General features: G+C 46.3%; 1 protein-coding gene across 2 annotated transcripts; it reads left to right on the forward strand.

Annotated features, from left to right (window-relative positions):
• Positions 1-13,984: 13,984 nt before the first annotated feature.
• Positions 13,985-105,392, forward strand: LOC119383497 (protein croquemort). 2 transcript variants are annotated; one of them, XM_037651665.2, is made up of 13 exons: positions 13,985-14,741; positions 62,358-62,518; positions 64,802-64,943; positions 78,200-78,403; positions 82,714-82,805; positions 83,822-83,868; positions 84,017-84,089; positions 87,011-87,183; positions 90,079-90,197; positions 90,328-90,401; positions 93,992-94,046; positions 100,128-100,283; positions 101,455-101,506. In XM_037651665.2, the coding sequence occupies exons 1-13, from the start codon at positions 14,565-14,567 to the stop codon at positions 101,461-101,463; spliced, it is 1,482 nt and encodes a 493-aa protein (XP_037507593.1). In that variant the 5' UTR covers positions 13,985-14,564; the 3' UTR covers positions 101,464-101,506. The 2 variants fall into 2 exon arrangements, with proteins under 2 accessions (XP_037507593.1, XP_037507592.1); XM_037651664.2 differs by lacking the exon at positions 101,455-101,506 and adding an exon at positions 104,543-105,392 and having other exon boundaries at positions 14,058-14,741.
• Positions 105,393-139,514: the final 34,122 nt, after the last annotated feature.

The raw sequence follows: 139,514 nt of genomic DNA on the forward strand, positions 1-139,514 counted from the left end.
TATCGTCATTTTCGTCATATTCATCTCCATAATCTTGTAAAGTATGCATTTGGCGTTCCCGTTAGAATCACGCTAAACTGCTTAGCGCATGTTATCAGGAAACTGTTAGGTGAAACGCCCATGTATTCGTCAGTAATCTTGTATATAAGTGCATAGTAATCATGTAGTATAAGTGCATAGCGCTCTTCTTGTATACATGATTTCTCCTAAGCAAGTCCGGTTTCACTAGAGCTTAGCATTCACCGGACTATCGCAGTACTTGCCCTGAAGGGAATAGTCAGAAGTTGATTAGTGGCGATTGTTCAACTGGTTACTTGGACTTGGCGTTCTCTTGTCCCAGTTCATTTCTTCTTCTTCCAGAACAGCACCTGAAAATGCGGAACGGTGCTCTTTGCCGCGGGCGATATCTGAACGAAATCTGATCGAAGTGAAAAAGAAAAAGAAGATTTCATCGAGAACATATACTTCGTAAGAAAAGTTGGAGAACTTTGCGTTGTATAGGCGGTACACTTCGTAATGCGAAACTCTTGAGATTTTGCCATATGAGGCAAAGGAACGGTAATATCGCTATGCTCATCATTCGCATCACAAAACTTGACGAGAGCGCGAACGAAGTCAAATTCGCGATCTTCTTTCTCCTTGACAAACCAGGCCGCCGTTAAACGCACGTTAAAGAACCCCAGGTGGTTAAAAGCAATCCGCAGTCCTCAACTGCGGCCTGCCAGGTGGTAATATCCTGGCTCTAGCACGTAAAGCCCCAGGATTAGTTTAATACCACTCTCACACAGGGCGACTCTATTCGCACGCTGTCACCCGGGAACGCTTAGCGACACTCGCTGCAAAGCGCACTTGCCGGCATGTGCGTAAGCCAAATTCACTTCGCTGCGACGGTGTGTCTAAACTCGGTAGCAATGGCTCGAGAATAAATAAGTTATTATCCGAAGTTGGAGTCCATGGCATTTTTTAAACCATCGTTTGCGTTATTAGGAACATTCTTATGCATTAAAACATACTGTACCAGAATAAACTACTCTGCTGTTCTCGCTCTCAGGCAGTTTACAGCCACGACCGGCTGGGGCATGCCAGCACACGCCGTGCAATTGCCTCGGCCGCCACGTTTGTACGTAAAGTTTATTTCTCGGGCTGCTTATAGCTGTAACACATTATTACTTCAGAAACATTGCTGGAAGTACCGAATATATGTTGTGCTACTTAGGTACCCATCGCCATCACCATCATTTCCAAAGTACCCTTCCATTTCTCGTGTAGCAGCGCGCCTCCAAAGTGACATTCTGGGGGCGTGAGCAGCGCGCGTAGAGCGTACGATATTACTATTTTTTTTAATGATGGGAAGGGAAAGGCGCGAGTGTTTTGCATGAAGCTATGCGTGGCCTGAGCGGCGGGCCAGAGTCCGGAACCAAAGTTCGCTGTGGCGCGCGTGCGCGGAGCATATGCGTCTGACTCACAACCACGGCTGCCCTCAAATGACGTCGTGGCCGGGGATCGCCTGTCGAAAAATAGGCGTGAATCAACGTCCGCATAGCGGCGGGGGCGGCGGGGGCCAACGCGGTCTGCGTGCATTTAAAGTGAGCGAAGCTTTCCGCTGTCTATGTGAATGTCTAATGCAGCATCCGAAGCGTTCCGTTAACACGCGTGCTCTAAAAAGGAAACGTACGTATTAATGCGTATAAAACGACGCTTATCTTGCTGCGCGTACAAAGAATGGCCTCTAAGAGGGAAAAAGGACAAGGCACAACCAAATGAACCAACTGAGCTCAGGTTGTTGTCCATGTACAATACGTGAGAACGTCATTTGGTTGGGACTGAATGTAGACTATGTTGTTGTTTCAAGAGCGGTACGCCGACACGAGCCGCACTTATCGATTAGTAGTCATCATTCAGCCCAACATATAGTAGGTGGAATTTTCCTACAGTATGCAAACAGTAGCAATTACTTAACCGACACAAGCCAGCAACAGCCTGTGCTAGCCAGTTATGGTAATATTCGAGTAACTATGACACCCTATAAGACATCGTGGCTAACCGATAACCATGCCGAAATCGCAAGAAAAGAAAGTGTAGGGATATAAAAAAAACGGGCCCCACGTGACTGTGGGTATCGGTTTAGGCAAAGCCATGCATGATTGTTCTTTGCTAAGGATACTGTCCAAAGGCGCTATAACGTAACACTCTTCTATTCCCTCTCTTATCCATGCCCGCCAACAGCAATTCGTGATAGGTGGAAGTCTTTCGAGACCACGTCCACTGCGCTTGTCAATCATGGGATGCAGCGAAAGCCACGGAAACGCCCCATTGCGTTATTTATATGTCGAACAGCGCACTAATATATGCCGAACAAAACCGAAACTTTTTCGGAATTGGTGGAGAGTGCCCTACTCCGAAAGGAATAGAAGATTGCTGCCCGCCGTTTGTTCTGGCGCTGGGTGCTCGTAGCTGGCAGAGAGAGCAAGTTTATTAGCGTTTAATCATATCCTGTGTGGTCGTATAGCGACCGTTGAGATGTTTTGTTTCTTTCGGAACGAAATTCGCCGCCATGCTCCATTTTGTTTCGCATTCACTGCCTATTCGGCCCATCTTAAAGTGTGTGGCATAATTTGGCGCAATCGCTACGTACTCGTCAGCTTCACGTCACGGGTGTTTCGCTGATTCCGGTTGTCGCTCGATTGACAGCGGAAACCACTGTCAATCAAGCGGGTGGCGCCCGAAAACTTTCGACCGATTTGGCCATTCAGCGGCTAACGGAGAATTCAGAATGAAAACAAAACAAAATAGGTTTACCTTTCACCATCCAAAGTTGCCCACATTTTGACCTAGAAACGTTTGCTTCGCTCAAGATCAGCTTGGGGCATTCGAACATGTGGATCCTACACATGATGCCCGATGGCAGCACGATGGCAACGAAATGGCAATGCTGGCAGGACAATAATGATGATGATGATGATCCTGTTATGGGTAGTGGTCGCGGGGGAGGGTGGGGGGGGGGGGGCGAGATAGCAGTGCAATCTAAAAATAGTTGCTGCCGATTGCCTTGACTGACACAAGGGGCGTAGCCAAAAAGGGTGGTTGGGGGATTCAACCCCCCCCCCCCCCCAAAAAAAAAAAATTCGATTTTGCTTGCTTATATATACACGCACACACACAAACGCACGCACAAACATACATAAAGTATAGTTGAAGGCCCCCCCCCCCCCCCCGCCCTCCGAAAAAAATTTCTGCCTACGCCCCTGACTGGCATCTCTACGAATTGAAATTCTTTTAATTTATAGCCTCTGTTATAAGGGCAAGATTTCGTCTTATGCATAAAATAATAAACGGCCAGCATTGCCCTTCCTCATTTATTATTTTTTATTTTATTTTTCTTGCTTTCATTTTGTCATTTTATTGTTACAATGTCCCAGAGGTGGCAGCTGATGCACAGGACTTTGGAGGGCCGTTCGTTCATCGCCACCGTCGACTCTTCATTTAAGAGAACTGTCGGTCAATACTCCATTAGGGGTCAGAGGCACGGCTCCTAAAGGCAATCGAGATGGTCACGTATGCACCCCCTCCTTGAAACCCACTTTGTTCCCTTCTCTCTCCATAATCCATGGTGAAATGATAACTTAAGTTGATATGGTCGTCAAGAAAACATACTCGAACACTTGTGCCAGCAGCGATGCGCCCTCGATGTATACCTGCGGAGGAAAGGGTCGTCGGACGTTGTGCCCAGGTCATTCGGTGCAACTAAGTGCATAGTGGGGCGTGTTCGTTGTCGAAGAATGTTCTAGCAGTAGCCGAAGTCCTCTGGCTTATCTTTCGTAATCGCGTTTATCTGCGTTCATCGCGCCCAGTACCTGAGTGTGGCCTTGAGCAACTCCTCCTTTGCCGCTGTCATGTCAAGATGGCTTGTTTGCCTGTGTTTCGGCGGCATTTTTTTTCCTTGCGTTTCGTGCGCTATGCGTATGCGAAGCCATAAGTTGTTTACTTTCTTGTTCACGAAATCGTGAGTTAATTTGGGGATCCACTCGCTAGTTGACCTTTGATTTATTTGTACACTCTTTCAACGGCTGTGCACACGTTCAAGAACACCCCCTGACCTTTATTTGTTATTTTTTGTTTTTTAACGCTTCGTTTTATATGCGTATAAGCCGTTCTTGTGCATGTTTCTTTCAGAGCTTGCTTTAATGTATTCTCCAGTCATCACCTGCCGAGGTCGAAAACACCGCGCGCATTGCTGCTTGCAAATGCCAGAATGCCAAAGAAGTGCGAGTGCCGATATTTCTGCGCACGTTGAAGTGCATTGTCGTAAATATGCCATAGTGAAACAGGATCTTCAATTCAGTCTCTTACGGGTAATAACGATGACACTTCATCCAGCAGTGTCAGTGAATATTGTGAGCAACTGCGCGTTTGAAGTGCATGTTTTTATCGGAATGTCTTTAGAGCATGCTCGATATTTTGACGCCTTGAGCTGTCCTTGTTTCATTGTTGAGTATTGACTGCGCATTCGAGCTTTGAATATTGTTAGGGTATGCAGTTCGGAGTGTTGGTACAGATCCATAACGAAACTTCAGCACACGGAAAGGGACAGGAGAAAAGATGAGGTAGGACGGAGTGCTCTTTTGACAGCACTTTTTCTTCCTTGTCCCTTTCCGTGTGCTGAAGTTTCATTTTGAATATTGTATTCTTTGTTTTATGTGCCACGCGCCACGGTGGTCCAGTGATTATGGTGCGCGAATGCTGACCCGAATGTCGCGGGATCGAATACCTGCCGCGGCGGCCGTATTTTTGATGGAGGCGAAAATGCTTGAGGCCCGCGTACTTACATTTAGGTCACGTTAAAAGAACCTCGGGTGGTCGAAATTTCCGGAACCCTCCACTACGGCGTCCCTCATAATCTTATCGTGGTTTTGGGACGTCAAAACCCCAACAATTATTAACTTTATGTGCCAAACGTTTTGTTCTCGCTGCTTAAAGGTATCAATCAATCAATCAATCAATCAATCAATCAATCAATCAATCAATCAATCAATACATACATACATACATACATACATACATACATACATACATACATACATACATACATACATACATACATGCATGCATACGTACATACGTACATACATACATACATACGTACGTACATACATACATACATAGTCTTGTAATTGTTATTTGCTATCATATCTATATTTCTCGAACATTAAGGGCAGAACTCATTTGTTCATATCTGCCCTTGTCATCAGTGATGTTGATTAACGTAAAGGACTACATTACACGAATAGGCGATGCTTTCTAACAGATGTGCAAACAAGTTCCCGACTTTAAAAAAATAATTAAGCTACCCTGACACAAAAGTCGCAATTTCACACCAAATGCGAAGCATTGAGAGCGATAAATAAAGTCAGTTTCGCCGCAAGGGCGAATCAATGAATGCGATAGCAACCAACTGGAATGTCATCCGAAGAAAGGCTAGCAGCTAATTCCATTAGGATACGATCTGGCGTAACTTTACAAAACGATGGCATAAGGGAATACGGCTACTCCAGAAAGCGGAGCGGTTTTCGTGTTTATTTATTTATTTATTTATTTATTTATTTATTTATTTATTTATTTATTTATTTATTTTATAATACCTCACAGGCCCCGTAAGAGGCATAGTGTGAGGGGGGCATACAGTACAATTCAATACATTGTGTATGAAGATTTCCACAGAGTACAAATTACAGGGCAGTAGAATAAGAGTAGAATAAGATGTAGAAAAGAGATTAACAGATAACTATACGTGCGAACGAGGAAGAAGAAAAAAATAATTGTGCGCGACATAGTAAGTATTGCGTAGAAGTAACACAATACGAATTACAGCCACAATACAAAATATAACACAGCCACCATACAATTGCGTCATTATACATTATGTAATAAAAAAAAATGAAAAGACAGACGCCATCAGTTTGAAAAGCACCCTTGCAATAGCTTATCAAGGAAAAAGTTATACAAAATTAAGAATAATAAGCGCAGCGTGGGGAAAAATGTTTGTTCAACTGAAGACAAAAAGCGTCATGGTCTCTAAGTGAAACAATGTTGTCTGGTAAGCTGTTCCAGAGACGGATAGCGCGAGGTAGTGGAGAATTAAATGATTGCGCCGCACCATATAGGCGGGCGTAACTGAGAATCTTGTGCAATATTCGCGATGTATAGACTTGATGATTCAAACAGGGTAGTGGTAATTCGTCAGAGTGAATGACCTTATGGAACAATGACAGCAATGCGATATTACGGCGGGTACTTAACGACGGTAATGATAGTTTGCTTTTGATTTGCGTGATACTAGACAGGGCACTATAGTTCTGAGCAATGAAACGGCTTGCCCTATTCTGAATGATTTCTAATGCTTCGATACTTCATCGCGAAGTAAGCGGTGAGTGCACAGAATGTACAAGGGTATGAGCCGTGTACTAAAATTAGTCTTGACAGCGCGCGCGACAGCGCCCTTTTGGTCAAAATCGCAGTTGTTGCCCGAGCAACGCAGCCCCTCCCCCCCCCCCAAATGCCCCCCCCCCCCTTCGTGGTCCTTCGCCCGATGTAGCCGGCCGGCGCGTTTCATATCTGCTCGAGTCTGCATCTTTCGCAAGCTTTCGCTCGTGCATAACACATGCGAATTGCGGGGCAATGTCATCGATTTGGACTTTATACGGAACATGACGGCGATGGCAACAGCGACGATAAAAATGCGCCTTGAGTGTCCATATAATTGCTATCGCAATAAAACATTGTATAAGAAAGTAGGCGAGGGTTCGTAATATTATCCGCCATGTAAATTTCCAAATTGATTAACGAGCACGGTGTCGCATGCGCGAAGTCGCAGACCAGTAGATCCCACTCGACAAACGCGAACACTCGTTTTCGCATTGCTGACGTGGAGTCGCAATCACAGATCTTCCGTTTCCTAAGTGCTATTTCCCATTGGCTGGCCGTTTCTGGCAATGATATGCCCAGCGTCAGGACTGGCTGACATTTTTTGCTTACGAACAGCGTTCGCGTAACAAGATTTTGTGAATTCGACCCGTGATAATGAGCAACGGTAAGCGGGAAGAACGCTTCATGCTGCCTCTCGGGTAGACCGCGAGGAAATCTTTGCTTTAGCTCATTACACTTCGTTGTCGCTCGCGGAAAAAGAAAAGAAAAAATAAAGAAGACTTCGTGAAAATTGGTGTTAGACACTGGGTTTTATGGTTCCGAGTGGGTCTGCAACGTTGTAACAATTCACTGAAGTTCAATTGTTCTGCAGATGCGTCGTTTATGTGTTGGAAAACTCTTTCAACGGCGAGAGTCGCAGGGTGGCTGAAGACTGCTGTCGGGAATCACCGAGTCCCGGGAATTAAAGCAAAGCTGAAGCCGGGGGGGTCCTCGGATCTTTTTTGTTACACTGGCTCCGACAGAATGAAATTTCTACGCTTCCTTGGGTAGATTCCGCGCAGTAGACACAATATACGGCACTTTCACCCTTTGCTTTCCTCTTGTTTAACTGATCCCCCGCTTTCTCTGGTTTCGCGGGGAAACCGGACCTCTGGTTTCTCGTTGAAATCGAGTCATACTCGCGCCGCTGCAGAGTTCTCTCCCCCACTCGCATCTCTCTCTTCGTATGACACAAGGCTTTTCCGACTACCCGCGGCACGGTCGCAGAGAGGCAGGCAGTCGAGCCGGCAGCAATGGGCAAACGTTTGCGTCACTCCGAAGGCGGAGAGGAAGAGATCGCAGATATAACGAGGGGTTCTTGAACTCCAAACAAAATGACGATCGCTGGGCCGGTGCTTTGCGGTTAACGACACGCACAACCAAACACGTGGTTTCGAGAAGCGCAGCTGCGACCGGAACAGCCGGGATGACGGCGCGCGCGGTCTTTTTTTATTCATTATTGACTCCGCTCGCACTCTGAGCGCTATCCGGAACTGTGCTGCACGCGCCGAGAGTCTTCCGTGCCACGTGACTGCTTGCGGAGCTGCGAAAAAGACAAAGAACAAATGTAGTATTTGACATTCGTTTTATCGAGAGTGGGAAGGAAGGGGGAGGGGGGGGGGACTCCTGAACTTTGTTGTCGATTTTTAAAAAAGTTCGAGACCGGCCCTTCCCGAGGTCCCCAACGCGAGCGTTCTTTGTTTTTAAGCGAAGCTTCTATAACTCACAGACATAGAGTTTCATACAATAACCTAGAGAGGAAACTGGCGCTGCGATCGTTCAACCACCATGGGAATGATGGGAAGTACAGGCTTCGGATTGGATAGCGTTAGCTAGTGAACTGTCTACGAATCTTTCTCTACAGTTTCAGTTTCGTTCTTCGCGAGTCGTGGGTAGTGGGGTGCGTTTCAAAGTACTCAAGCAGCGCCTTTGTTGTTCAAAGAGGCTGAAGACGGCTAGATCTCTTGAATTGCTGTGTCGTTGCAGCTTTACAGGTTGTATATGACAGTTTTGGTGAAGCGTTGTGTACTCACCGCTGCGCGTAGATGTAGCGTCCCATGCCAGTGCAGGAAATTGCATAGAGTTCACGTTTTTTTATAAGCGCGTCTTGCCAAAACTCGTTCAAATTGGCTGCAAAACGACGGCGAAGCTAAGTAGACGCACCGTCACGCTCCTCTGACTCGACTTGACAACAAAACGAGAGATGCGTTGGAGGCAGACCACTTCGACAGACGCACCTGGAATCGCAGCAGATGATACGTTAAGTGCTTCTCACTGAATACAGTACTGTTATTTCCATAAACGGATAATGCGTACTTTCGAGGGAAAAACAAGCGCGTTTGTTTTAAGTGTTGTAAAGAAAATAATTCATTATATTGTGATGCCAAATCTGGAACACAATTGCAGAGCAATTTGTACACGTTTCAGTTCTATCTCACGGTCACGCAAACTTTTTTCACTAAGTTTTACGTGCAAAAGAATGAAGCAAGTTTTAATTGGAAATAACTTCATATCGCTTTGTTTTACATTCGGCAAACAAGTGTCGCGAATTACAAGAACCTAATCCATCCGAAGCAAATCCGAAGCCTGTACTTCCCATCATTCCCATGATGGTTGAAGCGCCGCTCAAGGAGTCCGCGTAGACACTATAGCGCCAGATTCCACTCTAGGTATTATTGTAGAAACTCTAGTGCTCATAGATTTCGGCGTCACACGCGAAATACCTGACGCCGGCGAGCGTACAGAAATGCGGCCTGGGAAGGTGCACCGGTTTCATGCGTATTTGTGTGCGCTGTTTTCCAATAAATGGTGCTGTCTTGAATTGTGGGCTTTTCGGCGATCAGTCGTCTCTGATATGACAACGTGATCTTATATCGAGGTGACGTCATTTCACGTTGTCGCATTTCATTGTTCCCTGGATATGGATGCATGACCATCGTTCTATCCTGTAGTAATAGAAGCGCTGCTATGCACATGGATGAAGGTCCGATTCACTGCAGGAAGGAAGAGTCCATAGCTTCTTAATAGCTCAAGCGAGGCAGAGTCGGGTCCCGAACCCGCTACATCATGCACATAAAAGCAGAACGTCAGAGACACCGAGCCACCAACCACTACGGATTTCTTAGAATATATAGATTCAAATCCAGAATGTTTCGTGGTTTCTAAGCAAGGTGAAACTTAAAGGCTGCGAGGGATTTACACCGTTTGACACACGTGATGTTGCTCGCTGCACTGACGTCACAGAGTCTGAAAGGTCAACTTGGGAGCGCCGCATAAATAGGAAGCCGAAAGGAGAAAAGCAATAAAAAAAGAAAAAGAGAAGCAACAAGCAAATCCATACGGAAATCTGGTGAAAAAATTGTCCTGGTCCGAGATTCGAACCTGGGTCCAACTCCATTCCGGGACGGTGATACGATTACCGAAGTGTGGTCGTATCAAGTACACAACAACGGTAATGAAGGAAACAACATTTGACGGAGTAAATTGTAATACTACAGAAACGCACGCCTTTTTGACGGTATGCAAACGCGGTGAGGTTGTTTAAATTATAAACTGTCCTTTGCTTGCACTGGTTAGACGAGCGCATAACGTTAGCTGCCATGCATACCCTCGCTCAGTTACATTGGCGGTCCCCCTTAGAAATTTCGCTCCCCTAGAACATTCGGAAACAGTCGCCGCTTCCACCTGGCTGTCTCCCTCGCGTTGTTGTATTCGAAGCGCAACGAATATTGTTATCGAATCGAATAGCAAATTCACTTGTTGCGTTGGAATTTTCGAGCGTTCGCACACCTGTAACTGCCCACTCACTTACATGTTTTGATACGGGACGGGGGACGCACAGATATCGGACACGTTTAGCATATAGTTAATCAGCGAAACAATGTCGCAAACGAATTAATAGGGGAGTGCCTCGCGAACAACATAAAATTTAGTTTCAGAGGCCGCAGAACGCGTTAAAATGCGGAAGCAGGTTTTTATCTATGCTCTCTTGAAACACAATGTAAATCGCTGGTTGGCTGTGTCAGGCAATCGCGAGGACAGCCATTCTTTCGCTGACTCTTGTATCTTTTTCTTTGACATATTCTTTTTGCTGTTGTTGCAATGCGCACCTCGCGTCTTCAAATGACATAGTGCAAAAGTGTGCAACGCAAACGGTGCCGTGCATTGGCGCAGTTTTTCATTATTGCCTGAATAGTTTTTGGGGTTGCGGTGCACCCAGCCCTAAAGGAACCCACTTACCTATGTTTTTTTTTCTACTGTATTAACAAAAACTGACCGTTTCTGCGTAGAAAAGACAGCTGGGCTATTCAATAATTTTTTTTCCTCTTTGACCCTGTTTCTGAGAGTACTCTAACGTTACGATCAAATGTGTTTGTACTTGGGCCCAATAGAAAAAAATGGTGATGTGTGGACTCTCGAAATTAGAAATAAATGTGGGACAAGAATTTACCTTAGCAAAATTAGCCCATTTTATTTCTTGAACATAGAAATTATTCGAAAATCTTGCGATACGGTCCTATATAATCTCAAATTGTGTTAACGCAGCCCTCTTTCGCTTCTTTATTAGAGATGAAAAACGGAATTTAATTTTAAGCTAATAGTAAAGTATTCGCTTGGCTGCGGTCAAATCGCCACTGTAGCCAATTCTACCAATACGAGAGGTGTGTAATTTTTCGAAGGCTTCAAATGAAATGATTAAACTTTATCAAAATGTGCAGCTTATTGATAGAATACTCAGTTTGCACATGATAACGTTACTTCAATGTTCGAAATGATGCACAAGTTATCTGCAGAGAAAGTTTATCCCATTCTACTGGACAACGTTATGTTACAGAAATAACGCACCGGGTATGTTTATACTGTCAAGGCCCCACCAAAAAGGTAATGTTGCTATATTTGTTAATATACAAAAAAAAAAGGTTCATTTTTTTCTCTTTCATGTGGTAAATAATCGACTAAAACTGACGTCAAAGGCGTAGTTTATACGTGCAGAACAATTGAATACGTTTATTAACGCGGAAATGCCAACCCCATTTTGAACAGATGCACATGATCAGAGGTCCACGCAGTGAAGCCACGTAGATTAATGTTGCGCGTGATGCCGTTTGGTAGAAGAATGGGGTTGAAAGGAATACGCCCTCTAAGTTCCGAAGTACACGACACATACCTATATCTACATTAAATGATGCTATACCGTCTCGCGTCACTATAATACATACCGATGCCACAGGATTGGCTACCCGCCGCGGTGGTCTAGGGATTATGGTGCTCGAGTGATCGCCCGAAGGTCGCGGGATCGAATCCTGATCGCAGCGGCCGCATTTCGGTGGAGGCGAAACGCTATATAGGCCCGTGTACATAATTTAGGTGCACGTTAAAGAACACCGGATGGTCAAAACTTCCGAAGCCCTCCACTACGGCGTCCCTTATAATCATATCGGGGTTAATTTTGGGACGTGAAACCCCGACTATTAGGATTAATTATTACAGTATTGGCTAACACCATGGGATCGGCCAGGGATGGGCACTCAGCCAGGGGAATCAGGCAAATCTGGTAATCCGTTGGATACAGAGAGCTGCTCAAATTAAAGGCCGATATTTTTCAGAGACAGCCACAAGCGGGTATTACCACTTCAGCTTTTATTTTGAAATTGCCGTTTGATTATTATTTCTCGGAATACATGTAGGCGCGCTCATAGTGACACTTTGTCAGTTAACATAAATGTGTTATGTAATATAAAAGCGTTAACTGGTACTTGCACCCGGCGCGTAAATAACACGCGTAATCCACAAATGTATTCGACGAGATGCCAATCGACGCAGCAGCAGCAGCAGCTGTGCGAAGCCAGGGAGCGTGTATGCAAATAAATCTTTGTTTTAGAAGTCCATATTCCTGCTTTTTCTGTAATTCTCCGCACGCAAATTTAAATCAAAATCTCGTAAATCAGTACTGGGCTCACCTCTCTGGCTGCTTGCTGCTTTGAGCCCTGCAGCCGGTTCCTGTATATTGCTATAGAACAAAATGAAAACAAAGTGAAGTGATGTGCATTTGTGAGCGACGTGAGAGGGAACACTGAAATTGCCTTGTAAAGCTCACAAAGCAGCTACACGCAGTTGGCGAGCGCAAAAGTGTTCATAACACTAAATGCTCGAGCGGAAAGGAATCTGTTGCAATTCATTACGTCAAATTCATGTTGGTACATCACAAGTAATCGTTGAGGAAACATGCATTCCGCGTTCCCTCTCGCATTGCTCGCGACTGTGCAGCGTGGTGAAGCATGTACTTAGAGGAAAAACATGAATGTTGTCGCAAAAAAAAAAGACAAAAAAGTGAAATAGTAATTGGTTAGATGCGATTGAGGTCTTCTGTGTCTTCCGATTGGAGGCGTTCTGTAAGCTGTGGAAGAAAGAGGGGGAGCGGGGGGGGGGGGGTGTTGTACTCGAGGCTTGTCATGGTATACATTAGAATGCGTGACAACAAGAAATACACAAATGGATTTACTGGAACATTTCCGCGCCTCTCCTTATTACTCCCATCATTCGTACTTTTTTTTCACGACCAGATAACTGTTCATGTGTGGACCGAAGGGCGTCCGCAGAAATTTTTCCAGGGGGGTGCATCCATGGGGGGAGGGGGGAGAGGGGGGGGTTCACTACCGTGACTTGACCGGCAAGGTTAGTCAATAATATGTAATAACGTGCAAAGTGTGCTGGCAATCCTGAAGGCCGTTTCATGCGGATATACGGACCTTCTGTGTGCTAACGAACGCGTGTGCAGCTTATTGCTACTGCATAGAAAGATATTATCCGAAATTCCAGGGGGGGGGGGGGCAGCCGCCCCCCCTTGCACCCCCTGCGGACGCCCATGGTGTGGACCGAAAAGTGAGATAGGCATTCGCGTTCCTATAGCCTTTCGATTTTACCTATTTTTTCTCTTCCTATTTGCAATAAATTACTGAGACGAAGGAAAATTCGAAGCAGCTGCTCCAGGCTTCGAAAAATCAGGAACAATAGCAGTCTGTGTTGTGAGAGCATTCGTCGTGATCATTTTAGTAAATTAAGCGAAAAGCTAAATGATCTACTGTCTCAAATTGTCCGCTCATCGGACATTTATCGATTATGCGCTCAGCCTAGCAAAACGTGAAGTTCCAAGTTAATTGTACCGAAACTTTGGCTTCCTATGACAGCTTGTATTTGAACGCCGACTCTTTCCCGCCAAAGCCTTTTAATCTCCTCGAACACCGTCATTTTCTTTTCATCCGAGGCGCACCGTCGCTCCCTTTCACGAGCGTCGTTCCGCACAAGGCAAATAAACAACAAGCAGGCGGGCGGTGAGGAAGCAACAAGGTCTTCCCCATGCCGACGCCAGACAAAAAAGCACCCAACTTCCGCGCTCACCTCGGTGTTTTGTGTGTTGTTCTGCGAAGGGCTGCCTTACGACTTATTAAAGCAAATAAACTTATAAATATGGATGCAACCCTGCAGCCTGGTCAAGGAGGGAGATACCGAGGGGGGCTTTCGAAGAGGACAGAAGGCGTCGGCAGCCCCCTCCGGCGTTTTTCCTTTCTACGAGGGCCGCCTCGCCTTCGAGCAAACGCAGCCCCCAGGGCCGAAGTTCAGCTGGGCAGCAGCAGTCGACGACGGCTGCCGAACGTCGGCTCTGCTGCTAGCTCGGGTAACAACAAGGACCGCCACGTGACCACCCCATCTCTCGCTCACTACCGCAACGCTCTCGCCCACCACGTGGTCCCCGCCACGCCGCGTCCTCCTCTCCCCCGCCATCTGAGAGGCACCGCGAGCGGGAGCGCCCGCGAGGCACACAACGCGAAGCGTCCCGTTGCCGTGCGCTCGAGAACAACGTGAGCGCGCGCGGTCACAGAGCAGCTGGTGGCTTGAGGTTGTGCGCGTTTTCCTTGATCCAGGGCAGCTGACGGATCGCTGGCGCACCGTCCGTCCACCCTCTTGCTGTTACCTGCGAAGAAGAGCCGTCTTCGTAGCTCTCCCGTGGTGGGCGCGGAGTAGCGCCAGTGTTGTTGTTCGCTCCCGCGTGTGCGTGCGTAGACTAGATAGAAATACGCAGGTTCAGTCGCCGCTGCTTGGCGATGCCGGGACCCGAGATCGAGAAGATGACGACGCGTTGCTGCGGCCAGCGCGCATCGCGACCGGACATGGCACTGGTCAAGGCGGCCGTCGGTGTCCTGGCCGGACTCTTCCTCGCGCTGTCCGGCCTGGCCACGTACGTCTTCTTCCCCACCATATTCAAGACGCAGGTTGAGACGGTGAGTTCGCACCCTCTTGTCAAACTTATTTAACTTTCTCTCCATCATATACAACCGACGATCGATGCAAAAAAAAATAATAATAAAAGTGGTGCGTGGAAAATGAAGACGGGACGTTCATTTTTCTGTGTGCCAGGGCGCAGCGAAATTTCACTGCTGTCATCTCCCCGTTGACGGCTGGAAAAGGTCATTTATAGAGAGATGCCTGCTGCCTAGGATCTACTCTGGCGCTGAGGCTTTGTTGGGTTAACGAAGTGACACTCAGCCGAACCCTAGGCGCAGCCACCACGAGAGACCTCGACCTACAGCGTCAGTACACGGGCAAATCCACAAGAAACAGCAGAAAAAAAAACCGGGATACAAGTCAGAGTTTACTTAAGGCTAAATTTTTGACACTTAACAAGAAGAAATAAGCTACTTGGGTTACTTCGACTGGGTAGCGCAAAAACACGGAACAAAAGATAGAGACGTAGACAGCATAGCGCTTGTGCTGTCTACGTCTCTATCTTTTGTTCCGTGTTTTTGCGCTACCCAGTCGAAGTAATGCAACTTTACCAACCTGCCCAACTTGCCGCACTTATCAAGCTACTTGGGATCACTTGGGATGGTGTCGCGCGCGGCTAAAAATTTATTCGGGGCGCGTCGCTCCTGCCGGTTCTTGCCGATCCGGCGGGCGGGGAGGTTTTTGACTCTTGGCGAATGATCGTCGCCCAAAGGCGAGGAGATGCCTCTAGCCCCCCCCCCCCCCCCCCCCCCCTTGGAGGGAAAAAAAAAAAAAAGAAAGTCTCGCGCGCGCTAGCGGTGGCGTCGTCCTTCCTTTCTTCCGGGAACGCATTTCGTCCGGCCGCGGTACGCTCGCAACACCCGGAGTCGACTCGCGTGCTTCGTGTTGTTTTTGCTCGATCAGTAGTGCGTTGTGTGCCTTAAGCAGCGCGCTCGCGCGCGCACATGCGTGGCGTGCGTTCGCCCCTCCCCCCAACCCTCCAGTTCTAGGGCTCTCGGGCGCCCAGCAGCATTTTCGCCTCATCTTTCTCTCTTCTTTTCGCACTATCAGGTCCCCGGGGGGGCTTTTCCCTTCGATCGCTGTTGCGACACCGAGGTTGCGGCTGCGAAACGTCGCTCGCACTACGGGTGTTTGTGGGCTGTAACCGCGCGCGGCCTTCGCAAGCCCTGTTTTCATTTCTTTCGTATAGCTCGTTCTATACACAATTCGAGCCCCTGTGCGTCGCTGAATGGACTTAGGTCACTCTCTACGCACACAGGCGTCATTTTTGAGCTTCCGCTCGAGCGTATGACTCCTGTCATGACGTTTCTTCGTTGTTTCAACATGTGAAAGAAAGAAAGAAAGGAATCGTGATGTCACGTTCTACTAGTTAAGGAACTTATACGAGCAATTTTATCTGCTTGTGAATTTGTCGAAGTGCAATGCAAAAAGAAACGCACAGAAACACCTCGTTCAGTAGCAGCGTGACAAAGGTACTCTTCCCTGAATGAATGAAATTTCTGTATTTCCTCACAATAACGTGAACGTACGACAGGCCAGCGTGGTCACAGAACTGCTAGAACACACTGTGACTAGGCTAGGAGGCCACTACACTAGGTAACAACTGCGGTGTCCACGGCGTAGGCCGTGCACACAAGTACTGTATTCGTTAAGTATGTTGCATGTTGGACACTCCTGGCATACATGACACATGTTACACCCGATAACACCTTTCTCCCTCTTTCTTTCTTTTAATCCCTTTCCCCCCAGTGTAGGGTAACAAACCGGGCTAGTGCTTCATTGACAGGGGGGCCCTTTACTGCTCTTGGCGTGCTCGCTTTTTCTGCACATAGGTATACAAATACATGTACTGGGTGATTCCACGTAAGATCGAAGAAACGATGGCTGGTCGACCTCTCAAATTTATTTCAAAATTTTATATATTATTGCCTGATGAGTGGAAAGAAGAGATCCGCAATTTGTTTTGCCGCCAAAAATTTTTTCGAACCACAGGAAATCAATAATGACGAAGAGGTGGAGTGGAGCGCTCATCCGCTCTGCTGTTTTGCCGAACTTTCGTTATGAATTGCACAAAATATATTAAAATTAGGTAGCTGAAATTTATTTACCTAAATATATGCATATTTTTGCTTCCGCTCAGGTATTTTTAGTTTTTATGTGTAGTGTAGATGTTTTTATAAAAAACCTCAAAAATGGCCCAATCGGCAAAATTTTCTTTACTTTGAAGGTCTTTATCTCAAAAAATCCTTGTAGCAGAGGTACAAAAATTCCGCATTACGTTCTTCGCATGCGTATCTACCAAACTGCCAAATCTTGTACTTATATACCTTTTCAGTAAAGAGATATAATCGGGCTAAGTTCAAGAAAACACCGAACAATGAAAACTTCTGACGACAATTAAAAAAAAACCCCATTTTTTAAATTTCTTAAACTTTGTCCACTTATTCTCCTCCACATCAGCTTTCAAAATCATTAAAAACATGTTGCATAATGTTGTTGCACTAATAGTTACGGCCCCTCCAATGAGACCGTTAGGCAAGGATGGGCAATTCCGACTTCTTGCACAGCAAGTGTATCAAATGCAGGCAGGATTGAATTTCTTTTTATTAAAATGTTAGCAGGTGCCTAAAAAGGTGTCGCCGGCACTGAAGACGTTAATTTTGAAATTATTTGGTCACTGCAGCGGCCACGAGCGCGGAGCTACCGAGTAGGCGCGCGCGCACCCGAGATGCTCGTTGTAAGAGACGGCGCAGTGAGAGCTCGTTCTCGCGTCCTCAGACCGATTGAGTTCGAAACAGCAACACCTCTCGGGTGACTTGAACGCACGTGCACTAGAGCTTCGCTATTCTATCCGCCCTCTGTTCGCATCTCAGCTAGGCGCTGATAACACGGTGGAGGTGTAAGCAAGATGAAAACTCTCGCTTCACGCACGCTGCTGCCACAGAAACTGCGCTGCGCCAGTTGCGATCAGTGGAAAGCATGAACGTGGCGCTCCAGTGGCAAAGCAAAATATGGATTGTCAAAGAAAAGAAAAGCAAAACTATAGGTAACCGGATGCGCTTGTCTATATTAGATGTCGGCAGCAGACGGCGTGAACTGGCCGCGCGTTCGGTGCGCTGTTCACACTTCATTCGGCGCGGATGGTTCTTGTGCTTTGCTCTTACTCTACTCCTCCTGTGCGTCTCATGGCGAGAAAGTATAGCTCGGAATGAGTGTATTGTGGAGACTACCTTTCGAAGCACAAGAAGCTTAAAGGAGTACTGACACAAATTTTAAAAAATTTCGGATTGTTGCTCTAAATAAAAATACTGGTGTCGAGAAACGTAAAACGACTATTGTGGTGCCTGGGAATGCATCCTATATATTTTAATTAGCGCCACCTTAAAAGGCACTTTCGGTTTCGATATCGAGGGGGTGGCTTCTCAGTGTCGTTTCATAGCAGTGTGACGTCACGGAGATACAGAAATTCGCGACGTACTCGCGGGAAATCCGTCATCTGCTCGTGGTGCAATAGACAACGATGAGTGAATCGTCGTCCAGTGACCCTGACAGTGATTTCTACGATTTAGGCTGCATGCAGGACGCAGAACTCGTGAACTCGGAGGAAGTGTCTTGACTTGTCGGGATAATGTCCTTGCAGTGTGGCTGGCTTGCAAATGCTCAGCGACGAAAACTTCAAAGTTAAATTAAAATATTTTATACGTGTTCTCTGACTCCAGTGTGTGGACAGCGTGGACACTGCATACCAACGAAGCAAAAAATGTCTCTTTTGCGATGTCTCAAAATCGTGTCAGTACTCCTTTAATTATTGCAAAGAAGCCAAAATTTCGCAGAGTTACCGACCTAGACATAAATGCTTTGAAGGAACGTTTAACGCCCGAAAGATCAGTGACTGTCAGTGAGACGGACTACTTGTGCTACGCGTGCTTTTGCTACCACTGCAATGAAGATCTTCACGGAACGCACAGTTTAACGATGACATTCTTATGCCCCCTGAAAAAGAAATCGACGCAATTAACAGATCACTGCGACTACCGGTGCACGTGCGTTCATGTCACCCGAGAGGTGTTGCTGTTTCGAACTCAATCGGTCTCAGGACGCGAAAACGAGCTCTCACTGCGCCGTCTCTTACAACGAGCATCTCGGGTGCGCGCGCTCCTGCTCGGTAGCCCGCGCTCGTGGCCGCTGCAGTGACCAAATATTTTCAAAATTAACGTCTTCAGTGCCGGCGACACCTTTTTAGGTACCTGCTGGCCTTTTAATAAAAAAAAATTCAATCCTGCCTGCATTTTATACACTTGCTGGGCAAGAAGTCGGAATTGCCCATCCCTGCCTAAGGGTCTCATTGGAGGGGCCGTAACTATTAGTGCAACGACATTATGCAACATGTTTTTAATGATTGTGAAAGCTGATGTGGAGGAGAATAAGTGGACAAAGTTTAAGAAATTTAAAAAATGGTTTTTTTTTTTAATTGTCGTCAGAAGTTTCCATTGTTCGGTGTTTTCTTGAACTTAGCCCGATCATATCTCTTTACTGAAAAGTTATATAAATACAAGATTTGGCAGTTTGGTAGATACGCATGCGAAGAACGTAATGCAGAATTTTTGTCGCTCTGCTACAAGGCCTTTTTTGAGATAAAGACCTTCAAAGTAAAGAAAATTTTGCCGATTGGGCCATTTTTGAGGTTTTTTATAAAAACATCTACACTACACATAAAAACTAAAAATACCTGCGCAGAAGCAAAAACATGCATATATTAAGGTAAATAAATTTCAGCTACCTAATTTTAATATATTTTGTGCAATTCATAACGAAAGTTGGCCAAAACAGCAGAGCGGATGAGCGCTCCACTCCACCTCTTCGTCATTATTGATTTCCTGTGGTTCGAAAAAAATTTTGGCGGCAAAACAAATTGCGGATCTCTTCTTTCCACTCATCAGGCAATAATATATAAAATTTTGAAATAAATTTGAGAGGTCGACCAGCCATCGTTTGTTCGATCTTACGTGGAATCACCCTACTTACATATCACGAGCGTATTCAAGTACACGGGTATCCTGCGCGCTTTTTGTGACTTGCACTGGGGCGCTTCGTAAGAACGGCCCGAAATGTGCCTGTAGAACGTAGAGCACTGAATTCGACGTTCATGGTTGTCAATCATTTCGGTTTCGAAATCTCGATCGCAACATTTCCGGTCGGGTTCTCTTAAGAAACAAATTACCCCTTGTTTGGCTGTCGTATACAGCGGTATGCTCACAGGACGCAACGAAAACCATTACCAACGATAGTCGGTGTCAAGGTTACACCGCTGCATGATTTTCACGCAGAGCTGTCCGGCAACAATCGTGCAGGAACTCGCGATGAAATTCTCGCACATACGTCTCCTCGCGAGTTTCTGCAATTCGCGCTTGCTTAATCGAGTCACGAGCGATTTCGAAACGTGGGCTGCTTCCTCGCTGGTGCAACAGGAATTAAGCGTATGTGTCGAGGACACGCCTTCGGCTGTCAGCACTGCAAATATTGCTTACGTTGTTTTGACGCTGGGAAACATGCACAACGAAACAAGTGAACAAGATACCACAGTTCCAAACGTAATTGCTTTGTCATCTTATGCAGCATATTATAGGACTTCTAAAGTTGTCATCTAGAAGTTAGTCACAGCGAAAGAGTGATACTTATCGTATAAGTCACATTTTTAAAAGAAAAAAAAAGCATGTAGAGGTGAAGAATCGAATATGAATATATCGATTTAACAAATAGAGGAACGGTATCGTTGAGATCTAATCAAATACTTAAAAAAAATAGATAGAGAGGTGCCTAGGAGATGATATCGCAGATATGCGCCTTCCCCCAACGCTCAGTCACATTTACGTGTGCTTGATAATAAAATGTGGCGCGGCGAACAAGTTACAGGTGAGAAAAGTCAAAAGCGCTTCTGCAACCTTACTATTATTATTTGATATGAAAATGATTACACATACGCATACCAGGGAGCGATATAACGCAACTAAAATTCACACGGGGAACAGTTACCTAGTTAGTTCTGCTATCAGTGAAGATTAGTTAAAATCACGTGTATTGAAGTTGGCAGGAAAAGGAAACGGAAAGGAAACGATGCGCACGCGCACACGTATACACGTGGTTCGTCGAGCAATTAAAACCTGTCGCATATATCCGTTGTCTTCAAAAGGATCAACAGAGTCGTAAAACGGTTTGAAGAAGTCAAGGGTATAAAATAAGCGCTTAAGAAGCCGCCGTGCATGTTGGAACTTTGATGTAGGAACGGTTTCCTTGTATGTTTTTCTGAAATTTTTTTTTATACACATGATTAACTAGAAAAGCATCGAGCGTCCGTTTCTGTATTATTCTGTAGCTTTTCGCGCGACTTTAGTCTCTATAGTTTGATAGTCATACCGTTTAACCAGTGAACAAATTGAAGAACGTCTGAGTGGTAATTTTTTTTTTTTTGTGACACGTGCAAGCAGTATCACGTTCTTTTATAGCTAGGCTTTCATTGCTTCCTTGCAGGAAAAAAAAAGGACGCTGACACATTTGTCAGCTAGCTTTCTATGACGCTTAAAGCGTGGTAAATATAGATGTCGCGCTTTTTAGATTTCCTGTTCAGGCACCAGGAAGGCTCGTAATCATGTTATACTCGCGTTATCCTTTGTATCATTAGACATATTTTTTTTTTCCCATTCAACTGTCAATCTGGCCAATCTGGCCATCAGAGGCTGCCATATGACGTTGAAGATTTTAGTGGTTGGATTGCTGGGTGCATTTGACGAACAACCCCACATTATAATGAAGACGAGCCCCCCCAAGCACGCACGAACACACGTATCCCTTCTCCCCTTCCGGAAAATATGCCTGGCTGCGTTACTGCGACGCAGTATAAGTTCGCCTCACCAGTAATATAATTGCTGTGGTATCACGCCCCAAAACCACGTTGTGATCATGAGGGACGCCGTAGTGGAGGGCTCCGGAAATTTTGACCATCTGATGTTCTTTAACGTGCACCTAAATCTAAGCACACGGGCCTCGAGCATTTCGCCTCCATCGAAATGCGACCGCCGCGGCCGGGATTCGATCCTGCGACCTTCGGGTGAGCCGTCGAGCACCATAACCACTATAGACCACCGTGGCAGGTGCGCCTCACAAATAAAACGTCACGAATGCTCATCGCATTACGCTGTTCGTGCGTATAGGACGTCGACCGGAGCTCTCTTTGACGAGGTCGAACTTGTACAGACTGATCAGTCGGTCTCGGGTCGTATACCGCTGATCTCCTTGAGGGACTGTTCGTCGCTGCCGAGTCCCTTCGCACGGCTCGAGAGAGCGTCGCGACCTCCAGACTCGAGCGTAAGTGGCTTCGATGTGCACGCTTACGCAAGCAACAAACGACGCACAGATAAGCCGTCAACGAGATGGACGGCGTCGCTCTGTCTGCTCAATACTGAAGAACATATATGGGGGGGGGGGAGAGGGGGGGGGAGGGGGAGGGGGAGGTGTACAGAGCGTTCCTCGTGCGCTTGCCGACAGTTTGAAGAAATGTAGCTGATTCACTGCTCTGTCGGCGGTCCTCTGCTTCTTGACTCATGTGATTTTACGCATGTACTCCATGCCGCAGACTGTTGACTTTAAGAACTGACAACCAATAGAAAGGGACCTACAGCCTAGAATTGGCAACAAGAACATTTTTACTTATATTTTATTTCAATATAAGAAAAGAAAAGAGAGGACACTCTTGTTGCTTATTCAGTGAATTTGATTGATGTCCCCAGTGCAAAAAATGAAAACGTATTAATTTATTCCTCTCTATTAGATTGTTCTTGAGGGCGAATTCACGGCGTGAATCGGAATTTTTTATTGCGTTGTGAATGTGTTGCAGCGCATCGAGGGAGACGAGCAGGTCTTTTAGGGCAGACCACGGTCCGCCATCTTGACTGTTGAGCTATATATACTGTAAATGTATAATCAGCTATGTATGGCGGGCGTATATTCATTTATCCTACGTTGGCAAACGCCGTAATTGAGACGCTCACTAGGCCACCACTGCAATTTTTACACGAGGAACACCTCACTTAAGTTCACAACGATGCCGTTTGGTAGGCCGCATTAAATAAGAAAGAAAGAAAAGAGAAAAAAAGTCCCCTCCTCGGTTTATGTTGCGGGCACCCAGTGAGCCCCATGACCTTACTAAGTCGGTCCTGTTCCGTCATTGTTTAATGCGAAGGGTTGTCGCCATGGCGGGTTTTTAATATAATGGTGGCTGATAGCCCTGATGTTGCATTCCAAGAACGCTTTACTTCCCACCTTTTTCAATCAATCAATCAATCAATCAATCAATCAATCAATCAATCAATCAATCAATCAATCAATCAATCAATCAATCAATCAATCAATCAATCAATCGATCGATCGATCAATCAATCAATCAATCAATCAATCAATCAATCAATCAATCAATTGAACTTTATTTTCATGAACAGAAAACTGCGTATACAACGATTATTTGGACCTATAGCCTGAAATTGCTAGTTTCCGGTCCAATACAATACGCAACAAATGTACAGGTCAGCTAAGAGGAGCGAAAACAAAAAAGAACATATAAATATGCACATATACACGTACACATTTATTCTTGCAATGCATAAGTACTTATTAGCTTGTGACTTAAAGCTTGCTATACGTAGGTGCTTATTAAAAAGAAGACAAATGAACAACTCATACAATTTCTTCCAACATACACACGGGTTTACCGTGTCTTGAATTGATAAAAAAATGTGACTTGCATGCTTGGCTGAAATTACGTGCAGTTTTAATCTCAAGGGGAATATTGTTCCATACTTGAGAAAAATAGATATCGCGCAAAAAGGGCGGGGACGAAGTGAAGACACGAATTCTGACAAACCCGTGTTTGTCAGTTTGTGTCTTCACTTCGCTCCGTCTTTCTTGCTCCGTACCTATTTTTCTCAAGTAATGAACCAAATCTCTCAGCAACGAGCCATGTTCCATATTTTAGTTCCATTAAATTAAATTAATCTTTCGCCGTGAACGTTATGACATTAGGGCTGATTGAAGTTACCGTTTGAAGCATGTCGCGTATTGCGTATAGGAATGGAAAAAGAGATCAACAGGCAGAGGTCAGTTTCTATTAGTTATGTTTTTTTTTATTGAAACAGCAATTTTGTAACAGAAAGAATGCTCCTTTGCACCCGTGAAGCCGGGAACCAAAGGCAGGCCGTTGAACGCCTGCCTTTGGAGGGCGGGTGGGGTCTGCGCTGAATGTCCCCCCCCCCCCCCCCCAATGCATATGTAGGACCTTCCGCATGCCTATGCTCGCAGCTGAGATCTCTGCACAGTAGCAGAGAAGATGCTGTAGCGTTTCAGTAACCACGCAGCAGTCGGCACAGTTGGCGACGGTCTCCCTACAAAAGTCAATTCTATATTCAGTCGGGGCGGATATGCACGTCGTATTCACACTCTCTCCTCCCTGTTGCTTCAGCGATAGATGAAGTCCTGCATACTGCGCTTGCGGCGAAGCCTCTCGTTCTTGAAGAGCCTGTGCTGATGTACGCGCTTTTATCACCTACTTGACGACGGCACTTGCATGATGTTCGTCGCGATTGCATGCCTCAAAATGGGGACACGTTCTTTTTAATCGCGGAGGTATCTCGCATCGTGTTATCTCTCGAGCCGACGGAGGAGCTATAGAAAAGGGCTCGCTTATTTTATGAATTGGTTCGCTTATCTCGATCAGCCTCAGTCGAATCTCATGAGTACAAGTGAGAATATCTGATGTAAACGCTTTTAGTTTTCATTTAACTCCTCGTTGCCGCCGCTGAATCGGACAGTAAGTAAGCCTTTATGGATCAGGCGCCGAATTCGCAAAACTTCTACTCTTTCGTAAGTACATGTTCCCATTGGTCAGCCGGCTTCGCTAGCTGTATGTCCCGCGTCGTGATTGGCAGAAATGTTCTCCTAGCAAAATTTTCAGCGTGAGGCATTTTTGCGAATACGGGACCCAGTGCTTGAATTCACGAAGATATTTGTTTGCAAGTGCACAAAAGAACGACTTACGTTGTTAAGAAAGAATTTCAGCCAAACCCGATGCCGGGCATATCATTATCGTAGCCGGCTTAGCGCTTACAAACGAAAAAATTTAAGTTCGGTCACTATAGCGTAAGTGCTTCTTTGCGAATACGCCTCCCTGTTTTTCCCCTCCCCACGAATAGGGTAGCAGACCGGACAACGCCTAGTTCATTGGCGTAGCTAGGGGGGTCAATCCCCCCCCCCCCCGAATTTTTAACAGCTAAGCTGTTAAAGGGTTCATTGTAGTACTTGCGCGAAAACAAACGGGGACGAAGAAAGGAGACACACGGACAAGCGCTTGTCCGTGTGTCTCCTTTCTTCGTCCCCGTTTGTTTTCGCGCAAGTACTACAATGAATTCGTTCCAACTAGGCCGGCTAGCAGTTTTGCTGCTGTTAAAGGGACACTAAAGGCAAATATTAAGTCGACGTTGATTGTTGAAATAGCGGTCCAGAAACCTCGTAGTGCTGCTTTTGTGCCAAGGAAGTGCTTATTTTGAAATAAAATGACGTTTTTAGTGGTCCGCATCACGTCAGCGCGCTTCAAATCTCCCGCCTGAAAATACGACTTTCATACGTCACTACTGCCGTGCCCAACGTTGCCCGCTTTTACTGCGCGGCCGCCGACACTAGTAGCAGCCGAGCGGAAGTAGTGGGACCCACAGTAGCAACAACGGCGCTGCGGCAGACTTGCTCGGATGGGCACATTCAAAGCCTTCACCAAGTTGCGGTTGGTCTCGTAATGCTCAGTACGAAAGTGCAGCGAGCACACACGCAGAGGTTTTGAATGTTTAGCACACTGGCGCAATGGCATGACACTAAGCCACTTCGAGCGTAAGGGTTCATTCCGCGGCACCCAGTGAAAAGACACACCGGTTTCCTTGCTGCAGCACTGGCGTTGTGCACCATTCGGGCATCCGGCAATATCACACGCATGCGGCATTTTGTCGAACTTTCTGTCAGAGCGACTTTCACGAGCGCGCAAAACACGCACGGCAGTACGCGCTCCCGAAACTACCACTGAGACGGGCGAGGCGCAGTTCGGCGAAAACGGAACCTTTGAACCACGCGCGCCGTTCCCCATGGCAACGCCACGGAGGTTTTGTTTTCCACGAATCAAGCGGAAACGAACAAATAGAATTTTATTACGTCTTTTGATGCTCGGAATGTTCTTTTTTTTACTGCTGTTAGTTTGATTACTAGTGATTTATTGCAGGCCGACTTCCATACGTCATCGGGATCACTTCGAAAATGTCCCACTCGTGGCGCTCATCATGTGATACATTTAGCTTAATTTCTCGGTAAGTAGGGCACTGCTGTTGATAATATTGCCGTTTTAGAAGTTGTCATACATTGGGCTTTCACTCTGACATAAATTGTTATTTGCCTTTAGTGTCCCTTTAAAGCTGGCAGTAAGACGTCCGTTAACAAGAAACCCCTGCTGCGCCGTTGCCATAGCAATCGCAACTGCTGCACGCCACCTGTGCTAAAAATAGCCAAGCCGCCGCGGCGCCGAGGAGCAGATGCCGCCGAGCCGTCGTTAGAGCAACCGCCACAGTTTCTTACACCGTGGCTCAGGGACAGCGATATAAACACATTCAGAGTGGCAAGCTTCGCGCCTATTCCCGATACGCCCGTTGCCGTCTCCTGGATGCCGCTTAGGCCAAGAACGCTGGATGCAATCGCCGCCGGAGTTGCGATTCCCGTGCTGCAACACGACCAGCAGAGGATCAACCACCTTCGCTGTGCCAAGCTTTGAGCAACTTAGTGCTAAGTTCCCGCATTGTAGGTGCGAAGCACCTTAAGGCCGAGGCTTGTCCGTCCGTTTGGCGTACGTGCGCATGGCACAGCATCATGTAAAATCGAAACATTAGGTTTAACAATAGACTAATATCATTCATAATTGTGACAGAACAATATAAAATGCCTACGACCACAAACCCTTTATACTAGTCGGCGATTTCAACGTACACATTATGGACCTTAGGACCTAGCTTTGTCGTCGACTCTCGCTGTCCGCTGTCACGGTATATAGAAAACCGTTGCTATAGTCGAAACTACTCGAACACTATATGTGTGTATGTTGATAAAAAAAAGTTTACTATACGAACATCAATCATAATTGTGACAGAACAATATAAAACACCTACAAGCACAAACCCTTTATACTAGTCCGCGACTTCAACTTAGACATTATGGACCTTAGGACCTACTAGCTTTGTTGTCGACTCTTTATGTTACTTTATGTCACTTTATAAATCACTTTATGTCACTCAATTTACATTATATGGGGCAACGCTCGGGTAACGTACGGTTACTCACCCATACGATACCCAGAGCTTCGCCCATTCGATATGATTCACTTCGTAGAGATGCGTGGAAAACCCACACGAACATACATAAAGGGTAATTGACCCCCCCCCCCCCCCCTACCGGACAAACGTTCTGGCTACGCCGTTGGTCTACTTAACCCCCCTTCGTGCCCTTCATTCCTTTTCCTACCTTTCCTCTCTCTCCTGTTATTTTTTATTGAAATAAAAAGTCATGAAGGAGTTGTTGTCGCCATTTCTTGGCGACGGCTGCCCCTTTCCACTTGGTCCTTTATTCCTTTCTCTACCGGACCTGAATCCCTCAACCAGGAACAGACGTGTCGTGCTCACAGTATACATATACATATAGCAGCGAGCGGCGGCCATTCATGCGTCGCCGGCAAGCCTTTCCGAGAACTGTTTCTGGTCCGCCTAATTGCAGCAGTCGGTAATGACGCCCTATATTAACCTCATTTCCTCTTTTTGACACGTTATTTATTTTCGTTTTTCTCGAGAGCTCGCACGCGAATAGTACGTATACTATATGCTGAGCTCTATACACAGCAACTTGCGCAATCGTTCGCAAGCACCGGTTTTAGCTGCATCCAGACGAGTGGCGAGGCCTGTTTCGCTCGGGTCGCGAACCGCTGTGTCCGTTATCTTTCCTTATACGCGCGCGGTCGTACTGTCTTTCTCGCTAAAACCGTGCATTGTTGTCTACGGTGAGCTGGCATCAACGAATCGCAGTATGATTTCGGCAAGTTGATTATACACGAGTAACACGGTTAAGGAGTCTTCGAGGGGGAATAGAAAAGAGGTTATTTGTGACATCAGAGTTGGTGGCAATGGGAGCACCGGATATAAAGAAGCGAGGTCGGGATGACGTAATCATTCTTACCCAATTCTCGTCAGTCTTTTTCGCGCTTCCTCAGTGACCCTAGCTAGCTGCGCTCCCGTATCACGATGACCTGCCATTCGTTCGCGGGCGGATGAATATGAAGGAATGAAATTGGGAGCCAGAGTAATCGCTACGCATTATACTGGCCCTTTTAGGGCTTCGCGTATTTCGGAGTTTGGAGATGTAATGATTGTTATTCCAATACTTGACTATTCCTTTCTTTTTTCCGGCAGTGGTCACAGCGGCGCTCTGTCCGCGCTATCATTAGGATCGGCGTGTTCGTGAATGTGGTCGATAAGAAAAAAAAAAAAAGACGAATTGTTCATAAGGATATCGGGCCATGCATGGAGCGGTCGTATTTTTAGAAATATTTTCTTTTCTTCGAGGAATTACATTTGTTTCTTACAAATTCCACGAAGTGTTTTATGTTGGCTGTAACATGGGCGTGTCTTCGTGCTAGCCAGGGATAAGCGTAAAAGATGATAATAATCTAAGTTTGTGAAGCCTGACAGCGATCGAGTTGTGATTGACATTCAGCGGCCCACTGGCTAACCATGGCAGGCATGGCGAGAACAGCTAGCGAGTAAAATCCCTCGATGACAGAAAATTCCGAAGCATGCGAAGGAGGGAAAGAAGAAGATAGCAAAGTAAAGGCGGAGAGGTTAATCAGACGCGCGTCTGGTTTACTCCCCTACTTGGGAGAGGGTGCATGAAACTGAGCGAAACACGTTCCATATAATTCTACCCCACGTCCCTGAGCCCATATAATGAATTCGTTAATTAGGCATGCACTCGAGGCGATCACATCGACGGATTCACATTGATATCTTCAGGTGTCGTGATATTACGAAGTGCTGTACGCGTCCAAATTTCATCAAACTAAGCCCTTTATTATTTAGTGACTGGCCGTTAACTTTAGCTTGAACGCTTGTGGAGGACTCTGTGGTGGAGCACTTCGACAGAAATAAGGCCGTCTCAGTCTTAATCATGGTAGCGTTTGTGGTGCGATAGCCGCTTGTCGCCACCTAAGCGAAATTTATGTTGCCTGTCACGACTGGCCGGCGCTGCTTCTTCCAATCCTTTATAACGCACGAACCACACGAGGGGCACCACGTTGAGCGCCAACTTTTCAGCTTTCACAACGTTGCACGGTATTAGTGGCGTCGAACGTACACGCAAGGCGCGTAGCAAAGCGAGGTGCGTATATACGCTTGTCAGAACGGCGCATGCGTGGTGGCCGACGTAATGGCTCCGACGGCCATTACGTCCACGCCTACGACAAGGCCTAAGAGACGACGCGGAGAAGAGAGAAAGGGATTGAGCAGTTGGCCTTCGCTGGTTGCTGCTGGTCACTGACCGCCGCTTGCGAATAGGGAGTAGTTGGGTCCGGTGCCAATGTTAGCTGCTGACGTTATGCCTCGAATGCCTGGCAAATGCCTCGTCAGGTATGGGTGCGGCCGAGCACGGCGAGCACACCACTGATGATGCGCCGGCCGTGCCGACGCGACGTGCGCGTTGTGAAAGTCGGCGGGGCCCCGAGGATGAAATTTCGTTAAAAACATTTTTGAGGTGACATTTTTGACAGTTACTTTTCGTATGCGTTTGAGTGATACACGGGATGTAACTTAGGTAAACTGTGGAGCTGGATATCCGGAGCTGCCCAACGGGCTAATGGTACGCCATAGAATATGTGACTTGGTAACTTTTTATCAGCCGAAGTTTTTTATAGCGTAACCCCAAAGCGTGCTGCATGAGATAGTTACCACTGACCCAGGGTGCAACTTCGGGACATTCAAGGCCTTGCAGGACGCAGCTCCTTTGACAGTAAGTCAATCAGTGCGCCGATTCATTTTGTAGAGACAGCGTACAGTAAAGCTTATATCAAACTATACAGTGCTTTACATTGTCTTCATTTCTTCTAAACCAATTTAACCTCTAATCAAAGTAAGCCCTGGAAGTTCAGCAGCGCCTTAACATTAACTCTGGCAGCCAGGCTGATTAAAGTGATTACATGTACCATCGTACGTTATCAATATCAACTGTGAAATGGTGGCGCTTTATCATTATGTTTTCTTAATGCAGACGAAGCACAAACAAGCTCTTTTCATTTCTGATATTACTGTGGAATGGCTCATGGTGAGCGGGGAGCATGTCCTTTCGGCATGTAGGCTATGGGCATGCACTGTCACGGCCGCTATACACTTTGCGCACGCGGCGGCACTGCACCCATTCAGTTACTGTAGAAGACACACCAACATTTCATTGATGAACTTTGCGTCACACGTCGACGGTGGTGGTTCCTATTGTGTAGAGTCTTAGGCCCGTTCTCTTCCGTAGCTAGGCGGCGTGATTTCGCCCCAACAGCCACGAATGCCAACACGAATAGTTATTCGGCAATATGCCCAACTTGGGTCTCGGGGCACGAATTGAATTAGCAATGGATCTGTTTTCTCAATCGGTATACGCTACAAGCCGCGTTCGCTACACGCATTCAAAGTGTGCTGGACGACTTTGCCAAATTTTTCAGATCTGATATGCAACCTTTGTTTCTTTCCTTTTTTTATTCGCATTTTTTTCCTCGATGAGGCAGCGTTACTCTGCGCGTGGCCCTTTTCTTATCTTTCTCGCGCGCTGGCGCTTGGATGAGACTGCCGCCGTTACATCGGGTATTTACATTACGACAGCTTTAATGATTATTGGGGTTTTACATCTTGAAAGCACGATATGATTATGAGAGCCGCCGCGTAGTGGACGGCTCCGGAAATTTTGACCACCTGGGGCATGGAGTTCTTTAACGTTTAATGGAAGCACACGGGCCTCTAGCCTATCGCCTCCATTGAAATGCGTCCGCCGCGGCTGGGATTCGATTGCGACAGCTTTCGTCACGCCGCTATTGCGAAAGTGACCCGAGAGAGTCGCGCTTGTTCTGAAAGGAATTAAGATCATTACGAGTTCAGCTTAATCCGGGATTGCTTTTCAGCTGCAGCTGGTTTAAATTATTTTTTGTTTCGAGAGTCGAAAGCATGTGCTAGCAATCTGGAGTGCTTTATATACAGAAAGGAGGAAAGAACGAGAGAGAGAGAGAGAGAGATGCCAGAGTCAAACTTAGTCCGTGTCGCGATTTTTTTTTTCTCGCGATTTGTGGAATAAGGAGATCTATACTTCGGGTTCTCAGCTGCTGCAGAAGGCATGCAACGAATGTCTGTTTGCTTCAGTAACGTAGCCAGAAATCTTTTTTTTTTGGGGGGGGGGGGGGCGGAGGGTTTCAAACATACTTTATATATGTTCGTGTGTGTGCGTTTGTATATGTGCGTGTATATTACACATGCAAAACCAAAAAAAAAAATTCAGAGGGGTGGTTCCTTGCCCACATGACGCCCATACGACATGTGGGCATACGACACATGTCGTACGACATGTGTATACGACATGTGTATACGACATGTGTATACGACATGTGTATACGACATGTCGCCTACGACGACATGACGCCTACACAGGCGTCATGTCGGGCAAGAAATCGCGTTAACATATGTAATATAGCGTGGTAGAAGAGTAAAATAACAACCAGACGTCACACAATGCTAATTGCGCAACGAGTGTGTGGTTTAAAGCTTCCCACCCGCTACCAAGTGCTCAGCCATAATTCTTCATTGTCATCATCCACATGCAGCATCCACAAAGTGCACACAATGCCTTACAGATGTGTAGCGGGTGCCTCGCTTATCCGCAGAAAGACGAATAATGAAGGGCTGTGCGAATATTCGAGTTTCGAATTCGAATCGAATAATGCCTAATCGAATAATTCGATTCGACTTTCGAATAGCTAGTATTCGAAGTTTCGAATAATTCGACAGGAGGAATATCTAAACCGCGACAAAGGCCAATGGTGCAACTTGGTTCGGGTGGGTGGCTAAAGCTAACGCTAACGTCGCTACAGCAGGCCTTCCGTTAAAACGTGCACCGATATCCTAGTTCAAAAACGAGCGTTCGTTTATTTTCAAGAAGATTATGCCATTTTCGCGTGTAAAGGCCTTATAGTCAGGAGACTCAAAAATGCTTCAATGAGCCCCTGATCCCAAGAAAGAATGATCCTGTAAAATACTGTGAAAGAGGACGGAGCTTCTCTTTATCCAAGTATGGCCAAAATTTATTTGCGATACCTTCCCGCCCCTGCTACTGAGGTGCTCAGTGAGCGCATGTTTTCAACTGCAGGAAACATCATAACATCAGGGCGAGAGAGCCTGAAGCCATGCGATGTGGAACAGATTGTGTTTCTGCATGACAGTTTTGTATCTTTCGGTAGCGGTCGCTCACTGCGTTATGTACTCGAGGACATAAGCAGATTACATTTCTTCGTTGTTTCTTTCAATCTTCAAAAAAAAAAAAATCTAGTATTGGATATCCGATTCGATATTCGATGTTTTTGGCTGCTATTCGCCACTATTCGATTCGAGACAAAATTTCACTATTCGCACACCTCTAGAATAATGGCATTGTGGGTGCTTCCCGACTTCACAAAAATTATGATTTGTGGCGTGGATACCTTGCAAGTGTACTTGTATTAGTTGTCCCAAGAGACTTTGGAACGGGCCCTAGAAATGCCGCTCTTCCAGCTTCCGCCATGACTGCGTTGCGCACAGGCCTGGCTTTTTTTTTTTCGTTTACGCCGACAACACGACGAACCGTTCTCACATGATATATACTTACGGCACGTAGTCGGATGTCATCGGCAAAAAAAAAAAGGAAACTCTCAAGTTCGACATTATGCACGAATTCCTTTCGCTCCCGATTCTGTACCTTTCTTTTCAGCCACATACTTTGTGGACAGCAAGTAATACCGGTTATATCTTGCGTGTACGTAACATTTAAAGAAAAGAAAGGCTATTATCGATAAGTTATGAGTTTGCGCTATGAGCCTTGACGAAGCGTGAAAAAGATTAGCATTGGTATAAAATCGTTACGTTATTTCGGTTCCCTTTTAACGACCACTGGGCACAACGTGACCACTTTTTAAATGCGCTCGCATACATACAACACTGTGGTGTGCTCGTACGCGCTGACAGTGATATTCTTTTTCTTTCCTTATCTTTTCTCCCCTCCTTTCTCTCTTACAAATCAGGGTAGTTAACCATCTTGCAATCGGTAAACCTCCATGCCTTTCGTTTTCTTTTTCGCACACTACTGTGGCTTGCGTCACGCTGCACCCTATATCTATAATTCCACGAAAAGTTGAGCGTTCGATAGTTCGTATACCCCGTTTCAGTTTTCCGCAAGCGGGAAACGTTCGTGTGATGTGGAATCCGGGCTCCGTATTAATGTTACAGACAGATTTGAACTCACAAAGCTTAAATATAACGGCTGACTGCATTTCCAACCGTAAAGCCGTGACGCCTACCGCGCAATCACTTGTGAGCGTATTCAAGCCTTTGATGACACCCTTAGCTACGCAGGCTTGCTCAGGGTACTTCCCACTGCGGGCGGGCGCGAGCCCAGCGGCGGGGCTGTATTTAGCGAATGAGGACAAACTACCGCAGGAAACCGAGACGGAGGAAATGGTCGAGACCGTTCGATGGCCACTTCTCTTATGGCGAGGGAAATTCAGCAACAGTCGGTTCATGTTGGGTGCGAGAGTGCCGGCTTGCGACGATGACTCAAGAGCAGCGCGATCACGAATCTCCGTGGGGCACAGGAATGAGGATTGGGACGCGGATTTGCCGAAATCGGTGGCCCCCCCCCCTCAAACGCTGCGCGTACATTGGGTTAAGTATGGGCACGTGTGATCTATAGAGGAATGAGGTCAGCTGGCAGAACGTTCGTTCGCGCTTCTAAATATTTGCATTTCTGCGGTTCAAGCCTTTCAAAATGTTTCGATGGTGACGCGGTATGGCGGCGCTACGGGCGTATGCTCAAGCTGGCGAACGTGCTCGGAAACATCATAGGCGTCTGCGGCGCGTTTGCAGTGGTAAAATGTGAAGCCTTTTGCGACAGCAAATACTGACTGTTGCGAGGTCTTCGCTCAAATAAAAAAATATAAAAGCAGCATAAAAGGTACTGAAATGACAGCACCGACAAAATACTGTCAAAGCGACTTTACAACGAAATAACGAAACAAAGATGAGGGAAGTTGATATGGAAGATCATGGATAATTTAGAGAAAAAAAGAAATATTTGTCTCGATGCATGCACGTGTGCATTTACTTTGCCTCCTTGAACTCATGCACAAAGCTGTGCGACTGATGTACTGTTGAACTGTAATGTGTTTACAAATCTGATTCTCTACTATGTGCCATGCCCAGTCACATTTTTTTAATATATATATTCTTTTCTGGTTTGCTAAGTGAGAAGGAGTTGCCGGTGCCGCCCTAAAGGCGCCAAAGTCTCCTATTCATACCTTCAATAAAAAAGAAAAATTTCCAAAAATACTAGCGAGAGAGAGAGAGAACTTTGATAAAGAAAAGGCTGCCTGGTTACTGTGGGTGGAGAGCAGCGTGAGCGCGGATATAGGTTATCGGAACACTTAGAAAATCAAAATAGTGACAATATACGCTACTGTTCGCAAAGAATTGACCAAGTCACTGCTCACCAGAAGATCTAATCTGCTAGCTAAGTCGCTGATGTTGATTGTACGTGGCTTAACCTTTCAATCTGCCTATCGGCATTCAATCGACCGGAGGTATGCGCTGACACGCACAAACTCTTTCTGCGTTTATATACAAGTATATCGGTTGAACGGCGTGCAAAGCTAGAGTTGCGAATTGCGACGTCCAGTCGTCCCTGCACCTATGAGCGCAGTGGCAGTATGGAGATTCTGCCGCGTGCCCACGTTTCTGGTATCTCTCCTTATCAGCGTTTCGTTTACAAGTGAAAGCTCTTCTTGAGAGAAAGTTGGAAGAGGCGAAAGTTGAAGTGTGGGTCTCGTCTGTAGGTCTCGTCTCTTAAAGGACTGCCTCTGATTGGAGCAGAGCGGTGCTTTTTGCTTGCCGAGCATCTTCAAGTCGAGCACGACGCCGAGTCTCGTGCGGGGTGTAGTTTATCGGACAACACCCTGAGGGTCTTGGGCATCGCCATATCTGCCCGGCGCAAAGGGTGACGAGGAAGGGTCGAGCAGCCGAGCACTGTGGCGGGTATCGGGAGCGCGAGGACGCGTTCTTAATGCCACAGGCCGTGACCACTACAAGCGCTTTTGCAGTGAAAGGAGAAAGCTCGTGGAAAAAACGAAAAAAAAGGGGGCTTCTTCATGAGTGCACTGGACAGATAGTGTTTCCGGAAGGTGCGCGGATGATTGGCAAGGAAGTGTCAGTTGTTCTTTTAAATTATCTGAGAGACGCTCGGGTGAAGCAATTGCCGGCCAGGTCTGCCAGGCTAAAACCACTTGTAGCAATATCATCACCACCGTTTCTGTCGATCTGTTGAAATTACAATGTTGTCGATTCGTAAGCGCTCACTGCCATTGGTGAGAAACATTCGCTAATGAAATGTAACGCATCGGGATTGGCTCAAAAGTTCTCTTACGAATCATTATAACTTAAGTTGTGTTTGCGTATATGGCTCGTGTTCACAAAATGTCATTACCGAAGCCCGCTGGCACATGATAATGAGCACTCGTGAACGAAGGGAATTGGACCCCAGAGGCTCAATGGCACACAGAATTTTCGTTCCTAAGGCCTGTTTGCAATTGGACGGTCGTATTCGCTAAACCGCATGCCTGATGCCACGCGATTGGCTGGCGCTTATTCTTACGAACAAGTGCACCTTGAGAACTTTCGTTGTGAATACAGACCGGTCTATTCACAATGATTTTCGATCGCTAGTACATTCCGATAGTTGAACAAATGAGGCACCTGGGTTGTGTTGGCATCTCTCCTTAGGAGCCAAATTTAGCCGGTCCTGATGCTGGACGTATAATTCGGGCACAATGAATACGCCAGCCACTCGTCGTAGTGACAGGCGAGGCAACGGTCACCATGGCCACGGAGATATCATAAGCTATAACGCGTTGAACGCACGATGACGATTTCAGGAGGCCGTGGCAAATACCAGACCGAGCGATTTACGGTCATGTTGCGCGCATGTGCCAGTCGGATCATTTCCGTGACTTCTGTGATGTTGTGGCTGAGGCGAACTACTTCCACTGTCGGTTTGCCTCTGGTTGCGTGTTCGGAGTGCGGATGTAGGGACCTAGAAAGCTGCTGCTTTGTGCGGTTTAGTAGGCTGAGCGTGTACTGAATTCTTAAGTTGTGGCAAATTTGCCTGGCTGTTGTTGCCTGGTGGTGGCCCCCTAGCCTCATCAAGCTTGTATGCTTACAGCTTTCTTGCCAGAGTGGATTTCAACATTGTACTTTGTGCATGTTGGAAGGAAAACTTTACGTATAGGTGGATATACTGATGAGCAGCGAATGGAGCCTCCTTTAGATGTCCGTCATCAAGGAGAGGAAAGAGGAAAAGGAAAGGAGGGAAGGTCAACCAGACGCACGTCTGGTTTGCTACCCTTCACTGAGGCAAGGGGAATGAGGGATTAAAAGAAGGAATCCGTACTGGTCCCGAAAGGATTATGCGTGTTGTTTCACCTTGACTTGGGTCAATGACTCCAGCGTGTTACCCGAGCAGACGAATTCTCGTCGAACTATTTTACTGCGTCTCCTTTGGACGTGCGGTTGATAGCGCGCGAAGTGCGCGGATTTCAAGTGATTTTATTTTCTCTCCTTTAAGGTACGAACGTCTGCAGTTTACGATTTTCTCTGTGCTGACGCATCTTATAGTCAAACGTCGAAGTTAACCACCATCTGCATGTTTCGCTAGCCTCCTGGAGTTTACGCGTACTAACAAAAAAAAAAGACAAAAAAAAAGACAAGCGGAGAGAAGTTAGTGCGGCGTACAGGTAGAGTAAAAGATAGGGGACGCATACGGTCGCGCTAGCGGGAAGAATTTAAAGAAGCCGTGATCCGAATAATAATGACGATTGCACTAGGCCAGTTCATGTTGGTGTGCTCACAAGAGTGCACGGGCAACAGTTCGAGAACTTGCATCTAAGAGAGAAAGAGAGGTCCCTCACTTTTGATTGTTGAATGCGTCAGAAGGCCACAATTAAAGAGTTCCCTGAACGACGGACACCGAGATATGTATATTAGAAGCGTATCTTATGAGCAGATCTCCCGTTCAGTAATCGACGCCATGCACTAGCCATTGTACGCACGAGGCCGCATCGTATATTTTACACCGTTGCTTCCAAACAAACACCCGCACTCCGGCCTATTGCGTATACGTGATGGCGAAAGACGCCAATTAGTACCACGTATACGCTCGAGGCAGCGGGGGTTTTTTCCCGCGTAAATCGCCATTTATTAGCATTCCTGCTTTGATTTTTTTTTTCGTGAACGTGTTTCAAGCAACGAGTATAATGTGCAATCAACGCCATACCTTTAGCTGCTTTTCTAGTCTGATTCGTTAATATTCTGCCCTTGGGGAATCTACTGAAGGGTCGCACATACGGTCAACAAAACAACATAGGTAGCAAGACGGGTGGATTCCGGACTTGTGTGGTCGCTTGTGGCATTCACTTTTAATATTATTCGCAAACGTTGCGGTGCGAAATTAACTATGTATAAGAGCGAAAAAGCAAGTTTTCGCGCGGTTGTCGTGTTAGTCCTTGCTGACCACTTTCAATTTACTGACAGCTATCCGTAAGCATGCTGGCATGCTGGTTTTTCCAACCGAATCTCTTTGTTTCCGTGGTCTCACAAATACCTTAGCAGCACAGGATTTGCTTAGCTCAGCGAATACATGACAGCGAATGTATCGGCCAATTGCGACGCATTCTCATTCAACCGCAGTCAAGCGTTCAATAAGCATACGAATGCGGTCACATTATATACAAAGGAAGAAACCAATACGTATACGTACACGCAGTGCTATAGCACTGCGTGTGATGGTTTCGCGCACTGCAGACGATCGAGGGGTACCGCTCTTCATGCTGAAGCTCCGCGGCGCGTAGCGAAATCCCCACGGATCCGTCATACATGCAACGCTGTTCTTGCGCTACCTGAACACGCGCCGTTGCAACATCCCTTCGCTTCGGCTACGCAATGGGCCGTTGCGCACTGCGGTACAGGATTTGACATGCGCTAGCCATCAACGTACGACAGTGCCGGAACTGACGCGTGTAATACATTGAGATCATGCACGTCCCCAAATGGGCTTTCCTAAGACATGAACTAATAAGACTGCAATTATGGGTAACAGTTAGATACATGCACCTACTTACTGTTTACTGAAAGCAACCTTAATAAGGGATTGCGAGGGAGCAATCATTTCGGTCATCAGTCGTTGACATATAGCGAAGCGCCACTTTCCTCAATTCATTATCGAGGAGCTGAGATTACAGCGCCAGTAAACAAGCTCAATTAATAACAGTAAATCGCGCACGGGGCGATCGCGTCGCGGCCTTGACGTCGTGCGTGCCGTTCTCGCTGAGCCGTGGCCGTCATCTTCATTACTTGTTATGACACCGGCATACATCATTACGAGTCATCGCAAGAATCGGCAAGACGCGTCCTTCGTGCGCCGGCATGAGCATGCGACCGTGCCCTATATGAACGCACTTACTCGCGCTCATTTTTTTTCCCCTCGCGACGCTGTTCCACGGCGCGACTTCTTTCCCGAGGCAGCAGGGTGTAGTCAAGGCCGCGAGGAAGATGGTGCTGCGCTACGGGACGTTGCAGGCGAGTATGGAAACCGGCTCGAGCGACTCTCGGGGCAAACGGCGTTGTCGTGCTGTGTCCGAGAGGCTCGCGATGACCGCACGCGCTCACACACACCGGTGTAAGGCGGACTCCCTCGCTAAGCGCCTCCGTAATTGCTCCCCTGCTAAGCACCTTCGCCAGACTCGAAGGTCGCGCTAAATGCGAGTGACGGTGGCGGTACCAGGTTGAGGCAGGTGGGAAGGGGCAGTTGCGTTCAGCGACTCACATTGCATATAGAATATTTATTGAAACTTGTGTCATTCATTCATTCATTCATTTTATCGCTGATTTGGCGATATGAGTTCTCTCCTGAACTTCGTTGCTCCTAATCTGTCATGCATTGCATTAGCCAGACGATCGGAGGGCATTCATTCATTCATTCATTCATTCATTCATTCATTCATTCATTCATTCATTCATTCATTCATTCATTCATAATGAAGCACTAATTTTGGACCTGCCTCGATTCCACTGGTTTTCCTCTCGAATTTCATTTCTCTCTGCCCGTCCACGTCATACACATCTATAGCCACAGCTGAGGGAAGTGCATGTCGCTGCTGTGATCCTATGACTTACTATTAATGTCAAGAGTTTAAGTAGGGAGGTACGATACGATGTCAAGAGCAGCCGCACTGCTTCGTACGCTATGAGCCAGGCAAAGCACGGAGCCCCGCACAATGAAAAAGAGAAACGAAAAAAAAAAGAAACAGGTTCTTGCGCCAGGTCAGTAAGAGCAAATGCAAGGCAATAATTACAGGGGACATATTGTATTAGCAAAGACAGCTGACCAATGGCTAAAGTGGGCTAGGTGTGTATGCGAGCCCCTCTATCATTCAAATAAAAAGCCAAAGACCTAATTCGCGAAACTTTTTGTTCTTAATTTCCGTTTGCTTTTGGTCGACCGCACTCGCCGACATCTCGCATTGGATGTCGGTGAATGTCCGACATCGTTATTAGCTGAAATCTGCCTTTAAAATTATGGCCTAAGAACGTCTCCATCAACGGGACCGCGGGACAGTAATCACGTCAAAGCTCTTACACTGGAATTCTTCTTTAAGAGAAAAATTCCAGCCAATCCTGGCTTTGGTCGTATCGTAGGCGATGACAGTCGGCCAATGGCAAACAACGCCTACAAACGAGGGCCGGTATTCACGAAAATGTCTTACACATATAGAATTGGTTTTGAGAGAAAATCTCAGGCAGTCCTGGCGCCAGACATAATTAGTGCAGCTCGCTGGCCAATGGCAAATAGCTCTTACGACTGGAATACTTCGCGAATTTGGTCCCAGATCATTGACTGTCCACAAGAGCAAAATGAAGCCTTTGTGAAGAAGTCGCCCGATCTTCTCAACACCAGTCGAAAGAAAGAGCGCGCAGTCAACTCGTTTTGCTACCTTGCGCTGAGGAAGGGACGAGCATGATTGAATTATGAGGAGGAGAGAAGTCTTACATTTCGCGCAAGTATACAGGCCAGGAAGCGTTCGTTGTTCACTTGGTCACAAGCGCTCATGCAGTCTTGCGCACCTACTACTTAAACACAAATTCACTTTTGGGCTCAACACAAACAGACAAACATAATAATTCCACTATACGATTACGAGGGACGCCGTTGTGAAGGGCTCCGGAAAATGCGACCAACTGGGGTTCTTTAACGTGCACCTAAATCTAAGCAGACGGGCCTCTAGCATTTCGACGCCACCGAAATGCGGCCGCCGAGGCCGGGATTCGATCCCGCGACCTTCGGGCCAGCAGTCGAGCACCATAACCAATAGACCGCCGCGGCGGGTCAAACAACAAACACGACTATCTCAATGTACATTTCTTTTATATTCGGCGAAACAGCTGGGCTACGTAATGGAATGCGAATACATGCATTACACTCGAAGTCCGAATGCTATGCGTACACAGACGGCCGATGGCGATGAAATACGGCTGCGTGTAATGTTGTGTGGTACGTATTTGTTTGTACTTTTTGATTGGACTGCGCGGTTTGGGACCACAGGACTCGGGGAAAATTGAGGAGTGTGCCTTATGAATGTGACAACCCACGCACAAATGTCGCGAGGAATGTATAGGTCGCATCGCGTGGCAGCGATGATAGCCGTTAGACGGCATGAAGCCAGCACTGCACGCACAGTTGATTTAGCGAATGGAGCAAGTGCGTTCCTAAAGTACGCATGCGGCAGTTTTGCAACTAGTTACTGCTGGCCTAATATATTGGAAACTGAATGCCTAATGTATTCGTGTTGCGTAGCGAGCGGGTATTGGCCCACAGTAAGTTGACGTAGTGAGTACCTTCAATCTAAGGAAGTGGTAAATAGGTAATGAGTTGCGCCCCCCCCTCTCTCTCTCTCTCTCTGCATATATATATATATATATATATATATATATATATATATATATATATATATATATATATATATATATATATATATATATATATATATATATATATGGATTTCGTGTGTGTGATACGAGAGCCCGAACGAAAAAAAGAACAGTACTGCCCTACTGAAAACAGATCGTATAAGTTGCAGCTAATCGCTCCTGATGAGGAAGGGAGATCTAGGTTGAGGCCTTGCGTACCTTTACCACTAGTTCACAAACAGTGATGGTAAATCTGACTAGCACGCCGCATTGCTTGGCTAAATTGAAGTGGGACGTTTAGTCGATAGCCACGGTAGCTAAACATGAAGGTCTGGTTGTGCACGCTGTGTCGTGCACCTTCAATCACTAAACCATAACTTAAGTCACCTGCTGGTTTAACAATAACAGACATCAAAAATATAGATACCTGCATGCTGGAAGTGCCCTTATATCTTAATCATACGTGCACACGATATACCGATCTTCGAAACGTTAATCTCCTGGACCTGCATCCAGAAAAACGTCTTACGCTAAACATTTTTGTAAGAGAATATTTCGGCCAATGATGATGCTATACACATAATTAGCGAGGCGTGCTGACCAATGGGGTAACGTACTTACGAAATAGAAGTTTTGTGAACTCGGCCCCTGATTTCTTCTTTTGCCTGAAGCGAACACGAGACTGCTTGTCTATTATACTGATAATCGCGTCTTCGTGCATGGCTGTGTGCGACTGCGGTGCACACTGCTGCCCTGCCTGCGTTCGCATCTCCTCTGATTTATACGGATTGGCGTCACGCCTCCCGGACACAGGGACGCTCCTAGCGCGCAAAATAAAAACACTATATTCTTTAACTTAGAGAGAAGGGTCTTCCGGCCACCTCATTCGGAACTATAAGCAGGCCGCAGGCGGTCACTCGCCAGACTCCTGCAAGCTAACCCCTACTCAAATCTGGCGTTCTTTAATGGCATATATGCGGTCATTTACTCGAATTGTTCTTGCGCGGCATGAGGCGAGGCTGCTAGTTTGTCTGACATGCTCTGGTAGTGCGGGTCGGTGGGCCTGAAGTTCACCAGGGAACAGTGGGACGCGCTTCTGCGAAGTCCCGCCTATCAAGACCAAATCCTGGCCCTCCAGCGCGCACGTGATCGGGCCGGCAGGCTAGACCTGTCGGTCCCGTCATGGGATTAGCCGTGTGCGCGTTTTATCGCGTTTTGCTGGTCTCAATAAACGTTTATTTACTCACTCACTCACTCACTCACTCACTCACTCACTCACTCACTCACTCACTCACTCACTCACTCACTCACTCACTCACTCACTCACTCACTCACTCACTCACTCACTCACTCACTCACTCACTCACTCACTCACTCACTCACTCACTCACTCACTCACTCACTCACTCACTCACTCACTCACTCACTCACTCACTCACTCACTCACTCACTCACTCACTCACTCACTCACTCACTCACTCACTCACTCACTCACTCACTCACTCACTCACTCACTCACTCACTCACTCACTCACTCACTCACTCACTCACTCACTCACTCACGTGAACAGCGGCTGACCTTGCCAAATTTCACGTTTCACATTTTCTTTTTTGTCGTCGAATGCCGGAAAGCTTTGAGACCGCGTGGCGATGGAGCCTCTTCTCGAGACTCCCCTCGCCATATTTCTTGGAAGGCGTACGTTGGCTCCTTTTCAAGGGGCTCGTATCTATGCGAATTCAGTGCCATAGATTGCTTGTCGACAAGAGGGCTCAGTCGCGTGAGCACGCGTTGTCGCCGGCTGATCGAGTTCGAGGACAGAGCGAAGACGCGTATACAGGAAATGGATCGTTGAGTCGTGCCCCCACAGTTACGAAGATATGCGTTTACCTATCGGTAGAGTTCTACTTCAGAACAGGTACCGGTCATCAGTACAGCGAGCAGATTATTTGACCGATCATAAGGCGGTCGGTCAAAGACGGTCAATTACTATAAATAAATAAATAAATAAATAATTTAAATAAATAAATAAATAAATAAAGATTAGATAGATAGATAGATAGATAGATAGATAGATAGATAGATAGATAGATAGATAGATAGATAGATAGATAGATAGATAGATAGATAGATAGATAGATAGATAGATAAGGAAATTCAGGGAGTTTAACCAGACTTACGTCCGGTTTGCTATCTTGCACAGGGGTAAGGGATATAAAGGGGCGAAAAGAGAGCCAGAATAAATGAGAGGGATTAACATAATAACAAGCATCCAGTTGGCAGGCGGCCGTACAAATCTGTTGACTTTTAAGTACTTCAGCAGCGCTTTCGTTGCCTTCTGTGCCTCCGAGGCACATGTCCACGGTCCTAGAATCTTGTTTACAGAAAATGGTCTCGAGTGCAGTTTGTTCAGAAGCATCCGGAACGGGGATCGCTGAGTGCCATAGCGAACGCAGCTGCACAAGACGCGCACATTTGTCTCTTCAGTTCCGCAGGAATCGCATGTAGAGGCGTCCGCCATTCCGATGCGAAACGAATTTACGCTTTTGTGAATGCAAGACCCATCCATGTATAATAAGATGTAATAATGTTGCACGGTGCCTATGGATTCGCCTATGACGACTCAAAGGCGAAAGCCATCTTCTTTTTCTCCTCAGTCGATTTTATCGATCGATTGTAACGGGGAGAAGGCATCACCATGTCACTTCGTGACCACGTCACCCATATACATTCCCGTCGTGTCTATTTCGGTCTCGGCTTCGTCGGCTCATATTTCGAACCGTCCCAGAAGTGTGATCAGCACTGTAGATGCGCGCATGGAGTACCGGGATTTGGTTGGTTGTTCACTGCTGGAAGAGAGACGCAAACGTTGTGGGCTCGTAATTCAACTGAAAAAAAAGAATAAGAAAAAAAGGACAACTTGCACGATGATTACACTATAGAAGACCTTTCAGCCAATTCTGATGCTTGGCATATCAATAGTGAATGCCGCTGGCCAATAACAAAAGGCAATCACGAACGAAGGGCTTTGCGAGATCACACCCTGGTCACCAACAAAGACTACAGTTACACAAGTGATGTTTCTGTTTCAGCTGCTGTCTGCTTTTCTTGACTGCATGAAGCTGCCCAACATCTTTCAAGTTTTGAAGATGGCGGCGCCGTTTCCATTACACATATAAGATGACCGTATAATGTGTTACCCGCCACTAACTTACTTTACTTAGTGAGTACTGCTTAAGTTCAGTAATGTTGCTCGTGGGCACGGCATGCTAAATCTGGGAAGCAGAGCTGCAGTGGTTGTTGTATTGGTGTTCTCTTGCTGAGCCTTACCATTCAACATTTAGCAAAAATACATTTCTGAATGTCGTTCGTCCGGTATGTGTCACTTCAAACAGATTATGAACTTCATAATTGCTGCTGCTGCGCCTGCGCGCGCTCATGGGCTTTTGAAACCACGTATAACCTCGCTCAGCCGCTGACGCAAGAGTTCGCCTAAGTATATTTTAATGACATGCATAATGCGAGCGAGTCTTTCTGTCTCGGCTCGTATAGCGACACTCTCAAACCGTAAGCGTGCAGGTGGTGGCGGTGGTGGGGATGATTTTGCCAGAGGTCGAGTCGCTCTGGCAGACATGGCCGACTCCGTGTAAGCCTCTTCTTCTACGTGACATATTTCACCCATAATTCGCCAAGCAAAGTCTTTCGCAGAAAGGTCAGAGCATATAGACTATGTTACGTAAGGCATATGGTAAAGCCAGGAAACGCCGAATGCACCAACCCAACAGTTTTCGTGTGTATACGCCCACCGTAGCGCTGTTCGCTTAGTTGTTCAAGATAAAACACGGCAAGGTTAACAGCTCTGCATGGCGGTACCGAAACCCGCCCGTAAAATAGTCTCTACGAGATACTTCTTTGTGCACTATGCAGGAAAACGATTGCCACAATGATAACGAAGGAAGTGACGCCCGAAATACACCCGGAAAAGTAACTGCGCACAGCCAGGGATGATCGACAGTGTCTATTTGCGAATGGCTTGAGGCTTTGCGAACAGCAGATTGCTTCAAAACCTGTGCGAAGTTATCGCCATATACTTGGCTGTTGTCGTTCAGCTACTCTTCATGCGCGGTGTTCTCACCCGCTAATCGGCGTGTTATACGGTACGGTAAGAAGAACTTTATTCAATGCATACTGAGTATACAAGCTATAAAATCGTGGCAGCTTCGCATTAGTGGTGCCAAGCCTCAAGGAAGAGCGCAGCTCTGTGGCCTGCCTTGTTTCTCTTTATTTTTTTCTTTCTTCTCTTTCTCTCTGTTTCTCGCATCTCTTTTTTTTTGTATCTGCTTCTTTCTATTTCTTTCTTTCTTTATCTGTTTATTTCTGCTTCTCACTTCTTATCTTCATTCTCTTTCTTTCCTTTCTTTCTCTCTCTCATTCTGCCTCGCTCTCTGTTTTTCTATCTCTTTTTCGTGTCTGTTTCTTTCAATTTTTTTTTCTCTATCTGTCTATGTTTTTCGGTCTTTTTATCTTTGTATGTCTGTATTCCCTTTATTTATCTCTATTTTCCTCTTCCTCTTTCTTTCCATCGCTTGCTTTCTCTCTCTCTTTCTTTCTGTATATTTTCTATCTCTTCCTTTCTATCTCTTTCTTTCTGCGCCTCTTTTTCACGTGTTCGCTTATCGTTTGACGCTCACACCTGCTGTACAGTGGGGCTTGCCCAATTCCTGTAGCGCATACCACGCCTAAGGAGTTCTGTACGACGGAGCAGAAGTTAACGATAGCGTAAACAGCTTCACTGCAAAGAGAATGAAGAGAGCGCGTGCCGGTTCATGATGATGATAGTTTTTTACGACGGAGCACAAGTTACCGACAGCTTGAACAGCTTCGCTGGTAATACTATCTTGATTTTATCCGCTTTCCTGTACATAACGGCAGTACAAATTGCTCTTGCGTTTACTCTCTCTCTCTTTCTCTCACTCATTTCGCGGAGTCATATGTCGGCGCGCGGCCCAACAAAGCTGCGCAAGCAAGCTGGTAGATATCATAAATGTAGGTATACACGCGTATGTGGGTATTTGCATTTCCTCCATCTCGTCGTATACGTGTTTTATTGCCTGTCGCAGCGCCTATCGTATATCCACAGTTCGGTCAGCGCGAGCTTGCCAAGCTGCGCGTGAAATCTCGGAATATTTATATACATATATATGAAGATGACAGCCAGCGATGATGCCGTTTATAAGTAACGGCGAGCATTGAATCTGCGGTGATTTGGTTCGACCATGCACATCGGCGGTCGTGTGTCTGCGTGTGCGCGCCGAACGATTCAGGAAATAAGTGTTCAGGAAAGAGAAGACTTAATCGGAGAGTGACGAGGAAAGAAAGACCGAAGCAAAAAATAGCGCGCTTTGTGGGGGCTCCGCGACTGCGCACACCTTCGTGTGTTGTCTCCATTGTTCAAGCACACGCGTATTGTAAGCACGTGCGTCCCCAGCTGCAGTGTACACGTGCTTATGGCAGTGCACAGCCGAGACAAGACAACGCAGCCCTAATACGTCGCGAAGGAATACTTCGGCTGTGTGATTACACGAAGAATAAGCGAAGGTGAGCTCGCGAGCCGCATGCTTTCACGCGCGGACGCGGCATCTTTGCCTGCACGAAGCGCCTGTGCAGTCAAGGCGATCAGGCGCAAGGCAGTTAAATATACGAAGAACAGCCGGCGCGATCTATAAAGGTCGGTGTGATCTTACATCTCCATTTGTGTAGTGATACCTGTTCTAGTGACATTTTCAGGCTGCATTTCTCGGTGGTAACGTTTCGTGCTTTGAGGGTCTAGCGTAACCACACTTGTGTAGTGCGCACCTGGTTCACCTTTCCGGTGTTCTTGTGGTAACAGTATTGCTGCGTTTTTCTGATGAAAGGGAGTAATCGGCATCACCCCTTGATGCCAACATACCTTTTCCACAAATGCAACAAGGAAATACACGAGGACGAACAACAACAGGAACAACAACAACAAAACGTGACCGAAAGCTCTTATAGAAACGTATACGTGTATGCTGTGGGGCGAAATTGATAAAGCGTGTTGTCCTTAGTTGTTATTTTCCGTTGGCGAGCCGATTTCGCTTTAGCAATATTATATCTGTTATCTCAATTGGCTAACAGCTGCTCATAGGAACAATTGAAGCATTATAACAACATTCTTCGGACTGAGGTATGTCGTCAGACTCCGCCATGTTGTGGAACTCGCCATTGTTTCGGTTCTGATTGGCGCATTCGGCTGGTGACGCACGGCTGTGTTGTCTGTCTCAAAAGTGAAACATTGTGAAACGCGCTGGCGTATTAAAAAAAAAACACGGAAAAGAAATGGAATGCTCCCCATGCACGAAATTAAGCGCCGACAGCAAGAGAGCTTCCAGGAAAACGAGGTAGTACAGGAGCATTGCGTGAGCCTCTCCCGATTGGCTCAGAATGCCAATACGGCGGATTTCGTCGGTGTCTGAAATAGTATCCGCGAAAGCAGTCGCTCCTATAGAGGAAAACAAGAAAGGAAAATGGAGGAAACGAAAAGGAGCACGCGGAATTAACGGTGATTGACGCGACTAACGTTCGGGGTCCAGGAAACGTGGGCAATAAACGAAAGGCGAATAACAAACGACATCGAATGATTTCTCGAGCTTGTTATCACGATTCGATCATCAACAGGGCTTGCAAATACCCGCAGCTGTCACCCTCCCACAAATTCACGCAGCTGTGCGTAGAACTGCGGAGACGGCGAGTTGAGGAGGGCCTGGACGCATTTTCCTCGCGCGTATATTAAGGCGAGCCTTGTCTTGTGCAAGCCACGTCCTTGGTGGTCTGGTCTTAGAGGACATTGGGGCACAACACGTTGCGTGCCTGTGTTACAACACGGCTGCACAGTGTTGGGAGTCGGCTTGTGTGTATGTGTGTGAGAAGGCAGGGAGGTTAACGAGACGCACACCCGATTTGCTACCCTGCAATGGGAAAGGGATAAAGGGGCGAAAAGAGGGACAGAAGAAAAAAAATAGAGGTGGACAGAATGACGCACACACTTGGGGAAGCACGTCAAGTCTGCAGGCGGTCACAACGATCTGTTGACTTGAAATACTTCAGTAATGCTTTCATTGCCTTCTGCGCCTTGTAATATATATAAAAGCCAAGACATGAGGGTAGTGAACGCCTGCTCTATGATACGTCAGCGATATTGCAAAGTGAGTCGATTTCGGAAGGCTTAAACCACGGTACATAAGCAAAGGACCGGCACTCGGCGTTTCTATAACTTCGCAACGCTGACATCATGCGAGTCACGCGTATGTAGACAAGGCAGGCACGTAGGCAAGGGGGGGGGGGGCGCCCCCCCCCTTCCCCGAAATTCGTCCAGCCTTTTATATTCCCGGGCAACTTTTTTTCTTTTTGCCATGAAAAGACTTTCTTTCGAATAATTAGGCCTTGCCCCCCCCCCCCCCCCCCCGAAAAAGATCCTGGCTACGTGCCTGAGACAAGGCGTGTCGACCTGCTGACTGACAATACAGACACACGTAGCACGTTAAGATTAAGAAAGGCCGACCGGCGCACCTTCTGTTATCGACGCCAGGGGCGCCATTGTTGTGGCTTCGGTCGGTCCTTGCTGAACGTGACGCTTGTTGGAGAACCGGTGTGCGGTATACCAACTGCGTCTTGGCGGACTGAGCGAGTGAAGCCTTTGTAGCATGATGATTGTTTACAGTTTTGGCAACACACGACTAAGCAAGCATGACCGTCATGGCGTATTACAGCTGGGGCAAGATAACGCGCCTGCCTCACGCGATGCCGCCGTTCACAAAATCCTGACGCGTGGCTACTCGCAAATTCGTCAAATGGTGGCATGGTCCCGAATTTTCGCTGTGAAACGTAATTAAAAATGTTGACGTGCCTATACCTCATGGACAACATATCCGCTCTTTTCCTTCCATGCATTCATCGACTCTTCTTTCTTTCTTCTTTCTTCTTTCTTTCTTTCTTTCTTTCTTTCTTTCTTTCTTTCTTTCTTTCTTTCTTTCTTTCTTTCTTTCTTTCTTTCTTTCTTTCTTATACAACTGGTGAGAGTGTGCTACAGATGTTACGTCATAGTACAACCGTATATAAGCGTATAAACGTCGCAGACGGTTTAAAGCATTTAAAATGTAGATACGTGCGTTACTGTGTGCAGTAAACTTCCGCTTTGAACGACCATAAAACAGATCCTGCCTCTAGGCGATGGAGAATTCGTTTACGCGCAGTTTCGCTGACTTTGATGTATCTTTTGTTGAGGTATGCATACATGTGCGAGGATTTCTTTTATTAGCCTCACCGAATAACGATATCCTGGCACGGATGGGTTGGTACCGTTTAGTCTTCTCAACATTAAAATATTCAGTAACACCCCGTGCACTCTTAAGGCTATAGCAGCACGATAATGAGTAACTTAACTGAGTTCGACGTGGTAGTACTAGCAGTCAGTAGTTTCGCAGCGCCTGCGATAATTTGCTATGGCACGCTCTTGGCTATCGTACACGTTATTTGATAAACTGCCGTCCTCAATACAGATCCGTCTTCCTCTTATCGCAAGCACGTAACCTGGTGTTGGCGGCCAATTTTCTTCTTGCGTGCTGTCTTGCAGGCTTTCTCAGATGCCTTGCACCAAGTATTAAAAAAAAAAAAAAAACAGGTGTCGAATTGGCCCAGTATTGTTCTGAGCCGTATGCAGCACGGGATGATATTTTTTTCCAATACGTAAAACTGGTTAATTAACCAAGATCGCTTAGTTAGCTTTTTAATTAGTCACTCTAGCGAAAGATCTTTAACACAAAAAGTTGTAGGGCTTGTTCAGAAACGTCGGAATATTTCATTTATGCTAAGATAACGGCCAATCCTCTAAGCGGGGTAGTTAACCAAGATCACTTAATTAAACTTCATAATAGTAGCTCTTGCGGAAGTTCTTCAATAGAAAAGTTGTAACGCTCGTTCGGCAACGTCGGATTATTTCATCTATGCTGAGAGAAGTGCCCCGTTTTTAAAGCGAAAACCTTAGATGCCTCATCAAACGAGAAAATTGACAGGCGTCCCTCGTTAATTTGTGACGTCATTATGACGTCATCACATGCATCTTAGCTTGGTCAACGGTGGCCCATCACGGAGGCAGTGCAAAATCAAGTGAGGTGCCTCCGATCCTGGAGGCAATGTAAAACCACATTAGGTGCAGAAAGCTTTCGGAGGGTGCCGACGCAGGAACAATACGTCGACTGAGAAGAAAAAGAAGGTGGCTTTCGCCTTCCAGTCGCCTTAGGTGTGAGCAAAGGGACCCTGTGAGTCCATCCCCCCCCCCCCCCCCCCGCCCTCATGTTTTCTTTAAAGTGCGTGAAATAAAAAATACTTGGCACAAGTGAACTGTAACACCTGTATATGCGTATGTGGAGCGTGCATCCAAGGATTGTTTGCCGAAAAAAAAAGAAAAGCCTTGCAGGAGAGGAGGGAGTCTAATGGTGTGTCTATGAGGAAACGCAGGACGTTGCGCGCAGAAGCTCACGGATGTTAGCGATAAGACATCGCGTGTAAACAACTTCTTAACGTGCCCGTGGCCTTTTGTACGTAGTAAGCTCGCCGGGTCACAGCGACTGAAAAAATGCCGAAATGGGACCGCTTTGTTCGTTTTATTTTTCGTTGTCTCCCGGATACAGTGTACAAGTGGATTCGGAATTGTATAGTTAAAACCACGCCGCTGTGGCCCAGTTAATTTTCCTCCGTGTGGCAGCGTATAATTTCCAGGAAAATGTGGGACGACATCTGTTCTCGTGCTCAAAGACACGTGACTGAACTTGGCGATTGTCGCCGCCGTGGGCGTCTTCTTGCCCCGATTTGCATGTGACACGTTTCGGAACAATGCGTCGTTTCCTTTCTTTGGTGTTGTCCTTTTTCTTTTTTTTTTTCTGCAGCTATGCTCGCGTACGCACGAGATAACGAGAGCGGAGTTAGTGCGAGTGTTGCTCGTTGAAATATCTGTAGAGGCACATCACGACACCTATTTTTTTCTTCCTTCTTGCTCTTTTTTTTTTACGGGTTTCGTTCCACGCTCCAGGGAAATTGTATCGTTTTAACACATTGACATAGAAGATACCCGAAGTACGCAAAGTAGGTTTAGGAAGGAGCGAAAAAAAAAATGATTAGGAGAGAAAGGAGATCCGAAGAGAGTCGGTCCACATATGCACGCAAAAGGTTAGCGATGCTAAAAAAACACAATATCGTTTTTAGAGCAACTTAAACTGATCTCAGCAATGACCAGTGTCCCAAACTTCTATTCGTGTAAATGAAGGGATTCTGAATTCATTCGAGCGTAATGCAATTCTGCAATTTGTGGACTTAAACGAGGGCTATCACTCAGTGCAGCGTGTGCGACGTGAGAGTTAATCTACTCCACCTATCTGTGTACTTTTCATTGTCTTATTATCTCTCTGTGTGGAGTGTGGGCGTTGGTGTGTTTATCATAGTACCGATACCCCACTGGCGGCACCATGGCTTGAACAGTAGGTATAGGTTTTGCAAACGGTGAGGATGTAGTGAGGAAGAGTTTGTGACAATGGGTAGCGGCACTATATAGCTGTTGCGTCCTTTCATTCATTCTTTTATTTTTTTTTTTTGGCGACGTTTGCTATCATGCGGGAGTAAAATCAGGTGCCTGGTAAAGCGCACTCGGTGATTTTCGCGTATCCCCCGTTCTGAACATTTCGTTGTCCGTGCTTGCTATTTGACATTTGTATTCGCAGTGCATTGCAGCCAGGTATTCGTTTTAAGAAAACAAAAACAAAAAAAGATCTCTTACACCGACAATATTCAGCAGATGCCGAGTTCGCGAAGCTTTCAGTTCGCAAGTGCTCTCTCGCCACTGGCCTGCGGGTGTCGTTATTAATGATGTGCCAAACGTCACGATTTGCTAAAAGCTTTTCTTTCGATGATACACGTGATATCGATAAAAGGCCGGTTATTTGATTGCGCTCCAAGGGAAGTAAACACTCAGCATATAAACAAACATTTTCTATTTTGTCTTTTTGTTTAGGCGTGAAACTCAAGAAGGAACATTTTAGCTATAACTGAACAGTAATTTATCAAATTAATTGAGATATAACGATGGGACAGAGAGAGACAGAGAGATCTCAGCTCAGTTCAATTTTCTGACCTGTTACTCAGCGTTTGGAAAGGGGGAACGGGTATCTAATCAGTCATCTGCTTAAATATAGCGCTCTTCTTGAATGCCGCCATTAAAAAAAAATCACGATTTTATTTCACAGATAAGCGTTCGTGGGAGTTGTCAAAGGGCGCGCCCCCTATATATATGCATTGACCACCCGTTCCAACAGCGTATATTCAATTCACATCGCGCTCAAGCTATCGAGGTCACGTTCTCTGCTTCCATTTTCTTTTCCACACGGCAGTCGCGGAAGGCGTCGTCGAAGAGGGAGCAAGCTCGAAGCCGCGCCGTGGCGGGTTTGCCCAGTCGCGCGCCGCGTACACCGCCGGTCGCTTGCTTCGGTGCAGGCGCACTCGCGCGGGAGTGTGACGTCACCCAGGAGCGAACTCGAGTGCACATGCACCGGAAAGCAGGGGGCCCCCCTGTGGGAGACCGAAGGAGAGGTATGACTATTACAGAGGAGGATATTACGCGCGCGCTCACTCACGCGCAGCGACGGGAGCGTGACTCGCACAGCTGTGGGCGCCATCTGTCCCACTCTTGTACTTATCGAAAGCCTTGGAGATGTGCTTCTGGCGCGAGGCGTGCAATCGGTTTCTGATATGCCTCATTGTCTGTTGCGCCTTCGCGCTTGTAAGACAATAGGGCGAGTGTTTACGCGCTGGCTGTGGTGCGCAAGTGCTGTTCACCTGACAACGTAACACAGATTTCGTGTTACAGCTCGGCATGTGTTCAGAATTCAATTGCATGGAGCACTTTAGAAGCTGAACATTTTGACAGAGTTGCCTGTCTGGTTTGGTTAATTAATTAGGACAGTCAAAAGGCTCCAACCAATATATGGGTTTATTTACCGACCGAGTCGATTCCTTCTTCAGGGGGAGTGACAGCGGAGGTGTCGAGGTGCAACCTATAACTTCTTTCACTGACCAGCTGGGTAGGAGAAGTGAAGGGAAGGCGGGTCTTCTTTGGTGGTTAGACTGTTGAAGTGTAAAGAAGTACTGTTGAGGGGGTTGTGCTTATTACGGTTGCTTGCATGGGATTGATAAGCTAGCGGCGGCCGCAGACGGTCGAGTCCATGCACTCCAGGCTCGGCTTGCTTTTCTTGCTGGGGTGAGGCCGTGAATGTAAACTGACGGCAGGCTTCCCTTGCAACGGTTCAAGTTGTTTTCGGTGTTTCGAATGAAGCATGATTCCGGTAACAGTTGTTTTTGTTGGTTAGTGTCTGTTGGGATTTCGGTATTTTTTTTTTTTTTTTTGGAAGCCAGTCTTATGGTATGCATCTTCTGACATATTGAATCAATCTATCCATCCACCCGGCTGTTCTTTCGGCCTTCCATCCATTCATCCATGGGCGATAATGATATGAAACAGTGTGGTAACTTTAATGAAAACACGAACTCTTCGTTTTCTGTTTCAAGCAAGCTTGGGAACACAATGCGGTAAGCAGCTCTTTGTCGACTTTTTTGTTGACGTTGTTGGTGTTGCTGTTCGTCGAAAAATGAACGTTGTTTGTAACCTGTCTTAAAAAGGCAGCGACGCTCTCCATCAGGCGTTTTATCGCGTTGTTGAGAGAAACAAACGCGTTAAAAAAAAGAAGAGGGTTTTCAAAGGTTATCATATACTCAACATGTTGCCACGATTGTTAAAGTGTTGAATTTCGTTGCGTTGCGTTCAGAGTAGTATGTTGAGAATTGATTTATTGTAACTTTTCCTTGATAAACGTGTACGTAAGTGCGACACTGGCTGGTATGTACATTTATTCACATTCAAGCTGGCTACTGGCCATCGCAGGGAGGCTTGTGACGCGTCTGCCATTCGCACGCGAAACGTCATCCATCACGGCACGCATGGTAAACATCGTGCGAGCGTGAACATTTTATGCCGCCTCCTTCATGGTTAAGTAAGCAGTTGACTCACACTTGGAGACAGAACACAGATCGAATAGGCATGCCTGACGACAAATGGACGAAGGAAATATGTCGTCAGACTAGCAAACGCTGCCTATCGAATTGTAATCGACAGCTGAGAAACTACTTGCTTCTCTAGTGGCGCAACCGTTTGCAACGTGAATGCAACGCGTTACGAAAAGCAACAGGTCCTGGGAAGCCAACTTCTTTAATACCTTCGTTTCCTTTCCCCATTTGACGATTTGTCTCTCAAACTTTGGGCTACAGCATTGAACGACATGCGGTTGCAGTGATCTAACATGCCGGTCTCGACCTTATGTAAGCATTCGGCTGACGTCAAGATATGGAACTGCGTGCGTGAGGTTTAAAATTCAACGGCGGATAAAGACGCGAAATTAAGAGAGATTATTCGGCGTCGCTTATTGTAGAACGCGCGCCTGATCAGTACCTTCGTTACCTTTGAAATCTTTCCTTCAAGCGATTACATCGTTGAATGGTCCTCTTCCTCCTGCTCAAAAAAACTTCCTCGTTTTTTAAATTTATGTGGGAATTCGCGCTACTCTCTCGTTTAGGTCATTCTTGCTTCGCTTCTTAGGCAGTCGTTGAAATGGGGAGTACGTCCCATTCACTTATACGCTGAAACTTGTATGAGGTGAACTTTAGATTGCGTATAGTGCCAGAAAAAGGAAAACAAGAAATAAACGATCGAATCAAACCTCTCCGGTGCTCATTCGTAAAGCGCTTGGAACGACAGAAATTGCACTTGGGTTTCAATTTGGTCTTGGAGTTCCATTCAATACGTCAAGGAAGTTCAGTCACGGAAGTTCAGGCCTCTTAGCCTTGTACCTTTGCTCTATTTTCTGTTCCTGTACAGAAAGAGACAATGAATGAATGAATGAATGTATGAATGAATGAATGAATGAATGAATGAATGAATGAATGAATGAATGAATGAATGAAATGTGTTTGGCACTGTGTTCCTTCCTTGTTTGTGTCCTCTACGCGCAGCAATACATGTATTAAGCGAAAGAAAGTTGAGCTAATTGGTAACGATTCATCATAACAGAAGAAGGCGGGCAAACAAGAAAAGAGAACGGGGCTGCGCTTGTGTTGTCTTGTTGTCTTCTCTTGTTTCCGTGTTTCAACGCCTGTCCTTCTGTTATCATAAAGCGCCCCCATTGTAACACATTGGCGCGGAACAGCGTCCATGTTTTTTTTTTGTGTGTGATTATTGGCTACCTTGATGTTGACACAGTTGTGTCTGTTTTTTGATAATCGAACTGCATGTTGTATGTACCACCCGGTGATTCGAGAGCTTCTTGTTATGTGACAATGCTATTTGTATCCTCGAGACTTTATTCTGCAGTGTCCCAAAGTTGTTCAACTTGCATGCGATATCAAACACGTATAATGTATGTACAACATCGTAAACGACATGGTGTGACTCTGCAGAACGTTATTGGACACGTTATCTTGAACTCTGTTTATTGCATGCTGCAGCTACTCGTGAGAAATGAATGTGTATACCCGTTGCCTTATTTGTGCGCCAACATATAATGCCATATCATATTATCCAAAAAACGGCAGGAAGTGGAAGATGGAAGCTGCGATGAAAAAATCCGTAAACAGGGGGTGGGTGCTCGAGCCAACGTTTCGACGAGTGGACTTGTCGAAACGTTGGCTCGAGCACTCACCTCCTGTTTACGGATTTTTTCATATCATATTATGTCATATCAATAAAAAAGGACGTGTGCGCTGCGCGCTCGCAGCTGTACACACAGCAGTCCTCTAGACTGTGTTGTGCTGGGAGTCTGATCGTAAACTTATAATATTAGTTAAACTCCGATTTAAATTATGCGTTCACTTGCGTGTCTGTTTGCCGACAGCCAGAGCCGCTCGCTTTCTCCTGCACAGGGAAAAAAAAATCGCTAACACGAATATATAAGTAGTAAAAAGAAAAGAAACAAAAAGTTTGATCTCTGAATCGGTGCGTTTTGCTGCAAACATTGCGTGGCTCTCGCAAGCTCTATTTCTCAGCGCCGTTTCAAATGATACGTGGTGGCCGTCGGAGTTATAAAAATTGTTACGGTATAGCCCAACGTTGAGCGCTGGATCAATTAATGAAATGTACTTTTACTTTGCCGAAGTTGTTTACCAGAGTATCGAGAAACGTGCGCCACTGGCGAAACGAGAGCGAATTCTGTACGCGGCACCTAAGCATCGCAATTCGGTATTGCAACACGTGCGTTACCTCTTTGCCATCTGCAGTAGCATGCTATTGGCGTTTAGCCAGGCGCACGTCTCCAGCAACCACTAAAAAAAAAATTAACAGTGCCACTCGAATGTAAATCCGTAGCTTTGCACTAAGGCGCCACTTACTTCTAGTCCTTAATTCGGGACGTCGAACTTTATGAGCCTACAATAAATGCGTTCACGCCATTCATACATCTGTGATTCTGCTTGTGACCTTAATTTTTCTCAACTTGTGTCCTGCTTGTGTTTGACGAGCGTATAATTATTGCGGTTGTCGACGAGATGGCGAAATGAGCTGACGCTGCTTCGAGACGCCAGTAGAGCTACATTTGCACCAGTGTAAAAAAAATTGGGAGGCAACCCTGATCCTTGACTTAGGAGTCTGTTAGCGGCACTCGCACCTCGACATTCGTGTGCCCTGCATGGTGTATTCCTCGGCTCAACTTTTTGTTTCGTCGCAATGTCGAACCGCGGATCTCGGAGGCCACGGAGAAAGAAGCTCGCGGTCGAGGTCTACTCCGCCAGGTGCCGCTACGATCCCAGGTGCTCACAAAAAAAAAAATGTCTGCTCTTTCAATGAACTAATTCGATTAATGTTCATTAATTTCCCTGACTCTTAATTAGCCCTTACCTAAACTTGTGCTCCGATATCACGTGTATGCAAGAAAGCTCTTTACTTGCACCAGTACCATCGATTTCGTGCCGCTTTTATTTTGTACAAGACTTTCTGAATATTCGTAAAACCGGAAGTAAGTTCTCGACCGGAAGTGCTTGAAAGAGAAGCAGGAGTGCCGCTCACTGCTCGTGACACGAAATAGAAAGAATAATGTTAAGTGTGCTTGACTGGCTTTTGTGACCTCGACGGTTCGACAAAACCTCGCTAGCTCACTAAAGCATCGCGACATAGACGTTTTCTGCGTCTATGCCAGCCTCTATATACAGCCGCGACAGTAAGCAGCTGCCGTGAATCAATTTGGCGCGGCGTTACTCGCAGAAGCGTAGCGGCGCAACCACCGAGACGGCGGTGGTTAGGTTTCCGGTGAACTTGTCCGCGTGGAATGCGCAACAGAGCAAGTTCTTGAAGGAAAGCCGCTCCCCTCTTAAACCGTGTGATTTGCGATGCACCGAAACCCATCCCGAGTTTATACTCTTCGAATGCCAGCGTTCGTGTTTGGCGTGTGGGGCGTGTGGGTGTGCACCGGAATATTAATTGAACGCGAACCGCGCCAGGCACGGCACGTGAGGGCACCCTGACACTTATTTCTTAAGTACTTCTTAGTAAATTGCCGATAGATTTAAATGATACGGCACGCACACCAACTGCGTTTGCAACTGCGCGCGCAGGAGCTGCATGCGAAGAGCCATCGCCGCCCTATAAATTACGATTTGCCGTCGTACCTTACGCGCGGACTCGCAGTTTCATCAATATCTTATAACGCAATTTGAAAGCTCCACATTAGTAGTCACTGCTCAATCTGCGATACCTTAGGAACCCATCGGTTTTCTTTAGTATCCCGCATGGTTTTCTTTCTTTCGAAGCAGTTAGTGAAACCTGTATTTTCAGTCGCAGTAAAAAATCGATGTGCCAGTAAGCGTAACGTACTGATCAACACCGGTCTACGATCCGAGCTCGTTATACGGTTTCTTTTTTATCATCTGAACTATGTTTACATGATTTGACATCATCCTGTCTTCAACAGCGAAGTTTCAACGCTTAACTCTTTCGTGACCATGGGAATATCGGCCACATTTTGTCTGTTTTATCATTTTTTGTTATGAATAATATGATAGATACAGTGTAATATTATATATCACTATGGAGCTAAGTGATTGTAATTTTAATGGTATTACTTAGAAAAATTCATGTTGAAGTATAGCATGCGAGGATATTTATTTAACAGCGAAGTTTCAACGCTTAACGTCGCTTAACGTGCCAGTTTCAACACTGACGTATGGCTTTCAACACTAGAGCAATGTTTCTGTGCTCGACAGCCTGCTGGTAACTGACACAAATGACCGTGGGCACGGGAGACCTTGGGTCAAAAGAGCCAGTGCGGCGTTCAGCTGACTTATCATCCCCGACACATCTGCTGGAGGTATATATAGCATGGTCGCGCACTGCTTGGGAGGTTCTATGAGTTTTGACGGACAGTTGTTTGAAATTCGCGCAGACTTTAGGAGACCCGTCGATGAAGAAGCGCCATGAAAAACCCGTTAACCAAGAACGTCGAATGGCGCAATGCCTCGTTTCTCTTTTTTTTTTAATTCTTCGATAGTTTGCCCTTAGACATAGTAACGTAAGGTGCCCAAGATACACACACAGATGGGATTCGTGCAGAAAGTTTAGTAGTCAATTAATGATGATATGGTCCATGGATCCAATGATCAAGGTCGGGTGATCCATCAGGCCTGAGGCCTGCTGCACGGAGGTGGCGAAGGCGGCTTGATTGCACACCTGGGCAAGTCCACAGCAAGTGTGTCACTGTCACATTGCGGACTGTGGCGTCACAGAATGGGCACGAGCATTGCATGCACGTGTGTAGCGATGTTTTCTAAGCGGTCATCGCCGCGGCTTTAGCGATGTAATGTGACGGCAAAGAGGGCTTTCAGGTGAACTTTTGCTCGAACTATCGACCTTCAGGGGCGTTGTCCATATATTTGCTCGAAATGTGGGGAGGATAGTGTACGGTTCGCGCGGACCGCGTCGAGGGTTTGACGTCACTTTTGCTGAAAACGAGAAAACGTGAAAAGAAGGAACCTGCACCATTTAACTGGCAAATATCAGTGTACCTCGCATTCGATAATTCTTTCCGGCGCTTCGTGCGAGTCTCGTATCTACAGAGCTCGTCTTTGGTGGCGCAGGGCATAAGAGGTAAATATTTGCGATCTTCCCCTTTTCTGTCGTTACTTTCACAGCGGATAGAGAGCACCTGCCAAAACTGGCGCGAAAGCATCACGCTTTCCGCAGCGTGTTGTTTGTTGACTCGTGGAGAACAGACTTTCCTTGAAAATGTGATGAGGTTTGTAGTACAAGTTGCAGCAGCGTTTTTTCCTAGATTGAAATCCCACAGAACCAGCAGTGATCACTGATTGGGTTTCTGGGTCATGGTGAACATTCAGCGAAATCCTATCTATACTGTGTGTCCGTCAACCTTTTCCCCGGTCTCAGCTTATGCCTAGGTGTAACAGCTGTTATCTTTTTTTTACATCTACGGACATCTACGTAAGTTGCCTTTTACTCGTAAAATCATATGTTTCCCGCTTTAACTTCAAACCACTTACTTAAAATCTGGTCTGCTATTATCCTTGGCGCGTTAAGCTGTCGTCAAGGCCTGGTGCGTTTGTTAGTGCGAGCAGCGCGACGTGTTGAAAACAACTTAGGTGCCAAAAAAAAAAAGAAACTAATATGTGCGCTAGTGACACCGTTATAACAACGGTAACCGTGACCGCGGCCTTCGCAACTTGCCGCAGCACTGCATACGACAGCGCCGACTTGCGTTCGAAGCGCTTTTCTTTTTCTTTTTTTTTGTTGATGTAAAAATAGGGAGTTATTGTTGCTTATTGCTCAGTTAAAACTAAAACCCTTTTCACTTGGTTAATAGAATGAATAAAAACTCAACGAATTGTGAACTCTCGGGCTCGGCAAGTAAAAAGTATTCTCCAAATGTTGTTTTGACAAAGCCCGCGACCGTTTAGGGCACGCGTGTTATACGAAACACGCGCATGATGTAGTCGAGTTGATGTAACAAATGCCGGCGTCTCCAAAGAAGCGTTGAAGTGCGCTACTGCATATACACAGGAGTTCATATAGCTTGTGTCGCAAATATCGCGCGTTGTCTTAGAGGGTGCGGCATTATATATTCACCCAATTGAGGACGTATTTAAATACACGGAGACTATAGAACACATTGCCACTGTTTCGGCTTACCGTGCAACAACGGACAGACATGCCGAGCCCTAGTCATATCCAGCTTCTCTGTTAAAACAAAAACAAAAACAAAAAAAACATTGGGTAGGGTGGCCACACGTTCGTCTTGAAACCGCGTGCAACCGTCAATGAACACCGAGTCTGAAGCACCGATAAGAAGGTGCAGAGCTCGTGTGTTGGGCAGGTGTAAACGTTGGGTACTGCGCTTAGACATTACGTACGGGGTTATGCAAGCAGCTAGGCGGTCTTCGTACAATTATACTTCCCGTCGCGCGCAGTGGTCGAGTCCGTTAATTTGTTTTCAACTGCCCTCCGTACCATGCAGGCAAAAAATAAAACAAAAAGATAAGTGCATTCAGTCACGCAGCACGGGCGGTACGTGATCGCCGGGGAGAAGCGCCAAACACGCACGCGCTCTTGCTTCTTGTGCGTAAGACAAAGGCATCGCGAGCTGTCGGCTGGGCGGCTCCGCTGTGATAAGCCCTTGGCGGAAGCACAATCATTGTTGCCAACTGTTTTTTTTTTGCCAGTCTTTCAGTTTGTGCGCCCCGCTTCCGTGTGTGTGTGTGTGTGCGTGTGCATGTCTGTGTTTGCGACTATGAAATTTCTACATACTTCCTGGTGGTGAATACCGACTCAGTGGGCTGTCGAGCATGACGCAGATGAATTAAGCCAAGGAGAATGGGACGCGATAGTTTAAGGCGTGTCTATTGCGAGGAGACGCAAATCAACATTTATACGCGTGTAGGAATGATTGCGCGTCGACAATGGGAACTTTGTTGGAGATAGTTCATTGGATGAAAACGTCGCTTCTGCATGTTGCCATTCAACGTCATTACTGTTTGGAAATGTCACTATACCTTGGTGGTTATTGGTTGTTAAAAAAGTTGACATTGGGCAAGGTGCATATACTAATAAATACTAATGGTGGTTTGATAAAGCTGATTATTTTTTATCTTCGACAAGCTTTGAGAAACTATAAGGATCAAGTTGCTAGATAAGAAGCTTCCTGTTGAATACTTCGGCAGTTTCTGGGTAGCACGAGGCAGGCCTTTCTTTTGTGACGTGCCCTTCTGGGGTCGTACCGGCTAATTCTTTCGCAAGAATATTTCTTGATAATAAGAATGATATCTGGGGTTTAACGTCCCAAAACCACTATATGATTATGAGAAACGCGGTAGTGCAGGGCTCCGGAAATTTCGACCACCTGGGGTTCTGTAACTTGCACCTAAATATAAGTACACCGGCCAAAATCATTTTCGCCTCCATCGAAAATGCAGCCGCCGCGGCCGGGATTCGATCCCGCGACCTTCGGGTCAGAAGTCGGGCGCCATAACCACTAGACCACCGTGGTGGGGCAAAAAAAAAATTCTTGAGGGTAAATTTCGACCAGTTAGCATTAGGCGTATCATTAACGATGACGGTGGCTGATGACGAAGATAAATTACGAAAGAAAATCTTTCTGAATTCGGCCTTGGTTCTTGCGAAAATAAGTGGGCGAAATTTGGATTTCAGAATCGCTTTTTTTCTTCTCCAAAGTAATTTGTAAAGAGGTGTGTCTCCAAAGCGAATTCATTACAAAAGGGCCGTAAGAGCTATTTGCGTCATTGAAGGCCTTAGGTATTATTTTGTAACTATCTTAATGGAGGGCGGGGTATTGTTAGATATTCGCGAAGGCTATCGTAGATAAGTGTTATTACCACCCAATGGTCGATCACTTTCGCTACTATCTCCAGCGTCAAAATTGGTTGGAATTTCTGTTTAGGAATAATTCTGGCGTCAGTGCTTACTACGAAGGCAGGAGTGGGGGCGGAGGGCTCTTTTTTTTTCAGCTACTTGTTTTGCTTTCGTAAGCAAATGATACACGAGGACCGCTCTAATTTTCTTTCTTTTCTCAATGCAGAACCTCGTACTGGATCCAAGCAGCGAAATCTACAGCTCCTGGCAGCGCGCGCCCATACCCATCTACCTCAAATACTACTTCTTCAACATGACCAATCCGGACGAGATAATGGCAGGCACGGAGAAGCCGCGCCTCCAAGAGGTCGGCCCCTACACGTTCCTGTGAGTATTTAAAAGGTTTTTAGGAGCGGAGCTCCTTATAGCATCACCTGGTCGGTCGTCGCTCCATCCGGCGTGTCCCCGCCGTCGCGTCTCCCGTATCATTCAATAGATGACGCTGTCCCATAGAGATGCATGTAAACTGCAGTTGGGTGACGATATACTAGATGGCGCTATCCCATAGAGATAGAAAAAAAATAAACTAAAAAAAAAATAAAAATAAAAAATAAAAAATAAAAATAAAAGAAAGAAATAAAAACTAAAATAAAAAATAAACTAAAAAGTAAAATAAAAAAATAAAGAATAAAAATAAAAGAATGAAATAAAAACTAAAAATAAAAAAAGAAGAAAAAAAGGAAAAAGGGAAAATAATCAAAGCGGCGTATCGCTTTGATTACTGCTGGGCGAAACCATTGTACATTTCACAGTGTAACCATGATTGCTTCAGGAGCTTCGCCCAAGCTCTTCATCATTCACCCGCGGATATGCTGTAATTTTTTCGAGGGCCTATAGTAGGTGCATACTGATAAGGAAATTACTGAGCGCAAGAAACGACGGAACACACATGTGCTGCGTCTTTTCTTGCTCTCAGTAACTTTCTTGCACTCAGCTCAGCCTGCGAAAGAACACGTGTTAGCAATCCCGTCGTCGCAGTCTACAATTACTAAGGGAGCAGGAAAAAACAAACGAACTTTGCTAGCAAAGTTTACCAATGTGAAGCTTGCAGTCTTCGTCAAAAGTTTCGGAGTCGCCCCTTGAGTAAATAGTATCTTCGCACCTGCTCCGGTGGCAGGGTAATGCTCTGTAATGCTTCTATAACTATAATGCTTCTATAATGCTTCTAATGCTATTGTGCTCTATAACACTTCGAAGTTCTGAATATTGATGATCATTCTAATTCTCAAGCTCTTGACATTTGGGGTAACGAACGCTTTAATGGGACAACGATATGAAGCTAGACAACTGACCATGGTGTAGGAAGCAGTAGCTTTCGAATTGCTGCCGATTAGTGAATTAGCAATTTGTTGCTGGAGGTTATAGAGCGAAGTCATGTGGCTGGCCTAACCATAGGGCGCAGCATGGAAACGTGCCGCTAAACTAGCACTGTGTGACCTTTTGCGTTAAAATGGCAAACACGTAGGCAGCCGGGCCGCCAGTCATGTCACTTGTTCTCTCCAGTGAAAAAAAAAAAAAAGGGGGGAGGGGGAGACGTCTCTCCTGGCTCTGTTATTTGACTACGCGCTGTAAGCTTTACTTGTTTTCAGTTGAGAAAAATATACCTGCAGATTAATTGCCGTGCGATTTCGCCATGCAGGCGGGAAGAGAGCGAGAGATAAAAGCTTATTTTGCGTGAGGCACGTCGGAGTTTTAAGTGCAACATGACCGGCGGCGTGTCTGGTCGCGCGACAGGTACACCTGCACTAGGAAAATGATTTCTTCTTTTTTTTTTCGCAGAGTTGAGCAATAATGACGTGTACGCCCGAACAAACACACACACACACTTAACAGCGGTTACGTTGCCACGTAACGAAAAAGTTGATGAGCTTTCCATGCAGCTTGATATATATATATATATATATATATATATATATATATATATATATATATATATATATATATATATATATATGACAAATAGATAGATAGATAGATAGATAGATAGATAGATAGATAGATAGATAGATAGATAGATAGATAGATAGATAGATAGATAGATAGATAGATCCGCAAATTTAAGACGTTGATGACAAGCGCTGCAGTGACTGTATTCGACGGACAATATGCACGACGACAGTGCGGGAAGCACACAGCAGACGGCAAAAAAGTGATGTATAGCTTTTCTTTTTGTCTTTTTTGATGCTCGACACCACTGGCCTCTTAACTAGACACTCCCGTTAAGCGACTACGTTACGAGACACCACTGCGTCTTTTCAGAACGAAGCCTTTAGAGCATGAAGTTTCTTACGGGGACGTTTCTTGCGGGAAATTCAATTACGTCTGCCTCTCGGGAAACCGTCAGTTTAACCAGCTTAGTTAAAACATATCGCTTACGTCATATGTAACACGGACTAACGTTGGTGGCATGTTCTTGCGAAAGTTCTCGCTCTGTAGGCATGCGTATTCGTTAATTTCAACTAGAAGTGCGGCTTACACGTATGACCTTTCGTTAGCGCGGGACTGCAGTACTGTTGCCCAGATGTTACAAGCAGCTAACCACAGCGAGGCTCGCTCGTTTGTAATTCAAGTGTGTTCGCGTTTAGCACTGACTGAAATTTACTTTCGCAGTGAGACTCGAGAGAAGGTGAACATCACGTGGAACCCGAACGGCACTGTCTCGTACCGACAAGTGAAGCGCTACTACTTCCAGCCGGACATGACCAAGGGGTCGCTAGATGACGTCATTACCACTCTCAACATGCCCATGATCGTGAGTATACGAGAATACTCATATTCTGTATATATATTTTTTTATACGCACTATACGGAGAGAGGGATAAACACTCAAGGAAAGGTAGGAATGTCAACCAGAATTATAACTTCCGGTTTGCTACCCTGCACTAATTAATGGGAGAGGGAAAGGGAAAGAAAGATGGAAAGAACCAGCAAGAAAAGAAGAAAAGAAAAAGGTGGTGTAGCGCGGGAGTACCATAGCCCGTCCAATAGGCCACTGCCAGGCAAGAAGTTCAATAAGACCTTAATAGATTTCCGGTGCGACGACAGTTCGGGTCGACATTCTATAGTAGTGACTGTTCCGACAGGGGTCTGCCGTCAAGGCGGGCCAACACAGCAGCTAGAGGCAGTCTGTGCGCGATGTAGCGAGGGCAGCGACGCAAGCAGCACTGTCTTCCGAGCTGATTCGGAAGGCATAAGATTTGGTGAAAGCGACACCAAGCCACATTCGGCAAATCACCACTGTCTCGACTCTCGAGTCGAGAGAGCTAATAGGCACAACGTTTTCTATGTGTATGCTGAGGAGACCTCTGTTAGCAGTAATTTAGCTAAGACAACGAAATAATCTCTATAATATGGTCATTTTTTTTCTTCGCTTATTCTTTTTGTATCCTAGCTCTTAATAGCTACCTCGCCCCCAGTGTATACGGTAGCCAACTGGAAGTGTTTCTGGTTAACCTCCCTGCCTTCTCCTTTTTCCTTCCTTCCTTCCTTCGCTGTTTTTTTTCCCATCCTCGTAACACTGCATGCGTTGTAAGAACATAGGAGAGGCTTTCGCAGCAACTTTCTATTTCAGCCGTAGCTTCATTTCCTACTGCTGCTTCCTTGTGGTTTTATTACGATTCCAATGCGTCGACTTTTTTCCAGCACCTTGTCGATAGCGCCAGAAAAATGTATCAAACATCTGCATTGCGGGGCACGCGTTACGGAAGTACAGGCGTTGATTATTCCCGACGTTCTGTTTCTCAACAGATCCTCGTGTTCGCTCCTATAGGCTTGGCACTACGTAAGCAAAACGAAATCGGTGATAAGCCGACCTACTTTATGAGCCTCTGGCGCTTTTTTTTTACCACACTAAAACAGGTTTCATTCATTAGCAACAGGTTGTTACGACACAACGGCGTCACTTGTTGTTTTACATTTCTTCTTCTTGGAAGCCGTGATTTATTAATGGCACGACGAAACCCACGCGCCTTTTGCAAACATTTCATTGAGGCCTTGTCGCTTCACGAAAGAGGAATAACGGAAAGGAAACTTGGCACACGGCTGCATGTTCTTGACGCTTTCTGCGGGACAGCACGCGCTCCTGAGGACTGATGACGTCATCGCGTTATTGGAAGCGGGGTTGATTAGCCGGTTGGTTTTTGGCTCCGGTGTTTCTTCGCGGAGCGATGGAATTGTGCAGGCCAAAAATATTCCGGCCCCAGTGACCATTTGTACTATAGCGTGCGTGTCGTGCTCGTCTTGTCTCTCTTTTAAAAGCGAAACCGTGGAAGCTCGAGGCAAAACGCATGACCACAAAAAAACTATCCTCGTCACCAACGGGTATGTGCCACAGAAATCGGACAAATCCCACTACTCACCGCTGGTCCACTAAAAATGAAGAAGGCAAATGAAGACATAAATAGAAAGAAAGAGAAAGAAGGGAAAAAAGCAGGAAGAGAGAGAGAAATCGACAGAAAGAAAGGAGAGAAAGACAGAAAGAAAGAAATAGAGAAAGACAGAATCAAAGAAAGAGAGCATTAGGGAGAGAGAAAAGTAAAAAGATAGAAAGAAAGTAATCAGAGAAAGACAAAGAATCAAAGAAACAGAGAAAGATCTGAAGAGAGAGACAGAGAGAGAAAAAAGATAGAAAGAAAGTAACCGGCGTTAGCCAGAAGACTTGATGATCGACCAGCTTTATTGCACCAAGCTTTGCGCGACTTAGTGCAAACTTCCCGTATTTTTTTCCCTCTTTCTCATCTACATTTCCTTATCCCCAGTGTAGGGTACCAAGTGGAAGCTCATCTGTTAACCTCCCAGCGTTTCCAGTTCTTGCTTTCTCTCTCTTTGCAGGCGGGATTAACCTGGCATATTCTGGGCCGGCATTTTGCATCATCTGTTCATCTCTTTCACTGTGCGCGAATCTACCTACCAAATGTTGAAAAAAAAAATCTTTTGTGTCGCGCTTACATATTCGAGTACAAAGGCGTGAAACCACCTTGAGCACATTTATGGGTTCTTCGGGGAATCCGTTCAAAAAAAAAAAAAAAAAAGGCCGTGCGTTTCGTATGCAAAAAATATGACGGGGATTTTTCTCTGTCGAATTTTTCTTCCCGGCTAGGTCTCTTTACACTTGCACATCGTCGCCCTGTTGAATACCTGAAATTTCTTTACACTCTCACGAATTCTCCCCGCGTCGACACTCTATGGACAATTATCTTAAGTTTTCCAGACCTTTATCTACGAGGAGCGACCACGCCCTTAACATTGCAACCTTTTAAGGTGATAGCGACAAATAGCTCGTTTCGCAGACATTCCGGTGTCGGTGTCGGCGTCGTTGGTCGTGAGCAAAAAATCAGCGTTGTCCGTGGGCGAAAATTCGAGATAGACGCGAATAAATGTAGAGTAAAAAAAAAAAAAACTTCGGTTCGAGTAGGAATCGAACTAAGACTCTTGTGCGTGGCAAGCAGGTGCTCTACCACAGAGCCATGCCATTGCTTGGAACTGCTTCGAAAAAAAAAAAACCCTATACGAATGTCATGTAATGCGAGTAGTATCCTTAATGCATGTAGCGTTGCTTGGCAGAAGCATAGAATCGCGCCAGTCTTCGAGACATCTGAAATGCACAACGAGTGAGGGGTTTAAAGGCCACCCATTACAAAACGCTCAGACATTTTTAATCATCATCAGCAGCAAAAACATTAACAAAGTGAGCAGCTGCGTAGGTTCGCGTGTTGCCTTACGGACGCCTAGTGGGCCCTTCGCTGGTCGTAGAAGGAAGTGAACACTTCGCAACTGTATACTTGCAGTTAGGATAGTTTTAAATGGCTAATGTTACGTGTACTGACGTTCCTTTCCTTGCGGCACGGTTTAGGTGTCCAGCGAGAGGCGAAGCTAGGCTAGCGATTGAGAAGGCCATGCGAACGGGGCCCGATTACGCTATCGCGTTATACTCTTGAAGGCGAAGCTCAGGCGTCCTCGAACTTCTTCACGCGCATTGACATGTTCAAGCGTAGCTTTTTTCCTTCAACAATTTCCTTCAACAAACGAAGCCTGGAATTTGTTGCTCGGGATTGTCGGCTCCTTACCACTTAAGGATTTTCTGGAAGCCTGTTCATGAATGTTCATTCTATTTTTTTTTTGCATTCCTGCAATAGCCCCATTGAGGCTGCAGTATGCAAAAAAAGCAAAAAAATAATAAATATGCTCCGCAGAGGTGTTACGAAATCCTCTATTTTGAAGGCCTTTTAGCAATGTGTTCCTTTAGACAGTGTAGCGCGGGCAGCACTAAACGAAGCGACTCCACGTTGCCGATTTCTTCGCATTCTCCGCATAATGAAGGGTTATCTCGCGCCAGTTTTGAATTTCCATGCTGAGGTGTATCCTGATGCTGTTCTTATTTGAGTTGTTTCCAACCGATTAAGCGACTTCACCACCAGGTGATTGAACCCCCAGAACCCCCTTCCTCTGGCTACGTTCACCATGCATGACTCATTCTGAGTGGTCTGACGCGACCGATAGCTTCTTTTGAGAGCTGGTGGCTGATTTGCTCTACAAAGCTCTGAACGCCGCCACCAAGTAAGGAACATTGGCGAACCTGATTGACATAGATCGAAACAACGACATAAAAATTCCGGCAGATCCCACACATTGTGGGAATCGATTTCATGCGAAGCAGTCAGCTAGTAGCAGCCTATGCGGGATTTTTTGTTTTTTTTATTGAGCCAAGCGTTCCCACGGGTATCGACGTCACTGTGTAAGTTTAGTAGCGCACATATGGCAGGCTTGCCAGGCACGTTCACTACACTGGCGTGTAAATGGTAGCTCATGGTTTAACGTAACGTCAGCACTTACATTAGAGCAGGTATGCAAGTTTTATCGCCAAGAAGTCGCACGCTACGTTCCTATGATGTCCATATAACAAGTAGCGTTCGGCGTATTCGAGCAACGATTCAATATAGATTGCGAAGTCAGTGTTTATTACATTGTTGTAAAAGCGGGTAGCAACAGCACTACAACCATAACTGGCCTTGCGCCGACGTGGCGTTCGTGTACGGTTTTTTACTAAAAAGCTTGGAGCACTGGCGTGTCTCTGTGGTAGAATCCTTGACTGTCATACAGAGCGCGTGAGTTCGATTCGGGCTCGAGCTGTGATTTTTATTCTTTGCTTACACCGGGATTTTTCGCTTATCGACAAAGCCGTCAATGCCGGCACTGGATTTTCTCGACACGAGCTCCTTAACGCTTTCGCGTTAAGATTTCCAATATCTATTCTCGCTGTTCTTGGGTTATGCACTGGGAATGCACCTGTGACGCATACCCGCATACCACGGACTGTGTTATGCGGGCATGTGCCACTCGTGACTGGTAGAAAGAGCTTTATGACGTACGCGGCAGGCATGTAACGTTATTCAGATCGGGACCTGTGAATCGCGTTCGTCGTGCTCTCATGTCCTTCTATGCCACTTCTGGTTCATACCAAGGTAAGGAGACCACCACAAGAACGCCGAGACGTAGGCGGCTAGATAGATAAATAGATGGAAACGGTCAAAGTGCCTTTGGTTCGCTAAGAAATGCTTCGCATTTAAAACACTTTAAAGGGAAAAACGCGGTCAATGGATTCGCGGCCACTTACCTCGCGCAAAAGTACGGCAGAAGCACCCTACCGGGCACTTTCGTTCTTATCTCCTTCCGTCCTATATGGTCGTCCACCACCAAATGTTCCCGGCGTGCGCGAAATTTTCCATTAAGACTGTGTGGACATTGCACCGCGATTTCAAGGTTATTCGTATACAGACGTTCAGTTTGTTTTAGGGCCAGCCATGGCTTAGAAAGACTGTTCAGTGTCAGAAGATGAAAAGGGAGCGTTCCGCATGCGCACGTGTGACCTTGATTTTTATTTTTACTTCATCATCACGACCTTGGATTGAAACGTGACGGTGAACGCGAAAGCGTCTCTTGAAAAACGAAAAAAAAAAAGAAAAGCGGTTATCGATAAGGAAGCGAGGGACTGTGATTGAATGGCGCAAGGCGAACACGTGATCCCAGAGGGCAACACCGCGGTCAACTCGCTGGAACATAGGGAATTGAGAGATAAGAGACGGACATTGGCATAAATAGTTGCAAGGAGTCAAGCAAGCAGAGAAGGCATGACGGGACGTTAATCTGTAGAAGGAGGAAAAACACTGGACCTGTTTTGCCCGTCTTACACCATTCTCCACGTATCTGTTTTTGTTTCTTGCCTTTTCCTGTGCTTTTCTTTTTTATTTATTTGAAATTCCATACCCATTCGCCTCACTGTCGGACCACCTGCTGATGACGTCAGCAGGAAGTCGACCGCGTACTTTCGGAGCTGCGCGTACGCTTTAACCTTGACTGTCGAATCAAATGAATGAAAAGAAAACACCTTCCCTCTTGCTCCTTGCGTACACAAACCCGCTCTTATACATCACAATTTATCGTTGTGCATCGCTGACAGAATCCGTGCATGAGAGAGAGAGAGAGAGAGAGAGAGAGAGAGAGAGAGAGAGAGAGAGAGAGAGAGAGAGAGAGAGAGATTATGTATTAATGGCGGCGAGGTTTGCTGGAGTGCTATTCTGGACATTGTCAAATTCCGCCATTGGTCAAGTCTGATTGGTCCGGAGGGCTGCTACGGCCTGTATACAATTGGCTTAAAAGGCCGCCATTATGAAATTTGACAAGATGGCGGAATTTGTCCACGGTAGAATCCCTGGCGTAGAAGGGTTCGCCTACTTTTCTGTAAGCTGTAATGAATTCTGGGAGGGGTGGAGAGTTAGAAAGAGGAGACAAGTAGAAAATGTTGAGAGAGCTCATGTTAGCACCATGAGGGACTATGCTAGCACTTACGCGCAGGTTGATTTAGCTGTTCACCGTTTTAAGTGATGCAGTTTTTGAATTCAAACTAAAATGTTTCGTAAGCAAGTCATTCGATTCAGGATGAGTCAGTTCTGAACTCGAGAGCTTGACAGCATTGCTTTGGTAGGCAGTTTCCGAGTTCTAGTATGCGGTATGCGGTTAGGAAATCATCATTCAATGTTTAGGTTCACTGCAGGACGAAGGCATCTCCCAGTGGTTTCCAGTTTGCCCTATCCTATCATTCCTATGCGAACTGGTTCCATTTCATGCGTGCGAATTTTCTGATTTCGTCACTCCATCTGACCCTCTGCCGTCCACGGCTATACGTCGCTCATCACTTGGTAATCATTCCGCAGCTCTAACAGACCAACGTTTACTTGTCCTTCGCAATACGTGGCCTGCCCAGGTCAACCTTTTCTTCTTAATGTCAGCTACAATGTCGGCTACCTCCGTTTGTTCTCTAATGAGCTTTCTTTAGTGAACGGTCGCTAGGTAACGAATAGAATTGTATACGCGTAACTTCTATTCGCATCTGGACACTGTCATTTCTTGAGCATTGTGATGCGGCGCCAACGACATCAATTAAACGTGCACCAATGCGCATGCGCGGATGACGATGTTAGGATATGATTGAGTGAGTGATTGGGCGTAACGTTTCAACGCAACGTCGCTGGGCTATGGAAAATGTCTTCGGTTCATGTTGACTGCCCGATGTTGCTATATGACGTGCCCCGAAATTACGGTACACTGACGTTCGTTTGCATTCCGCATCCTACGATACACGGTCGTCGCACCAGGAATGAAACCCACGACCTCTGGCAGCCTGAGCTGTGGAAAAGCACAGCCATTGGGCCACAGCTGCGCCAAGTGCTCCTTGTCAAAACATTATTCGAAGGCCGCTTTTTGAGGGACTTCCGCGCGCCACGGGGTCGATTTCGTACCAGCCTCTCGAATACTGTACAGGAGCCCTCTCATTTCTTAACGGCATTTACGTACCCGCACGTGCACGTGCTCAGCCTTGATTGCCAAGGTAGCCGAAAGGAAAGGTAAAAGCAGCCGCCGGCTTCGCCTGCACTCAAGGGCGTTAAGTCGTTGCCTTCGCCTTGGGGACGAGTCGGGCCTGTCTGCCTATCCGTCCATGGCGACGCCGAGCTCTGCAATGTAGGCCACGCTCGACTGAACTCCTCCGGTTGCAGAAGGCTGCGAAATTCACCGTACGACTACCGTATCAATGCTGTTTCTCGAAACACAGATTTACCATAGGACACTGTACATATGTTCCCTCTATAATTGAAAACTTCGCGGTCGCTTTCGACGTCATTTGCCTATCGCCGGGAGGAGCATGCTGTTGCACACGACCTGCGCAAGGGGGTACGCACGGGGCCAGCGAATATGTCTGGTCGTTCCTGAGGGCGTCAGATTGGGAATCATTCTGTCCCGTTTCCTTTCCAGTTGCGAGTGTTCTCGCGAACGTGGTGGCATGAACCATACTCAAACTAAGAAACAAGATGCTTGAACTGTCCCGCACGCGCACTGCGTTGATGTGACTGCGTGTCGTGGGATAACGTCCTAATCTGGAGCCATGAGGCGCACCGTGGTCGGGAGTCCTGGAATAATTTTTAAACGGCTGGGGTTCTTCAAGGTAACCTCGTTACACGAGTGCTTTCCACTGCATGCCACAACTGTCGAGATGTGTCGCGCCCAAAAAATGCAACGTAATCTTTGAAACACTGCGTATAGCTTACTATTTTAAGTGAATATACGTAGTTCCTGTAAAGAGTTTTAGTTGGGCGTCCGCGGCAGCTTTGCGGCCGCGCCTTTGGCTGGCAGCCTGCGTCCGCAGCAGCTCTGCGAACGCAGGAGCCTGTCAGAAACGGCTGGCGGCGTGCGTCCGTATAACTGCTGCGGGCGCTCAACTGACACTGCCTGTTATCCTTGAACGCGTGCGTTGTGGACGTTCCGTTCAAATGACGTGTATTTGTATAAAGCTATTTCTGTTGTCATCAATACGCAACGTAGGTACACATCAATCTTTTGTTAGGCATATCGTATCTGTTACTTCGTTCATTTTGATGAGACAGCGCGTTACTTACCCCCAACTTACCATCTCGCTGCTACATTGTAAAACGAAGCTGCGTCTGTTCTGCCCGCCGACCTCAAGTGGCGTCTGCTCCTTCTCGCTGTTCTTGTTCGCGTCATTCGCATTCGCACGGAATTCGTTCCCACGCACGCTCGTAATAGCGCGACAGTGTGGCCGCCGTCACATCTTGGCGTATAGCGTTAAAAAAAAAACAAAAAAACATGTGAACATTACCCGCTCGCGACCTGTGAGAAAATCGTTGCCACAGCTATGAGCAATGATACGAAACATGACGCATTTTCTGCGTCATATATCCCAGCGTCGGCGCGTCCACCACGAAGTTCCGTCGTGCTTTTTCAACTCTAATTAAGAAGCAGGAACTCAATTTTGCGGATAATTTCTTTTTAAAATTGTGCCCTCACAGTGATTGAAATGGGCTCACTGCCAACCACCATGGATACATTGGCCGACCTCCCTCGCAGATATGTCATTGATTTCGATTGACTTACGTGGAGCTTTAGCGTAAGTACTTTTTTAAAATCAATCAATCAATCAATCAATCAATCAATCAATCAATCAATCAATCAATCAATCAATCAATCAATCAATCAATCAATCAATCAATCAATCAATCAATCAATCAATCAATCAATCAATCAATTATTGATTTAATTAACGCTTATTTGATCTTGAAAACAACTTCAAGAAAGGCACAGTAGCAAAAGGCGAACAAGGCCTGACAGAGGCCCCTGTACCCGCAACATATTACGACGATATCCTCCATGATTCAGTGGTAGTTCATTCGCAGTTAACTGCCACTAAATACGTATTAATACGACGGCCTGGTGCCTGACACCGTCCACTGCAACGACTCCAAGCAATCGAACATACGGAGCTCTGCAGGTTTCACTTTCGCGAACCTTCAAACCCAGGCGGAGCTTTGAAGATCGGAACACTGGCCCTTTAGCGTTACATGGAAAACCGAACTACTAAACGTAGTCGAACCAGGAAGCAATTCTTCGCATCATAATCTGCTTTCACTTGACGGCCTTCGTTTCTCCTCCCTCTCCTTGACCCGCCCGCCTCTTTATGCATTCATTTTTTTCTCACCTTTTCTTCTTCTTTTTTTCTCTCGTATGTGTGTCAGACAGTTGGCAGCGTTGAGACGATGTGCACGCATTAAACTGTAAATGCGGGGAGGCGCGTCGCGCGTGTTTCCGTGACGAAATAACTAAAACGTTAAAGTGAAGGGGTTTCCCCCGCAGCGACATCTCTTCAAACAAACGTTATCTTTCTTTTCTTTCTTTTTTTTACGACGCGAGTGTTATTATTACTAACTGCTCGCTTACTGCTATACCACTACTTGCGCGTTGACAACGGGATCTCCCGAACGAAAAATGCGGCAGTGGCCGTGTGGTTGCGCAAGCGCCTGCTCGCAGCAAGAAAATGAGCGAGTGCTACTCTTCTCGGACAAGTCAAGGATGGCATGTTTATTCGCAGTTGCTTTACCGCATTACTTTAGAAGTGCGTCACCATGAGTCGACAAATCACCGGAACCAGCGCAGTTCGTTTCTTATTCTATCTCATTTTATTTATTTGTTCATTTAGGCAACGAAAGGAATAGTGTAAGGATTTCTTTGACACAAATTCTATTCTTTCGTTATAATCCACGGGTCGTGATTAGCCCCAGCCGGTAATAACACATTAGTGGAACGCCGCCTCGATTGCCGACGAAGCGTGAAGAGGAGAGGGACATGTGTATAATGGTTACGTCGCCTTCTGGCCATGGTTTCATTTTACACTGTAGAAACGTCATTTAGTTTTCACGCACGCAACTTTCTTTTTTTTTTTACACGTCGAAATAGTTGCGTTAGGGTTCGGCAAACGTATATCGTTAGCGTTACACAGCATATAAGAACTTTCTGGCGTGCTCCGTAGCCTCAATGCTTTTTTTACGGCCTTGTGAATTCGCAGTCGAAGTGTTTAGCAGCGCAAGAGCGCTGTGCAAATTACACAGTGCAAAGGAAAGAAAATCTATTAACGCGAAACGACCAGTCCGGCGCTGCTGGCATGGTTGAGGTTAGGTTGAAGGATTACAGAGGCGGTTGTGTGGTGGGGCTCTCCCTATTTCTCTGAGAAGCTGAACAGAGTGACCAGTTTTGAGCGGTCATCTTTTTCCCGGCCCTGACATGCTTGATTAAGCGTACGCCACTTTTGTGGCACATTTCTTTGGGTAACTGCGCGGTGTAAAATGGCTAAACGCAGCGAGTGACAGGGGTAATGCCAAATGATAATGGAACGGCAAATAAGGAAGACCTCATTTGTTGTATACATTATTTAGCTCGCGCCAGTTATAACACCGCCTTAGGGGATGTGGTCTTAATAATTCGTACTTCGCGGTCTGTGCCGCCATACTCTTGTCATCAAAAAACGTTTTCCTGCCAAGCTGTCGTAGTTTATGACCAATGTAAGCGCATAATGACATGCATTATCGTTAGAGTGACCCAAAGACACGGATGTTTTGCAACCTTGGAACGGAATCATGCATAGCATGGGCGCTAACGGTGAGCGACTGCATGCGGATAACATAGCCTGCAGGTACAGAACGGGTGATTACCGGAGAATGGACGGAAATTCTCTCCCATCCTTCTTGCGTGCACCGCGTGCATCTGTCACGCGTGCGCATTACTGGTCTTTACTACACGGCTCGGCAGTGCAACAGGCCTTCGTCCGGATTTTGTTTTAGGGCGCCAGGCCACAAAACAAGCAGTTCAGGGTTCCCTGCAGCAACCACTGACTCGATTAACGCTTACTTCTACAGCGACGGGAGCATCCATTCACGCGGGTTGCCGGCTGTCTCGCTTGTGACTGATCCCTGGATTGTTCGCGCGGTTCCATATTTAGGCGCAAGCCTTAGATGCCTCATCAAACGCGAAAAGTGGTTGTCAGCTTCGGCGGCGTTGGTGTCAGCACGAGTGATGCAAAAAATAACCGTGATGTGATGATCTCACACCATGACGTCGTCATGACGTCACAGGTCGTCGAAATTTGTGACGCTTATTATGACGCCACCATGACGTCACGAGATGACATCATCACGATCGACCGAGAAGAAAAAGATGGTTTTCGCCTTCGAGTCATCTTAAGCAAATGCGTAAAGGGCCGCGTGAGTTTTTCTGCACTTTCAGCTCGTTGAGCTCTAGGGTACGTTGTCGAAGTCTCGTAGCCAGCAACTCCAGCAAACGGCTGTAATAAGTTTAACCTCCCGGATGGTCTCGGTTACATTCCTTCCACACGTGCACCATTGAAGACACTATCGCCAATAAATGCAATGGGTGTCCGCCACAGTTTTCAATGTTACAGCTTAAGCTTGGTGCAATTCTGCTTGAAGGAGAAACAATTAACGAAACCTACACGTCACCTGCTCCGCTATAGCGACACGTGTGGTTCAGGATGTGTGTAAACTGTGGTGAGGAACGCGTCTCGAGGAAGAATCCCTCTGAGAGTGTCCAGGACGATTAGATCCTTGATTTCTGCTGCGAAAACACGCTCTTGTGAATCAGTATTCCGGTCCTGTTGGCGCAGGTCTTGTCATTTATAGAGACATTTTCCTAATGACGGTGCTGATACGGCACATCCGTTGGATATCTCGAAAAGAATGTTGCTTGCATTGGTGATTCACGGACAGTGCAGCAGAGGGATTTAATTGCACATGAGCTTGCATATGCGCTCTGCACTTGAAATTGGGCTGCGAATGCATGCTATAGTGTATCGGTGTAGTAAGCGCGTATCTTACAAATATACCTCCTGTTATTCGACCTTCAGTAAGCAAGAAGCAGTTTTTTTTTGCTCTGTCTTTCGCTGCTGTGAGTGTCGAGCCTAATGTTTTACTTTATAACCGGCCATGACGGCCGGCAGGCTATGACTTCGCGTTTTAATAAGCGCAAGGGTGCGAGTTCGATACCCGTCGACGACGTCTGCACCTTTATGTATGAGACGTGCAAAAACAACCGTTTATGTTAACTTATATTTAGCTGTACGTTGGAGAACCCCACGTGGGTCGAACTTACTCCGAAGTCCACTACGGTGTGCCGCGTAATAGTGTCGTGTTTTGGAATGAATTAGAATTTAATTAATTTTAAGTGCTACGCAGGTAGGTGTACTAGAGCGGTCCGAGTGCGCAGAAGTCAAATGGATATGCTTGGATATCCTGTAAGCATGGATATGTACAGCTTACGCTTATAAATTCCTAGAGTCAAGGATCACCGCGCTGATGACTCTGCACATGTTGTTTCAGGAAGTTGAGTCGACGTCTTGACGTCATATTACGCTCGACACGTGTGCAATGGTTCTTTCCGTCTTTCAAATCTTTCGTGGAATGCAGACTCGAGAAACGTGCGAATGTTAGCAATGATGTCGAGAGGAAAATAATGCGGAAAATGGTTCTGCACATGCACTCGATGCTGGCGCCGCTCGGCGCGCAAGGCGAAGTAGACCGCAGTGGCAAAGCCCTTGTAATCGAACCGCAAGTGTGACTGAAAGCAGAGTTTATTCTTGCTCAAGCCCCTATCGATTGCGGTCCGATAACCGCATAATATACGTGGCTGGGAAAAATGAAGGCGTCAAGAGCAGCATAGCCAAGATACTTTTTTTTTTACACAGTGACGTTACTCGTAGGTTACTCATATAATTGCATGAGAGAGAGAGAGAGAGAGAGAGAGAGAGAGAGAGAGAGAGAGAGAGAGAGAGAGAGATGAGGAAACGCTAGGGTACTCGCATGAGATGAAAAGGTAACTTGTACCATTGCTTTACTCGTGGTCTTTGTGTGTAGCCAAGAGTGTGACGAAAAGCTTTCGGAAAATGGCATTTGAGAATACTTAAAATAAATAAATAAATAAATAAATAAATAAATAAATAAATAAATAAATAAATAAATAAATAAATAAGGATGATCATCATCATCGAGTATAGCATATGCTTCGAAGCTCGACGTTACTGCCAGTTCAGACAGTGTTTAATACTAGTATGTCCATGCCACGAGATGCAAAATGGGCTGAATGTCTTCGTTTTTGCAGTCGTCGGCGCACTCCGTGAGGTTCGCACCGGACGAGTTCTTCAGGGAGGCCGTGACCGAGATCTTCCACGATACGGAGAGCCAGCTGTTGGTGAGCAAGCCGATGAGGGCGCTGCTGTTCGAAGGTTACGAGGACGGCATCTTCAAGTTCTTCAAGAGCATGGGCTTCCCGGTACCCAGCGAACGCTTCGGCTGGCTGCACGGGGTGAGTGCGAACTACTTGGCACGATATTACATACCTGTAAACTGTTCACTCTGAGACCTCTGAAGGAGGGGAAGGAAGAAGGAAAGGCTGGGAGGTCAGCCAGAAGCGCGTCCGCTTTACTACCTTACACTGGGGGAAGGGATTAAAAGAAAGAAAGAAGAGGGAAGAAGGTCATGTCAGGGTACATGTGCGCCTATCCATTACACGCCTACGAGCGATCGCTGAACCCGGTCGATTTTAAATACAGTATCAGTGCCCGCGTCGCCTTGCTGGCCTGCGGCGCGTATGAGACCTCTGAAGCGAGCCAGAAGTCGTATAAACCATAGCTGCGTGACAAGGGCGTAGCCAGAAATTTTTTTCGGGGGGGGGGGGGGTTCAACCATACTTTATGTATGTTCGTGCGTGCGTATGCATGTGTGCATGTATATATACGCAAGCAAAATTGAAAACTGTCGGGGGGAGGGTGGTTTGAACCCCCCCTCCCCCCCCCCCCAGCCCCTCCTGCGTGGACAGCGCAGGAGAGGCGCAAAGACAAGGGACCGACAAGGACAGGCGCTGACTTCCAACTAAAATTTATGAGCACGATACATGAAAAACAAAAACAATATAGCACACGTGATCACGGCTGATTCATTTGTGCATTAGTTTGAAGTAAGAGCTAGCCCTCATCGGTCCCTTGTCGTCGTGCCTATCCTGGGCTGTTCACGTCTACAGCTACGTAATACCAACTAACCCGGTCAAACACCTTGCTTCATATAAACATCTTGATATAAATAGCGCTCTTCGCGATGATTTTTTAATGGACACAAGTTTAGTGGGCTCTTCGCAATTGACATTATTGCTGCTTTTCATAGTATTTCTATGGTACCTCCCTGTATGTATTGGCTCTTAGAGTCGGTCCATTCTTTATACGCGAGAGATCGTAGAGTAGTACCTACATAGTGCCATGTCGATAGTTGTACGAGGGTATTTCTTCATTTCACGTGCACTTGAATAGGGAAAGTGGCGTCGGTCCCGAGGCAGAGCTATAGATTAAGGCGGATCGTTATGGCTAGAAATGAAAGGAGAGGCCTTCAAGCTATACACCGTGCCTGAAGGCGATTCTTGGACGAGGATCTGCCGTTAGCACCGAGAAGAGTTGTAATGTCGTCATTACAGTCATAATTGGAAAGCGCCGACGGTGCGACTCTTGCTCAACTGTTTTACACGCGACCTCAATCACGTTCCGAGGCTTCTGCTCGCAACACTGCCTCTTTGCACGAGGCGGCTCATATGTTGTACTCTCAGACCTCAACCAGAACAGCTTTCCCGACAAGCAACGGGAAATTCGTCAGGCGTTTATGCTTTCTTCTAAACGATGGATGCTCACCGTAGACGACATTTCATACCACAGAGAATGGTACTGTTCAATCAATCGACAGTTTTAATTTTCCAGGTATTGTTCGTTACCTTTTTTGACGAGATAAAAATAAATGGACACGTTCTCGCCATTTGTTGGCCACGGCTACCCCTTATAATTTGGTTGTTAGTGAGAAAATAAGTAAAAAAAAAAGATCAGAAAGAAAGAAAGAAAGAAAGAAAAGAAAAGAAAAGAAAAGAAAAGAAAAGACAAAACCTTGCATTCAGTAAGTTCAAAAGTTCTCGTCCTAACAGAGCACGATAGTGTTTCGCGCACACAAGTACGACGCACAGTTCAGATGCCCGGAGCTTGTCTTTGCAGCATCTGCCCGCAGCTCATTGGTCTCGAGCTCAGTTGACGTCTCCCCCGGAAGCTCTTCATTGGCCCCAGAATTGCCGTTTAACCTTTCTCACGGCATGGTCGCAACATTTATTGCACTCTGTCACCATTCGCTGCCGCCTTCGTCTGACCGCGTAGGCACAGCACGACGTGAGAACCACCGCTTGAGAATCACCGCTGCCATGGCGGCGTTACCGTCTATTCCCAAAACAAAAGCATGGTTGAACACAGAGTATTCGCATATACATCTGGAATCACTCTCCGGTCTAAGTATTGACACGAACAGAAGGAGCATCTTTGAACTATAGTTGTTGTAGTTCTCGTGAATCCCCGGGCGGCGAACGCTTTTCATTCTGACACATGCTCTTTCATCCTGAAGACCCGAAGGTCGCGGGATCGAATCCCTACCGCGGCGGCCGCATTTCCATGGAGGCGAATATGCTAAAGGCCCGTGTGCTTATAGATTTAGGTGCGCGTTAAATAATCCCAGGTAGTAGACATTTCCGGAGCCCTCCACTGCGGTGTCCAATATAATCATAACGTGGTTATGGGACGTAAAACCCCAACAGTCTTATGATCCTGAAGACGAGATACCAAGCAGGTGTAAATCCAGTGTTAAGATGGGAACTACGGAAACGCAATGTGGGATACAAGTTGTGCAAGGCACCTTAGCCCTCTTTATACGCAACTTCTCTCGCACAAGCAGGAGAAGCGCAGGAGGAGGAACACACACACACACACGCACACACACACACACACACACACACACACACACACACACACACACACACACACACACACACACACACACACACACACACACACACACACACACACACACACACACACACACACACACACACACACACACACACACACACACACACACACACGCACGCACGCACACACACACACACACACACACACACACACACACACGCACACACACACACACACACACACAAACACACACACACACACACACACACACACACACGCGCACGCACGCACGCAGTATACGGTGCTCGAACCCCCCGTCCACCCACATATGTTTATGTCGGCTCCGACGACGTCTGTCATAACACGGAAGCAAAAAAGGTCCGTTGGCCGTATGTTGCTATGGGCTTGACAAACACTGAACATGTTAGAGGCACGGCCGCTGGATGGAAATGCACACTGGTTCCTCTCGTTCCCAAGGCAACGTCGCTTACCCAATCACGCGAAGAAAAAGTTAGAGCGCAGCTCTCTGTGCCAATGCATTTTTGGAGACGCAGCTATGTTTAGGCAGCACGAACTCTCTTTGTTTCATCCAGCGGCCGGGCTAAAGGCGTACACAAAGTTGGCGCACAGCCTGTGTACAAGTATTACAAATACTTGGACACAGGTTCGCATTTATATACACGGATAGTAGCATTAATTTGTGACGCGTCAAAACCTATACACTCGTTTCTAGCTCGAAATATGTACCATTGGCTACAGTTCGAACACTTCTGCTTCATCGGCAGTTAAATGTTTCGACTATCAGCGGGTAGTACAGCCGCCTACCGTCCAAACTTATGGCAAAAGCCTCAAGTTTCTCATCAGACGCTGGCCGCGGCGTGCTGTGCAAAAAACCTACGTGACTTCAATAAAAATGAGATAAATAAAAACCACGGTGCGGGAAGGAATTCAACTCAGGTATTCTTGGTGGCAGTCAAGATATACTAAAACAGAGCCATGCCACTGCTTGAAACCTGTTTGCAAAAATACCCTTAACAACCTTCATGTCAGGCAAGGAGTTGTGTTAAAAAAAAACATAATATTGCGTGGCAGAAGCGTAGAATCGCACCAGACGTCACACCACGTGAATTGTGTAACAAGTGGGCGCTTGAAAGCTGTCAACCTATTACGAAGGGCTGAGCTATATTTCATCATCATTATCCACATCATCAACAGAGGCGTTCGCGTCACTCAGCCTAAACACACATGACCACCCGCGCGCCTTTTCTGAAACGAAGAAGAAGATTCAAAGAAGCGTTTACGAAGGGCAAGGAAAACATTCAATTAAAGGGCGAGGAAGGTGAAAAGGCTTTCGCCTTGATGTCTCTTAGGAAAGACCTAAGGACCCCGGCAAATTTTACTGGTCGTTTTAATTTCATGCCGAAACCGTGGTATCACCTCACGTTAGAAAAATTTTTGTGCATGTATAATAACAGAAAAAAAAGAAGTATTAGGCGGAATTTTTGAATTTTTTTCGAAAGCAATCTATACAGTTATTCCTGGTGAGCAGTTTGCTGGCTTCACGACGGTGTTGTCAAAAATATATAATGTTATAGGAAGCTGATGGTGGAATTTAGGTTGGTGTCGTCAACAGTCCTTCGGCCAATCACTTTTTTTTACACGCCTTTGTTTTCAGTCAGAATCTGTCTGGTATTTCATCACCTGCCATGTGCCAATCCAACACGATATTATAGTGCTAGTTAAAAAAAAAATAAGAGAGTGTGCAGTTCCCATAAACCTAACTTGTCTGTCTCTTAGTATACACTGCGGCTCTTAGGGCGTGATATTTGAAAAATTTTGTTTTATGACGCAGAAAAATGACACAGATGACGGCGAGTACACCATTTTCACGGGCGCCAACGGAATGGACAACTACGGCGAGATGGACAAATTCAATGGGCTAAAGTGAGTACGCTTGAGCGATAATTTGGCGGGCAACGGGAAGTTGACAAAAAATATTCAATTGACGTCATAAACAAGAGACGCGTGGGTAAATTTTTCTCGAGGCTCGATTCCTTCAGCATTAGTACATATGTATGCGACAAGCTCGAAATTTAAGCGACAGATCGACGTGTTTAATCTAGGTAACCTGTTTGTTCCACTTGCATGTTTTTTTTTTCTTTTGTGTTGCGTGAAGCTGAAGTAAATACACCGTTCCGATTAGTTATAGACATATTTAACAGGCTTTACAGTCGCGTAGGAATCATCTTCAAAATGGACTTGTGACATCACTGTGTGTTCATGCGCACCTGAATGTTCGTGTGCGCAGACTTGTGTGTTCTAAAAACAGTTCTTAATTAGCTTTTCACTGATGGAAACGATTTTTTTTGCACGTTTGTGAATTCCTTACATTTTGACGTGTTCGTGTAATTCTTGGCTATGAAAAAAAAAAGACCTAAAAAGACCAAAATACTAGATCTCTGCGTGTTTTGCTGAGATGCCAGTCATTAGTCTGGTATTTTAGTAAAAGGCTTTAGACCGCTGCTGGGAATGCACTACAGGGGAAACAAAGCACGGTTCATTAATAATCATTTTTGCGCTTTTGCGTTCCAAAACCACGATAGGATTATGCGGCGCACCGTTAGTGGAGGGTAACGGAAATGTCGACCACCTGGTATTATTTAAAGTGCAGATAAATTGATTATCATGTCCTTTATTCTTATTTAAAAATTGTAGCGCTACATTAGACGAGGACAAGAAGAAAGGTACATGGCAGGACATGACAGGACGGGCGCCGTCCTGTCATGTACCTGCCCGTCCTGTCATGCACCTTTCTTCTTGTCCTTGTCTAATGTAGCGCTACAATTTTTAAATAAGAATGTGTCACCAACTAGCCCCGCAACGTGTTTAGTCATGTCCTTTACTCTCGTTGGATTTAACGAATTTCGCCTCCCCCCTCCCTCTCCCTCTACAAATACCAGTCAGACGTCCGCCTACCATGGCTACTGCAACATGATCAATGGAACAGGTACGCTGCTTTACCTCATACCTTGATAGACTCTTAACAATTGTTTGCCGAGAGTCCATATTAATAAATATCAATGAGTAAAACAATGGAAAAACCTAGCACAATAACGACTCACCGGCTGTTCTGTTTATGTTTCTGTTATTCTCAGTTGGAGACATGTGGCCCCCTCTTGCCTTGGAAAATAAGGACAACATCACTCTGTTTGTCTCCGATTTCTGTAGGTAAGTATCAGACCGCTTAGAGGGAAACTGAAGAGGAAAATAATTTCACCTGTGTTGGTAAAGCTACTCTTTCCGGATACCCGAAGTACCTCTCTTGCCGAAAGAAAAACTCTAGGTATGCCACAGGACGTGCAAAAAATAAATAAATAAAAATAAAATGGGTGGCGACGTCGATATTGATGTTTGCGCACCAACTACCCGTGACGACATATACTTCGACGCCGTCTGATATGGCCTACATAATTATTTACCGGTAAAAAGGAATTACGTTGCAATCTAAGGGAGTCGAACACCTAACACGACAAGTACATTAGGAAGAACTATTATCGAGACAACGTGGCCGAAATATAAAACGAGGCTGTAGAGCCGTGACGTCACACGTACAGGGGCTCCAGATAGAAGCGAAATTCAAGAATGAAATTTTGACCTTCATTTCTTGTCCTGATAGTAAACCTGATAGCGAAATTGACAACGATTGAACTCTTGAAGTATAATTCACCAGTCTGATTGGATATAACGTTTCACTTTAATATATCCTTATCACGGGTTACAATCAGGTGTAACCCATATCAACCAGGGGGATTGATTGGGGAACCCTGGAACCTTTACATTTTGTATGTGCACATGCCCACACATGCACACTCACGAACATGCATAATGGGAGTACCTCCCCCTTCCCCTGCCCCCACCCCCGAAAAACATTCTGACTACGCGCTTGATTCATATGTAATCTACTGCTCTCTTATGTTCATCGTAGAGCATCGGATGTGTTATCCGAAGGTTGTAGGTTCGGATCCTACCAGCGACAAGGTTGCTTTTTCGCAGGACGGAACACTGCGCGAGTTGGCATAGTTGACATAGTTGGCATAGTTGGCATAGTAGATTCGTCGTGGCTGACAGCGCGACCAACGCGGACGAATAAGAGGAGGGGACACACGTACGGCACAGAGCGTTGATGTTCAGCTGAAGTTTTATTGAAGAAAGGAACATAAAAATGCGAACTGAGCACCTCGTGACCTACCCTTAGTTGATAGCCAATCAACTCAAAATACTCTGCGAGACTTGTTGATTAGCTCTGAAGGACCAAGGCCGGGTAGGTCACGAGGTGCTAGGTTCGTGTTTTTATGTTCTCCTTCTCTTCAATAAAACTTCGGTAAAAGTCAACGCCGTGCCGTGTGCCCCCTTCTCTTCTTCGTCCGCGTTGGACGCACTGTCAGCCACGATGATTTTTCGTCCACTTTGATTCCGTTCCATGTGCAGGTGCATGTCGTAATTACCACTGTTAAACACTACAAGTAATGTCCACTGGCTCCATCGTCTGTCGGTTTCATTGAATCATCTCTAACGAAAACACGAGCCCTTCATCCATTCCCCTTCTTCCGAGTCAAGAAAAGTAATGTGAAACACAGTTACGTGCTGCAGCGCGCAGGGGAATGTGAGCTCAAGGCCTCGGAGCTTTGTATAACTGGCAGGGATGCGTGCTGCTCGCGAACGCAAGCTATGTGTCCTTGCAGTTGGCGCGATACTCGCGCCAGCTGAGTTAAATGCGCGTGGTATGCACTGCACGTCGGGTACAACGCGTTCGCGCTCGGAACGTCGCACTTGACATCAGTATGCTATGTGCTGGTACTTCGGAACTCGCCTTTGGGGCCTTCTTAATATGCTGCGATGCTGCAGTCCCAATACATTGTGTGCAATTCTTCTGAGAACCAGTTAGGTGGCGGTTTAATTTAAACTTTTTATCTGGTATTTAACTATAGTCGGATACAAGTCCGGAGACGCCACGCCCTTACGACCGAAGCGCGGCAGCCGATTGCCTCCGCGACTAAAGAAATAGTTCCGCTCATGCACTTGGCAATGTTTCCCAAAGGCGGAGTCACCGGCCCGCCCGGCTCGTGACGTCAGTCTAGAGTGCGTGCCCATTGGTGCAGGCTTGTGTGCATCCGCCTTTGAGGAGGAGATGCCGCGGACTTGTAAAGTTGTATTCGACTGTAGTACGTTAAGCACTGCTGCGACGAGCTCTCTCTGCTGATGTTCTCTGCAGTACATTGACCTGCAATGCAGATTTTATGCTCCTCATGCAAAACCCTGATCTTTTTGTTGTGTAACTTATTAGTCTCATTTAAGGAGGTGCCGACTACTTTACTAACGTGCAATTTGTGCTTGTAATGTTCGTAACAAAGACGACCGTTGCACGCAATGAATCTCGCATATGAACACCGATGTCTTCTACAGGGATAATTCTACGAAGAACACCGGAAAACGTACAGTTGAACAAAACGCTGCATAATCATCGCGCACTTCGCGGCTATCGGAAAGCAGGTGGCGAAATGTCACCGTAAGAGATTATGTTAAACTTGAATTTTGAGAATGACATGCCAACACGTTCCTGTATCAAGTGCGCGTTGCTTCAGTGATACAGCTGATACCGGCCGGGATTATTTTTACGTGCCTTGATAACCTTGAACTTGGTTACACCGTAACACTAGACAAGGTCAAAAAAAGGAAGGAAACGAACAACACCGGCGCTGTGTTTTTTTTGTCCTTGTGTAGTGTTGCGCTGTTAATCAAGTTCAAGATGAATCCCAACCAACTGGCCCAGCTTTCCGTCTTGCCCTTGCGATAACTTGTGCCTCCGTGCCAACGCAGAAGTATTCAGCGTGGAATTTTCGCGCTTCAACTTCAACTGTTGTTTAGATAAAAATAGCCGCGGCACACATTTCAGTGCGTGCCGCCTACCGCCTATTCCCATGAATGAGGTAACGATACTGCTACCTATGTCTTGATCTCACGGCCATGTTGACATAGACGTCCATGTCTTTGTCTCTTGTGGTCGTTTTAGAGGTCATATCTCGGCACTTTCGTAGTACAGCGACTATTTCACTTCACTGACATTCATGCAACACGGCGCGTGACGACAGGTCTATCGTGATGGACTTTCTGGGCGATGTGGAGACTCGTGGCGTGAAGCTTCGTCGTTACTTCGCCAGTCCTCGTATGTTCAACTACAGCTCCAAGGAGAGCCGCTGCTTCTGCGACAATGACAATACGTGCCTTCCCAGCGGTGCCCTGAACGTGTCCGCATGTGTGCAAGGTGAGTGTGCTAGTGTAACAATGGGTGTAGGTTGTTTTCATCGTGTCATTAATTATGGGGACAAACCAACGCCGTCGACGTATATAGTGCCCAAGTGCGATAAAGTCCTATCGCGCACAGCGCGCGCTACTCTGCGGGATCGAGGAAGAGCATGCGCAAGAAGGCACCGTCTTCGCACGCGTGAGCAGCGGATGGGGTTGCATACCTCTGACTAACCGCATTTCAGACTTAACCCGGAACATTCTCGCCCTGTTAGGCAGCCGTGGTGTGGGAATCGGAAACTTGTGCTCGAGACCTGAATCGCTGCCGACTTGGATCTAAAGGAATGGTTCATGCGTGTTCGAGCCGATTAAGCGGGACGTGATTTGGTCGACCGGATTGACGCTCATCGTCCGCCGCGGTGGTACAATTAGTTACGCTACTCGGCTGCTGACCCGAAGGTGGTGGGTTCGATCCCGGCCGCGGCGGTCGCATTTCGATGGAGGCGAAATGCTAGAGGCCCGTGTACTGTGCGATGTCAGAGCGCATTAAAGAACATCGGATGGTCGAAGTTTCCAGATCCCTCCACTACGTACTACGTGCCTTATAATCGTATCGCAGTTATGGCACGGAAATTCCCTAAAATTATTTTAAATGCGGAGCATATCTTAGCGAACCTCTGGCACTTTGAGCGTTTCTATCTATCTATCTATCTATCTATCTATCTATCTATCTATCTATCTATCTATCTATCTATCTATCTATCTATCTATCTATCTATCTATCTATCTATCTATCTATCTATCTATCTATCTATCTATCTATCTATCTATCTATCTATCTATCTATCTATCTATCTATCTATCTATCTATCTATCTATCTATCTATCTATCTATCTATCTCCGCCTCCGTAAGTTGGTGTAGACCAATGTTGGCATTTGAGGGTGAGAGGATTTCACGAATATGACTGTCTGGTCATGTCGCGTACGTCGTCAAACCCTTTCCTGTCGCGTACGTCTTCAAACCCTTTCCTCCAGGCACGTGTGGGACGCACCTGTTTACCACGGGCGGCGGTGTACGGGTATTCGCCGCGAGATCGAGCAGAGTCGCCACCTGGCGGCTACTGACTGAAGCGCGCCTAGTGTGGATTGCTCCCTGCGTCGTCTGCTAGCCACGTCGTGTTTGCATGTACGCGTACGTCATGCACGTTCTCAAAGGAAGGTTTGTTCTGTTATGTTAGCGCGAGTTTAACTGCTCGTACGTACACCTGACATGGTATACAGAAGCAAATGGGCTTGCTCGGCTGCATGCGCATTATAATAAGACCAGTGAGTGCGACTTTCGAGAGGGCTGTGTATTGGTATCGTACCTTTCGTTCGCCAGAATCATTTCAGTGTTGGTGCTGCTTTCTGGTTCAAGCACGTCGTGAAGTGCGCTTGGCATAGTCCCAAACATAAGGAGCATTAAATAGTGTGTGAATGCCGCATTTTAGCGACTCGGTGGTAAACAAAAGTGAGGCTCATGCACTTTCGCATTGTTGTTAGGTGTATAACTGCGGCACTGTAGTTTATGATGAGCTTTAGTTGTGCTTGTCCTTTTATTGTACGGTCGTGGTCCCACTACAGCGAAATATTTCTATCAAGTGAAGTCTGACACTTCGGTACTCAAACTGTCCCCCTAAAAAAAAAAAGTGATAAAATGGAGTTCCCGCGCGCAATTTTAACTTTGGGCGAAATTTATGCAGAAACACCCGTGTGCTTAGATTTAGGTACGGTCTGAAGAACCCAGATGTTTAAAATTAATCCCGACGGCGTGCGTAACATTTTTGTCGTATAATGTCACGCAAAACCTCATCCTTTTTTTTTACATTATCTTGACCGTTTGTGTGGAGTTGTTATAAATTGATGGAAGGCAGCGGACAGGATTAGTTCGAGAAAAAAACCCTTATTGTATAAAATAACCGGACTTTTCTTGCATCACTGTCGTGCACGTAATCAATCGATGAAAACTCTGTGCTAAACACTCTTACATGCGTATGCGTATTTGCGCGAACAGTGCTATTGAACTCATTGCACAGGAATATGGGCTGGTATACAAATGAAGAAGAAGTAAACACTTAAATAGTTCAGGCGTGCTACAGCAGTGCGTAGTACACAGAACACATGGTAAACACGCACAGAGAAAACAACAAAAAACGTCGTAAAGTGCGTAAGCGCAGATTGTCACCCAGGGCGAGCATACCTTTCATCGGCAGATTGCGCTTCTCGCACTAGTAATAGTAATGTTGGATGGTCTTCGTTCATCGATTAAACAATGAAGAGCATATATATTACCAGTAAGCTGCAATCAACGCATTTTATTCGCCGACAATCGGCTCAAACAGCTCACAACGAAGCGCCGCTGTGTGCATTTGTATACGCGCCGCCGACCGCCTCTCCACACTAATGCGGCGACGGTGCTGCCTCCTATAGGTCGATCTCGCGGCGAATAAGCCAGGGCTCCTGGCCGACTAACCGTCGTCGCCTCCCGCAATCGAGAAAACCATATTCATTGGTTCTGAATAAAAGTTTTTTCCTGCTCCTCGTCGACAGGTGATTGACAGTTTATATCTACCCAAGAACGGCAAGAACAGATGCTTCGTTTCGATAATACTGACGCGTGTGCTCTTACCTGAGTGTTGACGTTACGTCCGACCATAGGTTCTCCTTAAACGCCAATGTTGTCGACGCGCCTGGTAAGCCCGCGATGTGCACACTACTACACTTACAAAAACACGTCGATCAGCCTCCTAACGCTTGGCTCAAAGCCAAAAAAATGCGGGATACAACTACTCGCTGACTGTTTCGCATGAAACCGATTCCCACGAGGCGTGGGGTCTGCCGAATTTTATATCTAACTTTGGCGTCCGCTTGCAGGATCACCGGTCATCATCACTTTGCCGCACTACCTGTACGCTCATCCTATCTATCAGCAGGGCGTGGAGGGAATCAGGCCGGACCCAAAGCAACATCAGATGTACTTGGACATTGAGCCGGTGAGTGAGCGACGTTTTTCGTGGCATTGAAGCTAGAAACTTGAGACCGAATGTAAATGCAGTTGCGTTGCTTAGCTTGAATATCGGTTACTCTTGAAGATTGCTGAGCGTTCTTGTTTTCTTCTTTCAGAAAATGGGCATTACCGTGAACGCAGCGGCGAAATTTCAAGTCAACGTTTGGATCGAAAATATTCCTGAGATACCGTAAGAATGATATTTTGCAATGTTCAAGTCTCTTTACAAACACATCGCAGCTTCTGCATGTTCACTGTCGCGAAATCTCTGCCACAGTCGCTAATGTGCCAGGACACTTTTCCAAAATGTTACCACGTTTTGTGTTTCAATTCAAATGTGCTTGCAGCGACGCCGCAAATGTATTTTGTAAACTGGTGATGTCATCCGCACACGCTTCTATCCCTCAATTTGCGGACCAAGTAACAGTTTGTGAAGGCTCTTGTGACGTACACTCAACACAAGCTCATGCTTTTAAAGCTGTGCTCAGTCCGCGTATGATCGTGACATGCATAGGCGTGCGCGCAGAGGGGCAGGAGCGACCGGACCTCCTAATTGTACAAGGAGGGGGGGGGGGGGCAATTCAGCCCCACATGTTTAGGCCTGTCCCGTAATTCATATGTTTAGGCCTTTTCGTAGTCGGACCTGTCCCGTAATTGTCTAATGTTAGGGTTATGGCCATGCAAATTTAACGCTAAGTAATGTACGTACTTTCGTATCCAGCGACTACAGTTCGTGTCATGTCGACATAATTTTGACTCGAGCACTTAGACCAGAGGCAACATTACCTTTACCCGCCAGATTTGCAGCGGCATGACGCGGTTATCACGAACGTTCGCTCGTAGCTGTCGTTATACGAAAAACTGCGATGACGCGTCTCAATCCATGGGTACCAGCTGTACACCGTCCGGAATAATAAATTTGAGCAAGGAAAAACAGAATGACTCAGTGACGGCCTGACCGCCAAGCTAGGACCGTTATTATCGAACCTTGTGCTGCGCCTTCCTGACCGTGCGAGACGTGCGAAACGTGAACTAGTAGTTGCTACCAGAAATAGCAGCAAAACGAAGCGCCCGAAAGGACTAGAGCCCTCGCTTCCTGCTCGAGATGCGTCTGGCCGGCTGGGCAACGACGGAAGCCGGCTTGCTGGCCCCTCCTATTTGCGAGTGCTAGTTCAGCGTCTATAACATTGGTAAAGTACAATATAGTACGAAACCTGCCCGTGACATCAGTCATAATGCGCGAGTTTCTGCACCCGCATTAATTTCCAATCTTCAGGAAATCGTCTGTAGGTGGTGGGGGTGGTGGTGGTGGTGGTGGTGGTAATGTTGCAGCAGGTGGGGTTAGCCTGGCCTGCATGGCCGGCAGTTGTTCCGTCTGACCATCTCCTGAATTGTAGGGGTATGTCACCAAGTGTCGAACAGCCCAGTGTCTCGCAGGAAGACCAACAAAATTCGTTGCACGCTCCTCCTCGTTGCCGCGGGCCCTTCAGGAAAAATGGCGTATACAAAAGGCCCTCTATATACCCACTAGATTCAGGAAAACTCGTATATGTGACATTTATGCGGTAGCACCACACAGTTTCTTCGCAGAAAAGGCAACTATCCGGAAAAAAAGTTATGGTTCAAGCTTTCTGATGGCTTGCTAAACAACCTCATTACCGTCACCGAGTTTTGTAGCAGTAGCTTTGTAACTTAGTAACGAAACACCTTAATGAAGACCAGCATGACGTCACTACTATGAGCCGATGCCTTTTTTCTTAGGTGTGAAGTGATAGCACATCTGGCAAGGTTTGAGGAAACTCTATGCAGATCAATGCGCAAAATTTCCATAATAGGCTTTGCAAACGTGTCACCACGAAACTTGAATATCAAATCTTTCTCTTACATTTTCTCCGTCTCCCAGCGTAATTGTAGCCAGCCAGACGGTAAATTGGTCGAAATTTTGGCCTTCTACGTTTCGGTTACCCTCCTTATTTTCTACGCTTCTCTTTTTAATCTTAATAATTAATATCTGCTGTATCCGTGGGCGTCCTTGTATGCTGTAATGACTGCACTGATGTCGGAACACTTAATATAAGCTTCCGAGAGCTGCTTGTATATCTGCGAAGTTTTGATGTATTCAGTGTGTTATCTTGTCGACGCATCCTTTTCAACAAAGAATTCATTGAAGTTGAAAGCATTTTAAACGATAGCAGAATGTCGTTGCAATTCAGAACCTCTGATTCAATCAGCATTAACGATTCCGGTAACTACTACAGCGTGGTATCTCTCGTACAATGACTTTTTCATCCTTCAGTCGCTCCTCGGAAGAGACTTATCACCAACTACATATACTACTCTTCACTGTATTATGCAAATAGCATAAGACACTCCTTTTAATAGAGAATATTATAACCCACTTCCTTCTATAATATTCATAGTACCACTCCGTAACTCGAGACAAGCATCAAACGTTAATTACAGTTTACCGTTACTGTTTACCGATGTGTCACAACGTCTACAGCGAAAAAAAAAACTTGTTCATTTCATGCTGTAAAGGTTCGGGATCAACTGCCGCTTACAGTAAGAACTGCCAGAACTTTCAAGTGATATTGTGAGCGATTTTATCTGAATGAACGATCTTTATTTGAATCACCGAAACAGTTTCGAGGGATCTACCGGAAAGTTTTCATAGAACTGCCTTTTTTCTTCGTTTGAAGGCTCACGAATAATTTGTAATTGTTGTATGAGCGAGTCATTTTATTACTATAGCAATTATCTGGACGCTCTCGACGAGTTTTTGCCGTCGCCGTCATGTTCCGTATAAAGACTACATTGATAGCGTCGCCCCGCGCGTCGTATGTTCTACGTGCGACTCAAAGTGCGCGAGCGCTGCTGACGAACGCGGCTTAAGCAGAGATGAAACGAACCGGCCATCTCCGTCGCGCGAAGGGCGCATGCAGTATCATCGCCTCACGTGCGAGGAATGCCATCGATAGCTTTTCAATCAGAGAGGAAAACATGCCCATCTTTCGTCGGGCGAAGGAGCATGTAGGGGTGCCGTTGGTGGAGCGGGGTGCGTCGCTCGGGTAGCAACTGCGAACTTTGATCAAAAGGACGCGGGACATGGTGCGCGCGCTATTTTGACAGACATCAGTAGACGCCTCCTACCTTATAGTACGTGCTGTGCTCTCACCGCTTGGTTCGCGTTGCGACGACAGACAGCACGAAAACAGCTTCACTCCCTGGAGCGGCCGTGTTCCCTTACGCTAGCGTTTTGTAAAGTTACGCGAGCTGCTAGCCTTACTTCGCATAACATTACAATTTGTTCCTATCACATTCATTGTTTCGCCCTTGCGCCGAAACTGTGAGCTTTATTGTGTGTGTCTGTTTTTTTTTGTACGGATCACACTATCATCTTTCTTTTACGCACATTGTCCTAAATTTGTTCCTGTGACGTACCTGTCGAACGATGCAGTTTGACTTGAACTGGCAACCTTGTGGTGATCGGTTCAAATGTTATGTGCATTTTTTTTTCTGGACTTACTAAAACTCAATGAGCGACAATTAATTAATAATTCATTTCGTTTACAGTTTCACCCGCGTTTGTGATTGTGGCATGATTGACACTCAAAAACATACATTTTGGATTTTACTCCATTCCAAGAAATCGGTTACCCAGCGATTACACGTCGAAGTTGCGTGCAATTACGTGTTTTCGCTCTTTCCTTTCTATATACGAACCTACGCCTGTAAGTTCCAGCATTTTTGAATGCACTGTTTTTTTATTTGCTTTTGCAGATTCTTCGAAGACATCCACGAACGGCGTTTCTATCCTGTGTTTTGGTTTGAGAACGTGAGTTTCCTACTGTTCGTCTTTTTCAATAGTCCTCCTGCTTTGTCGATTATAGTCCGATAGATACACGGACGCGACATTAACTTAACGAACAGTGAAACCTTGATTTCGGCGCATTCGTCCACTTGTTTCTGTTGTACAGTACTACAAGGACGATGGCAAGGGAGATAGAAACACGTCACGAGTGATGAGATAAAACTTGTTTTGTTGCTACAATTATCGGGACTCTCCAACCGAATGTTTGCCGTCGCCATCACCCTAGCCGATGTTCCATGAAAAGTCCAAGCGTGATAAGCACCTATCGTGCTCCGATGAGAGCTTCTTGTTTTAAGAGTCTGAAGAGAAGAAGTTATGAGTAGAGCAATAACTGTCTCTCAGTGGAGGACACCAGAACCCTATCGCACTTCGCGCACGGTACACTGTGGGATCAAAGGAAAACGTGCGAATTCGCGCACGGTGTATGCGCCGTAGAGTAGAGAGAAGTAGACATTCTAAAAAGACAGGGCGTGCAAACACGGACACAAGAAAGAAGTCAGGACACCACAAACGCCGACTAACAACTGAAGAGACGCACAACTGCTGAAAAGAAAGAAGGCACGAAAACTTATCTGCGCATGCCCATCCAACAGGCGAACCTATCAATCCGGCACGCGTGGCGGTCTACGTGGAAGATAACTGTTAAGGCATTTGATTTCATCTTTATGCAAGTTAATCGACGGTTGGCTCACGCATGCGCTACCACTATTCTCGATATGCCATGCTTCAATCATCAGGCGCGTTTCTTCATTTCTATGCCGGTACAACACTGCGCATTCATCAAGTTTTGGCGTGCACTTACAATCTCGACAATGTAAGGATAGATTAGAAGGTGAGCCTCCTGTTAGCGATCTCTTATGTTCCAACAATCTCTGGTTAATGCATCGGCCCGTTTGTCCTACGTAGAAGCGGCCGCAGCTAAAAGGGATCTTATACACCACACTCGTACGGCAATCAGTGAATTTGTTGGTGTGTTTCACGAAACAAATATCGGTCCGCTTCTTGTCTTTTACTCCCTCATTCTTCCTCTGGACAGCGGCACAAATCTTACCTAGCTTATTGGCAGCCGTGAAAACAACATTAACACCGTATCTACTTCGTACTTTCTTTAGCCTGTGAGATACGCAATAAATATACGGTATACCTACGACATGTTTCTTCCTATTGCTTTCTGCAACCATGCTCGGACTTAACACAATAGACTTCTTTAAACGTTCAGCGACCGTGGCCACTGCATCACGAGGATACCCTACATCTAAAAGACGCGTAAGCTGTGCGTTAAAGCTATCACTCATTTTGTGCTCACACTACTTGGTGAGGGCAGACTTAAGGCTATAGACATGGCGATACCGTTTTTTACAACCTTCGAGTGCTTCGACGAAAAATTTAATAGCGGTTTTGAAGATCTAGGAGCATACTGCCAGCCCACGTGGTTCTTCTGGAACGTTAAGGAAATGTCTAGAAATTGTATTCCATTATTCTGAGGCACCTCTTGAGTAAAGCTCAGCCCTCCTCCATTTAATTCAAATTTTTCGCTCACGGAAGTTACCACCTTTTCAAAGTCCTCACCACTACAAAAAATCAAGTAATCGTCCACATAACGAAAAACCTTAATAACCGAATTACCTAAGACGCCTTCCAAAAGATTGTCAATCTTGCTAAGGTATAAATCACTAAGAACCGGAGCAACTTTAGAACCAATACATATCCCTGATTTCTGCACATAAACGCCTTCCTTCCAACCTACCAGCGTCGACTTTAAATACATGGAAAGGATTTCTAGAAATGCCCCGGTAGAAACACCACATTTTTCGGTGAAAACCTTCTGGTGCTCCTGTTCGTTAATACATTCATTAACACATTTTAACAAGTCCTCATGCGGCAAAGAATAATACAGGTCTTCAATATCCATACTAAAAGCTTTACAACAGCCGGGGTTCTCCTCTGAGAGGAACTGAACTAGCGCCTGAGAATTACGCATACGAAAAGGGTCTGAAAAACTCAAAGAGGTTAAGCAGTTCTGCAAATAACTAGATACAGCGACTTGCCAGGTGCCTTGCTCTGAAACGATTGCTCGAAACGGAATCTCGTTCTTATGTGTTTTGGCTGAAAAAAACAATTCTAAAGTAAGTGATTTAGCCTTCTTGACATTACCAGCTATTCTCTCAAGATTATGTCTTAACAGGAGGTCGGCAGCACGTTGCCTAACTACCGATGGCTTAAGTTTTACCGTCCTAAAATTCTTTTCTATGGCTGTTAATGCTTTTTCTGAGAACAAACTGTCCGGCATAATTACAAAATACCCTTCCTTATCTGAAATTACTGGCCTGAGTTTCTTCTCGACACAGTAATTAACCAAAGGCTGGACAGGATCAGAACACTTGAGATGCATATTAGAACCCTTGATGCTAGCAACGCAGTCTGAAATGCAGTGGGAACGCTCTTCTTCAGGAACAAGTCTAGTGATTGTACGGGGCAAACCTAAAACGTCTATTGGTTTCAGGTTCGGCTTAAAGCAGTATTTAGGACCAAAGGCTAGGGTTTTGCAGTGACTATCATCTAAGGCAGCTCCTCCAAGAACTAGCAAGTTATTTTGAGGTGAAATAGTAGAAATAATCTTCCTCTTACATGGTTGAAGTTCTCGAAGTTTTACCCTTTATATGAATTCCGCATGCTGGTTAGCTACCCTCATCCAGTCGGCGTACATCTGCTTCTGGCGGCGATCGTCACGCGAAGTCGAGCAACGGACCTTGAGGCATTCCTGGTAAAATCTCACTTGCCGCCATGATTCCGCGGTCAATATGGCACATATCCGCCTGGCATGTCCGGTAGATGGTTGCAGAAAGCCGCACAAAAGTTGAACTTCAACTGGGCAAACTCTATTCTTCGAAAACCACGAAAAAGTTCTAGCACGGACCAAGCAAATAGCAATTAAAGAAGCCAAAGAGGCAGGATTGTTCAGATAAGTAGGGGAACACGGAAAAGGGCTCAGAGTACTAGAAATGAAGCTTAGAATAACAGAGAGCTGAGCTAGTTGGTAAGTATTCATATACTTACCAACTTTTCCCTTTTCGTATGCGTAATTCTCAGGCGCTAGTTCAGTTCCTCTCAGAGGAGAACCCCGGCTGTTGTAAGGCCTTTAGTATGGATATTGAAGACCATTGAGGGCATTTCTAGAAATCCTTTCCATGTATTTAAAGTCGACGCTGGTAGGTTGGAAGGAACGCGTTTATGTGCAGAAATCAGGGATATGTATTGGTTCTAAAGTTGCTCCGGTTCTTAGTGATTTATACCTTAGCAAGATTGACAATCTTTTGGAAGGCGTCTTAGGTAATTCGGTTATTAAGGTTTTTCGTTATGTGGACGATTACTTGATTTTTTGTAGTGGTGAGGACTTTGAAAAGGTGGTAACTTCCGTGAGCGAAAAATTTGAATTAAATGGAGGAGGGCTGAGCTTTACTAAAGAGGTGCCTCAGAATAATGGAATACAATTTCCAGACATTATGGAGGCGAAAATGTTTGAGGCCCATGTACTTAGATTTAGGTGCACGTTAAAGAACCCCAGGTGGTCAAAATTTCCGGAGCCCTCCACTACGGCGTCTCTCATAATGATATCCTGGTTTTGGGACGTTAAACCCCAGATATTATTATTATTATTATATTAATTTCTAGACATTTCCTTAACGTTCCAGAAGAACCACGTGTGCTGGCAGTATTCTCCTAGATCTTCGAAACCGCTGTTAAATTTTTCGTCGAAGCACTCGAAGGTTTTTCGTCGAAGCAGTCAAACGGCATCGCCATTACTTGCCTTACGTCAGCCCTGACCAAGTAGTGTGAGCACAAAATGAGTGATAGCTTTAACGCACAGGTTACACGTCTTTTAGATGTAGGGTATCCTCGTGATGCAGTGGCCACGGTCGCTGAACGTTTAAAGAAGTCTATTGTGTTAAGTCCGAGCATGGTTGCAGAAAGCGATAGGAAGAAACGTGTCGTAGGTATACCGTACATTCATCGCGTATCGCACAGGCTAAAGAAAGTAGGAACTCGATACGGCGTTAATGTTGTTTTCACGGCTGCCAATAAGCTAGGTAAGATTTGTGCCGCTGTCCAGAGGAAGAATGAGGGAGTAAAAGACAAGAAGCGGACCGATATTTGTTTCGTGAAACACACCAACAAATTCACTGATTGCCGTACGAGTGTGGTGTATAAGATCCCTTTTAGCTGCGGCCGCTTCTACGTAGGACAGACGGGCCGATGCATCAACCAGAGATTATTAGAACATAAGAGATCTCTAACAGGAGGCTCACCTTCTAATCTATCCTTACATTGTCGAGATTGTAAGTGCACGCCAAAACTTGATGAATGCGCAGTGTTGTACCGGCATAGAAATGAAGAAACGCGCCTGATGATTGAAGCATGGCATATCGAGAATAGTGGTAGCGCATGCGTGAGCCAACCGTCGATTAACTTGCATAAAGATGAAATCAAATGCCTTAACAGTTATCTTCCACGTAGACCGCCACGCGTGCCGGATTGATAGGTTCGCCTGTTGGATGGGCATGCGCAGATAAGTTTTCGTGCCTTCTTTCTTTTCAGCCGTTGTGCGTCTCTTCAGTTGTTAGTCGGCGTTTGTGGTGTCCTGACTTCTTTCTTGTGTCCGTGTTTGCACGCCCTGTCTTTTTAGAATGAATACTTACCAACTAGCTCAGCTCTCTGTTATTCTAAGAGAAGTAGAGTTCGCGGTAGAAAAGGGGGAAGGGTATTAGAGGTGTGTGTCATGCGGAGGAGGGATAAGTGGGTTGAGGCTTTTTGAGGCATCTGCGCCGTAGAAGGGTGAAGTGAGCGCGCGGGGTAGCGTGTACAGAGCTGCAGTGCGAGCTTGCGTCACCTCCTCTATAGCCTGTCCCTTCTTGCAGCGACAGTCGTAAAACGCGGTGCAGGCGCCTTATATCGCGAGCGATCTGCGGTGTTTCCAAAGGCTGAGTGAGCCGAAATGGCGTGTTTGTGTGCTCTATGCCCGTGCGCCTAATGTTGCATCTCGCGTTATCTCAAAGAAGTGGCCTCGCCCTGCACCCCTCCGCTACCGCGCTCGCTCATTCACCCCTCTATGGCGCACACGCTGTAGAGGGGTGAGCGCCGTAGCGGGCTGAACGAGCCTAGATGGCAGGTTAGTTCGTGCATGCTGTGTCAACTTGTGTCAGGCCAGTGATGGAATCGGGTTCAACTCAGAGAAGTCACTCTATCACGAAATTACGTTACGATGTTTTCCATACTGCGCGAATACTTGTTTTATATGTGTAGTGAAGGGGAGGCCAGGGCTGTGAGGGTCCATAACCAAACGAGAGAAACAATCGGGAAATCTGGTGTGGGCGCGTCATTGTCATGTCGCAGTTTTTCTCAACCTTGAGCGGCAGTTGGAGCTGCCTACAGTCCTATGCGTATTTCGTCTCTTCAGACACCGGCGTGCATTCGGAAGCAATGTGTCATGGAAGCAATGTGTCAGTTGTACAAGAGGGCTCTCGTACTTATAACAGGAAAAACGGCGAATAGCCAGTGGTAGCTTGCGTGGCAGTGTTATAGGCGTAAGTCACAAATGGCAAAACGGTGTCCAAGTTACTGCGATCCGACGCGACCTACCTAGTTCATCCTGCCACGGAGTGTGTGGTTGAACCTCTCCGTCAAGCCTTTCGATTGCGGGTGGTTTGCTCTAGACGCGGTGAACGATGCGACATGCAACGAGAGCAGCTTGTACGACTTCGGACAGGAACACGGGCCCTCTGTCGCTGAGCAGTTCGCGTGGTGCTCCGCGTCGCAGAACGAAGTTCCGCATGTAGTGAAGCGGAGCATGAAGAAACGTGCGGGTGTATGTTACTGTGGCGTGATCTGCTTTCGCGTTCGATCGGCGCTAGCTCGACTGTGAGTGTTTTACAATAAATCGTCATACGCAATATGCAATACTTGTGCGTGTTATATATATGTATGTGTACCAAACCTATATTATTTCCTCGTAATCCGTCATTAATGACTCTTTGTTGACATTCGCAGCTTGCGTCGGCCGATAAGCACATGCTGTCCAGGTTGCGACTCGTGACGGAAGAACTTCCGCAATACATCACGGTTGGCGCTTTCGGCGCTGTGATCATCGGCGGCATCATCCTGCTGGCGACGCTAGTGTATGCTATAAGATACACGAAGAAGCCGGTGAGCACTCACGTCCGTTTTAATATTTTTCGATTGCATTACTGTGATTGACTTCGACGAATGCGGCACGAGATCTATGCGCACGACATGAGCTGACACCACTAGTAAAAAGAGAAAAGCGTACGAGTACGGCGCAGGTTTTAATGTATCTTTTTACCGCGGCACTGAGAAAGCGAGAGCAAAGTGACTTGCGCATACACGGTGTTTTACGCAGCGTCTCGGAACAACGAGCAGCCTCCACATATCGAACAACTGTCAACTGTTTGGACTAAAACTCATGTGCAGCAGTAATTAGTGAAGAAAAATTCGTAAACAGGGGGCGTGTGCTGGAGCCGACGTTTCGACAAGAGGACTTGTCTTCAAGGCTGTAACCAGTTGCAGCCTTGAAGAAGGCAAGTCCGCTTGTCGGAACGTCGGCTCCAGCATAGAAGCCCCGTTTACGAATTTTTCATCACAAGCTTGCATATTCCCCTGACTCCTGTCCTTTTTTGTAATTAGTGAAGAGTGACTAGTCGAGGCAAGCAAGATGTTGAAGAGATCAGTTTGACGTGTCGCAGAGACATTGTTAGTATGGTTGCCGTGTTTAAAAGAAAAGAATTAGTGCACCCGATTCGCCACGTGAGATGAAAGTAGATTCTGCCTCGCTAGTGTTTAGTCGCCCTTCAGGAATGTGCGCATTGCTCATTAATTGCAAGTTCAAGCATTTTGCCAGTGTGCAGAGGTCTCGCGTAGTCACTAATATAAACCGAGCCTCCTGGCGATAAATGGTGCAGCCATTACACGGCGCTATAGCCCAGTGCTACATGAGTTTCCCTAACGCACTAATAAATTTCGTAACATGCAGTCCCACAGTATAGGGCCTTCGCACTAACCATTCAAGATCACTCACCGACAGTATACTTCCTTCTGTATAGACCGCTTGTTCCTATGGTACAATGTTATCTCGGATATGGCTAGTGCACTCAGGGACTGTTTTTATATCGACGCCGTCAATTTCACGAGCCTTGGGCGCCCGCCATAATTTCATAATTTTGTATGTACTATGAAAACGTGACGCTGGGCTGTAGCTCCTGTACAAGAGCAATAACTGTCGCCACGAGTGTAGCCCCGAGTGTATCCACAAGTGTATGGGCTGTTTTGTCTGTAGCTCCTTCCCCCGTTTTTCTCGTAGCCCAAGTAGAATATCGGAGAAGGCGGCACGATGGCTCTCGTGTGAACTCGGGGAACAGTAAGTACAAACGTCGTGCGCCAAAAAAAAAAAAAAAAAGAAGAAGCGAAGCCATGTTTCTGCCAGCCTTCTCAACATCGCTTCTCGCTCGAACTTTCGCCTGGAACGTTTTTGCCCAGAAATCTTCCTCCCTTCCAGTGGCTGCCGTCGCCAGCATCTCCCTTTACTCCTTTTTTCCTGTATTGCTCGAGACTGTCGGCCTTGTGTCAGATCTTTGTTTCCTTCGCAGACTACTTTTGTCACGCCACCCCGTGCACGGAGCATATATTATTTTGTGAGCATGAATTTTATCAAAAGGTGAATTATCACTGCTGTGAATGATAGGACGTGCACAACAATAAGGTGCCAGCTCGATGCTGTTACATTGCCGCTGATAATTAGCCCTGTCAACTTAGTTAGGCTAACTATAACGTAAGAACTGTTCCGAGAAACGAAAAGCCTATACAGGCCTTTTTAGAGTGATTGGCGGGCTCCCTGCCATTCTGGTGTTCGCCGGTGTATGTCGTTGAACTCCCAGAATGCTTTGCAAGAATCTTGCAAGGATACAAAGAAAAAGCGAACTTCTCCTTGGGAAATTAAGTTAAAGGCCCACAGATTATGCAGTAAACGCTCGTCTGAACAATGCTATGTCTGGCCTCCAGAGCACTTGTTAAAAAGATTGACTTAGCTCTTCTATGAACCGGCACCTTCGCGAAAGAATGCAAGCAAACCCAGTGGTATTATGCGAAAGGCGGGAACGCACACTTGCAGAAAGGAACGGTCGTGTTTTTTCGTTTCTCCTCCACCTAAACGAGGGAAAAGTGCTGAGACTTAGTCATCACTGACCTAAGTTCTACTACTGTTCGAAATGAGAATCGCTAATGGCACCAGTACCGCATGTAACATTGTCGCTGACCACGTCACTGCTTTGCATTATATCGGAAACTGTAGTTTTTTCGACTGGCAGGTAGCGGTTTCTCTGGAAGCATTCCACGAGGAACATCGAACTGCCCAATTTTCGCTCTCCAGATGAGCGTGCTGGTAGCTGCACACCGAAAACGTATTTCATTGGGTCCACGAACTCCTGCTGGCGTCGTCGTATGCTCGTAAAGCTCCTGATATCTTAAAACTCTGGAGGGTAAAGACCATACGGAAGTCGCGCACCTTTGGATATCAATGGCGCAACACAGACGCAGACAAAGAACGCATACAAAATGACGCTTCCCGTACTAGCCATTGTTTCAGCGTAGAACAGTTAGTCGAGACCGGAGGAACCACTCGCTGCCCGCCTGCCAGACACGCCACTTCGGTCCGAGCGTGCATAGCGCGCTGTTCATCAGTGTCGCGTGCCAAGTCGCGGCCGTGCCGTTACAGAAATAACAGCCGACGCGTTGAGAGCAGAAAAGCTGTCGGAATGTGCCGTTGTGTGCCGAATACTCGTCCGCTAGACGAGCGTCCACTGTCTGCTCGGCGCCGCCGGCGAGACGGAGCGAGCGGAAATGTCTGAGACGGCGACGAAGCGTTTGTTGTGGGCGAGACGCTGCCGTTGTGTGGGTCGGCACCGGGCCTCGCCAGACTTTTCCGAGGAAACGCAGTGCTTCTACATGACTCGGTGACAAAATATGAAGAAACCGGACAGTGATGATGCTAGAGGGACGATAGGGAAACTGATCGTTACTTTTCATTGCGATATAGAACTACTAAAGAACAGTTCGCAGCGAATTTGGTTGACGGGAACTTCCGCAAAAGGAAAATTCCCCAAGGGCAGTGGCGTATTATTAAACATCTGTGATCTCATTAAATTGTTATAAAAGCGGGTAACCAAGCTAATAATTAGCCAACTTTAGCCAGCGCCGATACTCTGCGAGTACGTACGCTAGACTTCACTGACAGGATGAACTTTTCTTTTAGAGTGAGCTAATATTTTAGTGCGTATTTAGTCTTGATTACAGCTATATGGCATAGTTGGTTTATACTTTGCATCGCTATATACATTTCTCCTCAATTTCATATAGGAAAAAACTTAATGCTGGCTCAGAAGCTGTTTTCAGAACCTAAATTTACCTCCCACGTATCGTTTCTCATTAAAACTGAGAAAGAAATTGAAAGTAGACCGAACGATTACTTGGGATCCGAACCCACCTTTATCGCAATTCGCCTTCGATGTTTTACCAATATAGCTACCGACACAGACAGTGGCTAAGGCTGTCACTCCCAGGGCTAGTTTGGCTCATCTAGTTACATATTCGGGAAAAGCGAATGGGAATGTTGCCGTCTACGTATCTGTGTTAATTTACGATGTACACTGTGCGATTGCCGTATTAATGAGAACGAGCTGCTCGCATTTTTGAAGTCTAGAGCCTGTACGACAAGGGCTATTCACTGTCTTACACCTCCTGACTGTTTTTTCTCCAGCTTTTGTCTTGTAGAAAAGAGCATGCGGTGCATGTGAAGTTGCATGCTTCAGGCATGCTTACTGAAGTGCCGCGAACTCTGCACTGGAAGAATGTTATCTTTATTTCGCTCCTGCGCTTCGGCACCTCTCGTGTGTTTTTATTGCGCGCTGCAGAAGTGTGCTGAAAATTACAACTAAAAAACAAAAAAAAAACATTACACTTATAGAATGTTGTGGCCATGAGAAGCTGAATAATAGGTTTTACCTTGTGCGGGATGGAAGTTATGTATGAGATAAAATCAGATTCTGATACGCCAATAATGACAGCTAAACATCTACGCTTTTTGTATAAGCAAAATGCGTGCTTTGATATCGCTGTTATTCGTTCTGACAGACCTGTACTTAAATTATATGCTTTACAGTTTGTGACAAGACTTACATTTAATACCAAATATTTTTAAGTGGCCAGACTAATATTCATCAGACCTTTGACTGCTACAGAATAAGAGGTGAAGTTTTGGGATCTTAGCCAGAGCAAATGTCCGATTGATTTTCGTTTAAGACGAGCAAGGATGTCTGCAGCTATAGTCTGTGTGTCGTACTAGGTGGCGCTTGCTGACCTAATTTATTTTCGCCTTGCTTTCTTTCCCCGTACAGAAACCTGTGCAACCTACCTACATTCCAGTACGTGTGCTCAAGTGAGCCAGAAGCGGCGACCTGTTGGCAAGGAACAACACACAGCCGCGTGTCACCTACGAGGAAGGTCACCGGTTCGATCGCTCACGACCGTTCCTATATACAGCCGTGCGGCTTGTTCACGAGATAACTGCGCATGCGCACTACAGACTCTGTTATCAAGAGACGGTTTCTTGTTTTTTTAAGACATTGTTTCTATCAGAAGGAGTGTCTCATTAAGCCCTCCGGACAATTTACACACACTCGCGACCAGCCTGTGATCACCACATCAGCATTCCCATAACTTTTGTTCCTTCTTGTTGGAAAACTTTGAACCCGCGCCCAAGGAGTGTTGTGAACGTTCTTGGAGCGTGTCGGTGTGAGCCGAAGACCAATGGCAAGAGCTCGGCTTCTTCAACAATACCTTGTCAACGTGTGCGTATCGAGGCTGCTTGAGGGCTGACAATGCGCGTTGCGCCGGACGCACGCGCGTCGTCACATCCGGCCGAAGGCAGGAACTGACGCCGGAGGAAAAGGTTAACCAATGGGAAGACAGCAACGAAAGCGTGTTGGAGCGAGGCGGTTTGTGAATGCTCAATACGTTGTTGTGAATTGTGTGCGTTTGTGTGTTTGTATGTATCCACATTTTTATACCGAATCGCTCATGTTTGTATTATTCTTTACACCGTCGTCATACCCACGATGTATATTTTGCACCGTGGTCATACCGTATATAGAAACTAAATGAGCGGAGATTTTTGTAACATCGGGGCAACGATGTGTGAATGTCTAGTCGATGTCGTCGCTAAAGAAAAAAAAAAGATAGAGAAAACGACTCGTCTCTGAGTTTCTTTAAAATATTGAATTGATTTTTTATGTGTTAAGCTTTTGGCATTCCGCGTTAGTTGTGAAGGCTGTTGTTTCCCGTGTGAACTTGTGTAAGCTGGCCATAGGCATTGGCTGCATGATCAATACACAAATTGAGATTTTTGTATTTCACTGGTCAGTGAAGGTTGAATGTGTATGCTATTTCTTTTTTTTTTTTTTTGCTGCTCGTGCTTTTTGTTTTATGTTTCCTAAAGGCCTTCTCTAGAGAGTCAAGTTTTTCTCGCTTAAAAGATAAACAAAGAAACGCAACCCTACACACCACCGAAAAAATAGGTCATCCTACTATTACGATCGTCGTACTTTCCATATTCAAGTGACCAGCGACGGCTCAAAATTAATCTTATCTCATGCTACAGTCACGCCCTTGAAGTCATCAGGCTTCTTACCTATTTTTCTTGTGCGAGCTATGCTACCCGATGATCAAACAGCAAGGTTTGAAAATGCGAAGTGATTTCTTCTTTCTTCTGATTGGATATGTTCCATACACACGCTGCCACCATTCCCGGTTTTATTAAGTTACTTATGAGACTCGTACATACAGATCAGTCTATGAGAATGCATGTTCATCGTGCGAAATTTAATTTCGTGCTACGCCGTTGCTTGTATAACGTTTTGGTTATTTTCATGAAACACAGATGAGCAGTTGTAAATGAGATTACGGTACCGTACCTCTGGTACCCTGCATTATCCGGTGCTTCTGTCAATACCCGCTACTTTAAATGGAAGTCAGTGCTGGAAACCCACTGAGAAATACAGCGTGTATTTTATACGATACTACTATAGCTTCTATTTCCTCACCCAAAGCTGCGTTCCACCTAGTTGACGCGGGCATGCCGCTATATTGCCGGCTTACGTGAAATGCAATGTGAAGCAACGACACCTCCATTTGACTATAAAAGCCTGCACAATAACGTTTGATTTATCGTGTTTGATACTTACCCTTAGAGAAGTTATGGCACTTAAGTACGGGTATTATGTGGTATGGTAGAGGCGAATGCTCAATGACTTTCCCCTTTTATTTTATTTTCTACGCTTCGAGCTCGAGAACCTAGCGATCAAGTATATGTAGCAAAGGAATGTAAACGTGTGCTCAGGGGAACTGTTGCTTGCTGCGATTCACGTGGGATTTTTCTTCAAACATCCGCCTATTGCAATAAATACATCCTGCCCATCGCAGGCTCAGTTGTCGGTAAGGCGACGAGTGCACCTTCAATATATCGATATGTCTCGTGTTGAAAATGGTCACCGGTATTTGTAGATTCAACATGTTTGTCGCCTGGGGACCAATTTAGCGTTTGGAAGAGACCCGTTTTCCCCCTTTTTTCTGAACACATGGCAAATCAGGACAATGTGCTCACGAAAGTGAGTTACTTGTAAGGTAAAGCTGATCGTAACAGCAAGTGCCACCTGATTGTGAGGTTGAACATATTAACTGGCGAATTTCGGCCAGGAACGGGCCACAAGGATGTTTCAGGTCAGGTCAGAACGAAAGGTTCAGAATTGGTTCGAATGTTCCCTCGAGAAGCATTGCTCGCGCAAGAGGCTCGTGTGAATACGTACGAGGCGAGAGTTTCCACGGGTGGCGCATATTTGAATAGCGAAAAACAGAGAACAGAAAAGCAAGGGATGAGGGCTCAGGGCTCGGCGGTTGCGATGTTGCGTGCTTAAACTGTGAAAAATGTGTAAAGCGGTTCTACTTTCTTTTCGTTGCAAGAAATTTTTAGCGCACTCGTCTGTTAAGTATATGTTATACCTTCTCTCATACTTTTTTAAAGATAAACGTTTCAATTTTGGCGTTCCGCGATCACGGCAAACTAAGTCGCCCCATTGAAGTAGGAAATCCTACTCGGCTCAATCTTTCCGACACTTAAATGGCCTTTCACTATTCACACTATTCACAATCAGTGATTCTCTATGCATCTATTTCGTACCGAAGCTGTGATCGTCCTTTTGTTTTGTAGCGAGAGCGATCCAGAACAATTACGACACTTTAAGAACTCACTCTTGTTATTTTTGTTTTTGTTTTTGCGGCGATATAACGCGGTGCGCGTAGTCGCGTAGGTACGAGCAGTATTTGTTTCAATTGACAACTGAAATGGAACATATTGATAACTGCTGCCTCCAAGCTCTTTGCAACGAATCATTCGAACAAGCCAATCTGTGATCTAAACGGACATATCAGGGATAACTCTCGCTTAAGTTAATCCCGACAACGTACGAAGAACCAATTTACTCGGAATCATCTATCCGCCTATCGAAGCGTTCCTCAACGCAGGGCCGTAGCCAGGAATTTTTTTCGGGGTGTGTTTGTGTGCAGAACGGCTAACTTTGGCAACTGGTGGTTGCTGTGAAGTTGTGCAAGTGTTTTAATGTCACCTGAAAAGTTAAAGCATGAAAAAAATTCGGGGGGTGTTAGAAACCCCTCAACCCCCCCCCCCCCTTCTAGTTACGGACCTGCCTCAACGGCTTTCGAACAAGCTAGATGAAACGCGTGCCTCGCAGTTCGTATTTCTGCACAACACAAGCCTTTCGGTGCGTACGCCCCTGCATGCCTTGTGATGAGCCTGTCACGGTCTTTAACAAGAGTTCGTGCCTTACGCGAAGGTTCGTCTTATAGACGGAGCTTATTGCGCAAATTCTTTTAGCAGCTTTCTTCGGGACGTGGCCTTGACTGTTAAGCTAGAGTGCACGTTCTCCGCTTATCTTGCCACTAAGTCCAGTGTGTCTGAAGCAATTCTTGCGGTGAAGTCTTAAATTTTATGCGATCAAGTAAATATTCTAATGCGATCTCTTTTTTTGTTTTTTTTTGTTTACTAATCTACCGTTACGCGTCTTTATTTTCGTAAAAGTCCGATACAGGCCTACGCGTATTTTGCTCATCTTATAGATGGTTTCAAGACTGCGATAGTAGCAGCACGTGTTGTACCCCAAGAAACTTCCGGTTCTTCAGTTATCACTCTGTAACACCGAAGCGGAAAGCGTGTTTTTAAGTTATGTCAAAGTAAGGAAAGACCCTTTTTCCGCCTTCAGATAAAAGGAAGGGGCATAAGTTAAGGACTAACTCTTATAATGTTGGGTACAGATTAGAAGCATCTTTATTTGAAATATTTGGGTAGGCACAGGGTGAGAGGTGTTGAAAATCTGCAGGCTACCCGCCAAGGCTTTTGTTCTCCGACCGTGCTACGTCAGTGCACGAAACCAGAAGCCGTCCATACACATCCGAATTACTGTCATTAGCCTCTCAGCAATTCAGCTCAAGAGTAAGGTCACCTTCGGTATTGCGGGAACATTTGGTTCGTTCGCTTGTTCCTCCTCTGCGGACTTTAAGCGGTTATGTAGATTTAGGTTTCTAGTTATCGGAGAGGGCAAACGCTGCTTGCGATTACTGCACCAGATAAGTGGAAATTAACCTTATTCAGAGCCTTCCGACTTTGCAACACGTTACCAATCTGCCAACCTTTTAAACACTAGGCAATATTCACGATTCATATGAATAATAATAATAATTGCTGGGGTTTAACGACCCAAAACCACGATATATGATTGAGGCACGCCGTAGTGGAGGGCTCCGGAAATTTCGACCACCTGGGGTTCTTTAACCTGCACTTAAATTTACGTACATGGGCCTCAAGCATTTTCGCCTCCATCGAAAACGGATTAATATTATTTCGATGTTGTTCGTCTGCCGAGAAAGTTTCTGCGCGTCTGCATCGTAACCGGTACACATCGCAACGGGAAGCAAGCAATAAAAACTGCAGCGAACTGCAAACCGGGTTAAAATGGGTAGTGTTGAAGATATGCAGCATTCACGGTACATGGTTCATAAGAACACCCATACGAAAAATTCGCTCTCAAAATTTAACAGCGCCTTGTCGCCTTTTTCACATTTGCAACGCATCGTCCCAGCCCGTATGCTCGAAGTCGCTGTTATTGTTATCATGCGCGATGTCATTCAGAACTTAATATTGTCTAGCTCGCATTTCTCGACCTTGACAAATACGGTTGCTGTTGCCACGTGTGTACAGTACGTCTAAGCAAGCTTGCTGCCAAACGTTCATATATGCATAGCTATGAGGGGCATTCTTAGCGCTATACGCTCGCGTATAGTCGCATGCTAGTCTCATGCGTCGAAGTGTCCAATGACCCAAGTGCCTCGGTGAGATAAACTCGTGTAAGTTGTGATCAGTGCGTGCTGTGTTTTGGCGCATGCAGTGAACCAGCCACATGCGAATATGGCAGTTGTAGAGGTACCTTTGGCTGTTATGCTCCCTACCTCGGATATATACTCTATTTTGTAGATTACAGTACCACGATAATGTAACGCGGATGCATCTAAGGAGTCCCCTGCGCAGTGTCTTATCTTAAACACGAATGGTAATTTCCCCACATTGCAACCTTTCGCGAATAAATAAAAAAAATAATGCTTCTTTGGCTCTACTTGGCACGTGTCGTTGTTTCTTACAACGTATACGTTGCTTGGAACATCCGAGGGGCACTTGTGTAAATGATGTATCTACATATGTAAAAAAATATCGACGGCCTATACTTACGGCTTACTTTACCCAGTATTTTTTTTTTTTTTTGGTTTTAGTAAGATGCACGATCTGGTGCTCGCGCCCCACTCGGTTACGGTGAGGAGCACGCGACAGCTTTGATCGATGAGTCTGCGAATGATAAACGTCTTAATTTCGCAAGGTGGTTTATGTAACGCTTCTTTCGAGTTACGCATGCTAAGCAGCGCAACGCGACACGTGCCAAGAAGAGTTAAACGTTTTCGATGTACCTTGATCATCCTTGCTCTCAAGTGGGCCGTGAAAGCCCACGAATCCACGAATGCGGCTGTAATCTAATGGCATATAGTCTTCCGATAAGGGGCATAATGCGGTTTTTTTTTCCTGTTAAGTATTTTACGTATGTCAAGTATATATACATGCATCTTGTCATTGGCACTGACTCAGTGTGATGTCTGCTCCCGAGTGGAGCAGTCTTGTTTCATCATTTTGTGTGCTGTCTCGGACCTGAATTAAAAAAGTGTGCAAGACATCACCGTGTGTTTTTTATTAACCTTGAATTAGCTCCGTCCGTTTCATGATAATACGAAGTACAGATGTCAGAAGCATATATATATATATATATATATATATATATATATATATATATATATATATATATATATATATATATATATATGTATATATAGTCACGTGGTTTATTCCCGTACAAACGTGAAGGGACGACGAGGAACGTTGAGGGTCCAAAATCCAAGCAAGCGCAAGCTCGGGTCGCGTGGCTACCACTCACGATGTGGCTTGCTTTCTTGGCTGCTTCGTCGTCGTCTATATTGTTCACTACATTTGCCCCCGGTGAATAGCGTAGCCATCCTGGCGACCTAAGGCGTTGTCAGTATGGAGGGATCATAATAGGGCTTGAGGCGACTCACGTGGACGATTTCCCTACGACGACGACGTAAGTCTTGGGACAGTGTCAAAGGCTCGACCTCATAATTGACTGGGGACGTACGAGTGAGAATGCGGTAGGGCCCGTGATATCGGGCAAGTAATTTCGACGAAAGGCCAGGAGTGTTCGGTGGGATCCAAAGCCAAACCAGGGCACCTGTCGTAAAAGTAGGGAGAGGTCGATCGGTGTCGTGCCTTAGCTTCTGACGGCCTTGGTCCTCGGTTGTCAGCGAACGGGCCAATCGTCGGCAATCTTCGGCGTATCTGGCAACGTCAGAAATTGCAGTGTACTCAGATGAGTCAGGCGTGTAGGGAAGCATAGTGTCAAGCGTGCATGATGGATCGCGTCCGTACAAGAGAAAGAAAGGCGAAAAACCTGTGGTCGCATGCGTAGCGGTGTTGTACGCGTACGTGACAAACGGAAGGACGGTGTCCCAATTGGTCTGGTCTGATGCGGTGTACATTGTCAGCATATCACCGAGAGTGCGATTAAATCGTTCAGTGAGGCCATTCGTTTGCGGGTGATATGCGGTCGTCATGCGATGAATGATGTTGCACTGAGCGAGCAATGCTTGAATAGCGTCAGACAGAAAAACACGCCCTCTGTCGCTCAAAAGTTCACGGGGAGCACCATGGCGAAGGACAAAGTTGCGTAAGATGAAAAACGCAACTTCTCTTGCTGTTGCTGTGGGCAGGGCTGCAGTTTCCGCGTAACGTGTGAGGTGGTCTACGCCGACAATTATTCACCTATTTCCAGAAGAAGTCGAGGGAAGCGGTCCGTATAAGTCGATACCGACGCGATCAAATGGACGCGCCGGACAAGGCAGAGGCTGAAGTGTACCGGCTGGGCGTTCAGGTGGAGCTTTACGGCGCTGACAAGCAGTACAAGCACGTACGTACTTGCGCACAAAAGTATACATGCCGCGCTAATAGTATCGCTGGCGCAGGCGGTTGTAGGTCTTGAGAGCGCCGGCGTGAGCACTTTGCGGGTCGTTGTGGAAAGCAGTACAGATTTCCGTGCGCATGTGGCGTGGTATCACTAGCAGCCACCTCCGACCGTCAGACGCGTAATTCCGCCGATAGAGGAAGTCGTCTCGAATAGTGAAATGCGTGGCTTGACGACGGATAGTCCTTGAGGCTGGATGTGCTAATGGGTCAGTCAGAAAGTCGAGAAGATGGGAAATCCACGCGTCCTTGCCACAGGTGCGCGATGTCCGCGAGATAAAACGTGACGTAGCCAAGCTTCATTTGGTCGTCCCATTTGTTACTGGCGCCGACTCTTTCGTACCTCAACAACCAATCTTCCACGTCCGATTCACCTGAGCCGGAGAAGATGGGCGGATCTCGCTGGGGATACACGGCGCCGCAGGTGACGTGGACAGCCGAAGATCCAGCCTGAGGAGGGGTCTCGTTGGCCATGTTGATGTCACGGACAGGGGGGAGCTTGCGAGAGCGAAGTTTCAGGTTCGTACGGAGAATGCACGTACCTCCACCAAATGTCACGTGGTTTATTCACGTACAAACGTGAAGGGACGACGAGGAACGTCGAGGAACGTTGAGGGTCCAAAATACAAGCAAGCGCAAGCTCGGGTCGCGTGGCTACCACTCACGATGTGGCTTGCTTTCTTGGCTGCTTCGTCGTCGTCTATATTGTTCACTACAATATATATATATATATATATATATATATATATATATATATATATATATATATATATATATATATATATATATATATATATATATATATATATATATATAAAGAGAGCTTCTTCTGGCTAACGTAATAAAACTTGTGAAAAACTTCGTACTACAATATAGGAAACAAGACAAATGTTTATTTTATCCTAACAGTTTCACCTGGCGGTCCAGCTTTCTTCGGAGGATGTAGTTGAAATGAAACGGCCATGGCCGAACCCGCTGCACAAGGGCCGCCCACCCAGTTTGGGAGCCGAACGATACTTTAAAAAAAAAGCAAAAAAGGGAGAAAACAATAGAGAAAGGAAGAGAAAACTAACGAAGGAAGCAACAGTGACAAAACGAGGGAGGGAAAGAACAGCGGTAGGAGAGACCGAGAGCCGCCGGAGGCGGGCGAACCCGTATCGTTGCGTCTGACAGTGAACCCTCGTGTGCCGGTGGCTCCTCCCTTGAATTGCATTATGAAAGTGGATGTGCCGCAACGCTGTGGAGCTGGTTAGGGGAATGGTGGTGAAGGGGGGGATCCTTAGTAAATGGGAAATTATTATGTGGCCCATGAAGCGAAAAAAAAATTGTAGCAGCTACGCGCTAGTGGTGCGAAGATTCGAGAAAGTGCTGAGCTGGTGGCCTGCCTCTCTCCTCCGGAACCCCACTTCCCTTTCCCACTCATTATACTATACTCTACGTGGTTATACTATGCTTTACCCTCTCCCCTCCTCCTTTCCATCTCTTGCCTTCCTTCCTCACTCTCAGCTTACTCCTTCTCACCGTCACTTCCCTTTCCCAACCCTTACCATACTATACTATACTATACTATACTATACTATACTATGCTGTACTATACTACACGTGGCTATGCTATGCTTCCACTTCGCTTTGCACAGCTGGGACGAGTTCTGTGTGGCCGTCGGATACGGCCCTACTTTAAGCTTCAACAGCTCCGACAGTACGAAAGCCCTTGCGACCAAGTGGGGACGTTATGTTTGACATCATGACATAGCGTGTTTACCTCAAACGTAACATTACGTGAGGACATCATTGCCACGTAACATCATTTGATGGCGTCAGACGACGTCGCGTGATGATGTGACCTGTGACGTCATGTGATGACGATGATGTGACGACGTGATGATGCCATCTGAAGACGCCATGTCAAGCAGCACACTGTGTGCTTCCCGTTTTCCAATGTCTTCGCGATCGGTGCACATCTTTCTGTGAGCCTGCCACGAAAAATCCCGACCAACTAGAGGCTAACAGCTTCGCTGTAAAAATGGCTGCAAATTCCTGCGTAGTAGGCGGGGCACAAGCTATGGAAGAAGTGCTGTTCGGTAGCCAGATAGGCAAGAAGTAAATACGTAATTAGTTCCGTCGCGCAACAGAACTGCGTAGTAGGCGGGGCACAAGCTGTGGAAGAAGTGCTGTTCGGTAGCCAGATAGGCAAGAAGTAAATACGTAATTAGTTCCGTCGCGCAACAGAACTGCGTAGTAGGCGGGGCACAAGCTATGGAAGAAGTGCTGTTCGGCAGCCAGGTAAGAAAGAAGTAACTACGTAATTAGTTCAGTCGCGCAACAGAACTGCGTAATAGGCGGGGCACAAGCTATGGAAGAAGTGCTGTTCGGCAGCCAGATAGGCAAGAAGTAAATACGTAATTAGTTCCGTCGCGCAACAGAACTGCGTAGTAGGCGGGGCACAAGCTATGGAAGAAGTGCTGTTCGGTGCCCAGATAGGCAAGAAGTAAATACGTAATTAGTTCCGTCGCGCAACAGAACTGCGTAGTAGGCGGGGCACAAGCTATGGAAGAAGTGCTGTTCGGGAGCCAGATAGGCAAGAAGTAAATACGTAATTAGTTCCGTCGCGTAACAGAACTGCGTAGTAGGCGGGGCACAAGCTATGGAAGAAGTGCTGTTCGGCAGCCAGGTAACAAAGAAGTAACTACGTAATTAGTTCCAGTCGCGCAACAGCACTCGCGTAGTAGGCGGGATACCAGCTAAACACGTTCAAATAAAACAGCAATAAATGTCATAAAGTGCAAAACCACAGACTGTCGCCGAGGAGCGTCCCGTTCATTGGCAGGTTGCGCTTCTCTCACAGGTAATAGTAACGTTCGGTGGGCTTCGTGCATCGATTCGGCAATGGAGAACGTATACATATTACCAGAGGGCTGCAGTCAACGCGTTTTATTCGCCGACAATAAGTTCAAGCAGCTCACAACGAAGCGCCGCTGTGTACATTTCTATGCACGCCGCCGGCCGCCTATCCACACTAGCGCGGCGACAGTGCTGCCACATGTAGCACGATCTAGGGGCGAATAGCGGAGTTCAATCCGGTGGTGGTGTGCGGCGTGACCACCCTTACAGCGCATGCGCAAGGCCCCTCCACACACCTCCTCTCCCTCTCCCCTTCCCCTCTCCACATCCCCTCTCCCCTTTCTCTATCTTACCTCCCCTCCCCTTCTCCACTTCCCCTCTCCCCGTTGCTTCGCTCCCCCCTCTGTACTCCCCCTCTAAAACGCGGGCTCTACATGCCGAAACGCTGCTTCGCATCGCCTTATGGTTCCCTTTAGCGGAAGATGGTGTGATTTTATTATTGTTATTGATTGCAAGAATTCGTGCTCACGTGATCATCACGAAGCATTGTCTCAAAGACAGCGCCCCCCCCCCCCCCACCAAAACAATAAAAGAAAACTTGAAAAACCTCAATTACCGGCTGAATTTGCTGCGACATATGATATGCTGCTGCTATGTGCCTCGAGATAATCAAATTCGACTTATGATCGCAAAAGCGATTTATATACCGTGACTTAATTCCGCACGCTGTTTCATCGTTCATATTCAGTATGTACCAGTAGCATAACCAGAAGTTTCTTTCAGGGTGGGGGGCCGGGGGTTTCAACCATGCTATTGCATATTCGTGGGTGCGTGTGTATGTTTGCGTGTATATATACGCGTGCAAAATAGAAAAAAAATCGTTGAGGGCGAGAGATTGCATCCCCCCAGAACCCCCCCCCTCCCCCTGGCTACGCCCGTGGTATGTACCACCCAGCTACAATTCAAGACGTTGCTACAATTCAAGACGCTGATACACTTCTCAATCTGTTCGCGCGCGCATTTTGATGAATGGAGCGCGCTGGTTGGTGCTGCCATCGAGTGGCTTCGGCGCGTTCTAGGAGCATTGCCTCCGAAAAGGTCTCTCAAAGTCGACACTGTCGCTCTAAGTCGATAGTCTCGGAGTCTACGCGTTCCGTTTCGCTCGATCGATAAAGGGAGGCGTTAGCGTCCTAAATTTTGGCATATGCGGGAAAAATTAGAAAAGCGGCAGAGCGTCTTGCAGCCAGTGGCCTAGCCAGAGGTTGGGAGGGCGCAAATTACGCACTTGAATTTGCATGGTCGGATCCCCTCCCTCCCGCCCCCCCCCCAAAAAAAATAAATAAAAAAGAAAGAAAAAGAAAAGGAAAAAGGAAAAAAGAATAAGAAAAATTTGGCTACAGCATTGCTTGCAACTTATGTTGGCTGTCTATCTGCTGATTTCGGGAAGCTTGGTTCTGTTTGAACGATTATAGGGAAGTTGCGCCATTCGAAACCGGTACAAGAAAACTGCGCACTAAGTATATACAAGCATATCAAGTATAAATAAGCGTATCATTGATAGTCTTGTATGTAGAGTTAGTTATCCTTTGCACAATAGTAGGCGTGTGCGAATATTCGAAGTTTTTGATTGATCCATACTTTTTCTCGTTTTTTTTTCTGCCTTTCCGTTTAATTAAATAGTCTCGTGCAGTTCATTTGTCATGCAGTTATAAACGCAAGATTTGACTGCCTAGTAATCTAACTGTCTAGTAAACTAACTATTAAACTAACTGTCTAGTAAACTAGTAAACTGTCTAGTAAACTAGTTCTGACACTGAATCCCGTTTTTTAAATTGAAAGGACACATGAAGCCAATCCACTTAAGGGAAGATCTCGCGGTATCACTGATTGAATTCCGCATTCCACGCAGAGCTGCGCAGAGGCTAATAAGAGGGACGCCGGAGCCAAGGTGTCGGCACTGAACTCGACCGCATTTTCTACACGTTGGGTTCGATAGAACGGTCTCAATCACGCGGGCACAGTTTCTTACACACGTTCGGACATCGGAACGCGGGCTCAACGACTCGCGATCGATACTGCCGTACCACGTGCGCAACAGCTCATTGCAGCGCGTTTTGCCGCACTTGGTGATTGCGTGGTGGGGCCGGTGAGGGAGCATTGATTTCGAACTGTGGTCCCCGGATCCCCAGGAGTCTCTGAGAACTACGGGCGGAGTACACGAAAAGGGCGCGACAGGCATCGCCTGTTGAAACGGTGCGCGAAACACTCGGCGAGGCGTTCTCGACGAGCTATGCGGGGAGACGGTTCCAATCCCGTTGGGGACGCTGAAACAGCACGCATTAGCTGTCTGCATCGTAACGAGAGATTTGTGGCGCAATATGAGAATTTGGAGAAAAGAAAAAAAAAAATGGTGCAGCTACGCACTGGTGTTGCAAAGACCGAGGAAGATGCAGAGCTGGGGCGTTGCCCTCCTGCTCTCCTTCGCTTACCTTTCCCACCATTCTCTCACCCAACAGAGTTAGTGAACCGCTTGATATACAATAATATACACATGGCTATGCTTGCTCTTCCTTTTTTCTATCTCTCTTTTTTGTTTGTTTCTTTGTACCTCTTTCTCTCTCTGTCTCTTTTTCTCCATTCCTTCCCCTTTTTCTCTCTATTTGTATCTTTCTCTCTCTCTCTCTTTAAGTACTGGTTCTCTCGCGCCTTCTATTTTTTCTATTTCTTCCCTTTCTTCCTGTATATTTCTCTCTTTCTTGCTATCACTATTTCCCTCTCTGTGTGCTCATCCTCTCGCCCATCAGAGTTATTGCGTCCCACGCCGGACAAATGGGCGCACGCGTTCTGTGAGCGAATTAGTGTATGAAGAAGAGAACGAAGAGAGCGCGTGCCGGTTCACGATGATGATAGTTTTCAGGTCACGCCACGTGGCATAACGAAAAGCTTAACAGCTACGCTGTAAAAAAGAAATTAGAAGACAGCATAGGACGCCACTTTCAACTAATTTATTTTCCGCACGTCATCTAAATATATTTGTATTTCAAATATGCGCACACAGAGAGGGCGTATTTTAAACCGTTCTTTGTGCGCGTACTGAGTGCGCGTACAGTAGAGATATATTTTGTGGATGCGCGGACAATAAATTAGTTGTCAGTCTGGCATCCTATTCTGGCCTTCTACCTTTTTTTCCCCCTAATTATCAGTTTGCGCCACAAATCTTTCGTTAAGCTATGCACCAACACGCCCAACGTTATATTTTGCTAAGCTCTTTGTACGTCTCTGATTATTTTCAAAGAACCAGACGTCGGTACTACTGTATTCAATATCAACGTGGACGATCAACTTTCTTACTGATGGCTTCCGCTGTTGACGTGAATTTCGGGCGAACACGTATTAGTGTTCCCGGTGTATAGCTACACAAAGCACATGCGTAATGCGCCGTCGTGCATTGACTGATCTGGACGGAACAGATAGCAAACACGCTGTGTAACCGTTTTTTTTAGGTCACCGACAATAACCGATCGTTTTCGTTTTGTCACACCTTACGCGCCATCGACATCTGACGCCTTCAACATCGCTGACGGTGCCAGCTCCTCATCCCGCTGGGCTGTCTGAAACGCCTTCAGCTTCTATCGCCTTCTATGCTTCGCTTTGGAACGACACTGCCAATTTTACTTTAAAAAAAAAAAGAAGTAAACGTAGCCGACGGGGTGCTCCAGGATTACCCCTGAGCCCGTCAAGTGGTCCGTGACGACCAAAAGTTTGAGAGCCACTGCAAGGGCGGCAAGCCAACGCAACCATAATTACCGTGTCCAAGTAAGTTCGCTTGGGAAATAACGTGAGGGAGGCGCCATCTATACGAGTCATAAAAGATGGATTGTCGGGATGGGACGGTGAGTTACCGGTGTACACGCTCGAGAGTTTGATATATGTCCGTGCGGCGACGTTGTGTTGCAAGCGCCCAGCCTGTCCCGTGAGATCGGGATGGTATGAGAACGGTCTGAAGCTGTCGTCCCCAGCTTTGCGAAATTACTTCGTTGTTTCTGCTTTGTTGCGCGGGTTCTTTATTGTTTTTCGAGCGGCGACAAAGGACGAAAGAATGCTAAAGTGTGTGGGGTACGGGGGGTGGCTGAGGAGAGGTGACGTAATTTGAGGCAGTCGTATGGTCGTGTAGTGGGAAAAAATGACGTAAGAAATAGACGGTGTCCTCCTTGCCATTTGGCGACTGCGCTGCAAGAGTTCCACTATGGCTAGCTAGAGCGACATAACGGTCTTTAATGTACGGGCTTTGGTGATGCCCGTGGCAGGCCTGACCGCACGGCATTCCCTCGGCGTATACCTTTCGCTTGAATCTCATGCGCTGTTGTGAATAGTTGAATGCCCTCTAACTTGATGTACTGCCCTTGGAGCCACACAACACTTTTTCATCTTTTTTTGCCAAAATTCTCGAAATTCTCATGTTTCGAGCACCTCAATAATCAGAGAGCAGGAGCTGAGCGGAGGAACGTGAGTGGCACGAAACTTCCAGACCGTGAGACGACTATCTATCTTTACATTGTCGAGATTGTAAGTGCACGCCGAAATTAGATGAATGCGCAGTGTTGTACCGTCATAGAAATGAAGAAACGCGCCTGATGATTGAAGCATGGCATATCGAGAATAGTGGTAGCGCATGCGTGAGCCAACCGTCGATGAACTTGCATAAAGATGAAATCAAATGCCTTAACAGTTATCTTCCACGTAGACCGCCACGCGTGCCGGATTGATAGGTTCGCCTGTTGCTTGGGCATGCGCAGATAAGTTTTCGTGCCTTCTTTCTTTTCAGCCGTTGTGCGTCTTTTCAGTTGTTAGTCGGCGTTTATGGTGTCCTCTCTTCTTTCTTGTGTCCGTGTTTACACGCCCTGTCTTTTTAGAAGGAAGGATATACCTTCGTTTGTTTCTGTGCTGGGAATGTTTGCTGTGTGCTGTTTCTGCCCTGTTAGCTGGTTTGCTTGTATTAAGCTGGCCAATCTTTGCTTAGGAGTAGCGGGCAGTATTCATGATGCGAACTTCTTCTACATACATATTTATTAAGAAGCAAAACAAAAAGAGGATGACTCAGCGAATCCATAGCAAATAAATTAGTAAAGAAAAACTTCATATTGTGACCCGCTGCCAGGAGTTGACAAAGACCGCAGAAACGAAAAACACACACTTTCGTTTCCTCAGTCTTTATCCATTCCTAGTAGCGCGTTGCAGGATGAAGTCGTGCCAACTAGCCCACGTTTCAGCCTTATTATAAAGAAGAGAAAAACACCCATCCTGTATATTCGTATATTGTCCTCGTCTATTCCTGCTTCAGTTGTTAGACTTACAAACTGCAGATGAAATTTTCCGCACACAAGTTTCTCTGAAAGAATGCACTAGTTGTACAGCTTTACGATACGGAAAGAAAGCAGTGGACTACGTACTTTGAACATTCGCTGCAGCTCGAACGTTCGGAGGAAATATGCGATGTTTGAAGATTCACCTAAATGCTATGACCACGGCTGCTTCGGAAGGCAGGTAACAGCATGAGGAGGGACCTCCATGGTGAATTCGGGGAAATTATACTGATCTAAGAGACTGAACGCTGAAACGAGCCCAATTTGGAGATGTACGTACCTTAACTAATATTGAGGTGAAGCTATAGAGTTGCAATTTGTGTTCAGGCTCATGGTGCAATATGGTGCGAAACAGAGCCTGTGCTAATATGGGACTATGTGTATTAGCGGGTTATTGTCAGTACGGCAAAAGGAGCAAGGCATCAACCAGACAGGCCACGTTACCTATCAAGGGTGGGTCAATTCAGCAGCACTTACATGAGAACTTCCGAGTATTTTCTATGCCCGTTTTCGCAGCGACGCCTTACGCAAGAATTGTTCGTAAGATAAATTTTCAGCCAATCGTGACGCTGGGCATCTCATTATCGAAAACTGCCGGCCAATGGTAGCGAGAACTTACCAGAGAAAAGATTTGCGAATGCGGTTCCTGGCTGCTTTACACGTACCTGCCCAGTAAGGCTATATATTTACCTTCTCACAGGCGCCTACAAATTTCTGTAAGTGAACCGACGACTTGGTCAAGCACTTCATGGCAACAACAGCGTGGAGAAACGAAGGAACAAAGAAACAAAGAACAATTAGGACGGAACAAATGCAAGGTCTTAGCTTTCTTTATTAGAAAAATAATGACGAATAGTGGGAGGTGGCGGAGTTTGCAAAATTGAATTAGGAGGAGATCGCGCTGCTAAAAAAATATTTCTGGTCGTTCTCACCGTCTGTTCGGTAAACTGCCGCCGACCCGCATTGCGTATCGCCCTTTCAATGTTTCTTAGTGAAGGTGTTGTAATCTTGATGGACTCTCATATCTCGCTGCGCAGTGGTATATGTACTCGTACGTAGGCGATATTTTCGATGCGGAACTTCTGCGAAAGCGAGGACGCGGACACACAGGAAATCTCGCAAATTCTCGATAAGCGTTCCATATGCGAGAAAAATCATTCTCGCTTTGCTCGCGTGTACTCGTATTCTCTGCGGCTTTCCTTTCTTCGCGCACGGGCTCCTAAATTATTGCAGAACTATCACCATTAGTCTTCCTTAAGGCGCCGCGTACAGGACGGCACGTGAACGTATATGGCTGGCTGGCTCTCTCCCTATACATACATGTAGAAGCCAAAAGGCACACTCGGCATTTCTCGTCCCCCCCTTATTTTTTTGTTTCGTTTTCATTGCATAACGCTGCGTATCCCGTGTTTCATTCTTGACGCAGTCTATCGGCGCCGGCCACATAGATCACTAGCCTTTAGACTCTTTCGGGCACAATCGATCTCTGGACGAGTGCTATCAAGGGAGCTGTCCTTGCCTCGCTAAGAGCAGAAGCTCAGAGGAAAGTGGAAACCATTTTTTTACGGCTTTCATTTGCCGGCTTCTTCGTCTATCCTGGCGCGGAGTTATACAGAATGCGAACGGAAAAGACTGCAAGGCATTGCCGAAAGTAAAAGAAAAAAACAACAACAAAGGGTTGCAAAGGAAATGAACGATATGCGAGAGAAAACAAATTTTGAAAGAACTCAACAGGGCAGAATATAGCCGGCGCACGATGATTCAGTGAATATGTATGGCCGACTGAAGAGGCACCTCGAGGGACACGAAGATGAGTTATTTATGATTCCATAGCTCGAGGGCTATGCGTCGCTCTTTGTTAAATGGTCGCATTGTTTTTTCGCACACAGACGCTTTTTGTATATACCCGCCGTCTATTAACGACTGCTCTTTTTTTTCTCCAACTTTGACATTTCTTCGCACAAACGGGACACGAAAGAACCACACATGTCCCGTTTGTGCGCTGTTTTGGAATAACTATGTGCACGTAAAAACAAACCTGCTTAGCCACCGTTTTGAAATTTGCCTGTCGCTATTTTCAGCGCGTTCCGCAAAGTAATTGTTGGAATTCATTTGTCCATTAATGTGCTCCGCGGTGACTAGAGGCTCTGACAATTCTTCTGAACGCGTTCTCTCTTGAGGAAGAAGGAGACGCCCTCCACTGAAGTATGAGGCATGTGGTTCAAGCAGAAACGCTTAGAGAAGTATTTTATATCGTCGTCTACATCCACTGAAACGCTCAATACCCCAGAGACAGCATTTTCGTGACCGTATTGCTATGTTACTGTTCGAAGAATGTGCACAAAACTTATGAGTTTGATAAGAAGACACTTATGAATACACTTGCAGCCGGATGAGTGCTCAGCATCTCTTTTGCACGCGTGGCTATTTATTTTACTCCTCGCTTTTTTTTGTATAGATATAGGCGCATTTATCGGTAGGACTCAGAAAACCCTTAAAACTGTTGATTAGCGTACACTGAAGCAGCGTTACACGTCAGCGGTAGAATTTTAATGTGGACCTCATAAGTACAGTCAGAAAAGGAGTACACGCTTTCAGAGGCATAGGCTTCTCATCTCTCCGGAGCGTTGGGAGCGGTGGTAGGCTGTGAAGCCGGATTAACTGTGCACTAAACTCTAAAAAAAAAAAAAAAAGAGTGCGTGTGACTCCTTTCGGGGAGTATTGACTTGCCACGTATATGACTTTAAATACTCACGCCAACTCTCTTTGGGGATCATTGTACTATCTTCGGAGAGTCACGTGACCCACAAGAGAGTTAACGTGACTCTTTAAAGAGAGTAATATACGTGCAAGTCAATACTCCCCGAAAGGAGTCACACATACCTTTTTTTTTTCTTAGAGTGTGTGTGCATTGTACCTGAAACTATATATGCCATCGAAGGGATAAAAATTTGGAATTTTGTTTGTGCGAGATCAATTTCAGCCTGATACTATACATGTCTAAAAGAAAGTGCAGCCGGTAATTAGGGTCCCAAGATACGAGTCGGCGCCCTTTACCCCACTTTTTAATGCGCCGCGTTTTTGTACGAAGTAAACGTGGATTTCCTTGCAACCGGGCTTTTTGGTTAGCATCGATAAACAAAATTTACCGAGCTAAAATAATAAAAAAAGAAGATTCTGTAGTGACATAGTGTATATAGGACGTAAAACTATCACTGAATGTATAATTAAGATGTAATAGAAAATGTACACTAGATTATTACGTGTATGTGTTTGCCCGAAGCCTGCTGTTCGAAACAGACCGCATTCACTCGCATCGGCTAGTGTTGGCCACATTTCTCATTCAGCATTAAAAAAAGAATACCTTAAGCGCTTAAGGGTATTGAACGCATTGAACCTTTCTTTTTCACTTGGCGTTCTCTGGACATAACGCATTCCTGAGAATCCAAGTTGGATGCCTTCGCTTCGCAGAGTGGTTACTCTTCTATCCCTTACACTGATATTCAAGCAGCCGTGTAATAATCTCGTTTATCGTTCGAAGCGGCTTTAACATTCTTGCTCTTCCTTTTGTCACCGTGTACGTTGAGGCTGCCTCAACATGCGTGGAACGAAAGTGGAAATACGCAGACAGTCTGGCAAATGTTTCTTCATAGAAGTAACAAACTTCGGTGTCTAGACAGCCGTTATCACTGCTGTTTTCTGCGGAGGCATTCTCTAATGGAACGCAGTTATGTATTAGGCAAACAAACCTTTTATAAGCTTTGCTGGGACCCCCGACGACGCGAGCGGGCTCGGAAGTTTTTACTGTTACGTGGCCTTGAACCGCCTATACATATAACCTTTACAGGTACCGGTTTGAGCAGAGTGTGTTGATACCGCAACGTGCAAAGCGCGTATCATTTAATTTCGTGGAAGTTCATGAAAGCTATGGAAGCTGGCTTGCTCAGCGCAGAGAAACTTTGTCAGCGTTCTTTGATTTCAGGCTGCAGTCAAAAGCAGGTCCCTCATGTTCTTCTGTTTCGCATTTAGGCGCTGTAAAGCTAACAGCTACATTTATATGACTTCGGTGTATAGGTTAGCACACATTTTACACTGACACGCATAGGCGTGCGCACGAGGGGGGCAGGGGGGGGGGAGCCTCCCCTGATCACCCAGCAGGGGACGCAAAGTCTGCCAGATACGTTTACTCAGTTATGGCCACTCAGGTTTTGAACGATGATGGCGGCCGAAGGCCCCTAATGTTGCATTACAAGAACCGTTTACTTCTCATCTTTACTGCCGGTTAACTATAGGGACCAAAGGCGGGCCGTTGTCAGAAGCACGTGATCGCTCCTATGTTTTTTTTATTCTGCTATGAAGCATGTTGTCCGTTGGCCTCGTCCTACGGTAGGAGGGGGAGGGGATGCTACTATGAAACTTTGCACCCCCTAACGGGAAACCCTGCGCCCGCCTATGGCAGTCGTTTCAGTACGCCATCACTGTCACGGCACACCTTGTGGGTATTGGGCTTGCTGCATCCCGTCCGTAGTTAAACCAAGGAAGAAGTAGGCTTCACCGAACAACGGACAACAATTTATTGAACGCTCACTCGTCAGCCCGACGACCGAAGATGCCAAAGGCAGGGCAGGCAGGAAGCGAGAAGCAGGCGAGTAACGACTCCAGGCAGCGTGTGGTTTTGTTGGAAGCCAGACGGTGATCCTCTCCCTGGGCTGCGCGAAGGCGGCCGCATTTCAAGGGCACAGGATGGGACACGCGCATCACTAATGCGCATAATGTGGTGCTATCAAGCCAGCCAGTGAGGGCGCGGCTCCTGCAACAAGTATATCGCGCATTTTGTGATGAAATGTTCAACAGAAAGACAGCGCTCGTCCTGTGTTGATGTGTCCTCATGCATCTAGTCCTTCTTTGCTCGCGGTGCAGAATTTCTTTGCTAAGAACCGACTAGACAACTCCGGGATTCTTCGACCTTCAGACTGATTTCTTCAAATGCCGACGAAACTTCTAAAAAATCCAGAATCTCAAGACTGCCGAAGGCATTCGGCTTGCGCTTTAGGTCAAAAGTTTACACAAAATCTGTTCCATAAGAATGCGACGCAACTTTCAAAAAGCCCCGCCTTTGGTCCCTATAGTTAACCGGCAGTAAAGAGTAAGGTAACGCTGAGTGGCCTTACCTTACTGGCCACAAGTGACACCAGATTTTTTGGGGAAGTTGTGAATGTACGTAGGAATTAACACGCAAGCAGAGCGTTTACTTTTTAACGTATGCGCTACAATAATGTGCAGAGCAACTTTTAAACACTATTCCCTGTACCGTGGTTGTAGCCGAGATGGTAAAGCGTTCGGCACATGACCGAAAGGGCGCTGGTTCGAATCCTGCTGGCGACCTCACTGAAAAGACGAAAGCCATTCAGGGATGCGGTAACCATGGCTAAAACGCGCTTCGTGCCCGAAAGATTGGTGGTTCGAATCGCACTGCCGGTAACGCTGAGTATACAATGATGTCATCATGGGTGTATCGAGGCTCGCACTGACACACCCACAGCTGGAGTTGTAATCAATGGTTGCGATATTGTACAAATCGACCCTTAAGCGCGATAACGAGTCCTGTAAAGCATGGTAAGCAAGCACTTTCCCATGTTTTGTTCAATTTTCCTAAAATTGATTTGAAGTGTACCTTCCACCCAAGAGTGAAGGCTTTTTGCTTGCCTTTTTGGTAAAAAATGCTTGTGTGATTTGTTTTATCGTAATGCATGGATATTTCGAAAAGTCGAAGAATAAAATACTTATAAAGGATATAGCATTAAGTCTTCGTCATTAATTACATCAAAATATTTTTGAAGTGGCACCTGCAGCGAGGCTTGGACAAACAATCGTAGCATTAATTTTAAGATTACGCGCAGTAATAATGTACAGACCAACTTGTAAGCACTGTCAGCTGTGCCGTTCCGGTAGTCGAGTCGCTAAGGCGTTAAGCTCGAAACCGAAAGGGCGGTGGTTCGAATCCCGGGGAGGGTATCGCTACAAAAGAAAAAAAAACGGTAAGATTAAAACCTTGGTATTCTTAATGGATGCGATTGCGGCAGGAGGGTTCCTGGAATAAGGGACACTCGCACCTAGAATGACGCAGACCTTTATTTCATTCATTCGATTATTTTTTGAAGTTTCATCGCACATTCAAGGAACCGATACCTTGCGCGTCGTTTACTGGTACAGTCGAGCGTGATTTGAAGGTGATCGCGCAAGCGTTGACCAAGGACTACTACAGTGCCACGTCCCCGAAAGCTCTTTCGAGGAGAGGGAGGTATCAGGAAGCTTCACTCACCCTTTTTGCTGTTCCTTAAGCTGCGATCACTCCCGTCGGAAGAAGGCACATTTTCATTGTTTTTTATGAGAACGCTATATATATATTTTTAGACTTAGCAAGCCGTTCAAACGAAGCAGCGCCAAGCACCAGCTTTATTAGGTCTTTCCCCGCGATTTTGTTATTTGCCCGCGGAGATAAGAGCCGACGAAGGGAAAAAATCGGCGAAAAAATCGACGAAGGGAAAAATCGGGAAAAAAAACCGAAAGCTTAAACTAGAGAGAAAGGGTGTAGAGCTCGTCGCAGGGGCAATTCTTGTAGCATGGAACAGCCAACGAGGGCGAGAAGAATGCGTAATCTTGATTTTCACTGTACCCTCACTGCAGCGGTGGCGAAACGCTTGGGCGTCCGCTTCCAATACGGGAGGTACCGGGTTTGATCCCCAGCGGCGGCCGGCCACCCACCGGTTTCCAATGGGTACGAACGGGCTTCGGGGTGGTGCTCAGTGCCGCAGTGGTGCGAAGCTTAATACGCTTGGAGGACTCGCAACATGCTGCATGAGACTAGTGGCCACGTCCAGTGCAATGAACAGGGGGTCCTCTCTTTTTATCTCTAAAATCAACCTTACAAAAAAAGAATCCCGACCATGCTTTATAGGCCTCGCTATCAAGGGTCGGTCTACATCTTTGGAACCACTGGTTACAACTCCAGTGGTGGGCGTGTCGGTGCATGATACCATGATTGTATACTCAGCATTTCTGGCAGTGCGATTCGAACCACCAGTCTTCTAGGCACGAAGTGTGTTTTAGCCATGCTAACCGCATCCCTGTATGGCTTTCGTTGCTTCAGCGAGGCCGCCAGCAGGATTCGAACCAGCGGCCCTTTCGGTCGTGAGCCGAACGCTTTACCATCTCGGCTGCAACCGCGGCACAGGTAATAGTATTTATAAGTTGATCTGCACATTATTGTAGTGCATACGTGAAAATTGAACGCTGTGCTTGCGCGTTAATTCCTACGTAAATTCACAGCTTCGCAAAAAAAATCTGGTGTCATTTGTGGCCAGCGAGGTAAGGCTATATAGCTTATGGAAATCTTGAATTTCTGGATTTTTGAAAGTTGCGTCGCATTCTGATGGAATAGATTTTGTGTGAATTTTTGAGCGAAAGCGTAAACCAAGTGCCTTTGACAGTCCTGACTTTCTGGATTTTTTAGAATTTTCGTCGCATTTTGAAGAAATCAGTTTGAAGGTCGAAGAATCTCGGAGTTGTCTAGTCGGTTCTTAGCAAAGAAATTCTGCACCGCGAGCAAAGAAGGACTAGATGCATGAGACACATCAGCACAGGACGAGCGCTGTCTTTCTGTTGAACATTTCATCACAAAATGCGCGACATACGTGTTGCAGGAGCCACGCCCTCACTGGCTGGCTTGATAGCACCACATTATGCGCATTAGTGATGCGCGTGTCCCATCCTGTGCCCTTGAAATGCGGCCGCCTTCACGCAGCCCAGGGAGAGGATCACCGTCTGACTTCCAACAAAACCACACGCTGCCCGGAGTCGTTGCTCGCCTGCTTCTCGCTTCCTGCCTGCCCTGCCTTTGGCATCTTCGGTCATCGGGCTGACGAGTGAGCGTTCAATAAATTGTTGTCCGTTGTTCGGTGAAGCCTACTTCTTCCTTGGTTTAACTACGGACGGGATGCAGAAAGCCCAATACCCACAACGTGCGCCGTGATAGTAATGGCGTAATGAAACGACTACCATAGTCGTGCGCAGGGTTCCCCGTTAGGGGGTGCAAAGTTTCATAGTAGCCTTTCCCCGCCCCCCTCCCCGCTCACCTCATTGGACGAGCCCAGGGGACACCATGCTTCACAGCGGATGAAAAACCAAAAACATGGAGCGATGACGTGTTTCTGACAATGGCCCGCCTTTGGTCTCTAGTTAACCGGCAGTAAAAATGAGAAGTAAACAGCAGGGTGTCGGATGGAAATGTTTTTCGTTTCGGTTTTAGTTTCGTTCCACCGCAAAAAGTTCCGTTCCGTTTCTGTTCCGGAACGAAAAAAAACAATGTTCCGAAACGGTTCGTAACGTTTTTTTTTGTATGCAAAATTTTGAAGTTAAGGTAATCAGAAAATTACACCATCTCCCGCTAAAGGGGACCATGAGGCGATGCGAAGCAGTGTTTCGGCATGTCAAGCCCGCGTTTCAGAGGGGGAGTGGAGAGGGGAGAGTAGGGGAGTAGGTGTGGAGGGTGGGAGGAGGAGTGGAGAGGGGAGAGAGGGAGTGGAGAGGAGGTGTGTGAAGAGGAGGTGTGTGGAGAGGGTTTGCGCATGCGCAGTAAGGGTAGTCATGCCGCACACCGGATTGAACTCCGCCATAAGATGCTTCGCATCTGATATCCCTCCTCTTAAGAAAGTGGGACAGGGGTAAAATACGTTCTTCCCACGTTCTTCAGAAGAGCGGAAGTAACTGTACCACGAGTTCCTACCAACCATCACAAACAAGCATACCCTTCAAAGTGATAGTATTTGTTTACTCCAAAGTCAATTATGATTTTTTAGCGGGCTCAATGCTTTGCGTCAAGGGAGTGAGCACGATCTCAGAAGCAGCACGTCATTGAGTGTACTCTCTGATGTGCGAGACCTCTGTTCTGATAAACAAATCGCCAGGCCTGCGTGGAACACGCAGCACAGTTACAGCGAAAGCTGGAAGAGCGGCCGTTCTAGAGCCCATTGTAGACTCTCTTGGGGCAACTAATACAAATACGCATGCGAGGTACCCACTACGCCATAAATCATCGTAATTTGTCTGAAGTAGCGAAGCACCCACTATGCCATTTGTCGTCATTCTTCGGACAATGGAATGTCGAACCCGCTACACATCTGTAAGGCACTTTGTGCTGTGGCTGATGACGATGAAGAATCATGGCTGAGCCCTTTGTAATGGGTTGGAAGCATTCAACGACCGACTCGTTGCACAATTCGCATTGTGTGACACCAGGTTGTTATTGTACTCTTCTGCCACGCCATAATACATATGTTAACATGATTTCTTGCCCGACATGACGCCTGTATAGAGTATTTTTGCGATGGAATTACAAGCACCAGCGTGGCACGGTGGTGGAATACTCGACTGCCACGCAGACGACGCGGGTTAAAATCCCATTCGATCCTAGAAATTTGTTTCTCATTTCATTTCTTCTTATTTCACGCGATATCGATTACGGACACCGGCGGCAGCGCACAATTATGGCGCCGAAATCGGCTGTTGTGATCTCATAACAGCTTTCGCTGTAACAAACTTCAGCGCCGACAATGCCCTCCCCACGCTGACCTGCGTGACAGGCGCGCAAAAGCCCACTTGTGTTAATATAAACATCTCTGGTTGCCTCTGTTTTCATTTTTCGCACAATATCAACACATCTTTGCTTTGGAATTCCTGCCTTATATATGTACACGCTAATACTGTAGTACCCTGAGATATGCATAATTGTTCACGTTGCATGACCTCAGTTGTTCCGGATTGCCAAGTCCTCTTGTGAACCGAAAAACGATTAAATAAATTTCGGTTTCACTCCAGAACGAAAATAATAGATAAAGTTTCGGTTACGTTTTCGTTCCGGTTAAAAATATCGTTTCTTTAGTTTTTCGTTCTTGGTTTTTGTTCCGTTTTGACACACTGGTAAACAGTTCTTGCAAAGCAACATCAGGGCCCTTCGGCCGTCATTATCGTTCAAAACGTGAGTGGCGGTAACTTAGTAAACGTATCGGGCAGACCTCGCGCCACCTCCTTGGTGATCAGGGGGGGGCGGCCGCCCCCACTGCCCCCTTGTGCGCCTATGACGCACATATTGTATATGTACACAGTGCTAGTGATTGATTTTCTATTTTCTTATTCTTTTATTCGTTGTAGTTTCTGTTGTTTTTGTGTGTTTCTTCAATACTACTATCATGTTGATGGGATAGCTGGCTCTAACGTAGCCTATCTTCCCATGCTTTTCTTTTTTCCATAAATAAATAAACAGAAAAAGAACAGGGGCTGCAAATCCTGAAATGAGGCCCCTTACCCCACTTCCACCGCCCTTCAACCACGCTATCAAAGAACTGCCAGGAAAAAGTCGCCGCGTCGGCTTTTCCTCTCCCCTTGCCGTCTCAGCGGGCCGTAATTTTCTGGAATAAGACCCGCGACATTCTCCCTGCTTGATAAGCGCCAATACTACAAACAGAAACTTCGCTCCCTCCACACTCTGTTTAGGCACGGATGAGGAGCCCAGTGTTTGTGTAGGAGAACTCCGTTTAGCAGCTCCGTCTTTAGAGCTCTGTTTAGCCTACCCGGTCTTCAACACGAGCCGCTCTGAGCGCGTTGTTGCGGTTTCTTCAAGCAACCGGACTGAATGACAAACTGTGACAGTTGGCAGAAAATGTTGCTGTGTAGTACTTGGACTACGGTCATGACTTCGTCCTTTTGTCTTTTTGTTTTTTTGTCGTCTGCTGTCGTCCCTAACTCTTCTTCTTCTTTTTTTACGTTTAGATCCCCTTTCCCCTTCCCACGTACAGGGTAGCAAACCGGAGGTTTCCTCTGGTTAACCTCCCTGCCTTTCCTTTCTCTCTCTCTCTCTTTTAGCAGAACTCACGAATGTCGCTTGCATATACCTTTTATCTTACGTACGTGACGATTTTAGCGGCATTGTGGGATATAAAAGGGATTGCTTAGAAAAAAAAAACGATGAATAAGGAACCCAGTGTTGCCGGGTCAGTAGCTGGCTTTTACACTCACAGTGCTGCGCCCAACTTCGCAGAGAATCCGCCTTTTTCATTTTCCTCTGCTGCTCTCTGCCGTTTTGGCAGGGGTGGGAGACGGGGTGGGGGGGGGGGGGGCGGAACATTGCGGGGTGATCCGGGACAACCGGAATCGCCAGAACAAAAGCCCCCGAGATCGAAAGGCGTGTGGAGACTTACCACAACGTTTCGCGACATTCCCGCTGGGGCAAGGGCGCATGCGTCGTCGCACCGTGAAAAAGGCGGATTGAGTGCCTCTTAATGGAGAGAGTGTACGCGCGCACGCACACGCATACACACACATGTATGTATGTATGTATGTATGTATGTATGTATGTATGTATGTATGTATGTATGTATGTATGTATGTATGTATGTATGTAGGTATGTATGTATGTATGTATGTATGTATGTATGTATGTATGTATGTATGTATGTATGTATGTATGTATGTATGTATGTATGTATGTATGTATGTATGTATGTACGCACGAGCGTATGCGCGTAAGCAATCCCTTCTGTCCCAATATGTTACGAGCAGTATCAAAAGAAAGTGCAGCGCAGTGCCTTCTTCCAAATAGTAACTGCGTCGGTGCACGTATCGCCGAATACGGAGGGACAAGGACGACATTCGCGCGCTTAGACGTATGCGGAGATGGCCGAGCGGGACCCGAAGTCATTAGGCACGCAGCGAGAAGCTTGTGCGAAATCACGCGCAATTTGAATTTCGCCCGTATAGCGCGGAAACTGTAACTTTGCACGGTTGACTGTTACAGAATGCACATACGCTCGGGCGGCGAAGGCCGGCAGTATACGGTTGCAAAGCGCAGAACGGAAGGGTGCGTGTTTAGGGCCCATTAATAACCAGCGAGCACGGTGTGCGGACAAACTGTAGCGCGAAACGTGCGTATTCTGCGTGCGCCGTGCCTTGTAAGTGTGAACACATAAGCTAGTGATGGGTGTCCGCCGTGGGCTTAAGAACTTCCGTCCTCATGTGTGTCTTAGGTAGGAAGATGATCAGATCTGAGTATACTTTATTAGGTGCAAGGAGAAAAAAAAAGACCTGCTCACTTCGCGAATTTTTCCAAAAACAGGAAGAACGGCTACATACTGAAGAGCCATAAAAAATGACCCTCAAGCTCTGGCATACGTCTTTTTGTACGTTATACAACTTTTCGTTTGGCAGAAGATTTTAACCATTTCATTTTGTTTACATATCAATAGATTGACATAACGTGTGGCTACAGATTTTGCTTGAAGATATAACAAGATATACAGGAAGGAACCAACTATTTTCACAACATAACGTACCATACAGTAGAACGGCAAGGAAAGATGAGTGACACTTCTTTTGAAGAATTACTGTTTGTTATGTAATATTAATACAAGGTATACTTAGAAAGATTACTTCAATCAGTGATAGTTCTAGTGGAAAATTTGTAGTGATAACAAAAAATTATGGGATTAACTGCGCTGCGACCTTATATAGCGAGTCGTTTTCGAAGGGCATAATACCCAGAAAACGCAACAACACCTTATGCATGTACTTGACATTGCAATACTGAATCGTACTACGTGTAACGCGGTTGTTTAGAAAGGCTTAGGGTTGTCAAATATCACTCGATGGCCCCTCAGCAGCGTGAAGTAATCAATTCATCAAAAGTAATAGTTAGACGTGTCATCGTTCACTCAATTTAAAAAGCACATGCACATATACGTGCACATGTTTGCACGGATGCGCATGGAAGCACATACGTACAGTCAAACAGGGACACGCAGGTTAGGTTAGGTCCCTTTTTGACTGCATGTGCGTTAGGTTAGGTTAGTAAACTCGACTTGCTGCGCAACCAGCAGGAAGGAAGGAGGGAGACAGGAAAGGGCGCAGGTTAGGTTTGGTTAGGATAGCATGGGCGAGCTAGTCGCTGACTATCTTGCGTTATACTCAAGCCAAATACGACCCTCCAGCAGTCTTCTCTTGAAACAGTAATTAAATCCGGTCATTCAGAGCCTGCCACTTTAAGAATTTTAAGAACGTACACATACTTGCACGGATGCACACGCACGCGCATACAGTGAAACAGGGACACGCAGGTTTCTAATCGCAGGTTCGCATAAAGTTGAACCGTAAACATTTTGTACTGCATACCGCTTTCAATTTGTAAACAAGGCAAAAGTTCAGGAAAAGACGGAGGCTTGAAGAAATGAAATATCCTGAGCAGGGGGTGTCGCTATGGAGTGAACGTTTCGACAAGTGTCCTTGGCTTCTTCAAGGCAACAGTCGCTGCCTTGAAGAAGCTAAGGACCGCTTGTCGAAACGTTGGCTTTAGCAACACCCCCTGTTGAAAGATTTTTCAACTCTTGTAAGTTGCAAGGTATATCACCAGCTAGAAAGCGACGACTCATGGGCTGTTCAAGGAGATTCGTGATGCGCGACAGAGACCAATGGCAAGATCTTTCTGACAATAACTTAGAATGGTGTTGCAGACCCCTTTAAGACGGTTTGCTAGATCGGTAAACTGTCTACGGTCGCAGAACTATGTGCGCCGTGTCTCGTATGTATATATCCCGTTGTTCCACTCTCAGCGGCTGACCTGCAAAAACTGGCGAGTGCTCTTTCCCGCACACCTCGTCTAGCGTAACCAAAGCCTTGGAATAGGATCCTAAATAAGGAAGCAGCGATACTATACCTGGTTTTGGCGAGCTGGGTAAGTTGAAAAGTCCTATACGCTTATCAGATATTGAACGTCATGTTTTATTTGGCGGCAAAATCATACCACCCGTCCCCCGTAGGAAAGCAAGAAAAAATACGAGACAAAACGAAAGTCCTTTTGCTTCGCAGCATGGGCGAGCGAATCAATGACGATCCTTCCTGATGCTAAAGCCAAATACGACCCTCCAGCAGTCCAGCAGTCCTATCTTGAAAGAGTAATTAAACTCGGCCTTTCAGGGCCTGTCACCATACGAACTGTAATGTGAATTTTCATTGCCACTTTTTTTTTCTCGTGAATTAATCAATCGAAAGAAGTAGTTGAAAAAATTAAAACCCTGCTTTTCGCATTGAAAGAAGCAAAATATGGGACTTTAGGTCGCGGAAGAACTTCAGAAAAACCAATCTGCTCTCTGCATTCAAGCCTACAAGTTTTACGGAAATGCCATCGGCAAATCCCATTTATACACTCACATCTAAGAGTCGCACATAGGGCAGACATCGTGCAAATCTTTCATTCTCAGCCCGACAGAGTAAAAAAGCTTAAAGATTGATGCACTTAGTAACTTGATTAGTGGCATATTTGCCCCCTGGTGGTATTCTGAGCGTATATTACATATTTATAGCGCTTATATGGCGATGACAGTATTTTTACTTTGTTTCGTTTGTCCTATAGTTTGTTTTGGCATCTGCTCTTGAAGCGAGGCTTATAAGCACCTACGATATTTTGAACGGCGGAAATTCCTGCGAAGTCTTTTGCCGCATTACGGCATCCATGGTCTTTAGAACAAAGATCGAGAAAAGACCAGCGCACTTACAAAGCCTGCACTTGGGACAGTAATTAAATTCTGGCGATGAACCTTGGTTGTTGAGTTTGGTGTACAGAACTGTCTCTCTCTTTCATTCTCCTGTACAAAACTTTCCTTCCACTCACGAATGAGGGCTCAAGAAAGCCCGGATGTCGCTTTGCGGAAGCTGAGTAATTGAGTCCATTGTTATTCAAATGCTTCTCAACTTTCTGGACGCCGCCTCTGGAACGCGGAGTCTTTTAAGGACCCGGAAGTCATTATTTTTGATGTAGTGTAAGTTTTTTTTTGTCAGTGTTGCGGTAACTGAGGCATTGTCCAAAGGAAAGAAAATAGCTATAAACCACATTTTCCGGCCCGGTACGATCTTCTTATGCAGCGATGGGACACTAACGAGGTATCTTTTGCAGTCCAGCACTCATTTGAGCAACTTTAATTTTATTTGCGAGAAAATAGCGACGCGTACTAACGCTGAAATCGTTGTAACTTTGTTTTCCGGCTGTCATTGCGGCAATGTTTTAATTCTTCCGCGTTTATATTGCGTGAAGCACAAAGCCACAATGGGCAGCGGTGGAATTTGCGACGAGCCTTTGTTATAAGAGCGAAACTGAGATTGTGACTTCAGTTTGCGTTGCTTTCTCCTCGCCATTACCTCCTCTAGCAAGCTATAACTTCATCCGGGGCACCGTGATCCGGGGTCATCATTTACTACAAAAGTACATTTAGCCCATGTCGAGAGATATCGGTCGAATGATACTGATGTCACAGTGATGTCGCATCGTTGGCGCATAATGATGTCGCATAACCATGGCATACCTAACGTTTCGGCGACAGAATAACTTGACAAGCAACTTCACCCCCCGACGGTGTTTTTTCTTTTTTAAACTCCTTTATTTAAACAAGTTACTGAAAAACGAAATGAAAGCAAAGCAGGTGCAAGTTCTTTCTTTATCTTGTGCTAAATCATTCGGCGTTTCACGGAAATCTTGCAACTTCGAAGCAGTAGGCTGCGAACAACTTGACCTGGAGTACAAAAAAAAAGAATAGAAAAAAAATAGATGGTAGTAAGGTACATAGTCGCATTGCGTATCCTTGGGCGGTGTTTAAACAGTGCAGCGCAGTACGGTCGGCTACTCCACAGTAGTTGTTTGTAAATTACAGCGCTGGCGATGACGAAACCAGCTTAATTAGTAAACTATAGCGTAACCGCTGTGTAAGAAGTAGTTTCTCGTTTCTCTTTGCATGACACTGGAAAATGCTCGCGTCCTTCCAGGAGTAGAATCGGCCAGTTGCTGTCGCTAATTATGTTTATGCACGTTCCTTGGTCCTATTGATCACTGGCCGCGTGGTCGTCATTGCCGATTTATTTCGCGCAGTTTCTTCCGAGTCGTGATGTGGGCGCGTAAGCCGCCGCGTACAATCTACGATGAACGTGTTTCGGCCCATCTACAATGCGAGAAGCGGGGTGGTTGCTAGGCTGCAGAGCTCCGTCATTATGTTAAAACGGCTACATCCCTCCAAAAGAACCATCTCCCGCCCCACCCCGGTCCACTACCCCCTTCCTGCCCAATGGTGAAGCCATACACAACAGCTTAAAGTTCAGTCTGGTCGTGAGCGAGATATTCAGCGTAATGTAGGCGCCTCACTGGAAGCACTGATCGGGTTGCCCTTTCATAAACATTTTCCGTTTTCCTATCCCTTGATACGAATCTATGCTAGCTAGTCTGACATCAATTTCTGTCTATTCGTTTTTTTTTTTGCGCCACAATACAATAATCACAAAAGGCGTATCCATAAAGATTTGCCCAGTGGGGGAGGGGGGGGGAGGGTCGTACCCCGTTTATGTATGTCTGTACGTGTGCGTGTTGACATACACAAAGAAAATGTAAAAAAAATCGGAGAGGGGGCATCGAGCCCTCCAAGCCACCCTCCTGACTACGCCACTGCTAACCACTATTTCTAGTGTCATTCGTAAGACCGATAGAAGTATATGGGATGCCATCACTTTGCTCACCCCTCGAACAAAGTCTTCGATTCGAATGTGCTCGTTGACGCTGTAGCCACTGGCAGCTCTGAAAGGCAGCTGGATAGCGTTGAAATTCACTCTGCTACTCAGCGTAGATGCAGCGGCTGTGCTGGAACCACTGCGGCTCCTGCTTGGCGCCACATGCAGCGTAAACTGGAAAGACAAGGAGCGGGAGGGGAACGCGCAAACGCACCTCTGCACTCGATTCGGGCACACTGAAATTTCTCCCTTCTTTATTTACTGACTGCCTTCATGTAGCATCCTAGCAGATGACGTGTGCATTCGGTGGCGAGCGAATATGACGCGAATGCGAACACATCGCCTCCAAGGCCGCTGAGTATAACCCAGGCAGTCAGCCATTAGAATCAACTCGAAATGCAATTGTGTAACAGAGTTGCCACAGAGTGTAAGAGCGTTGAAGTCCCGAGACTTGATTTGCCGTGCTGACAGTGCTTTCCGTTACGTCATCGATGCTGGTATATATGAATCAGGCTACTTGTTTCCATATCGTCATCTTGCCATGTGGGGAAGGAATGCTCAATGGCTGTATGAAGACGTTACACTGACGACGATGGTATGATGAGGCTGAAGGGGCCACGAAGGAAATCACTTTACTTTCAGTTCATTTTATTTATCATAATCAGTACATAGCAGTCAACCCGCCTGGGAAGTACACTGATAAGCCAGCCTAGATGATTCTGTTGGTCCTAATGAAAACACAAAGAATGGAGCATAAAGAAAAGCTCAACATTTACCGAATACAAAAGTCAGAACCAACTAATGCATGAAGCAGTGCATGAACACTGACGCACATATTTGCATTAAACCTGCGCATACTAACGATTCGGTAATATTCAGAGTAAAAAACGCCAGGCCTGCACTGAAACCGCAGCACGGTTACAGCGAAAGCTGGAAGAGCGGCGTTTCTAGAGCCCGTTGTAAGCTCTCTTGGGGCTGCAGTCCAAGTACACTAGAAAGGTACCCACTACGCCATAAATCACAATTTTTGTGAAGTTGGGAAGCACCTTCTAAGCCATTATTTGTCATTCTGCGGAGAAGCGAGGCACCAGCTACACGTCTGTAAGGCATTATGTGAACTTTGTTGACGCGACGACTAATGACGATGAAGAATTATGGCTCAGCTCTTTGTATTGGGTTGGAAGCTTTAAACGGCCCACCAGTTATGTAATTTGCATTGGGTGACGCCCAGTCGCTATTTCCCTCTCTCGTCATGCTGTATAACATACGTTGACGTGGGAGAGAGACGGGGGGGGGGGTGAAGAACTTTACTGAGACCCCGAGGAAATGGATCATGCACTTATGGGCTTCCTTGGCAACCAATACAAGTGCATTTGCGAGGAACCCACTACGCTATAAGTCATTGTAATTTTACTGAGACCCTGAGGAAATGGATCATGCGCTTATGGGCTTGCTAGTCTCCCGGCCCCCGCCTCCCTTGACCCCAGCAAGGACACAAATAAAGTTATGTCTCTCTCTCTCCTTGGCAACCAATACAAGTGCACCTGCGAGGAACCCACTACGCTATAAATCATTGTAATTTTTGAGAAGTAGGGCAGCAGGCACAGTGCCATTTTTCGTCATTCTACGGAGAGCGTTGGTACCGGCTAAACGCATGTAAGTCATTATGCGCACTTTATTGATGCTGTGCCTGATGACGATGAAGAATTATGGCATAGCCCTTTGTAATGGGTTGGAAGCATTCAAGAACCTACTCGTTGCGCAATTCGCATTGTGTGACGCCTGGTTACAGAATTCGCGTTGTGCGACGCTTGGTGCTTATTTTACTCTTCTACCACGCTATATTGCATTTGCTAAAGTGGTTCCTTCCCCACATGAAGCCTGTATAGGACCTTTTTGCAAAGCAGTTTCAAGCACCGGCATGGCTCGGCGGTTGAATACTGGGCTCCCACGCAGAGGGCCCAGGTTCGAACCTCGTTCCATCCTGGAATTTATTTCTTATTTCGTTTTTTTCCAAATTTCGAGCGATACTGGTTACGGACACCGGCGGCGGCGGCGGACAACTACGGCACCAAAAACGGGCGGTGAAATGATCTCATAACAGCTTTCGCTGTAAAACAATATCGAAAGAAGAACGAAGGGGTACACATACTTATCTATGTACGTATTGGCAGTTATCTCTTGCCTATGACACTAATATTTCTGAATTTTGCTAAAAGATCTTAGGGTATTTCTTTCAGCTCATTGAAATAAATACGTTCCGAATGTCTGAACTGAACGTGGCCAGTCATTATGTACGGACGACCGGTGAGCGTAAGCCAGCACAAGTGAATAAATGAACCGCGTTCATTTGATCGGCAGAAACACTGTTTTCAGACGGAACACGAGATATTGATCGAAGACGCAAAATGTCGCAGCGAGCTGCTTGATTACGGCTTCAACTCAGAGACGCTCAGCGTCGCCCCCATCTTGTTCCACATAGAGTTACTGTATATGCTACCTTTAGGTAGCAGAGTTGCGCATCTGTTTTCCAACGCCGCTAGCAACCATGCATTGCGGAGAAGCTGACGCTCGGGCCAATTTTTGTATTTCTCGACGCCGCCGCTGCAGCTCACCCAATTAACACTAGTCATCGACAGCCAATGTTTATCGCCGGCCTTCGACACGCGAGACATGTTTATCGGCGACGCGGTAGGCATGTCGCCTGCAAAAATGGAGTGCGACTTCACCGCATAGCTGTGGTTGCTAGCCGGACCTATGCGCTACTCTGCTACCTAAAGGTAGCATATACAGTGACTCTAGTTCCACATAATGGATTGGCTATTCACTCCGTCGCAACTAACCCTTCCGAGACGCGAAAGCGTCAAG

This window comes from Rhipicephalus sanguineus, chromosome 2 (genome assembly GCF_013339695.2).
Source record: "Rhipicephalus sanguineus isolate Rsan-2018 chromosome 2, BIME_Rsan_1.4, whole genome shotgun sequence".
NCBI lineage: Eukaryota > Metazoa > Arthropoda > Arachnida > Ixodida > Ixodidae > Rhipicephalus > Rhipicephalus sanguineus.

Bases quoted from the DNA above. Each gene is read 5' to 3' on its own strand.
- LOC119383497 (XM_037651664.2), top strand. From the start codon at position 14,565: ATGCCGGGACCCGAGATCGAGAAGATGACGACGCGTTGCTGCGGCCAG. The intron at 78,404-82,713 runs GTGAGTGCGAAC...TTTATGACGCAG, and splicing joins GCTTCGGCTGGCTGCACGGG to AAAAATGACACAGATGACGG. The intron at 90,198-90,327 runs GTGAGTGAGCGA...TTCTTCTTTCAG, and splicing joins TGTACTTGGACATTGAGCCG to AAAATGGGCATTACCGTGAA.